Source organism: Cornus florida, unplaced genomic scaffold (assembly GCF_030987335.1).
Source record: "Cornus florida cultivar Cherokee Brave unplaced genomic scaffold, ASM3098733v1 CherokeeBrave_3.0.0_Hap2_Chr10, whole genome shotgun sequence".
Lineage (NCBI taxonomy): Eukaryota > Viridiplantae > Streptophyta > Magnoliopsida > Cornales > Cornaceae > Cornus > Cornus florida.
In genome coordinates, this window is record NW_026775580.1 from 115,580,430 (window position 1) to 115,717,402 (window position 136,973).

A 136,973-nucleotide genomic window follows, 5' to 3' on the forward strand; every position below is an offset into this window, starting at 1 on the left:
AAATAAAGCAAAATGAAGCTTTACGTAATCTAAAATTATTACAAATTTGTGATTTTCGATACATAAGAGACTATACTAATAAGGTTTTTTTGAATATTTTGCCGCCATAAGAAAAAACCGGAGACCGAACCTTATTAGATAGATATCTTTAGAAATTACCAGGAAGTGTAGGAACTAAGATTTGGAAAAAATGGTTAGAAAATCATCGAAGGGATATATTAACTATAGGAGATAGAATTAACCATGTCTATGACATGTTAAAAAAGAAGTGCAGACAACGTAGAGAATCTAAACAAATTAAGAAACAATTTTTTGACGTATGTAAACAATTAGACTTTCCTTCACAATATGGTTGCATACCTCAGAAAACCTTTAAAATAAATAAACCACGAAAATATAAATTACGAAAAAGTCGAAACTATAAAAATTACAATAAAAAACCATATTTTAAGAATTTTAAAAGCAACCCCAAACCATTTAGAAAGCGTCCTTGGTATAAAAAATGAAAAATAATTAAAGATAAAAAAGACAATAAGGATAATAAAGATAACAAAGTGACTACATTACCCACAAAGGAAATAAGTTACAAATGTTTTATTTGTGGATATCCAGGTCATATACGACCAAACTGCCCTTATAGATATAAGCAAAACCCTATTAACCAAATACAAAAAAAAATTAATATACTTGAAGATATTGAGGAACAAATAGAGGAATTATATGAATTAGAAAACATTTATGATTCCGACGACGATAATGACAGCATATATAGTATAGAAAGCATTGATAGTAAAGTTGATGAAGATCTTGAACAAGGACTTCATTTTATGGAAGATTATATTTGCATTATAAGCAATTCTTCATGTCATAATGAATTAGTTAAATTTCATTTCTCAACTTACAACTGGAAATAATGCAACTCTTCTATTAAGAAAGGATATTATTGTAAAGACCATTGTAAAAACCTATTATGTCACGATTGTTACAATAAATACGAAAATAAGCTAGAAAATACATTAGTTGAATCCATAAATTTAATATATAAATCATCTAGTTTAATCCAATTTCCTGTAACATTGGAATTTAAAGAAAAATTAGTCCAAATTTCAACTATGTTAGATACTGGAGCTTCTAAAAGCATAATTAAAAGACATTTAGTACTAGAAGAAGTATTAATAAAATTAAATTATAATATTAACATTAGTTAATATAATACTGAAAAACTGCCAATAACTCATTATGTCCAGAATATTCCTATAATAATTAATAATGAAAAATTTGTTTTACCATAAACTTATGTAGTTAATAATAGTCCGAGTACTTACGATTTTATTTTAGGACTAAACTTTATAAATTCACTCACCGGAGGATTTATGTATACCCCTACAGGTTTACAATTCTTTAAAAAATGAACATTTATTCCATCTAACTCTCCTTGTATTCCTCAGAAAGAAAAATGATCTATTACTTATATCAATACCTTACCTATGACTGAATTACCTATGACGGAAAAAAAGACTAAAAATTTATGCGATGTAATAGAATTTGTAGAAGATGTTTCTGAAGCATTAATGTTTCTTAGTCACTTAAATGAACAAAAAATTTTACTTAATAATAAAGCTATATTAAAAACTTCCAAATTAAACATTGATAATCTTATAAGACTAGCTGAAACCACTGAAATTTTAGGAGAAGATCCCCAGAAACACTAGTACAAATATAAAATCGAAGCCAAATTAAATATAATAAATCCGTTCACAACTACAAAAACACAAGATAATCCGCATACCCTAGATGATCAGGAAAAATTCCAAAAACAAATTAAAGAGCTTTTATCACTAAAAGTAATAAGAAAAAGCAATAGTAGACATATGAGTACAACTTTTATAGTTAGAAATAATTCAGAAATAAAAAGAGGAAAAACTCGTATGGTTATAAATTATAAAAGATTAAATGATAACACATTCGATGACAGTTACTAAATTCCTAATAAAGATGTTTTGATAAATCGAATACAAAATGTTTTTCTAAATTTAACTGTAAATCAGGATTTTAGCAAATTCGTATGGCTGACGAATCGATTGAATGGACTGCATTCACATGTCCTGAAGGACATTATGAATGGTTTGTTATGCCTTTTGGATTAAAAAATGCACCACAGGAGTTCCAAAGAAAAATTAATACTATATTCAATAAACATTCAAAATTCTGTTGTGTTTACATAGACGATATTCTAGTCTTCAGTCAAACTAAAGAAGAGCATAGAAAACATCTTGAACTTATATTCAACGAATTTATAACATAAGGACTCATTATAAGTAGTAAAAATATGATATTAGAAAAACAAGACATTGAATTTTTAGGCTTGTACATTAAGGACGAAAAAGTAGAACTACAATCACATATTGTTAAGAAGATTTTAGATTTTCTAGATAAATTAGACGAAACTAAATTACTACAATCATTTTTAGAATTATTAAATTATGGTCGCAATTTTATTCCTAAATTAGAACAATTAGTAGGACCCTTGTATTCAAAATTAGGTAAACATGGTCAAAAATATTTTAATACTCAAGACAAAAAATTAGTAAAGAAAATTAAATCTTTGGTTACTCAGTTAGAACCTTTACAACTCCCATTTGAAAATAGTTATAAAATAATCCAGACAAATGTATCAGCTCAAGGATGGGCAGGTTTATTTCTTTAAAGACCTACAAAAGAATCTTCACGAAATGAAGAACAAATTTGTCGCCATGCTAGCGGAATTTTTAATAAAGCATAATTTACTTTACCTTCAACAGATCTAGAAATTCTAGGAGTAACCAACTCTATTGAAAATTTTTAGATGTTGCTTAATAAAGAATTTCTTATAAGAACAGATTATGATAACATAGTTAAATTTGCAAATAAAGCATGTCTGCAAAAAGATGGATTTCCTTTATTGACTGTATTACTGGAAGAGATTTTAAACCTATATTTGAACATGTCAAAGGAAAAGACAATTATTTATAATTAGCAGATATTCTATCCCGTTTATCAATCGATTGTTAAATTTTGCAGGAATGAAAACAAAGAGTAACAATAGTTATAGCCTTATACCAGGTACTTCTAATCCTCTTTTGATTATCAAAAACCCAGTTCAATAGTTCCGCGCTAGACATAATCTTTTTCCTGACCAAAAACTTATTTTTGATAATGTTTGGTTTTCTAGAAATAACCTCGATGAACCCTCATCAGAAATCTAAATATTTTAAGTGAATATTTTGTATCATCTAATAAAACATATCAGAATTTACAGCAAGAACATGAGACGCTTATATCTCATTATAAAAAATTGAATCTAGCTTATCAAAAAACGACAGAAAACCCCACAGAACTAACTATTTCTGAGCAAAGGACTGATGAAGATAAAAATCTTCAGAAAGTTCAATTTCTGCAGGTACAAACCAAGTATGTCAAGTTATTACCCCTTTTCTCTCCAACTTACAGAGAAATCTTGAGACAACAAGTTGTACTCTTTCCTGATGATCTCAAGGATCTTATCCTTGAAGAAGTAAATTCTGATGGTTTCAAGGAATAGGTTGATATCCAAAACTACCTCAGAAATAATAATCCACCTAAAGGAACCCATTATAACTATTTTTTCCTACAATTTATACAAACAGACAACCTCATACCTATGGCCATTATCTTGTTAAACGTAGAAATTATTTTCTTCTATCATTTTTAAATAACCAGAAAAACCCTTTTCTCTACAAGAATTACCATTCGTTACCTAAGCAAGCTGTTAGAATTAGGAATGATCTACAACATAATCATACCAAAAGACATGCCATTAGAATATCTAGATTCTTCAGGTAACTTTCTCAACCGTTTAAATCAAGCCATTGCCTTCGAACAAAAATTAACCCAAAATTTAATGCCAGAAAATCCAATTCTCCTTCAAATCTACAGTACTCTCCCAGAATGGGTAAATGATAGAGCTATGATTCTGGGACAGCATCAAATTTACATTCATTCTGATCCCACAGAAGTCAAAGTTCTTACCCAACATATTAATTTTGTAAATAACTCTCGTAATGAAATGGAACCGGCTACTTTTAACCATTTGGCATACTATAAAGCCTATCGTCAAGTTAACTTAAACTACAATCCTGGTTTTAGACTTTACGATCGTAATATCAACATGGAAATTTTTGTCAAAACAAGAATTCCTCATGTCATTAAGTCTCCTTCAGAGATTAAGATATCTCCAAAAGTTGAAGAAATAATAAATGAAGAAAAGATGTTGTTGGAACAGTTTGATTTCGCCTACAAAAATAAATAAACTAGCTCACCAGATAGCACTGATGCATATTTGGCCCGCACGCATGAAAGAGGAAAAAATGATAGCCCAATAGATAGCACTACGGACAGAAATTTGTCCAATATGCAAGAATTCTAAAAGTATCTAAGGAAAAGCAGATTCGCCACAGTGTACAGAAAAAGGCAACTTCAGCATCCAAGAAAAGTAGATTCGCAATAGTATACATATAAAGGCATCTTCAGCATCCAAGAAAAATAGATTCACAACAGTGTACAGATAAAAACAGATTCACCGAAAGCAGATTTTCAACAGTAAAAGTAGATAAAACTTCCTAGAAGCTGACATCAATAGTTCAGCAATAATTTAAGCCATCTTATCTGTAAAGCATCTTGAATCTCAACCGTCTATGCAACATCTTCAATCTCAGCCAAAGTTTTATCTCCCTCATTTCCTATAAAATGAGCCTCTCTGCTCAAGTAAGGATTATCGAGTTTTAGAGCAACCAAGCTAAGAGTCATCAAGCATTCCAGTCCTCTGTCATAGTCTTCTAAGTGTGCTTTCTTTTGTGATTTCTTTTAGTACATATCTTCTTGTAAAATAGTGTGTGAGAGTGTATCCATGTACAAACATAGTGTATCCATGTATATATTTCTTATGAAATAAATTATCCATTTTGCTTTTATTCAAAACTTCTTTATCCCTATTTAATATTTTAATTACTTTCGGGCAAAAGACTTCTATCGACAAAAAGATCAAATATATAGATTTTATTTTACCAGACAATATAGATCCTAGAATTTTCTTGAATCCAACTAGTACAAGCAGCTTTAGTTCTAAGTTTAACAATTTCTTCTGTGAGTGGACTCGAACTGTTGGCTTGTTGGCTCGATCTTTTTCGGTGTCCAGGCATTTTTACAGGGCATTATCAGAACGTTATCAGGTTCGGCAGTCATTTCTGTGATTTAATTGTTAAATTTATTCTATGTTATTTTACATGCTTCTATCCGGTTAGATCCAACTTAATTTTGGTATTAGAGTCTATATTGTTTCATTAAATTTAATTTATATACAAGATCTGTTGTCTAAAGAAGTTTCTAAGTCCATTTTAATTTATTGTGAAATCTTAATTATAAATATTTCATAAGTATTCAAGGATCTTTTTGCAAGTTTATTTCAAACTCTAAGGTTATATAAAACATAAAAGTATTGTTTGGGTCTTTAATTATAATATAAGTTATTGGGTGGTACAAAGTATAAAGTGGAATCTATTTTAGAGAAATATTTTGGTGGTCCATCCAATTATTAAAACTTTAAGACTTTGTCCCCATTATATTGTAGTATTTGGGCTTTAAGCTCATGTATTGGTAAAAATCCCTTTAATTTAATTTAATATACCTTTGAGGAAAAAGAGAGAGAGGAAGGGGAAGAAAAAGATCAGCTAAAAATTATTGTAAAGATTTGCTTGGTTTCAATTTAATGTGTTCTTGCAATGCACTAGGTAAAATTTATTAAGATAAAGTTTGCTTCCAACTCAAATACCTTTTTCCTAATCACGTAAAAATAGCAAAGATAGACACCCTATATTTTATTTTGTCTCTTTGGAAAGGAAAAAAAAAATCCCTATATTACGTGACCATGGTAAATGTTTAAGAGAATGACAATTGTGACATTAAAAATATAATAATCAAGTACTCTATAGTATAAGGACATTTTTGTAAATTCATTTTAAAGGAAAAAAAGAGAGGATGTAACGCTTGAGTATATTAAGAGCAACTCCATTAGTGTTGTGTTTGGCGAAATTGGGCCAAATTTTGGAGTCTGCTCGCTCCAACGACTATGAAAAAAGTGGGCCGCCAATTTTTGATCGCCAAGCAAGTTGCCAAAAAGGGCGATTGTAAAGGCGATTGTGGCTCACTTTTTGTGAGCCCATTTTTGTTTTCTTTTATTTTTTTAATTCAGACCCAGAACACTGTATCAGCCTGTAACACTATTCCTAAGGGCATGTTTGGCTGAAATAAAAGCTAAAGTTTAAAATTTTGGCTTATTTGGTTCCTTTTTTTTTTCCCCCTCAAAATAATTGAACCAAAGAGCCGGCCAAACTCCTTAAAGGCTTTTTTGGGGCAAAAAAAAGTTTTAAAAAATTGGAAAAAAGTGATTTTTTTTTTTCTTCAAAATTTTCAATGTTCCTATTGATATTATAGCCGTTTTAGGTACTGTTTGGCTGACCCAAACAGTGTCTTAACGGCTATATTGGCTAACCAAATATTTTTTTTTATTTGATTTCCCTAATAAATTGAAATTTATTTTAAAATATATTTTTTTTATTAAAAAAAACGTGTCTTTGTTTTCATTATAAATTAATAAATCAAATGATATTAGATATTGTATTGTTTACAAGATTTCATACATATTGGCTAAATAATTTAATCAACAAACAATTTAATTATTTATTTCAAAATAAAACATTACACAATAAATATAGCCGTTAGAAATATAGCTATTAGGAAAAAGTTAAAAAATAAATTTTATTTTAAAATTTTAAAATATTAATATTTTTAGAGAGCGAAAATGCACCATTGAAGTACATGCGATAACTAAATTTTGGAGATTTTAAAACGCTGACGTGGTTATGAAAAATACTGACATGACTATTGAAAAATGTTAATGTGACAAATTCGGAGAGCCTAAATTCAAAGAACCCATTGAAGATACTCTAATGGAGCGTTAATATTAACTCCTATTAATCACAAGTTGCTTTTCCATGGTTGTCTTCTTTACAAAGCTTCTTCCTCAAAGAAAATAAAACAAAAGGTCATGTGTCATACTAACCTTGTACGTCTGATTCGTAAGAAAAATGATGGATATAAATAGGTTAAGTATTAGCTTACCTAATAATATAAGATCTACATAATTGATCAGTAAGTTATTTAAAATCACTGAATTTCTTTGATTTTGAATAATGTCTATACAGTTAACCACTCCATTTGTTACTCCCATGGTTTAGGACCTCATTTATTTGTTTTTATAAATAACTCACCGCTGCTATATATATTATTATAATATTTCACATCGTGCTTGTATGCATTTCTTTGTTATCTTTACATGGGGTATTTGGGTTAAAATGTAATCCCGATGGAACCCTTGCCTGCTTCAAAGTGCATCTTGTTGTCATGGGATTTCATCAACCATTTGGTGTTAATTATTATGATACATTTAGTTCGGCCGACCAAATCAGTATTCGACTTGTATAATTTATTACTCTTAATTTTGGTTGGTCTATTCATCAATTAAATATTAGTAATGTTCTTTTTACATTTCATTCTTACAAAAGAATATCGAATCGCAAATCATTCCGTCCTTTACCATTAATTATACAATCAAATTCACTTTTAATTCGATATCACGCGAAATTATTTTGATATAGTTGGTAATAACCCGACCCAGTAATTGAATTGGAAACGTGATGGGAATGATACATATTGTGAAATGAACCTGATACAAGGGAAGAAGAATCTAATGGTTTGATTTGGAACTAGTAGGAGACGACAAAGGATCTGAGACTATCGATAATATAGATGAGAGAATATTTGTGCAACACACATGTTTACATAAATGAGATAATCCTAAATTCTAACTTCATTTTAATTTTTAAAAAGATGTGCCTTAATTGCTTTTTCATACAATATGGAGTAGGAGGGATGTCAACAGTTGAGTTTGGGAGACGGCACTTTGATCTTCCATTCGATTTGAACGTCACGCTATACAAGATTTTTTAATTAAAACTATCAACTATAAAAAAAAATTATTTTTAGAAAATTAAAGTATAGAAAAAATACTTAACAAATTTAAAGTCTAAACTTGAGTATTATAATTTAAAATTGCCAAGAAAAGGACTGAAATGGGAAAAAAAAAAAAAAGAAAAGAAAGTATAGTTAGCAATGGAGTGTTTATTTATATAATTATTATATTAACTAAAGTTGGTGGGTAATTCAATGAAAAAAAAATTATAGTTAATAATAGAGTATTTATTTATATAATTATTAATATTAACTAAAGTTGGTGGTAATTCAATGAGTTATAACAATATTTATAAGCATCAATTATTGTTTTTATATTCAATTCGTCTTTTGTCAAATCCATTATTAGATTATATAGTTTTTACCATGCTTATTATGTGTGCTATTTTTTCTTTGTTAATGATAAATTATACACATTAAATTCACATAACTACGGCTACCCTAAGCGAATATAAATGCTTCTTCGAAGATATCGGTTGAGAGTTGAGACTATGGTATATGAAAAACTATGTAACACAGGCACAATAAAATACGGATAGACATCTCAAATTTTTAAAGAGTAGGAAGTGTCGGACACGTATCCAAGGAGTATCGGTATCCGACACGGCTACGGCTCATTCATAGAAGTGTCTGTATTTCGTAAATGAAAAATATCTTTTTTTTTTTTTATTTTTTTATTTATTTTTACCGTGGAATCCCTCCAAGGCAAGGGCCGGCCTTTTGGACCCACCCCTAGTACTAATTCCCGATTAAATCATAGATAATCCAAGAAGAATTATGTCTTTAATGCACCTCCGGAGTGTCTAGTTAGGGACCTTTTTTTCTAGAGTATCTATCTCACGCCTCTACTACACAATATCAACCTATAAGGTTCAATTCACCTCTTACACTCTACTAACTTTCCTTTTCTTAAAAAAAAAATAATATAATTAATTATCTTTCAAATTTAGTTTCTTACACCTCACTTTTACAAGGTAATGATGTCATTTCATTTATTGTCAGAAAAATCAAATAGAGTGGAAGGAGATAAAATTGAAGTGCATTTGAAATTACTCTTAATATAACATTTCAAATAAAAAATAGGTAAAAAATAAAAAAAGGTATTATATGCCAATAAATAGGAGGAAATATTTAGGCCCTGTTTGGGGAACTTTCAGTTTCTAAAATTCCTTCCACTGAATCGACTTTAAAGAATGCATTTTGAAGAATGCATTTTGATGAAAGGAATTTAAAACAAAAAAGTTGTTTGGTAGGTAAATTTTTTGAAGTTCTTTTAACTATTAACATAATTTAACTTGACAATTAGATCCTTAATAAATCATGAATAATAATAAAGAGTTGAATTGGAATGTTAAAGGGAAGAAAAAAAAATCATAATTAAAGTGATGGAGTCGAATTGCTAATAATGCAGCAACGATTAATTGGTATAGTAAAGATCTGGATATAAAAATTTAACCCAATCTACATGATATATATATTTTTTCTTGACTATATGATAGAAGTTGAAAGAGATGGAAAAAGAAAAGGAATAAAAAATAAAACGAAAGAAAGAGATGGTAGCAAAAATATCCCATTTTTATTCTTATTTATAACTATAAATCACTTTAACAACAAAACGGATAGCCTTCAAAAAAGAAAAAAAGCAATATATATATATATATATAATATAATGTATGTATATGTATATACATATAATTTTTTTTTTAGAGAAAGAAAAAATATTTATAATTCTACGTAAGATTGAATTTTAGATGAGAGTTCATAAATTTTAGAACCCTTCAGACTTTGAAGTCAAATAGGAGTTAATAGTATTTTTTCTTGCAACTCCTCAATCTTTTTGTTCTTCATTTGTTGAATCGTTTTTCAACAATATTTTTCTTAATAAAGTTTTGTAAAATTTTGCTCAGTGTTATTTATTTATTTTTTTTTTAGGATAGAGAACAAAGGAAGAAGATGATACAGAAATAGAATGATAAAAATTTACAATTAAATTCATAAATGGAAATAAGTTAAATAATGGACAATATAAGAATTTTATATTTATTGCTTAAAAAAATGTGTAGCTTGTAGGAAGTTCGATTAAGGAGTATATTTTATTGACTTTGGTCTATCAAACTTTTAAATCACTGACACTTTTAAAAAATTTACTTTTATAAATTTTATCAAACACTTTTTATTATTGACAAAAAAATTTTTGGGCTTCCAAGCTTGTTTTGAGGTTACATGAAGAGGCCCTTAATCAAGGGAGTAGAGGGTAAAACAGAAAAAGACAATACATGTACTGAAGTAGTTTAGGAAACGGTTAAGCTTATTAGTACATAGTAATAAGGAAAAGACAAAAAAAAAAAAAAAAAAAAAAAAAAACACAGAAAAAAGAAAAAGAAAAAAAAGTGTGCCATTAGTCATATCCCTACCCCCTAAATTTAGTACGGTAAAAATCCTTATCTTATCTCAGTACCGCAGAAGTGTTCGTCTTTATCCTGCCTCGCTTATAACGCATTCACAGTCCTATCGGCACAACTTTCCAATTTGGACCCCACCTGATTCATCAATGATCTTCCTATCTAGCGGCCAATGTTGATGGATTGAAGTAATGGCCAAAACCCACATCACCACACACCATCCTACAAAGAGAGGACGTCAATACGTGGGTGGGTCCAGCTAGCCCAAAACAGTACCAAGTACCAACCAACCATGGGGAGTCCTTCTACAACCCTCTTCTCTCTTTCTTTATAGCTAGAGAAACCCTTTCCGGAAGCCCCAAATACTCGACTGACCTCACCACCACCACCACCACCTTGTACTGTACCATTCCATTAAATCCATTCCACCGCCTGTTTCTCCAATAACGAGGCCAAACAAGTAGTAATGGGAAAACCAAACTCATCATCACTCTCTCTCTCTAAAACACACACACACACACACACACACACACTTTTTCTTTTCCATCAGCGGCGGTGAGAATCCATCCGGCAATGAATGAATGGGTGGTCTAAACTGCATGAAGATATGGGTAAGAAAAAAGAAACGAAAGATGAGAGAGTTCCTAATTAGCTTTCTTTGGGTGAATACACATAAAACCCTAGGTATATATATACACAGAGTGATGGTATGTCTCTGGTTTCAGATCTGGGTGTAGTAGTTTGATCTAGATTTCTTTTTTTGTTTGATCTAATATTATTAGGTGAATGAGAGAAGGACACGACGAAAGGAAGGGCGGGCGGGCTGACAGAAGAGAGTGAGCACACGCAGGCAATTGTATAAAATAAGTATACCTTTGTTGGTGTTGCGTGTGCTCACCTCTCTTCTGTCAACCATATTCTCTATTCTACTTCTACTACTAGTGTGCAGTGTGTGCAGTGTGTAGTACCTTCTCTCCATTTTATCTTTCTATATGTGCCTGTGCTTTTTCTTCTCCAACACCTGTTTCTTTTTTTTCTTTTTCTTTTTTCCTTCCACTATTAGCAACTGTTTGACCGGCTACATAAAGAAGAGAAAAGAGACGCTTGGACACGACTTCTCATTCCCACCCGACAACCACCATCACAAAACTCAACTCAATTAACTGTGTTTTATCCATATCCCCTATCCCCCCCCTCTCTCTCTCTCTCTCTCTCTCTCTCTCTCTCGTCTCTACATCCTTATCTTTGTCTGTCGCTCTATCTCTAAGTACTGCTGATACCCCGTATGAGGTTTCTACCAATATATGTAACAATCAAGAAAATGAGAGGTAAGTGTAGTGAACTAACTTCCCAGTTCCATCCCTCTTGGGCTTTACTTTTAGTTTTGTAGTACTATTGTGTGATATATTGCTTGTCTTTCTCTCTTGTTTTTCTTTCCTAATCCCATTATAAAAATATTATAATATGTACTTGTGATAGAGAGCTATCTTAAACAAAAAGCTTTCAAGATGTTTTTCCGAAGGTACGCATCTTTTTTTGTGGATTATGCATATATCATATACGTGTATCTATATCTTCGATTATTAGCTTTTGCTTTTAGATCTGTTCTCCAAATCCAGCTCTGATTGGGTTTCTAGGTTTTCATTTTTTGAATTCAAACCAAGTTTCCAAAGAGTAAATATTACAAATATATTTGTAGATTTTCCAAGGAATAAAATTTCCCATAGGTTAGGATCTTGCTTCTTTAAATAGATTAATTTAGACTAAGTACCTTCTTTTTTTGCCAAAGACAGCTTTTCCTCCATCACACATACGATCTTATATATACAGCTGGTGATACCTTCTGATTGTGCTTGGTGCTGGCCGGAGACGAACAATCCATAGCTTCTAGGTATAAACTTAATTACCCAGGTAAATTTACTTGCTTTCCTTCTGTATTATTTAATTAGTTTGTATATGTTTGCTTCCCTACGTGTTTTGATTCTTCACATTTGCGCATAGAAATATAATATATATTGCTTAGTTAATATATTTTGATCGATCTCTTTATATTAGAAGGTGGCTATTCTTGTAAGTGCTTTTGAAACTAGAATTGGATGATCTGAAGCAGAATCAAGAGTATATTGGCAATAAAATTAGTAGGACAGAAAGGATAATTCTCTTTTATTTGAACTTGCAACCTGCATGTGGTTCTATTCATGCTTTTGCTTCTGTATTGTTTCATGTTTTTGAATCTACATGGGCATATACCCTTTTCATGCTATTTCAAAACCACACCATCATGATGAAATATACGATTACACACTTAATTTGTCATATATAAACCAAAACACTTGATTTGACATACAGTTTGTTTCAGAAAGCAAGCAATCACAGTTGGAGTGCCTTAATTTTTTTCACATATATATATGATGTATCACATTGCCCTTGGAAGAGTTTCGGCTATGGGAATAATTTTAATCATGCACCTTCAGATTTGGACTAGGAAACCTTTCTTGGAGTAATTTGGGTGACTCATCAATCTTGCACTTGGTGTAGCTTGTTGAGTTTTGTTGTTTCTAACGGATGAGCTCCTATTTTTAGTATACTTAGTTGCCTTGCTCAGTTGTTTGAGTCTAGCATTGCTGCTCTTTTGTTGGTTTCCTTGTTAAGCTCCAAGTTATCATTTTGTATAGCTATAGGCTATCTGTTAGGCTCTTTTTGAATTATTCTCAGGTTTTGTTTGTGCTGTGCTCTTGCTGCGCAAGTTCGCTTAGGCCATGTTTGTACAGTTCTTTTATCAATATACACTTACCGTTTAACGGCAAAAAAAACTCAATAATTTTGGAAGAGGAGTGGAGGGAAGAACACTTGGAAAATTTACTACCACTAACATGATAAATGCACACATGCGCCATTGCATCCCCTATTTTGGGGGCTTAGTCAAAATGTCCTCAAATGGCCTTGCGTTTCACCTCCTTCAATAGCTAGAGTCTTCTTGGCCATTTCCATCTTGTAGGGCTCTTGAAAAGTATTCATATGCTCGCCTTCACATGATTATATCTCATATACTTTTTTTATACGAGCACACCACCCATCTTCTTTCTTCTTGAATTCTCAATTCTTCTTCACACGTGCTTCTTCTTTAGAATAAAAAGAAAAACAACTCCATGTTCATCCGACCTGCGTTAACTACAAAATTCTCCAAACGATTTTCCAAAAAAACAATTTAAGAATATCTTATCACCTTGAGCTTCAATCTCACGCTTCCGTTAGAACAACCTTCTTCAAGGGAAGTGCATACATTCTCCACAAAATAGTATCATAATGTTTGATTTGTTTTTTAAAATGGGAAGCATATGATGAAATCATAATTTCATCAAATATGTCAAAATACCCTCTTTCAAGCTGGAATTTGTAATCATAGCTGAAAATGTTAATAACTTTATCAACTTTTGCCTCTTCTTTAGTAAAATTTTTTTTTTTTTTTGGTAAATTATATTCTATAATATTTTCTTCTTCTTTAACTTCTCTTTGCACTTCATTTGCCTCCATTGTTTCAATATCCTCTTCAAAACCTTCCTTTAAATCTTCCTTATTAACCATTTACCTCTTCATCGTCCGTTGAGTTATCTTCAAGACTTCCACAATCTTTCTTTCTTAAACACACATTTCTCAAAGCAATTGGGTAAAACATTGAACTTTCTAGGACCAGATTCGCTCTAATGTGTTCAAGCCTCTGGGATCATTCAGGCTCTAGTAACCACTTTGTTGGAAACAAGTAGACTAGTTACACACATAACTCAATAAAAGAAGTGGACTTTCAGCCACTTTTTTTCTTTTTCTTTTTCTTTTATTCATTTTGTTTCACTTAATCCACTAATAAAACTCTTGGAAGTAAAACCAAATGAGATTTGAACAAATGTGGAGGAAAACAACAAATTCTGGTGTAGCATACCCACAAATGCCAAGTATGGGGCTCAGACTCTCACCTTCCTGATGGGGAGGGTGAGATTATGCCACCTGGATGGCCAGTGGCCTAGCTTGAAGTTTTTAACCTTTTTAGTTTAATGGAAACCTTTAAACTTCTATTGACTTGTACATACGGGGGTGGGAAGTTCAAGATCACTAAGGTATAGTATTATTCTACATTAATTTATGAACTTGAAACCGTATGCCACAAAGGGATTATAGAGACTTTAAATAATATAACAGAGATGAAGATCATGCGTACAATGTGTGAATGAGGGTAAGGGTAAGGGGAGGTAGGTGAGTTATTTTCACAGATACATTTTTTTTTTTTTTTTTTTTTTTTGAAAGGTAAATTTTCAATATATATATATATGGACAAAAAAGTACAGGCCAAAAGGGCAACAGCCCAAAGGCAAGGAATACAAAGCCAGTGCAAGAAACCCATTACACCCAGCCCATAACAAGTTTAAATGTTCAACAAAGAACCGTTAAGGGTCTCCATTCAATCCGGTGAACATGGAGAACTTTCCCCAACACGAAGTCTCCGCCTTCAGTTACTCTGATCTGGTGGTTTCGCCGGTGGTCATATGACACTCTCAGGGAGTTCCTATTCTACTGCGACTCTGCTAGCAATGGATGTATTAGTGATTGAAGAATTCAAAATTTTGGAGCGAATGGAATCCAGTGTCATATGAAGAACTGAATTTGCAGATTGGTGCTTCTTCTGAAAAAATCTATTGTTGTGCTCAATCCAGATGTTATATACCAGAGTTGCTAGGCTAAGTTTAGAGATAGTTGCTGTGGAACTCCGAATTGCCTTTCCAGTGGTGAGAGGTCAAATTGATTAAGTCAGTCCATGATGATGGCTGGATGTAGAACCCACATCTTGCTTGTAAAAATGCCTATAAGGGCCTGGTGAATGAACATTTGAAGAAGAGGTGGTCGTGGGACTCTGGTTCAGTATTGCAGAGGATACAAGTTGAGGTGTTGATGTGTGTTGTGTACCTTTTATTCAAGGTTGGGAATCTTTGTTGGATAGCAACCCAAAGGGTGAAGGATTGCTTTGGAATTGATGGTTTGGAGGGTTAGGAGGTGCTTGGTGAGGTATTTCATTGTTGCAGCTATGGAGAAGTTGGTTGAAGAGGTAGGTATCAAAATGAATTTGTCCCTTATTTGAGTATTGGGGGGTGGCAAGGCTGTGATTGGTTGTAGTTGAGGGATAATGGATAGTATAGAAGTGGGGAAGTTCCAGGTACAGTTTGTATTGAAGGAGCTGAGTTTGGTTTTAGAATTATGGTCAGAATATAGTATCTTGTGAGGGGAGGCAAGATGATGTAGGGGGCCCAAAGGAGACCAACCATCAAACCAGAAATTGGTTGCTTTGCCATCACTAATTTCTAATTTGACAAGGGGCATGATGCTGCTTCTGAGACTAAGTAGCTTCATCCAGCTCCATGAGCACTGACCTGACACTTTCACCTCCCAAATGCTCCTGCCCTTTAACAAGTAAGTGTTAATCCATTGCACCCAAAGCATGTCATTTGAGTTGATGATTCTCCAGAATTGTTTCATTATTGCAACTTCATTCCATGATGTGAGATTAGGAAACCTCTATCCACCTGCTCTTCTTGGGAGACAACACTTCTCCCAAGCAATTTTTGCACCTGTAGTTTTGAGAATAGGACCAATCCAAAGAAAAACACCAAAGATACTTTCCAATTCATGTGTGATACTTGCTGGAAGGATGAACTTTGAGCTCCAATACATTTGTGTAGAAAATAATATTGATCTTATGAGTTGAAGCCTTCCAGCAAAGAAGAGATTTTTGCTAGTCCATTGACCAATTCTTGAGGTGATCCTATCAATGAGTGACCTGCAATCAATAAATCTTAACATAAATGGGACAAGGGGCACCCCAAGGTACCTTACAGGTAGTACACCTTTCTCAAAGCCTAGAAGGGAAAGGATGGCAACCTCTAGGTTATCATTAACACTAGATAGGAAAACATGAGATTTGCTTTGGTTGATTTGTAGGCCAGATAAAGGATGAGAAGGTGTTTATGGCATGTTTAAGTGTACTTAGGGATTCAAGATTACCATAAGAGAATAACATCAAATCATCTACAAAAATCAAATGGGTCAGGTCAAGATGCTTACATCTCCAATGGTATTTGAATGAATAACATCAAATCATCTACAAAAATCAAATGGGTCAGGTCAAGGTGCTTACATCTCCAATGGAGACAATCAAGGTGATACTTATTAAATGAAAATCATGTATTATTAGAACTTATAAACTCTTCTAGAAGAAATGCATTTTTTTATTTTCTTCAAAAATTAAGCCACTTTTTTTTTTTTTTTTTAATTTTTTTTGGGGTGGGGGATTGGATTGAGCTCAAGAAACTGTAATGCCACAAAGTGATTATAGAGACATTAACCATGTGTTTTTTGTAATAGAGGTGAGGATCATATAGCGTGAAGGACGATGAGATTAAGGGGAGGTAGATGAGTTATTTTGACATCTTAAATAAAAATCATATATTTTTTGAATTCAAAAACTCTTATAATTGCATAAATGAGTTCTATTCTTTTTCTTTTCCTTTTTTTTTTTAATTTTATTTTGAAAAATTAAGTAGCTAAAGCAAAACATTATTCAGTTCATATTAAGCCTTGGATTGGTTAGCAGTGGTGAGCTAATTAAGTTGATTCAAAACCTTTAGCAAAGAGCCTTTGCTGCTCTATTATTGTAGTGATTCCTTGACCACTTGCAACAGAAATAAATTAATTTACCTACAGAAAGGAGCCATTTGATCCAAATTAAATATGCCAATATGACAGAGAGGCAAAAAGAATAATTTATAAGGTTGAGCATATTGAAGAAGATTCTTGTGAAAAAGGACTTGATTGTCTTACATTTGGTTGAGGCGTTGGAAAGAGCATGTTGAAGAAAAAGAATTCACGAGGTCAAGCCCAACAAGTTGAGAACAAAGCTTGTTGAATTAAGCAACATTGACAAATCAAACCAAATAAATAAAGTAAATATCTTCATAAGTAGTAGAATTTTATTTATCATAAACAAAACATCCTCCAATAGTTGAGCTCCACCAAAGTGGACATCACGAATAATTTTTTATTTTTATTTTTTATTTTATTATTATTATTATTATTTTTTTTGACTAAAAAGCAAGCAAAAGTAAAGAATAAGACTTTAGATAACGATTACAAGCACCTGTTAAAGAGATGAACCTTAGGAAGCTTCTCCCACCACACCTCTCAAATAAATCTAGAAATTTTTTTTCCCCGGGTTTACAAAAAAAGTGTATATATGTAGAAGGGGAGGTGAAGCCAACCCCACAACCCCTAAGAAGGCAGCAAGCAGCCTGAGAAACAAAGCCTAAAGGTTGTCTAAAGCCAGCTAGACAAGCTAAGCTAAACAAAAGGTTAGGACTACCATGAAATCCAACAATAAACTGATCAAGAGAGTAGTACTACAGCACCTTAGAACCCAACATGCATGATGCATGGCTTACATTAAGGAATTTGAAAACATCTGCTAGGGAGAGACCTGTCAGCATCAATCCTTGTAAAAATTGTTTTGAGATTACAAATGCTTCTTTTGTTAAGAGAAAATCATTATTTTTTCCGAGATAAACTATTATTAGGTTAATATGTAACACCCTGAAGTTGGATGAAGGGTCTAAAGCCATATTTCTGTTTGAATGACATCATCATCATCATCATCATTAACATCATCATCATCATCATCATCATCAATGCTACTAGTTGTTTTCATTGATGTTACTGAATTAAACATATACCTATTGATGGATAGGATCTTGGAAGGTGTTGTGCCATATTTTGTTTTAATTACATCATTATGATCGTGATTATCATTGCTATTTTTGTGGATGATTAAACATATACCGATTCATGGATACAATATTGGAAGGTGTGGTGCCTTTCCTTTTTATAAATATGGCTTTATTATTAGCATCTGTTTTAAGCAAATCTTATAGTGATCTAGTTTCATCGAGGCAAAACCAAACTTTCCATGGACAACAAATTTTTTGATTAACATGGACAGGTGGTCCATTATAAATGAGGGATTGGCAAAACCCTAGCTTTAGATTTATATCTCCCTCGAATACTCATATAAGCTTTCGTATAAAACTATAAGACATGAGAAGGCAATAGTTACTGTCATGAATATAGGCTGTTTACAGCCTGTAATTAATTAGGAAAGTTGACTATTCTGCTACATGTAATCTGCTAGCTTGATTATAGGAATATTCTGTTGCATAAAATCTGCTAGCTTGATTTTAGGATTTTGATTAGCTTAATTTCTGGTAATTGGCTAAATTAATGTACCGAGTGTTGTCTTGGGTTCCTATATAAACCCACATGTACTCACATCTAAGTGATATACAAGAAATCTTCTCTTCTATTTTCTGGCTCTTATTTACAAAATGGTATTAGAGCAAAAATGCTTCTGAGACCCAACTCCCATCTTCCTCTTCTTCACCCAGTCTCCACCATTGCTCTCTATTGTTCTCATATCAAAAGTCTAGTGCCTTCTAAGAATTTTAGTTTGTTATTATTATTATTATTTTTATTCTGCTAGAGTTCTATTTTGTTTTACATTTTCTTATGTAAACAGTTTAATATCTATTATTTGTTTTATTATGTGAAAAAAAAAAAGGTTACAGATTCGTCGACTCTATGGCACAACATAGCCTTGCTTGGAAAGAATCCTCTTGCTAAACTCCTTCCTTGGATCCTATTCTTACTCAGATCTCATCTCGTTCTTGCTTGGTCTCCATGGGTGACAAAACAGATGCTAAAGATTCTCTGTTCTTTGGTTCCATGACCAATATCAAACTCAAGGGTCCCAATTACCTTCAATGGGCCCGAGCTGTCCAAGTTGCTTTGAAAACTCGAGGGAAGTTCTCTCATCGTAGGTCAACCAAACCTACTGATGCCAAATTGGTTGATGCTTGGGAACAAGAAGATACCCAAATTATGACTTGGTTATGGAACAGTATGGAGCCTGAGGTCTTCAACAATGTCTCTTTTCTTGAAACCTCTAAAGAGATTTGGGATGCCCTGAAGGAGATGTATTCATTTGAGCAAAACATTCATTAGCTTTATGAGGATCTTTTTTCCACTATACAAGAGATCGCTCTATTGAAGATTACTACTCACCTTGAAAGGTATGTGGGAGGAATTGAATATGTATCGGCCTTTGACTATTGATATGGAGACTTAGAAACGATATAGGGAAGAATTTCGCGTCGCAAAATTTCTTTCTAGACTTCGACCCGAATTTGCTCCTGTTAGTTCTCAGATTCTCGCTAGTACACTTTTGCCATCTGCTAGTAAGGCCTATAATCGTGTTTGGCGGGCCAACCTTTCTGCTCCAGAGAAAACCGATCGCTCTTGTGATACCCCCCGGATTTCCGAATGCGGGTTGGCCAGGCCCACGCCCGAATACCCGAGGATATCAAAACAAATTGATAATAAACGAACACAGAGTACAAAAGAATAAAGAAGAATAAATAAAATGATTGACAAGAAACTAAAACGATAATCTAATAATAAACCTTAGAATATATTTCCATTAATTAATAAACTCTTCTGATACAACTGATCCTCCAAAATACAACTCGGGAATCCATACTGTGTGGACCCCTAGAAAATCCAAACTAAACAAATGACAGCAATAACTGTCTAAATCAGGAAATTGAATCGTAAAGGAATTCCTATGTAGCATCGGAAGAATGAAGTAGACTGATCCCTGCTCAGCACGAACAACCTCTACTTCTGACGAACACCTGAAAAATAATGGTGGGTCAGGCCTACAAACAAGTTCTACTCTACTACAGTCCAAGCAGAGATCCGATACACGTATACATCCTAGTCAATCCAACAGTAACTAGTAGTCCGTATATATATATATACACACACTAAAGGAACCTTACTAGACTATAGGTTGTCTCAACCTGAATAGTAGGTAACATACAAAACGCACATATAGTGGGCATGAATACCTAAACCTACCAGGGTACACAACTTGTGATACCCCCGGATTCCCGGATGCGGGTTGGCCAGGCCCACGCCCGATTACCGGAGGATATCAAACCAATTAGCAATAATCGAATACAAAATATAATTAAGATAAACATGAGTAAATAAAATTCACTGGAAAGAAACTAAATGAAAATCCTTTATTGAAAACTTCAGAATAAATCTTATAAATAAGAACTTGTCTATTACTACCAACTTTTCCAATTATAATACAATTCGAGAATCCATCTGGTGGACCCCTAATCAAAAGCCAATACTAGAAAGCGAACAACTAAAAAGAAGTCCATTGCTAAACCATGAAGAACCTCTTACATCGTCGGTAGAATGAGTAGACGTCTCTGCTCAGCACAAACAAGCTCTAAGACCTGGAACCGTCCGTTACCTGAAAAATAATAGTGGGTCAGGCCCACGAACAAGTTCTATCATAACTACAATCCAAATAGAGACCCGATACGCAGATACATCCTAGACATCTCAATCATATCTATATAGTCCGTAATAGATAAATATATATCCACACTACAGTACTCTCACTAACTATGCTGAGGGTCTCAACCTGAATAGAAGGTAACATGCAATACGCACCTGAGTGGGCATGACTACCTAAGCCTAACAGGGTATACCTCAACCAACATAGCTAGCTACGCATCCTACTGCATATACGCACCCTAACCGTCGACTATGAGACTCAAGCTCAAATCGCGGTACTATAATTTATATATATAAATTCCCATCCAAACCAATGTAGTGCCGCTCAACTGATTCATTGCCATGACACGACATAAAATTAAGATTTAAATGTTTTAGTTAAAACCCTATTCATCCTAACGCAGAAATATAAACAACCATCCAGTATGTCGTTCAACTGTTTTAGTTGACAGGACATGAAACCATGTAGGATTTAACTGTTTTTAGTTAATCCATTCCGTATGTATGAATGGGTAGGAATTAGCGTTGTGACCTAATCCATCCCTCCGTATGCCACCGTCCCATACCGGTGCATATATGCAAATGATCCGTAAATGATGCAACATTAAGCAGTACATCAAATAAAGTCCACATTATCCATATAGTTGATAAACACAGAATTTAAACAAGTTATCAACTACAAATCCAGAATCCATCCATGTAATCAAACGAGACAAAGTTTACTAATTCGTCAAGTTAAATTCCAGCATTCATCCATGAAATTGACAGAAAATATATATTTAATTCTTCAATTAATTCCAGGCCAACATCCAATTAGATTGACAGAACCTAAGTACTAGTTCAGCAATTTAAGTCCAAACCCTAATCCAAGTAATTGCAGTGAAATGCTTAATATTACCGCAATTAAGATTACAAGCTTAAGTCCATGCATTCCAGAAAAGTATTTAGTATTTCAACAATTAACATCCAGGATATGCCTAGATCAAACTTGTTAATTAAATGATCCTAGCATGCCACCCCAACAAGATTTATAAATAAATACATATTCCGTTAAATTGCTAAAACTAATTTAGGCAATTAAACCCCCTTCATCCGTTAGCAGCCTACACCGTTGTATACTTCTCTACGGTTAAATCCATGAGCACAAGGACACTAATTATGCATATTAGGCTCTAAAACAACCCATTATAATTTTTGGAGTCTACACTACAATCCGTTAAATTTTTAAAACAAGATTTAGCAAGTTAGTCCTTCCTATTCGTTTGCAGCGTGCAAAGTTGCTTATTTTTACACTGTTTATTCTAATTGCTCTAAAAACCAAATTTCCCAATTAGAGAGTTTAAAACCCCTTGAAATTACTCTTAAAAATTTTATTTCAGTCCTTGCAACAATTTAAAGTTCCAAACAATGCCCAAACCATCAGATTTCACGCATAAAAGGGGAGCCTGCTCTTAAACTAGTTGAGCAGGCTCCAAAAATTGATGGAGCAGGCTCCAATATTTATTGGAGTCGGCTCTAGAAGGGTGGAGCCTGCTCCACTTTCCCTAGAGGAGGCTCCACTCTTGGGGGGAGCCGGCTCCCTCTTCCATGGAGCCGGCTCTCTCCTTCTCTGAGAACCGTCTGCGTTTCTGCCACTTCTACGGCCTTCTGCACCGTCTCCGGCCGCTTCCACCTCCTCTATTCTTTATTAAAACTGAACCTAAGGGTCTAAATTTCATCTTACATCATTCTAGTTATTTATTTAAAACAGTTTACATTCAAAAGAAACATATAAACTATTACCGATTCAAACATGCTTACAAATCAACCACTGACCCAAACTTTCCAGAACAATTTCAGTTTAATTTCAACACATATAACTACTTAATTTAACCTATATAAAGCATGTAAGATCCATTTAATATCCAATTAAAATCCTAGAGCTATCTAGAATGCACAGAACATAGGCCAACGGGAGAGAGAAAGGAGAGAACTTGCCTTTACAGTTTTGGATTCAAAACTCTGTTGCCGTCGTTCTAAGTTTTTCCGGCGATCCCATTCACTGTTAAATCTCCTATTGCTCCATCTTCCCTTCTCCTACATCCGTCCTATAAGCCACGGCCAAACCCTCACCAAAGTAGCTCTGTTTGTTTCTCACGACCCCTCTCTGTTCCTCTCTGTTGTTCTCTCAATACTCTGAACGTAAATAAGGTATGTGATTGCTAAAACCCTAAGGTGACATACTGCTCTATATATATATAGACTTAATTGAAACCCTATTCCCTGTAGGATTAAAAACAGAGCCCTAATCTAAATACTAGTCGGCCCATAAACAGAAACTAAGTTTAAAACTATGTCGGCTACACTTAGGTGACGTCTAAAAACTAACTTAACTTAATTACAATAATTTAAACCCAATAATGAAATTAACGCAACCAATACCAATAATTACCAATAAATCTATTCAGTCAAATAATAATATCATTAACGCAAATAATTCAAATAATTACAAATAGGTCCAACAATTCAAATAATAAAATAAAAATCCAATTAATTTAAATATCACAATTACTAATTAAACCAAGGAAAAATAAAACAACTAACAAATCAATTTAATGTATAACCATTTAAATTCACCCAACACTTAATTTAATTCAGAAAAGCCTAACTACATAAATACCAAAAACAAATAAAATAAATAATGAAAACAATAAAAGGAATATTAAAATTCCAATTATAACCCTTTTAAAACTAGGGGTCTTACACAACTACACTATATCTAGATACACATCCCTGGCGATATACGCACCCTAACCATTAATCCTGAGACTCAAGCTCATATCATGGCACCATACTTATATATATAAAATCTAGTAACCATCCTATCCGGTATAAATTAATCTTCCACAAGTCATTCAACTTGTTCAGCTGACCTGACTTGAATATAAGTAGGACTTAACATTTTAGTTAATCCATTCCCTTATATAATAGATTAATCATCCATAAGTCATTCAACTTGTTCAGCTGACTTGACTTGAATATAAGTAGGACTTAACATTTTAGTTAATCCATTCCCTTATATAAAATAGGTAGGACTTAACTGATAAGTTAATCCATCCCTAGAATGCCACCGTCCCATATCGGTGCATTAAATCACACCATTCAACAATTGATGTAACGATTAAGGAAATACATCAAACAATCCAGAAATAACTATGATAATATGACTTCAAGTTATCACAAAATAGGAATGACTTATTATTTATTTAAGTTTCCTATATCATATGTCCTACATAAACTGAATCTTATACATATGATGATATTTTATTATACCGTTAAATAAGCATTCTCCATATCCAATTCATCCTACACATTTAATCTCAATTGTTAAAACATATTAAAAGATTTAATTCATTCGTTTGTTTAAAACATTCAAATAGCAAGTATCATTATAATTGAGTCTATTTAAATTTATTTAAACCCAAACCTAGTTCCTATTTAATGTTCAGGAATCCTAGGCATGTTTCTACGTTCCATCATTCCACCGATATGAAATATACATAATTTAAACATGTAAAAATTCACACCGGAAATCAAATCAAAATCATGCATTTATCAATTCAAAACACAAGAACAGATATGAACCAAATTCATAAAACCTATGTTCTAATCCAATTAAACATGCATAATTATTTAATTTTATGTGTTTAATAAATCCTGAAATTTCCTAGGCATGTATAGAAACACGAATCAAAGGGAAAGAGATAGAAGAAAAACTTGCCTTAAACTTTCGGATTGAAAGTTAAACTTCTTCTTCCTTGATCTTCTCTCTAAAGGGTTTTCTCCTCCTTCCTTCCTCTTTCTCCTCCTCTCTCTAACTCTCTCTCTCTAGAATATATTACGTGATATATTTTTACTCCTTTTTCAACCTATAGTTGTGTATTTATAGGCTAAATAATAACCCTATTCCTTTTCCCAATCCAAGTCAACTTAATAAAGAAAAATAAAAATGAAAATATTAAAAAGGTAACTTAAAATATGTTACGTATATAATCTATGTATATCCTTATTAATTAAATAAAATATATATACATTAGATTATTTATTAATACTAAAGTTACCATAATATTAAAAGGAAACTTAAAGCATGTTACGTATATAATCTATCTATATACTCATTAAATAAATAAAATATATACATTAGATTATTTATTTATACTAAAGTTACCATAATATTAAAAAGGTAACTTAAAACATGTGACGTATCCTTATTATATAAATATATAAAATATATACATCAGATTATTTATTAATACTAAAGTTACTATAATATTAATAAATTACTTTCCTTTTTATATATATGTATATACATATATATCTATATATATACATATAGAACTATCCTTGGGTAATTATCCATACCCATCCAACCTCCTATCAAAGTAGTCTATGGGACCCAATTAGTTAGCCCATTACCACTAACCATAACCATAAAATAAAATAAAATAAAACATTTAATCATTTAATTTACAATTAATCAAATACATCATTTAAGCCCACAATCTAATTAAACAAATAATACAAATAACACCTAAACAAAATACAAATAACACATAAATAAGTAGCCAATTAATCAAGTAACACTTAAATACATAAACAATTAGATACATAAACAATTAGTCAAATAATCAATTAAACAATTAAAAAAATACAATAAAAATAAATAAATAAATACCGAGACTATCCTTTTAAAATTAGGGGTATTACAGCTCTGCCCTTGCAGCTCCCATTGGGCGCTCTGATTATTTCCATAATGGTCGTGGGGGACATGTTTCGAATAAAGGTTGAAAATTTCAAGGTGGTTGTAGTGGCCTCAAGAAATGTACTCATTGTAATCGCACCAACCATACTGTGGACAAATGTTGGAAACTCCATGGCAAGCCCACATGGGCTAATTATGCTACAGTTGAGGGGGAGACTGTAGCTCTTTCCAAAGCAGAGTATGACTCACTGATGGCGCGCACTCATGTTTCATCTACCTCAACTGCCACCTTGTGTACTTCAGGTAACACTTGTCTCCATTCCTCATCCAATCAGCCATGGATTATTGATTCTGGAGCCTCCGATCATATGACTGATAATCCCTCTGTTCTTTCTAATCTTTCAAGTACTCCATCTCCTTCCTTTGTTACAATTGCTAATGGTTCTAAATCTCCAGTTCAAGGGGTTGGCACAGTTACTACCCCTCGTCTAACTTTCTCTTCTGTTTTATACCTACCTCAATTTCCTTTTAATTTATTATCTATTCATAGAATTACCTCTACTTTAAATTGTTCCGTCACCTTTTATCCTTCTCATTGTGTTTTTCAGGATCTAAAGATGAAGAGGACGATTGGTGGGGGATATGAAAAGGATGGTCTCTACTACTTCCAACGCTCTCCTATATTAATTTCATCTACCACGACTTCTCCATATAAGTGGCACTGTAGACTTGGACATCCATCAACTGCCAATCTGCGTCTTTTAGTCCCTTCTTTACCTTCGTTTTCTACTTTTAATTGTGAAATGTGTGAGCTTAGTAAACATCATCGAGCCACTTTTAAATGTCAACCTGATGGTCCTTGTTTACATCCTTTTGAGTTGGTTCACTCCGATGTTTAGGGTCTAGGGAGAACAACTAGTTTGTTTGGTGCATGTTATTTCATTTCTTTTATTGATGATCATTCCTGTTTGACTTGGTTATTGTTCTTAAAGATTGCTCTCAAGTGTTTGATGCATTTAAATCATTTTATGCTAAAATCACTAATCAATTTAATGCCAAGTTGCATATTCTTCGTACTGATAATGCCTTGAGTATAAAGTTCATAACTTTCAGCACTTCTTTGAGTCAAGGGGTATCACTCATCAAACCTCATGTGTTGATACACCTCAACAAAATGGAGTTGCTGAATGAAAGAATGGTCCAATCCTCATTGTTGTCCGTGCACTCATGCTTCAAATGAATATGCCTAAACACTTTTGGGGGGATGTTGTTCTCACAGCAGTATACCTTTTAAAATGTTCTTCCCTGATAAAGATCATTTCTGTTTCCCTGCAAAGGTATTTGGATGTATTTGCTTTGTCCATAATTTAAATCATAAACGTGATAAACTTGACCCTCGTGCACATAAATGTATATTTCTTGGTTATTCTCGTACTCAAAAAGGGTACTGATGCTATAGTCCTACATTAAGAAAACATTTTGTATGTGCTGATGTGACTTTCTTTGAAAATGTTCCCTATTACTCTACGGAGGGTTGTCAACTGTGAGAGCCTTTACTCTAAGAGTCTGTTTGGCCCCTACCTGTTCTTTTCGTGCCTTTATATCCTACTAGGCTCATCCCTTCATATCCTAAGGTCTATGTTCGTAAACGTCCGCGGTCTTCTCATTGCCCATCTAAACCAATTACAGCACCAATAGCACAATCCTCAAATCCTCCATTGCTCTTCTCGGCGCCTGCACATCCTACTCCTCCATCTAGCCCTGACATTCCCATTGCCATTCATAAAGGTAAAAGGTCTTGTACTAAGCACCCTATCTATAATTTTGTATCTTATAATCATTTATCTCCTTCATTTAAGGCTTTCACAATATCCTTATCTTCTATCTCTATTCCTAAGACATATAAGGAGGCTCTTTCCCATCCTGGTTGGCAAAAAGCAATGGAGGATGAAATGCATGCTTTGCACTTGAATAATATTTGGACGCTTGTTCCTAAGCCCGCAGGTGCACACATTGTTGGTTGTCGATGGATTTTCACAGTGAAGCAAAATCCAGATGGTACTGTTAACAGGTTAAAAGCTTGTGTTGTTGCTAAGGGCTTGACTCAAACCTATGGTCTTGATTACACTGAAACTTTTTCTCCTGTGGCCAAGCTAAACTCAGTTCGTATTATTATCTCTCTTGTTCCAAATCTTGATTGGCCCCTTTATCAACTTGATGTTAAGAATGCCTTCTTGCATAGAGATTTGAGTGAGACAGTGTACATGGCTCAACCACCTGGGTTTGAGTCCAAGGGGGAGTGTGTTTGTTATCTCCATAAATTTATTTATGGACTCAAACAGTCTCCTCAAAAATGGTTTGACAAATTCAGCAAAGTTGTGGTTACTCATGGAATGACTAGAAGTCAGGTTGATCACTCGGTGTTCTTTAAGAAGACAAAACATGGTATTGTGATATTGGTCGTCTATGTAGATGACATTGTAATTACTGGAAGTGACAGTAAGAGCATTCAGACTTTGATTGGTTGTCTTGGTTCAAACTTTCTTACTAAAGATTTGGGCAAGCTTCATTATTTTCTTGATATTGAGGTTGCGAGATCAAGGAAAGGCATTTATTTGTCTCAACGGAAATATGTTCTTGATATTTTGAGAGAGATGGGTCATCTTGGAGCTAAATCTATTGCTACACCTATGGAGGCTAATTAGAAATTGATGTCTGATGTTGGTTACTTAGTTGATGATCCTAAGATGTACAGAAGACTAGTTGGTAAGCTAATTTACCTGACTATCACTCGACCAGATATTTCATATGCAATCAGTGTGGTGAGTCAATTCATGACCAACCCATGGGTCCCTCACATGAATGCAGTTGTACACATTCTAAAGTACCTCAAAGGTGCTCCAGGTCGTGGTCTTCTTTACCAATCTTGAGGACATCTTCGCATTGAAGGGTATACTGATGCAGACTGGGCAGATTCTCCCTTAGATAGAAGATCAACTACGGGTTATTGTACTTTTATTGGGGGTAATCTTGTGACTTGGAGAAGTAAGAAGCAATCAATTGCTACTCGATTTAGTGCTGAGGCTGAATACCGTGCAATGGCTCACACAACTTGTGAGCTAACTTGGTTGAGAAGCCTTCTACAAGAGTTTGGAATCTCAGTGCAAGATCCAACTCCTTTCTACTGTGATAACTAAACCGCCATTCATATTGCTAGCAATCCAGTTTTTCATGAACAGACAAAACACATTGAAGTGGATTGTCATTTTATTCGTTCTAAGGTGGCTTCAAATGAGATTGTGACTCCTTTTGTGCCCTCTCGCAATCAGCTAGCTGACATCTTCACTAAAGCTCTTCCAAAGAATGCATTCGACTCTATTTGCAGCAAGCTGGGAGTTGTTGATATCTACTCTCCAGCTTGAGGGGGAGTGTCATGAATATAGGCTGTTTACAGCCTGTAATTAATTAGGAAAGTTGACTATTCCATTACTTGTAATCTGCTAGCTTGATTATAGGAATATTTTGATGCATAAAATCTGCTAGCTTGATTATAGGATTTTGATCAGCTTAATTTCTGGTAATTGGCTAAATTAATGTACTGAGTGTATGTCTTGGGTTCCTATATAAACCCACATGTACTCGCATCTAAGTGATATACAAGAAATCTTCTCTTCTATTTTCTTGCTCTAATGTACAGCAGTTACTATCTCTTTGCTATTTTTATGTTTGCATTTTCATAAGGATGACCGCAATGTTGAGGTCGAATACGTGGTAAGACTCAAAAGGATAAAAATTAGAGGTGAACACATTTATAAATTTATGAACTGTTGAAGTAGCACTCATTAAATTTGAAGTACTAGAAAAACAATAAGGTGGTTTGGCTATGTGTAGCAAATAAGTACAGGATTGAACATTTAAAGGACTGTTGATATAGCACTCACTAAAGATAAAGTATGAGAAAAACAATAAGGTGGTTTGGCTATACGTAGCAAGTAAGTGCAACATTGAGAAAGAGTGGTGTGGTCTACATTAAAGGTAATGCAAGTGGAAAGTAATGTGAAAACATCAATGGACAATGATTTTACAGAAATATTTGATAACATGTAATTTGAATGAGGTTATGTCCTTAGAGGAAGTGTAATGGTGAAATAGGATTGATGTAACCGACTCCAAATATATACTTAGAAAAAACCTTTTTGAAAATTGAGTCAGTATGTAAATCCTTGGAAATTGATTCCTTTTTGGTTTGCTACCCCACTAGCTTTTGGTTGTTTTAATTGAAATTACGGTTTCTCAAGAATGACCAATTTATATTCGTCCTTTCATTGCATTTAGTAAATCTACTTAATTATATGGTTTTGAGAATTTGTCGTCCTCTTGAGTTTTTTTTTTTAGTTAAAAGGTAAGCTTGTGTATATATTAATGATAATGTACAAGGTGCCCCAATTATAGTTGGGGCAACAAAATATGAAACAAATGGGGGAAACCACCAAAGTCCTCACATAGGACATTGAACACAGGATCTAGTAGCAGCAACGTACTAAGCAGAAGCAACCTCCAACCTCCAACCTCTCGAGTTGAAATGCTAGAAGCTATGTTTTGTAGGATTAGTGAATGTGTGATAATTTTTATTGCATAGCTTTATGATATCTTTGACATAACAATTGAGGCATTATCTTTTATAGTTGTCTATCACAAGATATAGTTCATGAGAGTTTGTTTCAAATGCAGCCAATATGCCAAAAGGCCAGGATCAATTGAACAAAGTAATGTAAATTATTGACTCAACTTTTGGAGACAATCAACTCGATCAATTAGACTCAACAAATATATATTTTTTAAATCAGCTTTAATTCAAAAATTGAATTCATATTCATATACCACTGACAAGGTTTTAAAATGGTTGTCAAGTTACTAGCTCAACCCTTCTTTTTTCTGGTTTGATATTGAATGCGTAAAAATAAGACACTAGGGAAGACATAGGCAAGGTTACTATAAAAAAAATTGGTTATTGGCTCCAGCTGTTTCGAAGTAAAATATATTTTTTAAAAAAAATTTCCATTAAAAAACATGTACTTTTTATCTATCATTTCCTTTGTTTGGCTAAAATCTTAAAATTAACTTTTATCTATTACTCATATTTGTATATATATATACTTATAAATGCTTCCATCTTGAAAGTAGTTGTTTAGTTAAGATATTTGAGCTAATAGTTGGTGGACAAACCAAAAAAACAGAGAGTGAATTCAAATAAAAAAATTTAAAAACAAAACCTAACTGTATAGTATGTTTAGTCATATATGTGTATGTGACATAAATTTGTCAGTATATGCAAATATATGTGTGGGGAGAGGACTGACAAATGAAGTTGCGAGATGAAACGTAGGTCTCTAAAGATGCGCTCACAGGAAAGCATTGGCTAAAATCTGTCAATTCTAATTTTAGAAAGAGTAAACAGATGAAACTAAATTATATATTTACACACTCACATATATATAGAGAGAGATAGAGAGGACAGAGGATGTGTATATATATATGAAGTGCATGGTAGAATTGGAATAGGTTGGATAAAGTAAGTGGAGGATTGCTGGTGGGGTTTTATGCGATAAATGAATACCAAATAAGTTAAAAAGGGAAAGTATATATAATAGTCATTAGACTGGCTATTTTATATGGAGCGGAACGTTGGTTGTTAAAAAAGAAACCTAAACAAAGCATCATTGTGGCTGAATTGCGAAAAATGGATAGTAGGAATAACTGGGAAAGATAAGATTGATAATCTAAGAATTAGGGATTATGTGTGGCGCTTATTAGTGAGAAATCAAGAAAGAGTAGACTTAGGTGGTATGGATATATTCAACGCTTATCTTTAGATGCAAAAGTGAGGAGAGGAAGATTGATTTGCATAGAAGGTAAGAGACAAAGAGGCCGATCAAAACTTCACGGAATGACATGATAAGATATGATTTAAAAAGATTATATCTAATAGGAGAAATGGTGCATGATAGAAAAGATTGGATAAAGAGAATTCTTATGGTCAACCCCTTTTGCATGAGATAAAGGTAAGAATGATAATTATGATGATGAGAGAGAGGACTGAGCATATATTGAGGGAACACAGAAATTATGTTGTTAGAAGGACTATTGCACGTGTCAGATAAGACGATGGGGTGATGACCGAATGTAGCCCAGAAAAATAACTTGTGAAAACCTTTATATAGTAAGTCATTTGGCGTAACATGATTTCGAGGGAAATGGTTTCCTAGTTTTGGACACTCTCGAACACCGGAAAATAAGAAAATTTATTTCTGAAAAATATTTTATTGTGAAACAAATGCAGCCATTGAGTAAAAAGTTACATTAGTACTGTACATAAGTGAAACGGTTTTGGGACCAGAATAGACTAACATACTTTTGTAGTCAATATCATAAGTGAAGACCATTCGGGTAAAAAAATTATCACAAGTGAAACCATCTTGGTACCATGCTTTAGTAGTCGACATCCTAGGTAGTTTTCTCTTTAACAACAGTAGTCCCCTTACCATTTTGGTCATAATTTTTCATCAAGTAAGATAATGATTGTCCTTTTGTTGAAAAATAGCTTTTTGTCAACGTACATACTTGACACTGCTCACACTCCTTATGGGTAGCCTTTTTGTAACTTGAACTAAAGAGGTAGAATGAATGTTGATAAACCAACCAATATGCAAAAGGCCCTGCAACTACGGGAATACAATGAATCATGTATATTTTGAAAGGTAAATTTGAATTGTACAAAATGGGCAAGAGGCCCACGTTTTATATTATTGTTAGTATGATAGTGATACAATTTTTTTTTTTAAATAGTTTGCTTTGTGTTTCATGTCTCATATTTCTATCAGAATATCAGATTATAATGTTTTTGTACCACCATTGGTAAAAAGGATTTGCCCCAACATTTGTAGGAGGTTTCTCCTTGGACTCCCATCATATGCCTACTCAGATAATGATTGATTCATGTGTTGTATGTCTCTTTCTTGATAAATATTTAGACATATGTAGTAAATTACCTTTTGTAATATTTGAAGAAGAATTAAAGTGAATATATTTGTTGAACATTGTTCATCAACAAACACCTGCTACGTGATTGGCTCGAATGTCACACATTCTACCTGAATGGGTTCTGAAATTTTCTATTTGATTGATGTTATAATAATTGAGATACATGTAGTTGCCTTAACTAGTCAATATGTTGTGCTTCTTTGAGATTCATGGAATTACTTTTTTGCTCCACTAATATTGGTCTGGTAGTTCCATTAAGCCCAATTTAATTCAAAATTTATAGATAAATCCTTGTTTTTAGTGTCTTATGTATGTCATGGGTAAGGAGAACACTCATGGAATATTTTTTATTTGGGCTTAACTTTCTATATTTTGAAAGTTAAATGAGGCTGGGTAGATCCATGCACTGGAGTGGAAAGGGAAGAGTATTAATTTTTAGATAAATTGGCCGAGTAGATGTCTCTGCTGGGATTCATAGGTGAATGTTGTTATAAGAGAAGTGAACCAAGATGTTAGATTACATGTGGGCTATGCTGAAAATTGAATGGAATATTTTCTATTTTGTTAATTTAATTGAAAATACATCTTGTTAGATGATTGACGCAATGCAACCATGTCATGTTTGTGAAATATACCTTGCTTGAACTTCCAGAAAGAGAAAAAATGTCTAGGCAGTAGTTGTCTTGCTTTATTGTGTATGTGTTGGCCCTTACCATGCAATTAGCAAGCACGTATTGTTTCAGAGGGCCAAAAATTTATTGTGGCTGTAATCTATATAAATATGGCCCCTAAATGTTCATCACATGTTTGGAGATCTCATCGCATACAAATCATCAATATATAATATTTTCTTCATTTGACGAAGGCATTTTAGAAGAGAATTAAATGACTTTTGTGTAGAGCTTAGTGCAAAACGTGTTAGGAATCTTCTTGATTTCAATTGTTTCATACTCTAATTTAAACTGATTTTTTTTTTTTTTGTCAGTATTTAGTGTCTATATGACAAAATGTCGTAAATAATGAAAGAAACAGGAAGGGTTAAATTAGAGACCATTGATTGTTGCATGGACTCCCTTCTCCATGTGGTTTTTTTTTTTTTTTTTCTCGTAAATTTAAGCATGTATAAATGTGTAATCTGTTCAGTGGGCTTTAAGTTGGAGATTAGGTCCTTTTGTCTCTGCTCCACATTTGTTCACAAGGCAGCACAGGCCATTTTGTATGAAAAAAATTACATATCCAGCTTTGCTACGTCAGTTGTGATGGAAGTGATTAATAAGGTCTCTGATAATCTAATTGCATTTTTGTAGTGCATCTATATATTTATTAGCAATAAATTTTCCGTGGATTTATGTGACAACTTTGAGATTATTTATTTAGAAAACCTTTTGATGATGGACTAATGAAATCAATTTATGTTTCTACCTATCATTTAACTGCATATCCCTTTGTTTATGATAGATTTTGTATGAGCAAGGTTCGTTGATTGCTTTCAAATGCTATGGAACTATATAGATCGGACCATATTTATGTTCTTTTTTAATTTTTTACAACTGGTGTCTAGGCATGTCCTTTCGATACCTTATTCTTATGGAACAGTAGTCACCTAAGAAAGTAAGAAGCACGGGAAGGTGTATTTTTTCTTTTTGCAATTTTACCCACCAATTTTGCTTTTTTAAATTATATACTCAAAAAATTGAGTTTGCCCCCACTGAAATTAGAGAAAAACTCCACTATTGCCTCCCACTACATTCTTTTGTTAAAGGTCGCCCCCCTCTCACATACTTTTCTGGGTCCGTCCCTGGTCGTGTCCGTGTTACACACGTCGGACATTATGGATGTTTTCATAATTTAAAATTTTATATTTTTATTATTATTTCGGGCACTCGGTCAGCATATCTTGGACATTCGGTCAGCACATTTTGGACACTCGACCAACCTATCTCGCGCTCTTCGTCTTATGTAAAACAAAATGACATTACAATTATGTTAACAACATTAGTATGAACATACATCAAAGTGTCCAAACCTCTTTTTCTTTGAAAATTTGACATAAAAACATGTCATAAAAATTTTTTGGCACACAACCCCCTTAACTAACTGGCATTTAATATTTTTTTTGATATTCAAACAGTTTCTAACTTATTGAACTTTCGTATAGAAATTATGAATTAATTAAAGTTCTATAAATGTCTTTCTCAATAGATGTATAAATATAGATATATATTTATATACTAATGTTCTACCTTTTTTAGAATTTAACATGTCGGAGTATTTGTGGCGTAATGTGTCTGTGTCTCGTGTTTCTTTAGATAGTCACCACAATTATGTTTTGGGGTAAAGTACAAAAAAAACCCTTAAACTTTGCTCTCTCCCCTAAGAAACCTGGCTGAACTTTTTTTTATTACAGAAAACCCCTTAAACTATCCCAATTTTTGCAAGAAAACCAAACCACACTATTCCGTTAGATTTTGGCTGTAAAACATGTACTGTAAATTAAAAATGACAATCCTACCCTTTCTAGAATCTATACTCCCACATAGTGTGTATATATACATGTTTGTCCCATTATTTCTTGGACAAAAACAAACCTATGACATTTGCCAGCTCATTAAAAAAAGAAGGGCATTCATGTAACTTACCCTTTCCCTTTTTCAACTTCTCTCCTTCACGCCATTGCAACCAACCTCGCCGCCATCCCAACCCTAAAAATTGTTGCTGTCGCTGCCTAATGAGACCAACCTTGCTGTCATTAGGTGGGAATGGTGGTGGCGGTTATGGGGTTGATTCCACCGTTTGGAGAAACTTTCCTTCCAATCGGCCTTGATGAGTGCACCTCCGCATCTGTGCCGGTGGTGGTGCCACAGTTGGTTCAAAGGAGAGTGCCATGTTGAGAGAGACGATGGTAATCGGTAGAGAGAGGATAGGGTATTAGGCTTATGAGATTACTTAAATGCCCCTTTTATTAATGATGTGGCAATAAATTATATGGATATTTTTGTCCAAAAATAATGGTGACAAGGCTATATGTTGTCACAATATTATTGGTTGTTACTAAAGGGCAATTTTGTAATCTATAACATTTCCGGTTAGCTTAGGTGCCAGCGAGTTTGGATTTTGTCCTTAAATTACACTTGTTGAATAGTTCAAGGGTCATTACTTGGTTCAGGGGGGTTTCTTGGGCTATAGAGTAATGTTTAGGGGGGTTTATTGCACTTTACCCTATGTTTTGTTGGTGCAAGAACGCCTTTTGTGGTTCAATGAGTTTAGAAGTCCTAAGACCTAATGGCTTTAATTCATATTTCTTCAAGCAAGCGTGGCCTATGCTTTTGAGCAAGGAATTATTTTTTTTTTCCTTATTTTTTTATTTTTGGCTGCAAGAAATATATTTATTATTATTTTTTCCCATTTGAAAGACTAATGATATAATGGACATTAACCTGCTATTTAAAAAGCCCAACTTGTTTATCTTTCTTCTATTTATCTTGCACATTTTAGTTTATATATATATATGTATATATAAAATCTATCCATTATACATACAATTATACAAATACTTAGTGTTGAATTTCATCATCTATCTTGTTTCTTTATGTTTTTTCTTTTGATGCAACTCACTTCTCATCAGATTTACGGTGGAAGAAAAAATGAGCATGATCACAAATGACACAACGGATGTAAATGGGAAATATTTGGTTTCAAACAGTAGCAGTTACCTACTGATAAGAAGTGCTTCAAGATTCAAATGCGTGAGTGGGCCTACAGAATGGCCACTTTGGACAGATATATATATGCTAGCCGGTAGCGAATCTGGCTTGGGACATTTAGATGAGAGAAGGAAGCTACAATGGCTTCTGATAGTGCAGCCATCGTGTTCTACAAGTGGGGACACAGAAATTTTCCACGGATGAACATCAGTGTCCAGGAACAAAAATTTCAAAGTAAATTTAGTACAGAAGCATTATTGAATATGATCCAGGAATATTAATGTTCCTAGCCGTCCATATTCACGGATTTTCTAAGAACCAAATTTCAAAGGGGATTGATGGAAAGTGTTGATTTGAGACTAGTGCATGAACATGGAGGATTTCACTCTTTTGGAAGGAGCTGATACTAAGTGATGTTGGAAAGCTTAACTGACTTGTTATTCCAAAGTAAAACGGTAAGTATTTCTCTCGTATTTCAGAAGACCCAAAGGAAAGCGTGGTTGTTGGAGGAGTACAAAACATGAAACTAGTTTTTTATGACAGGCTGTTGAGATCATGGAAATTTCATTATTGCTACTGGAAGAGTAGCCAAAGTTTTGTCTTCTCTAGGGGTAATGTAAAAAAAAATTCTACTTAGAATGGTGCCCGTTATTTGACAGAATTCTGTTTCTGATCACTTTAAAGTGGATTTTTTTTAAAATTTTATTTTGTGGATTGTAAATTGAGCAAGCTTTTGTTAATTTTGTTTGTGACTCTACTACATTGACAACTGAAGGAAGTAAATTAGCAGTGCTGATGTGGTAATGTTGTATTAACATATAATTGTGCAGCAATAGTTAGATATATATATATATATATATATATATATATATATATATATTCCTAGTATGTGCATGTGTATATGTTGTAGAACAAATGAATGATTTATCAATTTCATACGTATTAGCCATCATTTTGAGATGGCAACAGTTTGGAATTCACCTAGTAGAGATTATTTATTATTTCGTTAACGGGCCTGCAAGTGGGCTGATTTCGGTCGAGCGTCTACTGGGCTGGAATGAGTTTTGTATGAAAATAATACATTGTAATTTAGGTAAATATACTAGCGGGCCTGTAATTGGGCTGAGGCCGGACGATCTTAATGCTGTATACTGGGCTGGATTTAATTTCGTCAGTAAATGCCTAAATATAATAGGAGTGGGGTACCTTGTGCATTCTAATTTTTTGTTTTATTGTTAATAATAAAAATAAATCCACCCGCCCTGTCCCTTTGGAGTCTGAATGCACACAAAACCCTTGGGCATTTTTTTATTTTCTTTCAATGTCTCCATCAATTCAGCACAAGTTTTAAGTTTCATGTGTGTTCTAAGTGTTTAAATAGATAATTATTTGTATCTAGAATTTTGATTAATCATATTGCAATATCACTTTAATTTTGTTGCATTCGGAAATAATGATATTACGTCTCAAATTTATTTACCTGCTGCATTCATCACACGACGCACAGAAGAAAATACAACAAAGCTCCAGCTTTGCACATACCTCTAAAATCTACGGGCAATGGCCAAATATAAAGGTTTAAAAATAACTCAATTAAAGTACTTACTTCCTCCGTGTAACTGTGTTTTAAAATAATTTTCAAACTACCCAATTACAAATTGCATTAATGAAAAAGTGATGAACATCGTCATAAACGAATCATGATAGAAAACGTTAAAAGTACAGAAAATTAGTCCTTGCATAATAGGACAATCTCTTATGATTATAGCTGTAACGTTGTCAAAGTAGGAGCCATAAGACTTTATTGTATTTTATATTTTTTGGGACAGTTGCGTTGTCCTTAAACTGTGGCATTGATTCTATAGATGGACGTACAAATTCCATCGTGTGAATGTGAAAACACCTCACTTCACTTATATAGGGAATTTGGGTTATAATTCTTTTTCACTTGCAGTCAATGAATGAAAAACAAAAAAAAAAAAAAATTTGAAACAGGGGACATAATTCTTTTTCACAGTACTGCCACTTGCATTTATAACAGGGTAAGTTGTGCTAGGAAAACCAGGGGACATAATTTCTCATCAGGTGGGACCCGTGTGGACCATTTGACACTTGCTATAATTTAGACAGAAATTATCCGTGGTATAAGCAATTTTTTCAATTGAATAGAATTAAATTCGTCTATTAAGTATCAAATGATTTAGAAAGATTTAATAATTTTTTATAATGAACTTATTTTTCATGAATGTATTTTTTTTTTAATCAAAAGTGGTTTGGAATAAATGGTTACACAAATGTGACTTTTTTACAATCTCTAACTCATTACAAATTATGTTTGTAATGCATATCCGGATATTTTTATCAAATTGATAAAAAACATTGAAGTTTCGCCTAACGACCATAAATACCACAAACAACCACATAACCACTACTACCACCACCATCAGGGACGGAGGCACATCACACTCAGTGGGGTGCCCCATTGAATTTTTATTTATTTTTTATTGTTATATACCACTAAGTTTTTTTATTTTCAATTATATATCTATAAAATTTTCACCTTGCCCCCCTTAAACTTTTTTTAAAAAATACACTAAATTCACTTTTGCCCCCCTCCCACAACTTCCTAAATCCGTCCCTAACCACCATTATAGCCATGGAGGATCTCTGTACTTGTTGATGAGTTCCCGCCCAAGGCTATGGCGATGTTAGTTGCTTAGATACTTAGGCTTTTTGGGCCTCTCTTCTTGATCAATGTTTTCCGATTTGAGACTATTGGGTTTAATGCTATTTTTAAAACTTTCGACAATAGATTAGTTTTGTTTTTGATTGATTGATTGATCAAGCCCAAGGCTCAATCAATCAACGAGAAGGAAAAAAAATTGTCAAGAGCTCTTCATATTTAATTATTGAATTAGAGATGTGTAAAAATTCAAGTGAATCATTTAATGCATTTTTTAATTTATTTGTTAAATGTGAAGAACTATCGACTCTTAATTATGAGGAGCATGTGTTTGGTATGCAGGAATGAAATGAGAATGTGAATAGAATGGAATGACCATTCTTATTATTTTGTTCGGTTCAAAGTATGAAATATTTTAAATTAACAAAAATAACATTATTTTACGATTTTTTAAAAGCAATGGTGGAGGAGGTGGTGGTGGTGGTAATAGTGAGGTGGAAGGTGGCAGTGGTGGTGGCAACAATGGGGGTGATGCAGGCTAGTCTTGAGTACTTCTAAAATTTTGGGAGGTCATAGGCGAACTTTCAAATTTGAAACCCTTCTAAATTGGCCTATATATATTTTGGCCCAAGTGTTAAATTCAAGACTGACAGATGTCTCGATAGTCCAATAATTAGTGTCTTCGGTGGATTTTGGGAATGTCCGACTTTGACTCTTTATACTTATTAATTTAATTTCTAATTTTTCTTATTTTATGAAAATAATAAATAAATAAATAAATAAAATTGAGACTTCTAATTTCCTTCGCTTCTCATAGTTAAGAAAGTGGTGATGGAAGGTGGCGACATTAGTAAAAGGCAATGAAAGTGACGCGTGGGAGAAAAATAACGCACAAAATTTCTTTTCCCACCACTCCCTTTAATCGTCACCCTTTTTTATTTGTTTTTTTTTTACCTTGCATTAATCGTCTCCTGACTCTTCTCCGTATAATTATAAATTAGTGGTTGAGTCTGATCTTATCTCCTGTATAAATGGTGGGTCGTCGTCTTTATCTTGTCTCCCTTGTAATTTGTGTAACCCTATCGGCACAACTTCCCATATGGCTTATTACCGACAAGTGGACCCCACTTCATTAAGTTCCATCGAACGGCCAATACAACAGCAACCACCCTGTCCTCTTTTTCTCTCTAGAGAAATCTTTCTTTCCCATAAGCCCCAAATACTCTTGACTGCTCCAGACCACCACCACCACCACCTCCACCTCCACCTCCACCAGCACCAGCACCAGCACCGTCGGGACTCGTTATTGTCCATTGTACTACTGGTATCTATCTGTCGCATAACACATACCATCCCACCTGGTTCTCCAATAACAAAACCAAACAAAGTAGTAGTGGGAAAACCAAAATCATCGATCATCTGCCAAACTTCTTTCTCTCTCTCTCTAAAAACACACACAACCCTCTCTTTCTTCCATCACCGGCGGTGAGAATCATGACATGGGTAGTCTGAACTGCACGAAGATATGGGAATCAAGTGGTAGATATGGGCAAGAAATAGAAAAGAAAAGAAAGATTAGAGAGAGTTCCTAATTAGATTTGGGTGATTGCACCCATAAAACCCTAAGTTCTCGACTTATGGCTTAATATATAATAGGGTATAGGGTGGGTTCAGATTTGACTGTAGTAGTTATATATGTATAAATAGAGCAAGTGTATATACATACCGTAGTTTGATCCAGATTTCTGGGTTTGGGTTAGTGATCTTTATCTAATATTATCGAGTGAATGAGAGAATTAGGAAGGAAGGACAGGAAAGGTTGACAGAAGAGAGTGAGTACACACAGGCAATTGTATAAAAGTTATACCTTTGCAGTTTTGTGTGTGCTCACTTCTCTTCTGTCAACCAAGTAAATTCCATCTACGATTGTGTGTGTGACTGTGTGCTTAGTTTAGTACCTTCTCCATAATTTCCTCTTCTGTGCGCTTTTCTTCCCAACACCAAAAACAACACCTGCTCAGTTCCTCATTTCGTTTCATGTTTCTACTGTAGAAAGAGCTGTATGAGCGGCTACATAGAGAAGAGGAGAGACACTAGGATTGGACAACACTTCTCATTCACATCACAACTCAATTCAACTGTGTTTGTTCTATCTATATCCCCATATTTCCTCTCTCTCTCTACCTCATATCCTCTTTCTCTCTCTAGACCGTGCTCTTAGGTTTCTATCAATGGAACTTCATTCTCTCTTAGGTTTGAGTTTTGTAATAGTATTATTGTTCTATGAATTGCTCGTCTTTTTCTCTATTTTTTTTTTCCTTAATCCATTATAAAAATATTATATTATGTACTTGTGATGGAGCGCTAGCCATTATAAAAAAAACTGATTTCACTTAATAAATTATGCATATGCATAGCTTTGCTTTTAGATCTGTTCTCCTCCCCATCTCTCTTAATTTACCTCAACATTCCTCTATTTTACTGCCCTAAATCTACCTCTATTTTTTTTTAATTCAAAGCAGGTTTCCAAACACTAGAAATAAAAAATAATAATAAAAATTCATCAAACCAGTCTATTCAAAATTATATATATATTCAAAACAGGATTTGAAGTTATTTATTATATCTTTGTGTGTATATATTTCCTATTATTTTTCAATTGGTTGAATTCTCTCCTCACTGTCATGGATCCTGTTCGGAAGGAGATCGAGGAAGACCCTTTTGGAAGTATATGACAAAATATGCATGCAATCCTCTGTGGAAGGACTTGTTTACCATTTTTTTTGTTTTGTTTTTTCGCTTTTTTGGGAGATTTGGTTCTTTCCGTTTCTGGGCATACATGTATTCACTCTTCAATCAAAGCCCTTACCGAGCAAAAAAATTTCCCATTTACAAGTTATAAACTTGCTTCATTTAGTAGATTTATAAGTACCTTATTCTTCTTTGCCAGGGGGACTAATTAATTACACATATGATCTTTTATATATACAGCTGATCATACATTCTGATTGTTTTGACAGCAATTATTGCTTGGTGCTGGAGACAATATTACGTAACTTCTTTTGTAGAAACTAAATTGCCCAGGTAATATTACTTGTTTTCTTCCCTTTTTCTTTTTTAGTTTGTATACGTTAATTTGCTGCACTTTGTGTTTTGATTCTTCATATTTGTGCATAAAAATATAATCTACATTGCTTGGTCAATATATATATTTTAATCTCTTTATGTCAGTGCGGAAACTTAATTCCCCAGGTAATATTACTTGGTTTCTTTTTTGTATGATTTAGTTTCTATATGTTTGCTGCACTATGTGTTTTAATTCTTCATATTTGTGGATAGAAATATAATACATATTGCTTAGTCAATATATTTTGATCTATATACTAAAATCAAGTTTATGTTCCAGCACTTGATCATTTCAGATATTAGGCTGGTTTTGGTGTTTTATTTAGTTCTTTAAGATGAAGTGGCTTTGAGTTGGACTTAGTTGATATCACTTGTAAAAAGGTTCTTAGCAATATATCTCATGATCTAAACTACCAATGGCCTAAAAAGATTTTGGCAAGTATACGAGAGTTTATTTATTTATTTATGTTCGCTCTTCTTTTTTTTTCTTTCCCCTGGTAGCTAGTTAAATGAGAGATAATATTGACATTTAAAAAAAAAAATTATGTACTAGAATAGGAGTATAGGAATTGAAGAGGCCACAACGTAAGAAGGCTACAAGAGCAGCAAAAAGACCTGCAATGCAGCAAAAAAAAGGGCATGGTACGTAAACAGATTAGGCCCAAACAAACTAAGAACAAGAACTGAAAACAACCTCAAGGATATAAAGACTGGATAGCCCACAAAACAAAGAAGGCAAAGAAAGAAAAGAACTATAACCAACAAGAGAGCATCACTAGCCAATACCTCCATTGAAAATTCTTTGATATCTTTCCCTACACACAAGATAAACACAGTAGCTGAGAACAAGCTTTGTTAATATAAATTTGATTGAGCTTGTAAGAGGAACCCCAAAATTGAGAAACCCAAGATACCAGTTGATTTCCAATCGGGAGGGAGAATGTAAAATGCCACAAAACTCTTGGAAGTAAGACCAAAAAGATTAAAATAAATGTGTGGACGAAAACAATAAATTTTGATGTAGCGTCCCCAAAGATAAAATAATTCTCTTAACATAAATAACACTTTCATTAATTAAATTTTCTCAAGATAATGTGATCTACCCCTTCATGAGCACTCTTTGATTTTCAATTGGTGCTAGTAATTTGAAGTAGCTTGGATTTTTTAAAAAAAAATTTGGGGATGGGGTGGTGGGTGGGTTGATTTGGTGTTTAGGTGAATACTCACTCACACTCACCCTACAAATGCCAAAAATGGGGCTCGAACCCTCTCCATCCCGATAAGGAGGGTGAGGTTAATTATACCACCTGGCCAATGGCCTAGCTTGGAGATTTTTGCCTTTGAAGTTTAATGCAAACCTAGATTTCTGTTTGAGTGACTGCTTTTCAGAGAAGCAAAGAGAGGTGTATTGTTGTAGCAAGCATTTCTCCTGTTGCCTTAAGGTTGAGCACAGTGGGTTAGTGTCCAGCATTCCCAGACAAGTGGAAATAAGCTGCTTGAGTTCATAGAAAGATGAAGAGCTTTGGTTGCAATTAGACTTCTATTAGATCCTTTAGTGGTTTCTTGAGATCGTGGGTTGGATTTATAATGCTTTGTTAGTACTGGGATAACCTACGGGCCTGTACATATGTCTATATTCATATCTATATATTGAAATTTACCTTTCAAAAAAAAAAAAAAAATTTGAGTTTTCTTGACCACTTGGAACATAGAGGTGCTCTTTATGTGGGATCTCCAAATGTTAGAAACTGTTGGAAGGAAGTGGCTTTAGGAAGACCAGTGGTTGAAGCATCTGAAGGGGATGAGCTTCTTAGGTCTAGGGCAACCAAGCTTGAGCAATATTGGGCTGTGATCAGAAAAACCCAATGAGAGAAAAGTTGCATTCAGAGGAGGGAAAGACGGATTGCTATTGGCCATTTGTAAGAACCCTATCTAGGTTTTGTGCAATGTTGGTTGGCCTTTCACTTTTGTTGTTCCATGTAAAAAAAGATGCCTGGATATCTCAGATTTTCCAAACCTAAGGACATTAGGCAGCATATGAAGTAAGTGATGACATGACCGATTGCATTAAAATCCCAAAGAAGAGTCCAAAGGCGGGGTTGGCTAGAAGTAGCATTTTGTTCCAGGTTAAACCATAAGAATCTCCTATCAATAGATGAATTAAAAGCCTAAACAAATGATAAGAAGAAAGGGGAGCCGCTTCCAAGTTAGCAGTGCAATGAATGACTTCCAAGTTATAGTGATACAGCTTCTTTGATTGCCCAACACTTTTTTTGATTAACATGGACAGGTGATCCATTGCACATGAGGGATTGGCAAAATCGGAGAGAGAAATCAAACATGAATAACTCCTGTATGGTTCAACCATTAGGGCTTACATCTACGAGACGCAAAGCCCAAAGAATACAAACATGTGATAAATACGATATAAGAAAGATTCCTAAAATCACTCCCATAATTCACTCATATCAATATTATGTCAATGAATGATTTAAGGGCTTTAGTCACTCTAATAATATTATTCTCCAACACCCTTCCTCAAGTTGGTACAGAGAGATTTTAACTCAAATGTCTAACTTGAAAATAAATACGAAGCTATCAAGAGTCTGAGATGAGTTGATTTGGAGATCCAAGGCGAATTGATCTGAAGATTCGAGACGAGTTGATCAGTAGATCTGAGGTGAGTTGATTCGGAGATCCATAACGACTTGATCCTGAAATTCGAGACATGTTAATCCGAAAATCCGAGACGAGTAGATTAAAGTATGATAAATCTACTTTAATACCTTGTTCAAAGAAATAAAAATTAAAGAGAGAAATTAAAAATGAACAACACATACATAGTGCAGTGACTAAGGCTACATTCACGACACAAAGCTCAAAGGGCTATATCACTTTTATTATATTCTCTCTTATTTTTTATTTCTTTCAACATAAATGTTGAGATTACGTGCGTGGTAGACATGAAAGGATAAAAATCAGCGGTGAAAACATTTATGAGATTGTTAAAGTAGCACTCATTAAAGATAAAGTATGACAAAAACAATAAGATGGTTTGGTTAAGTGCCGACATTAAGGAGTGGCGTGGTCTACATTAAAGGTAATGCAAGTGAAAGGGTCAAAACTTGAATGGACATTGATTGTTTGTACATATTTGATAGCATGTAATTTGAATGGTGAAATAAGATTGATGTAACCGACTCCAAATAGCAACATTCCATCAAGGACAACATCAGATTAGCACCCAAACAAAACATAATTGAATTGAAACCAGAAGTTTCATTCTTAGTAATGGTGGGGAGAAACATCAACAAATAACCCTAAACCTGAAAACCGAGTATGCAGAGGCCAATGTAACTTAATCAATGAAACACCAAGCATGTCCTTCGACATAAACACACCCCTGAAGAAAAAGTTGTAGTAGATCATCTTAGCTCCCCAAGATCCTCAGCTCAGCACCATTCTTCAGCTTCAGTGATGAAAATCTTGCTCTCAAACAACTCTTGATATGACATATTAGTTGTTAAGGTGAAGAAAACATATTCCTGAAGGCTCTTGAGTTTCTTTCAGTTCAGATAGAATAAATGCTTGTAGAGAGCAATAACTTATGAATAGTAAATTGATTTGCTGACCAATTATGTGAACATCGGGCAATGAGTTCCTCCCAATTGTTTGGATGGATATAGAATCCAGCAACACGCTGAATGAAATCCCAAATGATGCAACTAAAACTACACTTGAAAAAGAGGTGATCCAAGGATTTAGAATCTGAGAGGCACAAGTAACAAGCATTAGTGTAATGTTTTTTCCTCATAAGCTTAGTGTCCAGTGTATACAATTTGCCCATGCCCCTACAAACCAGCCATGAAATAAGATTGTGTTTTGGAATATGGTGTTTAAACCAAATGATATGATGCCAAACAAATGCTATAGATGGAAGACTAAAATGTAGGATGGTGTGCTTGAGTGAGTACTGATTTGTTGGACTTGGGATCCATTCCACACAATCAGGATCAAGTGATGGATGTGGTAAACTTTGAAGCTGAGATAGGAAATCATTGGAGCAAAAGAATTAGATATGCTTGAGTGTAGGTGGACCACCCACTGATTAGTGGAAATTAGGCTATCAACTTTGACATTGTTGTCCAGTTGAAGAATTTTCACCTTATATAGGTTTAATTGAGTGCAAATTGGGTGATAGGTCTAGTTGGGTGCAAATTGGGCCATTTGGTAGCCAATAATCTAGCCACGTCATTGTGTCAGTTCTAGCTCTAACCCTGTGTTTCACAAGCCCTCTAGGCATTCCCCTCGATTTGAGTAATCTCCTCCAAAAACCAGAGCCGAGAGCATGTGGTTTAGTTGTCCAAATGGATTTAGCCTTGATGAGATAACTCTGAGTCCATGCTACCCATAGGGATTCCTTTTTAGCACACAATTTCTAGATGTGTTTGAGATTAACAATCAAATTTAACATTATCAAATCTGGGAAGCCTAGCCCACTATACCTCCCAGGCCTGCACACTGAGATCCATGCCACCTTAGCGTCCCTCTTCTTCATATCCACACCTGACCAGAGAAAACATTTGAGAATTTTATTAACTTGGTCCATTACATTACCCCTTTAGGCAATGCAAAGGCTTGAGACTAATAGGCTTACATTGAACACAATATGGACCTTATAAGGGCAGCTCTTCCAGCCTAAAACAAGAATCTGGAGGTCCAATTGCTAATTCTTGAAGTAGTGTTTTAAACCAAAGTCTGGCAGTACCTTGCATTAATTGCTGAATAAGATAATGGAAGCCCAAGGTATGTAACAAGAGTGCCCCTTCCTCAAACTGGAGCAGAGAAAGGATATCAAACCTTACTTGGTTGTCCACACTAGTGAAGAACACCAAGCTTTTAGAGTTGTTCAGTGAGAGTCCAGAGCAAGAAAAGAACCTTTGTAGTGCTTCAAACAACACCTGAACTGAGGTTAAGTTCCCATGAGAAAACATAAACACATCATCAGCAAAAGTAATGTATGAGATGGACAATTAGTGGCACCTCCAATGGTATTTGAATCCAGGATTAAGATGAATAACACTATTGATAGACATGGTCAAAACTTCCATAGCAATTAGAAAGAGCAAAGTTGATATTGGATCATTTTGCCTAACCCCTCTCTTACCCGTAAAGAAACCAAACAACTCCCCATTAAGTGAAATGGAATAAGAGGGTGTGGTAATATATTGGGAGATCCACTGTATGAAATCATTAGGAAATCTAAAGAGATGAAGTGCATCCAAAATAAATTGCCAATGCACAGTGTCAAAAGCTTTCATGAGGTCCACCTTAAGAGCATAATTAGGAGGATGAGAGGCTTTGTGATATCCATTAAGAAGTTCATGTGCCATTAGCCACCCAACAGCATCTGAGTGGGTGCTTAAGGGCGTTGAGCTTTCTCATAACCCTGACGTCTTAGTTTCTTGTACCTCCAATAGCCACCCGGCAGCAACAATGTCCAAAAACTTGGGGTTTAGAGTCCAGAAATTGAAAAATCTGAAAGGGATAATCCTTCTAGGGGAGATGGTACCCAACTTGACCACCATTTGATTGTTGATCACTTGTTCATGATAGATTTTATATGAGCATAGTTCGTTGATTACTTCCGGACCATATTTATTTATATTGTTTTTTTACAACTAATGTCCAGGCATGTCCTTTTAATACCTTATTATTCTTACGCCACAATTATTTTTTGTTAGTCATTGTTGCCTTTTACATCTTTGTATTTTGTGTTTTGATCACCCATCAAACATTATCAAACTTCAACACATTATATTATGGTAATTGGGATTTTAGGTCTACTTCCATCCCCACCCCACCCAAAAAAAAAAATAGTAAGGACTAAAACCTCGTGAAAGAAAATATCCAGAATTTATAATTTATGTCTCCAGCCCATAAAAAATAAAATTAAAAAAAGGTAATCTTTGCCTTATAGTTGGAAATTGGAATAAGCTATTTGGTTATGCATCACCTGTTAATTAAGCTAGTTTTACTTCAATTTAAGGAATGACTTGTTTTGAATAGTTATACGACATGAGTTCCTAAATCATATTTTTTTCCATTTTTAATTAATCCAGTGGTCTTTCTTTTGTATGCCTGTCAATTATGATTTGCGTTTATTTTCTGATGTTTTTCCTGATAAGGGTGATTGCTTTGATAATGAAAATCTTGAACCGACAAAGTTGCATGCAGGATTGAACATTTGAGAGCATCGTAAAATAATTCGAAGGTTAACCTATCTTTTAGTTTCTTCCGCACCCACCATAGGTGTGCCAAAATTAGGTAATTGTCTGTAATGGTTTTCTGTACTTTTTTTTTTTTTTTTTTTTTCTCCCTGGTATAAATCGTAAAAGCATAGTAAGGATGTAAATTTCTTCAATTAGTAGGGTATTATTCGGGACTTGATTGTGCTGTAATGCAATTGGAACATTTCCATGAATGATCCAAGGTGCTGAATAATGCTGCATTAACTGAACTGTGGATGAGTCTGCAAACACTTCTCAGATGTCCATTTTTGTTGGACGTTTTGACGGGCAACAAATGACGCCGCCCTGTTCTTGGCGATGCCCACATTCTCACATGAAGAGTTCAATCTTGACATCTGATTCTACCTATGACTCTATGAGATGGCATGAAATGATGTTTCAGCAGCTTAGATGTGAGAACAGGTATGAATTATTCCTACTTAATTAATAAATTCCATTATGTTGTTCACCAAGAAATGGTCTCCAGGCATGGGATCATAGCTGAGGATGTTCCACCAGCAGCCAAAGACTGCATATATAGAGCTCTTTTGACAGGTATTATGAATAACAACGAATTTTTCTAGAAGCATTTTACCAAAAAGTAGAATTCATTCCTTGGTTCAGTTAGTAAAACTGCGTGCAGGCTGTCAAGAATGAGAACACTGCTTGGTTTTGCGGACAATCATATTGTGTAAATAATGTTCTGAAGTCTGTAAGTAGATAGATATCCTTCCCAGCGGTCTTGAATCTTAATCAAAATAGGAACTATACAAGTGGCTTTTTTTTCATGAATTTTAAGTACTTTTTTTTTTTGGTCTGAAAGGTAATTTTACATACTTGATTGGGTTTGTGTAGTATATTGTTCTTGGTAATGAAAATAAATTAAAAAATAATAATAAAAACTTACTTGCCAATGGGGTTAAAAAAAATTTTTAATTTATTGTTAAATAATTATGCATGTTATGCTTGGATTGGCACTAGGCATGCATGCAAGAGCTACCCTGGCAACTGAAGACGTAAATTTGCACTCTTAATCAAAATAGGAAGTTAGGAACTATACAAGTGGCTTTTTTTTCATGAATTTTAAGTACTTTTTTTTTTTGGTCTGAAAGGTAATTTTACATACTTGATTGGGTTTGTGTAGTATATTGTTCTTGGTAATGAAAATAAATTAAAAAATAATAATAAAAACTTACTTGCCAATGGGGTTAAAAAAAAAAATTTAATTTATTGTTAAATAATTATGCATGTTATGCTTGGATTGGCACTAGGCATGCATGCAAGAGCTACCCTGGCAACTGAAGACGTAAATTTGCAGTACTGGGGTGGTCATGTAGGGTTTGTTAACCTAAAATTATACATACAATATATCTCATGTTAAAAATTGTGAATGAAAATTGTTTGATTTAGTCATCAACATATGCGATGGATTGAACAGGTGTGATCACTGGTTAGTTATGAGATGAAAAGATACAACTCAAAATCAACAGAGAGAATCTATTCATTGTGAACCATTGCAACCTATTGCAGTGGTTGTGTCCAGTGATGAACGGACACATATAAATGGTTGTGTCTAGTAATGAAAAAAAATACTCAATTCAAAAGGCATTTATATTTCTATAAATACCCCATTGGGATGTCATAATTCAATCGTTCAATTTATTTTCTTCTCTTTCTCTCTCTAGACTTGAACTCAACCCAAGTGATTTTAAACCATAGATCAAGTGATGCAAGTCACTTAGACCCTAATCCAATTTCATCAAACTATATTTAGATTGGTCTGAACCATTTAGTTCAGATTGCACTCAATTTAGTATTTATATAATATAGATGTATTTTTGAGTCAGATAGAGTATTACATAGAGTAGTTTCATCGTATTTACGAGTTTATAGTACTGCTACTGGTAAATGTAAACCGTTATATCACGGGAAATAAGCAACACAGAATTCGTCGGCACCATGCGGGACATAAATTGTCTTAAGGACATAATATTTAATACTGGTCTCGATCCATAATCTTTATTTATTTATTTATTATTATTATTATTATTATTATTATTGTTTTAATTTACATGTTTAATTAAATATTGAGTTGCATATTTTATTAATTATTTTTTAGCATATTATTAATTATCTCATTACCTTTTTTTTTTAGCATGAAAATGATATAATATATCATTTCAAAGACACAAAGGTCAAGCCAACGGCAGTACAGAGGTACAAGCCAAGCCAGAAAGGCATACAAATCATGAAGCAAAACAATAAAATGAATAACAGACTCCAGATTTATAGAGAAAACAGAGCCTAAAATTCTGCCACGAAACCACTATTGGAGAAATGCAACAAACTGGAGTGACCCAAAGGTCATGCCATCATCAAGGTAATAATTCCAAAGCTACAGCAGCAACAAGGTACTCCAACACGCAAAAAGCCTCGCACAAGATCAAATCAAGGAGAAAAAGATCAAATCTAAGCGGGAGAAAACCAAAAGCGACCTAGTCCGAAGATCTAGTAGGAGAAAACAACAAATTTGTCCATGTGATCCGAAAACGAACCCAACATGAACAGATTTAGCCGAACAAAACAGAAACGATGTGCATTTATTGAAACACGCCGAGTTTATTGCAGAAGTGGGAGGCAGCCATTATCTCCCCACTCCTATAAAATGAAAGGGTGCAGGGAGGTACAGAGTGAAAAAGACAAAAAAGGGTAGAGAAATCTCATAGCATATTAGTATATAATTAGTTATATCTTAAATGTCATTTGTAACATATATTTTTCTACCCATCTTTTGATGGGATTGATCCTTTCCTTATTTTTGCATCTCATCCTCTTTTTTTTTTCTTTTTTTTTTTTTTTTGTCCTTGGTATGGCTAATGAATTGAGGAGTCTCCATGACTTAATTATCCACATATAAATGTGCAGTAAGTTCAGTAACTGTTGATATATGACGAGTATATATGTATGTAACTGTGAGTGGTTTTGTTGTACTGAAATTGTTGTGTTCACGATGGAAGGAATTCGTGTTCTTGAACATATGTGTTGGAAGGCCTTTGCCTCACTATATTGTGTTTTTTTTTTTTCCACGCACAGCCTCTCTTAATTTTTACAGCTGTAATAGTGTAGTGACAGTGTTCATGTATGATCAGATAATTGATTGTAGGGTTGCAAGTTGGGATGGTCCAACCCAGTCCGGTCCCAATCCAACCTTAATTCGAATCGGGTTGGATTGGACCAGTCCGAATTGTATCCAACATGGGTTGTGGTCATAACCCGGACCGAATATTTTCAGGCAGGTTGGGTCGGGTTGATGAGTTGAGTATTTTTTTATATATATAATTTTTTTTCCCCAAAAATTTATATCTATTATATATTATATATATTTGATTATATTATTATTAAAAATATATATATCTTTAGGGCATAGCATTTCAGCCTCTCTGTGCAACTGCATTTCAGCCTCTATGTGCAACTGCAAATTACAAAATCAATAAGAATCAGAACTTCAAAACCCATATATTTCAGTTTATCTATCCCATATATTTCAGTTTATCTATCTGTCTACAAGAATAAAAAAGTTCAAAACTTATTACCTATATCAAACCCACATCGACATATCATTTCAGATTGTTTAAAAAATCAAAACCCGTATCTTTCAGTTTCCATTGCCCGTTCTAGTTCAGGTTCGCCGTTCGCAAGTTTCAGCCGTTATCTCTCAACTCTCAAGCTTGCCCCCTTCTTTCTCTGCAACTACTAACTTGTATGTATGGGTTGCGGTGTCGATGTCGGCAGAGGCGGAGGGACAGCGACGGCCGTGGATCAGCGGCTAAGGGTGAGGGTTGACGGCGACTAAGGGGACGAAGAGAGAGTGAGAAGAGAGAAAGGAGAAAAAAAAAATATTTTTTGTATTTTTTTATTTTGGATTTTAAGTTGGGTTCGGGTTGAGCCCAAGCTCAACCCAAACATGTCTGAATTTTAATAAAACCCAACCCAAATATGAACCCGATTTGTGAATTATAAGTCTTAATTTTAAAATTTTTGAGTTGGGCTGGATTGGGCTGCCCAAGTTACGGCCTTTGATGGTGACCATTTGTTAATCAATTTCAGTTTCTACAGGCCCACTTCACATCATTCAACTGCAATAATGATTATGACATCACATTTAGATAAGATTACTCGTAATCCAAATTTTGAAGCGTAATTAGTGGAATTCGAGGTGGTCGGTTAGAATAGACTTGTCAATGGTAGTATTATTGTACGTGTTTTGATTATTATCATGGTCCTAATCATCATTATGCGACTAAATAAAATTGCTAGCTAATTGCACTTGCTCCCAAGCACAAAAGCGGCAGTCAATTTTGCTAGCCCACCCAACTAAATTCTAAAAACAATAAAGTAATCACCACCTCAAAAATGAAATGTTTATTGGTTAATGAATTCAATTATGCTCTTTCCTAAATCAATAGTCTAATGTCAGTAGATTTGTACGAGGTTTTTATTCTTATTAAGCTTAATGCTGTCTTAGGTTAGCATCTTAAAGGATTCTTTGCTTAGTTAAAAATTTACGATAGGCAGTGAAAGATAAAAAAGGTGAATTGAAAGGAAAAAAAAATAATAATTTTTTATTTAGCGAAAAGAAAAATAATTTTTTTATTATGTATTTGGTTAGTAAAAATTTTTTTAAAAGAAAATTGTTAAAAAATATTATTTAATTAGTTTAGATGACAAGAAAGTGAAAGAAAAATAATAATAATAATAATAATAGTAATGAAATAATATATACAATTAGATTTATGAATAAATATATATGCCCGTGCATTTATATGCCCAGATGCATATTTGGTATTGGTCTCTTTATAGTTTATTTTTATTGTTTTGAAAAATTTGCATTATATATTAGGACTATGCTATTAGATTAGTTTACTTGGTTTGCAAAGAGTTTTAATTTGAAGAGTACGCTATGTCAAATCTTTTTGGTATTTAAAATTGGAATGAGAAAAGGAATTAGATTCTAATTAAAATGGAATTTCGTTTTTCTATTTGGAAGAAAAATAAATTTTGTACCATTTGTAACCCAATGGATGTGTTAATATAATAACGTATAAATGCATCAACCGAAAAAAAAAAAAAAAAAAAAAAAAAAAAAAAAAAAAACCCACAAAATATTCAGTAATTACATGAAAACTAATAAATCGGAAATATTTCAAAGGTGGAATGAAATACTAGCACGCAACTTCAAATGAAAAATTGAAAACTAGTCCATTGTAGTTTTTAAAAGATGAGAGAGAGTGAAAGAATAATAGATGAGTTTGAGTTTGAGAACCTAAAAATATTAGGGGTAATTTTGGTATAGGAAAAAATGCAGTTGTGTAAGTTTTCACCTTCCATCAAATCCTAATTCTTTTAGGGCTAGTTTGGTATGGTGAAATGGAATATAAAGAAAGTGGAATGGAATGGTTTTATTTTATTCTTGTGTTTGGTGCCCAATTTTAAAGTTAGAATTGTCATTCTCTACCATTCTTGGAGAATGGTCATCCCATCAAAACTATTCCACCTTCTTACAAAATGAAGACCATTCCATTCCTACTTTACAAAAATACAAACCAAAAAAATATTAAAAAATAAAACCTAACAAATTACAAAACCACGTCGGCATCTTCATCTCCTCTATGAAACCCACTGCCGACATCATCATCTCCTCCATCAACGGTGAAACATACCAGAACCCAATCCAACCCATTGTCTAACAAACATAATATTGATCTTGAACTTCAAAGTGATGGACCAAGACGCAACAAAAAATCAAAAGTAGATCTGAGTGAAGCAAACCAACTTGTATATATATGCCTCTCTCTCTCTATATCTACGTTTCTCTCATTGACCCAAAAGTACTGAAGCTTTAGCTTAAATAAAGAACAGGCACCCAAAAGCACTGAAGCTTTTTCATGATTCTCTCATTGATTTTGTGAAAGAATTGCTGAAACCAACTTGGGAAGAGGGTCAAAAAGGTCGCCGTTGTGGAGTTTCACCGCCAGCAAACACTGCAACTTCATTTGACTGGATTGTAAGCTTCACCGATGAAGTTTGTAACGGAGCTTAGATCACCGCTGTTCGTCGCCGCCGATCAAATCGGATCCGTCCTCACCCTTATTCAGTCGATTCCTTCTCCCCATTGACTTTTCTCTCCCAATCTCCAACACCTCACTTGCCCAATTTATTTTTTCTCTCTACTTTCTCTCTCTATCTCTTGCCCCAATTCCTTCTTACAGTAGGCTATTTCTAACCATTGGATTGGAAAAAAATTGATGTTAATTTTTTAGTTAATTTTTTTTATTAATGATAAAGGTAATTTGAAGAAAACAATATAAATAAATGATAAAGGTAAAATAATATAAATTCAATCCATTTCAATGTTTAAGTACAACCAAACAAGCAAATGGAAATAATCATTTTATTTTTAACATTCCATGTTTGCAACCAAACAAAAGAATGGGAATCATCATTCCCATTCCATTCTGTTCTCGTTCCATTCCTAACTTTATTCCCATTCCATTCTATTTCATTCTTTCACACCAAACTAGCACTTAAGGTTTGTTTAGTAACATAAATGATTCCTAATTTTTACTATCAATTAATAAAATTAAGAATTAAAAGTAAAAATTATGTTTAATAAAAATATTTTTATTTTTTAATTTTGTAAAATTACTTTTTAATTTTGTGAAGGGAAGAAAAACTGAGAATTCTGTGCTTTCTTTAATTTTTACACCGTTCACAAAAATTATTTCCTCATTATTCATAAATAAGAAAAGGAAAAATTTTCTAAAATCAACACCCATCTCTACCCGGCCGGCACAAACCATCTTTTTCTGCTCTTCTTCTCTCTACCACCACAAACCGCTACCGCCGATAATGGAGTCGGAGTCGCATCCGATGAGAAGAGAGAGAGAAGACAAACACTTTCTCTCTCTACTGGTCTCTAGGAGGTGAATATTAGTCGCCTCACCGCCACCATCTTTTTCCTCTCTTCTTCTCTCTACCACCACAAACTGCCACCACCGATGATGGAGTTAGAGTCTGAAGATGTAGTAAGTGGCATGGGCCGGTTATAGCTCGCTGGCATAGGATTGGCGAACAATTGAAGTATGACCCATACAAAAGCACCACGGAATGGGCCGAGCTTGGAGGATCCACTGAGGAAGGTCAAGCCCATTGGAAAGTCAGGCCCAAAAAGAAGAAAACTTTTGAATAGGAGCCCAATGTAATCAGTTAGTAAGAATATTTGTAATGGTCTATAAATAGACCATTACGGGTGGATAAGAAGGGGGATTTTTTCTATTGAAGTGCAAGAATTCTAGAGAGAAAAAGGAGAATGAATTTCTTGCATCTTCAATTGGCGCCATCTGTGGGAACGATGAAGAAGATCGATTCGAGCCTAATCAGTATCATGTTAGTTCAATCAAGTTTGTGAGCACACAATTTGATTTCTGCAAGTTGAATCCAGATCAGTGAGATTGTAGTTTGTTCAGAGAGAATTCTTGCTTATTGTCGATTCTGAGGCATTTGCTTCGGAATGACACAACTGTGATTCGTTCAACTGCAGTCAGATTCGGTGAGATCAAAGCTAGAAAAGCTTAGATCTAGCAAACGGTGACCACGATTCGGTGAAGTTGAGCCCAGATCTAACGGAATTTGCATCGGTGACGCTCAGATCTGTTTCGGAGTTCGTAATTCATGCCTTTGCTTCGATTCGGAATCATGATAGGGGGTGAGAACTCCAATACGGTAAAGAACGTCCAGCAGGTGAAACTTGATGAGTTAATGAGCATGATCGAAGCTTTCCGGAGAGCAAATGCGGATCTAAGGACTGAAATGCAGCGTCAAGAAGCTCCAGTAATTCCGCGACCACTCCCGGTAGGAGAAGAAGTTGCACGTACCGATGCGGTATATCACGGCGAGGAAGTCAGAAACAATCTGATAGATCCTCACCGCGAGGAAATCTGGCCAAATGGTTTGCCGCCAAATCTTCGTCGTATTGATGATCGTAAAGGATCGACTCACGTGGATCCACGGCGTGAGCAGATCAGGCGAAACGAAGCAATGACTTTTGATCCACATCAAGAAACACTCAGCTGAGGTGAAACAATAGAGTTGGATCGTCACAAAGCTATGCCTCTATAGCGCAAAGATTTTGTTGAGGACAGATCATTCGATCCGATTTATCGACCTTCCATAACGACGTTCGACTATCACGGCTCAGAGAGGAGATCTGTAGACCAGAGAGCAACTGCGGGGTTCCAGAGGGAAAATGAAACACTCCGTTCAGCAGCTCGAACGGTTGATTCACCGTTCATCGATGAGATTCTGAATACTCCGAGTCCGAGGAAATTTTCCATGCCCTTTTTTATTCTGTTCGACGGAACGATCGATCCGATCGATCATGTGTATCACATCTAGTTGAAAATGGCTCTGAACACTGAGAATGACTCTTTGATGTGCAAATGCTTTCCTACGAGTCTAGCTGGACCAACTCTGAATTGGTTCAAGAACCTGTCGAAGGGCTCAGTGGATAGTTTCTGAAGCTTGTGTGATCGGTTCATAAGCCAATATTATGGAAATAAGCGTCCAGCGAAGGACATTTCGAGCTTATTCACAATGAAGCAGCATGCTGATGAGCGTCTCCAGGCTTTCCTAACCAGGTTTAACCTTACCAAGAGCATGGTAATTGAATATCACCCTTCAACGGCAGTTCAAGCATTTATACTGGCCATGACTCGTGGCACCCCATTCCACACAAGCTTCGTGGTGAACACGCCGAAAACTATGGATGAACTTAATGAAAGAGCCGATGGATTTGTGCGCTTGGAAAAAGAAGAGGCGGCAAACGCTCGGAAGACATCCGTCATATCCACGGAAGAAAAGACCAAAGCAAAGATCAGACAAAAGCAGGTTCAGCCACAACGCTCCTCGTGAAAATCTGAGAAGAGGCCCAGAGAGGAAGAGCTGGTTACTCTATTGAAAGTTACCTTAGCAAGACTGTACCAAGAAAATAAAGATAAGTTCTGACCTCCTTTACCAATCAGACAACCCCTCGAACAGAGGGATTAGTCTAAGCACTGTGCATTTCATTCTGACTTTGGCCATCAGATTAACAAATGCAGGAACCTAAGGAGATAGGTAGAGATGCTGATAGCCAGAGGGGAGTTCGCAAGTTATATTCAAGACCCAGCGGTGGAACAGAACCGACCAATGGAGCACGTGAAGAGGAATCAGAAGTCGAATTCTCACAACACGCAACCAGTCCGAATAATCAATGCAATTCACGGTCGGCCTGAGCCTACTAAAGAGTCAGATGAACTGCTTCGAACACGCCTTCGCCAGGCACAGATGAAGAGAAGGATAGGCAGTGTCAACACTCTGCACCAACAGAGCACATCAATGCAGATAAAGTTTGACGGAACAGATCTATTGCGTGTTCAGATCCCTCATGAGGACCCGTTGGTCGTAAGTTTGACAGTGGCAAAATGCTTGGTGCGCAGAGTTCTGATTGATCCTAGAAGTAGTGCGAACATCATGCCAAGGGATACATTTGATCGGCTCGAGATCAAGCAGGATCGGCTAAAATCCACCGGGAATCCTCTACTAGGGTTCGATGGAAAACGAGTGGACCCCCTTGGTACGGTGGAGGTAGCGGTACGTGTTGCCGAGAGGGTTCTGATGGAAAACTTTGTGGTTGTTGAAATTCATCCCTCTTACAATCTTCTGATGGGCAGAAGGTAGATTCACAGAGTTCAAGGTGTTCATTCCACTCTGCATCAGGTGATGAGATGCCTGGGGCCAAACGGGACCAAAGTGATTGACATTCATGGGGACCAGGTTGCAGCTAAAGAATGTTATTCAGTAACGCTGAAGCATGCCGGAAAAGGGAAAGCTCTCATTCGTTCAGCAAGTCTGAGATAGCAATTACAGGAACCTCCCTCCAAGCAGAATGGGGAGGAGGAGCCAGTGGACTTGACTGAAGAACCCCTGGTTGATGTGCAGATTGATCAGTTCCGACTGGAACGAACAACCAGAGTGGGGGAACGACTCGCTGAGGAGGAGAAACAGGAGTTAGTTACTTTCTTGTCTCAAAACACAGATGTATTTGCATGGAGTCACCTAGACATGCCAAGGATCGATCCTTCTATATCTTGTCACTCCTTGAACGTTAATCCCAATACAAAACCTGTAAAGCAGAACCAGCGACGGTTTGCTCCCGAGCGCAACCGGATCATTGCCGAGGAAGTTGACAAGCTGCTTGATGCGGGGTTTGTAAGAGAAATGTACTAACCTAACTGGTTATCAAATATTGTCGTTGTGCAGAAAAAGAATGGGAAATGGCGAGTGTGCATTGATTTCACCAATTTAAACAAAGCCTGTCCGAAGGATAGCTTCCCGCTGTCAAAGATTGATCAAATGGTGGATGTAACTACTGGATATGAACGTTTGACCTTTTTAGATGCTTATTCAGGTTATAATCAGATCCCCATGGACCCTGCTGATGAAGAAAAAACTTCCTTCGTTACCGAACGCGGGACGTATTGCTACAAAGTCATGCCATTCGGACTGAAAAACGCCGGAGCAACTTACCAAAGACTTATTAGCAAAATTTTTAAGGGACAAATAGGGAAGACCGTGGAAGCTTACATTGATGACATGGTGGTAAAAAGTAAGAAAAAAGTTGACCATGTGAAACATCTACGAGACGTATTTGATGTGCTGAGGCAGTATGGAATGAAGCTCAATCCAACCAAGTGCTCATTCGGTGTAAGTTCTGGCCAATTCCTGGGGCACGTGGTTAATCTTAGAGGCATCGAGGCAAGCCCTGCCCAAGCAGAAGCTCTGACTAAGAATGCCGAGCCGACGACAGTCAAAGAAGTGCAAACACTTACGGGACGGATCGCTGCATTGAACCGGTTCATTTCCAAATTGTCAGATCGCTGCAAACCATTTTTTTGACACAATACAAAGCCATGGCAGGCAAGTTTGGGGGGATGAACAGCGTCTAGCGTTAACTACTCTGAAAAAGTATATGCAGAACCTTCCGGTCCTGTCAGCTCCAGAACCGGGCGAAAAGCTATTTTTATATCTCGGAGTATCCAGCATCGCGACAAGTGGTGTTTTGATCCGCTATGCAGAAGGGAAGCAATATCCAGTGTTCTACGTTAGCAAAACAATGACTGAGGCCGAAAGGCGTTATTCAAAGGCAGAGCAGGTGATACTCTCGCTAGTGCATGTGAAAAGAAAGCTCAGGCATTACTTTGAATCCCATCCCATCATCGTTTTAACCACTTTCCCTATCAGAATAATCCTGCACAAACCAGATCTCTCAGGAACAATGACGAAGTGGGCCATAGAGTTAAGCTCATTCGATATCACATACGAACCCAGAACAGCAGTCAAAGGGCAAGCGGTGGCAAATTTCTTACTAGAATATGATTCGGAGGATATGGAGGAAGACCTTCGTGGTTGCTTATGGAAACTCTTCATCGATGGATCCTCAAATCAGATGGGTGTAGGCATTAGGATCAAACTGCAGACACCGGAAGGTACATCCTTAAGTCAAGCGCTTCGGCTTGAATTTGGAGCCACGAACAATGAGGCGGAGTATGAAGCACTACTGGCAAAAATTAAGCTTGCCAAGAAGCTGAAGGTCAGGAATTTGACTGTTTTTAGTGACTCGCAGTTAATTGTTCGGCAGGTGAATGGCGAGTATGAAACCAAGGATGAAACGATGGAAGCATATCATTCTGCTATTATGCGGGAGGCCAAGAACTTTGAAAAAATTGAATTCATTCAAATTCCGAGGGAGCATAACGAGGATGCTGATCGGCTAGCATGTAGTGCCTCGGGTTCTAGAGAAACATTGGCAAGGGTGATTCCAATAGGAATATTAAACCAGCCATCCATTTTCGAAGAACCTTCGGGCTCAGATCCTTGGCAAGTGAATGTTATTCCATATGAGCCAAACTGGATTGATCCGATCATAACTTAAATCCGGGATGGTACTCTGCCTGAGCAAAGAGATGAGGCTAGGAAAATCAAATCGAATGCTGCAAAGTACGCCATAGTGCATAACCAGTTGTACAGAAGATCTTTTTCCGGACCGTACTTAAATTGCATCACCCCTACAGAGGCTCAGCAGATACTACGAGCTATTCATGAAGGAGTATGTGGAAACCACTCAGGGGGGAGGTCTTTAGTGCACAAAGCAATGACGCAAGGGTACTTCTGGCCGAACATGTCGCGAGATGCGGAAGAATTGTCCAGAAGGTGCGATAAGTGCCAAAGGTTCGGACCACTGATTCACTAACCACCTGAGGACTTGCACGTAATGGCCACACCATGGCCTTTCGCACAGTGGGGGATAGATGTGGTTGGTCTTTTACCAACTGCAAGAGTTCAGAACAAGTATGTGCTGCTGGCTACAGATTACTTTACTAAGTGGGTGGAAGCAGAGCCGTACCCGAGCGTTACTCAAACTCATGTGAGACGGTTCATTTGGAGTAATATTATTTGCTGGTTTGGTGTTCCGAGGTCAATCGTCATGGATAATGGGACCAACCTTGACAGTAAGCAAGTAAGAGGGTTGTTGGAGGAATATGGAATTAATCAAAAGCTGGCGGCAGTAAGTCACCCCCAGGCCAATGGACAGGCAGAAATCACAAATAGAACAATCTTTGCTTGTATCAAGAAGAAGCTTGAAGAAAAGAAAGAAAAATGGTTAGATGAACTGCCGAACGTCCTATGGGCTTACAGAACGACCCCAAGGCGATTGACCGGAGAAATCCCATTCACCATGGCGTATGGTACCGAGGCAGTTATACCGGTCGAGCACATGGTTCCGATTGTTCGAATCTTGGCATGGAACAGAAAGCATAATGACAGTATGTTGAGGTTTAACCTCGATTTATTGGAGGCAAAAAAAGATGCAGCGGCGGTAAGGCTTGTATCCTACCAGTAGACGCTTACTAATAGCCATAACAAAAAAGTAAAGCACAGAGACTTTACACCGGGTGATATGGTTCTGAAAAAGAAGGTGGGGATAGTCAAAAAGATGATGCCACCATGGGAAGGTCCATACAGATTTGCAGAAGCCATGGGAAAGGGGGCATATACCTTAGAAACCATGGCCGGAAGGCTGGTTAACAAGCTTTGGAATGCTATTTCTTTGAAGAGGTATTATCAATAAAAAGTTGAATTTCAATATTGAATTTTGTTCATTTTCAATTGAATACAGGTGAATGTACAAGTTTCTGAGATTTATAAAAATAATATTCCTCTTTAAGAGGTTGATAAAGTAAAAATAGCAAAACCAAGTGGCAAAGTGGCATTCTAGCCTAGCGCCAGGCATTTAACCAAAGTAAGTGGCAACTGGCACTATGAGCAGAACGCCAAACACTTGCTAAGAAATAAAAAGTCAAGTGGCAAGTGGCATTCTAGCCGAGCGCCAGACACCTACGCAAAGTAAGTGGCAGCTTGCACTATGAGCCGAACGCCAAACACTGATTAAAAAATAAAAAGCCAAGTGGCAAGTGGCATTTTAGCTGAGCGCCAAGCACCTACGCAAAGTAAGTGGCAGCTGGCACTATGAGCCGAACGCCAAAAACTTGCCAAAAGAAATAAAAGAGTGAAAGTGGCAAGTGGCATTCTAACCGAGCGCCAACCACTCAGCAAAGTAAGTGGCAGCTGGCACTATGAGCCGAACGCCAAAAACTTGCCAAAAGAAATAAAAGAGTGAAAGTGGCAAGTGTCATTCTAGCCGAGCGCCAACCACTCAGCAAAGTAAGTGGCAGCAGGCACTATGAGTCGAACGCCAAAAACTTGCCAAAAAAAAAAATAAAATTGGTAAGTGGCGTTCTGACTGAGCGCCAACCGCTTAGCAAAGTAAGTGGCCTTCGGTACCATGAGCTGAACGCCAAAAACTTGCACAAAAAACTACTCTTGCTGTGACACAATAGCTGAAAGCCAACCACTAACATACAGGGAAGAACCAGATCAGATCATTAAATCAAAAGAATTTACAGAAAGAGTTTGATTAGAAGTCGGCCATCTCATTAATAATAAAGTTTAAAGAGTTACAAAAACGATAAGGTATACAGATGGCAAAAATGCAAAAGAATGAAAGTCAATACATCAAAAAGGTTCTAACTAAGAAGCGTTTGCCTCTTGATGGTGCTGGACGGTCTCCTCATCATTATTGGTGTCACTATCCTCACGGGGAGGAGAGTCGAGCTGAATGACAGAATTGTTTTGCTAAGTCCTACCCTCAGTAGCGTTTGAAGAATCATTCCGCTGAGGGTTATCTTCAGCAGCAGTAACAGATGGAGTCACGGTGGACAGAGGAAGAATGTCCAAAGTCAGAGCAGCAGAAGGAGTAAGAGTGATCCGGGAAGAGGCAATCTCTTGGCACTCATCAAATATGCCCTCAGCAGCGGTGGAGTCTGGATCGGCATAAATACCCGGAGGGTCAATCCCCAGCTCCCTGTCAACATCATCAGGGGTAGAACCAGTCTGACCTCACCCAGAACACGATCGGCATAACCCTCTCGGAACCCTTGAGCATATCTGAGGGCCCCAACTCTGAAAAATCGAGCATGCAGAACAAGCATACCCCCATTCACCCTACTAATGGTGTCGAGTAAAACATTGCGCTTGTCCAAAGCCCTTTTCTCAAAGGCCATCCGAACGGATTGCTCATTACTCAGAAGGCGTAGCAGTTCTTCCTTTTCAGCCTTAAGGGATTCCGGCTCGGTATGCCAGACGTTCTTCTCGAGCTGCAATGCATTCTTCTCATCCTGAAGAGAGTCGGTCTCCTTTCTCAGCGAGTCCCTCTCCTTTTCAACCTTACCAAGCTGAACCATTAACCCGGTCTTCTGAGCAGCCAAAGCATCGTTCTCCTTGTTCGCTGCATTAAAGCTGTCAGAGAGCGTACGAACCTTGGCGTTCACAAGCTCAACCTGCTTCTGCATAGCCATCATCCTACAGGACAACTGGTTAAGCCGAGCAGATGGTTAGAAGAAATTAGGTGTAAAAACTGTATAAAGATTTATTGACTAAGAGGCAGAAGTTACCTCCATGGCAGATAAGGGAAATCGGCTGAACACTTCCTTCTGAAACAGACCCTTGGCTACCTCAATGTCCTTGGGAGTCCACATGCTCCTGTAGTATGCCATAGCGGTCTGACCATCCTTGAACATGGTCTCGTTCAGTTTTACAGACGATCCGTCTATTCGAATGAAGCGAGGGTTCCATGGTGCCATTCCTGAGCTAGAGGCATGCCCAGAAGGGGTAGGGGGCCTAGTCTGAGGAGGCCTTGCTAGAGATATCACATTTGGCCCAGAGGGCCTAACCCTCTGTGACAAAGGAACATCATCAACGCTGAGGGCACTATCAAGCTAGTGCCTTTTTCCTCTTGCCTTTTCCCGTGCGGAAGCAATAGTAGAGCCCGGAAGATTGCTGACAGTGGGGGTCACGTTCGGAATGGCGGTCGCTGTGTTGGAGACCGGGTCAGTAGCCGTCACGGTCGGATAGGTGGAAGGTGTGGTATCAGAAAGGGTAGCAGAGGAAAATGCTGAAGCTGGTGAAGAATTTACTGCAGGGGTGATAACAGGCCTGGGGGCAGTTTTCCTCTTGCCAAAGGAAGGGATCTGGAATTGACTCATTGTCTTGTCGAGGGCTGAGAGAGTAAGGAGGTTATCTGAAGTGAGGAAGTCCGAGCAGGAGGGAACGTTGGTCAAAACGTACTGCTTCAGGTAGTTATCCCTATCCCTGCACACACCGTAGCTCAAATCATCACAAGGAATGCCGAAGAACGGCACAAGAAAGTACAAAAACGGGGAATGCAAATCTCGCAAGGACAGTCACTTTTATGGATTTTGTATTTCTTGTAAGAAAAGACAGAGCACTCTCCAAAAGCGCTCGGGATAGGAAAATCCTCTGCAGCTGGAGGGAACCAGGCTCCCCTAACCCCAATTATATTTTTCCTCCAACCCTTCTCGGATTTGATTTTATCTGTGCAGATGGACTTCTTCTCAATGGGGAAAAAGTGGTAAAACGGTTCATTAGTTCTGATCTTGCTAACCTTGTAATAGAGGAGAAGATCTATGAGGTCCAGATCTAGACCTCTGTCACGGATCAGAAGTAGCATAACAGACAAAATCCTAAGGAAATTTGGGTTTACTTGTAAAGGGGAAAGTTTCAGTTTGTTGAAAACGTAGCAAAAGAAAGGATGCAAAGGGAACCTAAGGAGGTTAAAATGAAGGTGTGAAAACAGAACCTCGCCGGGAAAAAGGCCAGCACCGGTTCTAATATTCACCTCTCTAGGGCAATTTCTAATTTGTATATCGTCAGGGAGGTGAAGTTTCATGCGAAGAACATCTAGATCTACAGTCATGGTGAGAATGAATGAAGATTTTAAGGAAAAGAAAGAGGTCTTCCGAAAGAAAAATGCAAATGAAACTAACCTCAAAAAGTGAGAACGGCAAAGAGTACTGCAAGGTCGCTGAAAGGAGGATCTTTTGCAAGAAATCGCCGGAGAAGATTTGAACAACAGAAAGTGAGATGGAGACGGTAAAGAGAATCGATGGAACATCTATGAGGCTTATAAAGACAAGGTGGGCCCGAGGGCCGAGGAGTCAGGAAAGCGAGGAGTTTTTTGAATCTCGAAACGCCAACCCCCAAATCTAACCATCCATTCTCCCATGCGATCTTCTCGAGCCGTCAGGTCATGATTAGCAGCCTCTAATAATTACTCCCTAATCAATAGGGAGTAATTATAGGGGCAATTGAGCATACAGTAAGTGGCATGGGCCGGTTATAGCTCGCTGGCATGGGATCGGGTCGAACAATTGAAGTATGGCCCATGCAAAAGCATCACGAAATGGGCTGAGCTTGGAGGATCCACTGAGGAAGGTCAAGTCCATTGGAAAGTCAGGCCCAAAAGGAAGAAAACCCTTGAATAGGAGCCCAATGTAATCAGTTAGTGAGAATATTTGTAATGGTCTATAAATAGACCATTACGGGTGTATAAGAAGGGGGATTTTTTCAATTGAAATGTAAGAATTCTAGAGAGATAAAGGAGAATGAATTTCTTGCATCTTCAGAGTCGCGTCCGATGAGAGGAGAGAGAAGACAGAAACACTTTCTCTTTCTAGTTTCTCTATCTACTGGTCTCTAGGAGGTGAATATCAGTAGCCTCAATCTCTCTCTATACTTTCTCTATATGACCATCAGGATCACATCTTGCACCAACCAAACTAAGTCAATGAAATCCTTATCGATTAAGTGATCTAATAAGGGGCTTCCTATAGTTCAATTGTAAGGAGCCCATAAAATGGGATTTTCATTTGCCTAAAGGTGGGTGGAGTGAATCCAATTAATCTAGAGGATGGCACCTATATATACAGAGGTTATGTGTATATATGTGCATGTTTGTAATCATTTGTGTGTATATATTTGTGTGGTGTTGGGCAGGGCCATGCTGATAGAGTGAATTGGGTTCAACTGGGGCAAGAAATGAGAGAGAAGGGTTGAAGAAATTTTGTACCTACAAAATAAAAATTATAATTATTAAACATGCTTTTTAATTTCTTGCTTTGAAAATATTGAAAGCATAAAAAAGTGGTGAACATAATTCTACTTTCTAATTTCTTGCTTTGGAAATATTGAAAGTATAAAAAATTAGTGAACATGATTCTACTTAATATTTCAACTTCAGAAATAAAAATCATAATTTTATTTTTGAAGAAAGCAAAAATAAGAAAATAAAAGCGTTGGTAAACAGGCCCTTAAAATTTCACTTTTCAAACATAGAAAATACCTTTCTCAAATCCAATTATAGAGAAATCCTTCCATTCCAATCACGCAAAATTAAAAATTTTCTCGTGTTTTGTGGAGGAAACATTTTGAAAGTAGTTGAACTTTTTTTTCACTGGCGTTGTTGTAGTTTTATTGATTTATGGTGGTTTTAAAACCGTCGTAAAAAGGTGTTGAACATTTCACCTTCTGAGGCAATATGAGATCATGACACCTTGTCAATGTCAATGTAATAGTTCGTCCCATATCTCCCACCTGTCCACACCAAACCCATCAACAGAGGTCATCACAAGTCAAGTTGCATCTAAATTCACCAAGTAATGTTTTTTTTTCCCTATTATATTCTTAATTATTCAAACATCCAATAGAAATTAGAGGAATATCTCCAGAAGATCCAATAGAAATTAGAGGAATATATATCCAGAGGGATAGTGACCGTGAACAAGTAGATTGTTGTGCCAATGTCTATTGATGGTTCCTCAGCTTGCTTTATGACCCGTGAAGCTAATGTGCTCACCATTTAGCTAATTACGGGGCCTTTTATTATTGAGATTTTAATTTGTATTGGAGAGAGTACGTAATTATTGCTGATGTAGAGGGTGTAACCGGATCTTTCTAAAATTATATTTGTTGCTTTTTGAAAAGAAAAAAAAAAAAAAAAAAATTGCTCTCCCTTCCTCTGTGCACCACGAAATACAGATACGGGAAACTAATTTTAACTCTAGTCATATTGGATTATGTTTAAATCCTCGAAAAGTGGGATGTGCAAAATATTAGGCCATTTGTAGGTACAATAATTGAGAAAAAAAGTGGATACATGATGAAAATCTTATCCATTGTTGTCACAAACAAAACCCAAGCACAAAAAGTGACCGACCTCAAGATTCTCCAAGTGGATAGAGAATGAAGATGAATATCCTGGGGTAAATGTTGTTATTTGATAAACATGAATAATAATAATAATAATAAGAATAATATATAAATATATTGTTTTCTATGGTTGATAGTTGACTGAAACCCTATTCCTTTTAGAATTTTGAGAACTGATTTCGTCAAACAAAACCAACTGGACCAAAATGTCACTACTATTGTGTTGTCTTTTTAAGGAAGAGTTAGAAGAGCTAAGCTTTCTCTAACCAAGTAGGCCCCACTAATCACATGGGTCAAAATATGACAGATCCATTGCATTCATCACAATTGACTACCTTAAAACAATTGGACCTTCTTATATAGTAGATACTTTTGCTAGTATTGGGGTGGTCCCATTTTCGCTGTCAAATCCAGAGGCAGGCTAGTGCTTTCAAGTGCCATGGAATTGAATGTCGTTTGCACCGTATAAGATATTTACATTTTGGCTTAAGAATCAATGTTGCTTTCGTGTTTGCATCAATTTGTCTCTCAGATTTTTAAAGCTATGAAACAAAATTCTTACGACAAATGATGGTAACGAAAACCGAATCTGTTTTCAGAAAATTATTACGAGTAATTAAAAATAAAATTAAAAAACATGTCTACTAAACATTAAGCACAAACAAACATAATCACAATTAATAAGTTATTAGTTGCATCGAACAAATCAATTTCTGATTCGAGTACCATTCCATATTTCACAATCTAAACACACCGTCACACACAAGAATAACATATCACAAAACACAGATTCTATTTTGAATCTAAAAAGCAATTACTCAACTCCAATTTCAGATCTTTTCAAGCAGGCGTAGTTGAGTCTCCGGTTGACGACGTCCAGACGATGTCCTTGAGCGCCGGTCGGAGCTCCTTGCTACAGAACCGATTGTACTCCAGAGTGTCACCACTCGACTTCTTCACCTCCACCACCAGAAACGACGGCGTCACGGCCAAGATGTCCGCCTCGATCCCCAACTTACCCTTCCGTCCGCTCTCTTGCCCCTGCAATCTCACAACGGAGTCGCTCTTCTTGACGCTGAACTTCATCGCCTTGGCCAACGCCTCCAGTATCGATATCACGCTGCTCGCCGGTCTCATCGTCGCGAACCTCATATGCTCCTTCTCTTCCCTCTTCTTCTCCTCGAACATTGGCGACAAATCGAACCCTTCCGATAATGAAATTATATGAAACGCATTCAATGTCTCTGTTTCCTTCCTCTTTTCACCATCTTCAACAACACTTGCACATTCGAACTCATGCTCTTCTTTCGTCATCAAAGACTTTGGCACCGACTTCTTGAACCATGACGAATCCATGATTTTCGCTATCGTAATCCGAGTATCAGGATTCGGATCTAACATTTTCGTGATCAGTCTTCGAGCTTCCGACGAGAACCACGGCGGACACGTGAAGTCTCCTCTGTGGATTTTTCGATACATCGCAACGACGTTATCATCCTGAAACGGTAAAAATCCAGCTAAGAGAACAAACAGAATGACTCCGCAGGACCAAATATCTGCCTTCGCTCCGTCGTATCCTTTCTTTCCGATCACATCCGGCGCTACGTATGCCGGCGTACCACATGTAGTGTGCAAGAGTCCGTCCTGCCTTAGGTGAACCGACAACGCGCTGAGTCCGAAATCGGTGACCTTAAGATTTTCATCGTCGTCCAATAAGAGGTTCTCCGGCTTCAGATCGCGGTGGTAGACGCCGCGGCTGTGGCAGAAGTCGATGGCGGAGATCAGCTGCTGGAAGTAATTTCTCGCTACTTCCTCGCGGAGGCGACCGTTGGCGACCTTGCTGAACAATTCGCCGCCGCGGACGAGCTCCATGGCGAAGTAGATCTTGGTTTTGCTGGCCATGACCTCGTGAAGCTCCACTATGTTCGGATGCTTCACCATCTTCATTACCGATATTTCTCGCTTGACTTGATCCATCATCCCAACTTTAATCACCTTCTCTTTCCCAACCACTTTCATCGCCACGTTCTTGCCCGTCTTCAAGTTGCGAGCATGATACACCTTGGCGAACGTGCCGTGACCTAATTGACGTCCGAGCTCGTACTTTCCATGAAGCACGTGATGGCCGTTACATTTCTCACTGATTTTCGTCATTTGATATTGATAGGATTAGGAGAGAAGAATGGAAACGGAAAAACTTACAGTAGTTACAAATAGTAATAGAGGCGGAGGAATTAATCACCCGTCCTCCACGTGTTTCCGGTGGCAATTCCGGCCGGCGATGGCTTTTTTGGCCCTCCCAACGGAGTCAGGATTAGACAGCGAAGCTCTCATCATTTTTCCGCATTCCCTGAACTGAAGCAGAAATAAATAACCTCCTTCGTTTCTAGGGTTTGCAGAAACAAGGGTCGATGGAAGAAGAGCTCCACTATTTATAGTCAGTTTCACTAGTAAATTACTATGTTGTCCTTTTCGAATAGAGCGATGATCCAACGGTTGTGGTTCGTCTATTGAGGAAGCGAGTCGATATCGTGAGTGGAGGTAACAGACTCTTTTTGGATCTTCTGTATAATTGCATTTGGACGTGACATGCGTGGGCCTCGTCTGGGCTATTTGAAAATTTTGATTTCGTAATGTATTATTACTATTTTGTCCTCCACACCGGTTTTCCGCATTGGGGGTACGATCGTTAAGGCGGTTTTTTTGTGGAGGGGTGGCGATTTTGAGGCCATGTGTTGTTTGTATAAGGACACTAATGGAGAGAATTATTGAAGTTAGTAGGTTTTTAATCATGGGCTCTGTTTACTACCCTTTTGGTAATTGTGTAGTCCCAATCCTGCTCGTGCTAATCTCTTATCATCAACATCAACATCACATCAATGTACCAAAATATATCTATATATATATATATAAAACTAAGGTAAAGCGCAAAAAAAAAAAAAAAAAAAAACTCTGACTTTACTCTCTCTCTCCCTCTCTCTCTCTCTCTCTCTCAAAATTTTCCGAACTACTTTTTGTACAATTAAAACCTCTTAAAACTATCAATTTTTTTACAAAAATTACACACCAACGAAATTTCGTTTGATTTCTCCGGCAATTAGGCGCGTGATGAATACACGTTAGCAATATATTTTCAAAATGACAAATCTACCCTTATATTATTAAATGTATAAAATAAAAATAAAAAAATTCCAAATTAAAGCCCTAAAAAAATCACAGGCGTCGGTGCAGTGAGGGAAGGATTTGAGAAAAAGGTGGTCGCGGTCCTCATCGCCACTAGTCCTCATCGCCGCTGGTGCTAGAGGAGGTCCGCGTCCTCATCGTCGCTGGTGATAGAGATGTTCGGCGTCCTTATGGCCGCTGATGCTAATTTTCTAAAAAAAAAAAACCCTAGCCCACTTTTGTTTCCCCCTCCTCTCTCTCTCCGCGATGCCGCCAATTCACCCACCTTCTCTCTCAATTTCACCACCGCGACATCCTCAGCCCACCTTCTCTCTCTCAATATCGCCGTCGCGACCTCATCACCGCTGTGAACCTGTTGTCTCCGCCGAAGCCGCCACCGTCATCGCTGCGAACTAGCCGGCAGTGCGCGTCTCCATCTCGTTCTTGACATTTCTTTCTTGTAATGGTCGGCTCATCTATCATAGTGTCACTATAGGGTTCCGAACTAGCCGTCATCCATGGTGAGTGTCGGACTGTGGATTTGTGATTTGCCGTGGTCTCACCGATTTTCGTGGTCGTCGATTTTAAAGCTGATTCGCTGCCGTCCCGAACCACTGTGCCAGTTCCATCTCCTCCCCCTAGCTCAACCTCTGTAGTTGCCGCCATAACACCACATCACTAAACCCATCTCCTCCGACTTCAATGGCTTCCTTTTCTGCACTGTGTGTGGCGTGAATAAAAGGAAGGCTTGTCCAAAAAATAAATAAATAAATAAAAAGAAGGTTGGGTTACCCTAGCAGAATTTCTCAGCGGTCTCGAAAGTCTCAGAGCTTCTACGTCTTTCTGTCTTTTCCGGCCGCCTTCCACGACGGCATTTGTGTCATACAACTTCCCGATTGTTGAATCTCAACTCGGAATTCGATTTGAAGTCCAAAATTTTCGACTTTGGCCTTGTGAGATCGATTATTTGGGGTTTTGATTCGAATTCAAAGAAATAATTTTCAAGAAATATATGTCTGTACGAGTATATATAGATATATATGTGTTTGTATGTGTCTGTATAAATATATATGTGTCTGTCCGTTTTGATTATTTGGAGAAGATGAACAGTATTCTATAAAATGGTACCGTTCAAGTAGAGGGTAATTTTGTAATTTTGGTTTTCCGGTGCCAGAGTCTTGCCTGACGTCCTTAAATGCAACTTTTTAATAGTTCAGAGGACATTTGTTAATTCAGAAAGGTTTTGTGCAATTGGCTTCAGGGTTTATTGCACTTTACCCATAAAACTATAAAAACTAAATTTTAATTTGTAATTATGTTAGGATTATTTAGTAGGGTCATTTTGCTTTACATATATGCCCCGGAGACTAATAAGACCCAACTTTTGTTATTATGGGCGCTACTCATGGTCATCAAACAATGAGGTTTTGTTACCAAACATGTCATCTGCTCTGATGGCTGAAGCTGCTGCTGTAAGGAAAGCACTTAGATGAAGTTTGGAGTTGGATTTTATTGATTTAATTATCGCGTGATTGTAAAGTGCTCCTTGAATTCAAAGAGTCCTCAAAACTACATCGCTGCGATTTGGGAAGATTGTTTTCTGCTTTCCCAGCTTCAATGGACATCCTTGAATTGGGTTGGTAAAAAAGTTAATTTTATTGCTCACATGTATTGAGTCATTTGGGTTTGAAAAAGAAAGAGTGATATAATGTTTGGTTTTGTTATTCTTAGATTTGATTCAAGAGGCAGCCTTAGTAGACTGCGAATATATGTACTACGTTGTCCTTTCAATCAATGAAATCATCTTTCTTACCGTAAAAAAGGTTTTTGTTTAACAGCGCATCGAAGCTGAGCAAGAGAGAGAGAGAGAGACGTATACTAACAGGTATCCTCTGGGTCAGACTGGGTTTGATTTGGGTCCCATGATTTGCTGGCAGTTGCACAGTTTGTTTTGTTATTTTCTTTATCATTTGCTGACTCACGTGTCTGTCAATTGTCATGCAAGGGTGGTCCATCCAATGTAATAATGCCGTGTATTAAATATAAAAAATTTTTGTTTAGAGCCGAATTCCATTAGAGCCCAAATAGTTCCGCTTCGGTCAAATTCATTCACATAGGTGCCAATTATTGTCTCACACAGTAATAAGTGCGTAATTTATACATAATTAATTTCTAAAATTATATTTGTTATTTATTTATTTTGTATTATTTTATTTTATTATTGTGTTTTTGTATTTTTCTAGGTTATAATTTTTTTTTTTGTCGGAAAAAACTCAATTCCAACAACTAATGAAGTCTAAGACCTTTCTACGCATACTTTACTATTTGAGCTATAACTCTCAACTCAGATATCGAATTAATGCAAGCCCAGAAAGCTAATCCATAGAGGGTTATTTTGATATTTCACAAAGAAACCCTAATTATGATGTTTAAGTAGTGAAAATCGCGTGTCAAAGTGGACCCAACATTCTTGTATTTCATGAATATTCTGGAAATCACACTCCAAATCAATTAAATTTGGGCTCTAAGTTACAGCAATTATGCAAAGAAGGTTTGACATATATTTGTTTCTATTTATGTTTTCTTTTGGAAAACCCTAGTGGTGGAATCAACGCTGTGATATTTATTTTTGTAGTTTTTCTTCTCATCAATTATATTGTCTTTTTAGATCAGATCACTCAATTTTTGGTTGAATTAGTTAAATACTAATTTTATATTTAATTTGACTTTTAGATCAAGTCACTAAATTTTTCATTGAATTAGTTAAATAATAATTTTAGATTTAATTTGACCTAATCAGTCTTTGTGGATCGACCTCACATTCTATACATCAATAGATTCGTGCACACAATGTTTTGTTATACTATCTTCTTAAATCACAACCGAAGGTGGGTTGGTGGATATTTTGATTACTGGGTACCAATACTATTGAAGAGATGAAAGCTCACAAGCATAAAATAAATAAATAAATAAAATTCTTGGTAAGGTCAGTTTATGGATAATATTCATTAACTCAAACAGATTCAGGTTTCTTGTTTTTTTGGCAAGAAAAACACTTGCTATCTTCTACTTTGGATGGTACTTAGCAAGAAACTAAAACTGATATAGATTGAACTTCTTCAATAAAAAGTTACTAAATATGATTTCTCCTACATCAATCATTAAATTAGTCCTGGCTAGCATTGAGCATGTAAAACTTCAATACAAATCCCCAACTAAAACTTGAAAATTCCTCATAAATTATTCACCTCACGTGATCAAATTCCGTCCCATTTTGCTTTTTTCATAATTGTAATAGGGTATTAAGAATTTTGATTAATCTGTCACTTGTTCAAACCAATCAATTAATGCAACCGTTGGGAAAAAGATATTTGAAAAATACCACAAACAACAGCTGGAGAAAGGGATTTGAAAATAAAGAAAATAATAGCCATTGCCAAGGAGATTTGAGTGTATCAAAGGAACCAATCTTTACCTCTCAAACACCTGCATTTTGAACCAAACTCTTTAACATCCTTTTTCCTTCCAGATAGATTCTAATAAACATTTTTCTCTAAAATTTATACATCAAATAAATGCAATGCTATCATGATGAAGGAAATAAAAGCAGGGCTGTTAGGAGTTTTAGATGGTTCAACTTGATATTCGCATTGTTATAAGATGTTTGAATGCAAAACTATAAGCATGCAAAACTATATAATAACAATAATAATAAACAAAAGATAAAACTTGTGTACGAATAATCTTTTATCCCTTGCAACCACCATTTAAAGCAGAAATTCAAAATACTACAAGCTGATGCAAGTCATACATGCTGAGTATGGGTCAAAACAAGTATACTGCCATTTACATCTACATTTCTATTTGTTGTCATCAGTTTTAACCTATCACATTGTCAAAATAAAAGAATTAAGTGATAAAGATCCCCGCAAATTGGCTCCTCTGTGCAAAAAAAAAAACATAGAAACCAACTCATTAGCTCTTAATCTGGTTAACAGGAAAATTCTCTTCGGGTTGTCTTTTCCATAAATAGTTTGAAGCTTCTATCCACCCTGGATGGACAAGAAACTTCTTCTCCTGCACTGCCCAACGGGACTTCTCCGTTCCTTTGTCTGTAGACACCACGTGCGTCACTGATGGATCGATTTCTGTAGTGCATGTAGCTCCCAACTGCTCTGCCATCTTCCATAGGTGGTGATTTTCAGCCTGGAATTTAGTTGGAAAAACCCGACTGAAGACAACTTTACACCCATCTAGAACCTCCTTCCGCACTGTTTTCAACACCTACCAGGAATCATCAGACAATTTATTCGGTAAGATCACACTTCTTTTTGATACTCCGTTTGATGAACTATATAATAAGTCATATATCTGAAAATTCACCAATTCAAAAGAGTACTCACATGTCAAAAGACAGTATGGCTATATGAGTTATAGTTGCCATATCATGATAAATTTTGGCATACAACAAATTATAATCACATACCCATAGTTGGTAAAGGCTCAAGGCGCACTAAGGCGCCAAAGGCCGCCTAGCGCAAGGCGCGAGCATATTCAGTAAGGCAGGCGTGTGTGTAATAATATTGCATATTAAAACATATATTATTTTTATATATTCAAAATCAAGTACTAACTGCAGCTAGTGTATGTGGTGAACCATAAATTTATGAATTTTGTCAAATATTTCGTAAGGTTAAACAAAAAAGGCGCTCCCTTTATGAGCCTGGAGCCTGATTGAAGGGCAGGACCTATACTAGGTTGAGGCGCTCTAGCTGAGTGCTGACAAACCTGGGTTTTTTTTGGAGCATAGGTGCGCTTTTAACAACTATGCAAGTACCATAAAAAAATTGGCTTTGCTCCATCTATTAATGAACAATAAGAAAACCTTCTGATATTAAGTGCTCATACAATTGGGTAGTAGACCTATGTCAAGTGTTTCGTAAATTATGATAGTTTTGGAAAGATCATAAATATATATATATATATATATATATATATATAAACAATAAAAAATGAAACTTCAACATTTCTAAAAAGCCAATACATTTTACAGAGCACCAACAGTTGTGAGTTTAACACTGCAACAACAATTGCTGGAATACTGGATTCAACACTGAGACAACTGAAACTGCCAGCTAAAATTATTAAACCTTAATTTAGTTGCCATGAAGGATAACAAATTCTCACTGAATCAGTCTTATCCTATGGCCAGTAGTAAGTTCCAATACCTTCAAAGTGACACATTAATACATGTATGTGTACATGTTCATCCATTCATGCAAACCACCCAACCCTCACCGAATGACCACTCTGAAACTCAAACCTGCCCCCAATCAGATAAGCACCAAACCAAAAAATAAATGAAAAATCATGGAACTCCTGAACAAAAAAGCAAACAAAAAATAAATATATAAATAATGCAAGAGAGCAATTTTAGTTGTGGCAAGAAACATTTACCTGCCTTACGTCTCTGTTCTCGAGATTGTCCCCGAGTTCCTACAATAAGGTACCCAATTAGTATAATCGAGTGAACATTTTCATAAAGCGTCATATAAGAAGCAGAAACAGGACACATACCGGATCGAAGAACATACTGTGGACACGCTTCAAAACTTTAAGAACGGTACTAAGGGCTCCATCAGCCTCATTTTCATCACTTTTTAGCTCAGAAAGAGACTTAGAATTGAAGCCAAATTGTCGACAACTCGAAGCAAAGAAATGATATCTTTCCATCAGTATCAGATTATCCTTATGCTTTACCCAAACCTAAAATAAAGGACAGTGAAAAAAAAAAAAAAAAAGGCTTGTAACTGGTATAGATCGACTCCAAAAGTGTACCAAGTAAATAACCTGCAGGTGGAAAAGTAATGGTAATTTATAAGGGGGACAACCCACTGTGGTACCCAATAATTGAGGACAGACCAAACTTTTGGCATTAATGCACAGAGAGGCTGCTCTTAGGGTTCGAGTATTCCCTAGTAAGCAATGTAATTTTATACAACACTAAAAATACATGAGCCATCAATGCCAGATTCAAAAGTCTGTAGATAGTAGGAAAATGTATATTTTGGATAATATTCAAGCAAAAAACAATAACAAATAGGGCCACAGGATTCTCCAAGATTTTCTCCATCAGTGCGACACTCACTCTACCCAAAGGCTGCCTTGGCTTTCACCCTAGCCACTCCTGAGACCACCATTATCATACTTGTGATACCTACATCTGCTTTACCAGACCCAGATACCCACAATGTTCTTTAACACAACAACGACGACAGAGAGAGAGAAAGAGAGACGTGCGGTGGAAATTTTCACCCAATCCATTGGACAAAATTTTAGCAGCCATCCAGTAGACTAGTGTTCGGCCATTTACAGAATTCCCATCAAATGGACCATTATCCAGTCGTCCAAGTTAATCAAGAGCACTGGGAGGGGGGACGGGGGTACAGCCAAACTTTGGTTTTTTTTTTTTTTTTGTACAAAATGGCTGTTCTTAGAGTGAACCCCCAATTCTAATGCTTGCAGCCCATGATTTTACCACTAACTAAGCAATCACCCCAACAACCTATTAAAGAGGTAAACATCCACAGTATCTAAAAACGATTTCCATAAAAACAGATGTGACCTTCAAGTAATATGGAAGGATGCAAAGTACCTGAAGAATCCTACAGAGTGTACTGAATACCACTCAAACAGCTAATGCTGAATACCACTCATAGCTTAAATGAAACAATAATGAATCAAACAAGTGTCTCAAGTTATCTTGTTTAAAGCATTTCGTAACATCCTTGTCAGGAAGAACAATTGCAGGCAAGCATAATAAACAGTCAAAAAATTGAACAAAGGGAAAAAAGGACAACCGACACAAGTGAATAGGCGGATCCCAATGCAACATTCTCTGCTAATAACTACAAATGCATGAATATGAACCACACATACAAATAAACAAGCCAACAACTAAATATTTAAGCACCCATAAAGTTTAGCTGATTACAGATTTACTTACTGGTTCTGTATCATCAAGGATCAGCACAGCACTTTCTTGACCCAGCACCACATCAAGACCTTTCTGATGCCTCTGTGTGCAATCATTTTGTGCAATGACTCTAGAATGGAAATACACCTTTTCAGGGTCAAGCAGATTTGCCATTTCCATTGCATAGGACCGTTCACCCATTGTGTATATGTACATCTCAAACAAGTTGCTTGCTTCTTTTAGGAATGTGTGAACAAAAGGCCGCAACTTGGTCAACATGTGCATGAAGTGTAATTTGAACAGGCTACCTTTTAAAACATCACCTGTGTCAAATTTTGGATTCCATAAAGGAACATGTTAACAGATCAAAATTGTGGGATTACAAGTGAATACCATAAACATGACCACATAAATTCAAAAAGAGCCAAAACTCATTATGAATTTCCCATATTAGCATTGCACTACCACGATAAAAGCTTAAGCAAACTGATACATAACCAATCAGATGAAAACCCATAATAAGTACCAAAGATTCTCTGGGACAAAAGAACTGCCTAGAAAAGAATTGAAAGAAATTACACATTTTCCGCACCAGCGCAACACCACAAAAGGACTCTTAAGAACCTAAAATAAGTTAAAGAACTGTCTTACAAAACTTGTTTGCAGCATTATAGCAATATCCACAAAGGAAATTCATTAAACATAGGAGCATTGGAGCTTTTACCAAATCAGAAATCAACCATGTTTGCAGTATTATTGTGCTGAAAATGTATATTACAACAGACAAAGGGAAGCAAATAAAACAGAGGAGCATTGGAGCGCAGAAAGGAAGTCAACCATATATTTCTACATAACATTGGAAATAAGCTATACTATTTTTCACAGCATTTGCAGTGTCATGCTTCAATCACGTAAAGCAATAAAAGCATTTCTAGAAATGACACCAACATAGTCATTTATGAGCATTTTCATACTTCCTTTATTTGCTTCACTCCATTAGTTTAGTAAATTCATCTCTATTGGAGATTCAGTAAATATGGTAATTAGTCAGCCTCAAGGACTTTTTTCTCTTCCAAAATAATGACTTATTTCCATACTGGTTGTTGAACGTGAGAAAGAAAGTAACACTAATGATACCAAACAGATCCATTATGCCCAATATTACATATCATATGGTAAACTATGGTAAAAAAAAATTAAAAAAAATTCATACTTGTAAATGAGGTCTCAATTCAATGCCATAGCTTTTACAACTCGTAATGAGGCAAATAAGGCAGATCTAGCTCTATAAAGAGAGCTCAAAATACAGGTGCAGCATCTTGTTAAATTTAAATAACCAAAAAAATGTTGCAGAAAGACATAAGTCACTTATTATTCACTTAATTTTGTTGGGAGTTCATGGTTAGGAGGGAGGGCAGAACACCGGCTACTAGCATGTGGCTGGAAATTTTAAATTCTCTAAACAATCTGATTATACAAAATCCCACTAGATTTGCATCCCAGTCATACCAATAGAAAATGAACTGATAATGGAAATGGCTGCATGTAAGAAACGAGATAAGATAGAATTGCAATTGTCAGTGAAAGGGAAATGAGAAGGTCCAGTGGCAACCAAATGGAAGAACTGACAATATGCCCCTCATGGATGTATTGTCATGCAAAGTGACCAGATGAGCTGGAATTTTAATCTTTATAGTAATTAGTTGAAATGGTATAACTCATTTTTCCATCCCCTTGAATATGCCCAAAACCTGAGTTCCAATGCAAGAGCATGAATAATAGCAAATATTGACTAGAAATCAAAGCATCGCAATTCATTCACAAAGACATGATAATTAGCTTAGTTATAAAGGGAGAAATCATATCTTTGCTGATAAGATTAGTCATTACGCAGCAGATATGTGTTCATTTAAATTTTATTCATTAATTTCAGTAAAGCTATTAAGAAAAGAACAAGCTACTAGAATTGTGCAACTACTATGACAGACAATTTGATCTAACAATGATATAACATATAGAACTTGTTCGTATCAACAAGCACAACTCAAAGAAACCTCCCATTTTGAGATTATTAGCAGCCCCAATGTAACTCATAAACATCTGATTGGTGAATTACATTGGATGAGTGATGAATGCTTTACATAACATATGCATCCCTCCTTGACAATATGCATTATGAATTTAAAGATAATGTCACTTTCCAAGAGATACACATGACTCTAGCACAACGATATAATTACATTTTTTTTTTTTCACTTCTGCCTAAATTATGTTAAAACCCAAATGCTTATGGCAAAACAGATAGAATATTCCAAGAGGTTTCCATTCATAAAAGATTATAAATATCTTTAGAGAAACCATGCCTTGGTAGACAGTTTATAACATCTATAAAAGATTATGAAGATACCAGAATTTTCAGCCATATAATATTCAGTGAATAATGTTACAGGAGAGATACAGTGCCTCGCAAATTTCATTACTATAGGAAAAGCATATAACACATACAAATATCATATACCTTGCAAAGCATCCATCTGGCTATTTAAATACTCTTCGTCTGGTGTTACATCTACGAGTCGAGTTGAATTAAGCAGTGTGTGATCTAAATCAAGCACCAAGTAAAGTTTTTTATGACGTAATAAATTCTTCAGGTCTCTGTTGCGTAATCGAGCAATTTCATCATTAGCGAGCCTTAAATCCTGCAAATCCAAATGCACTTATATAAAATACAAAATAAATCAATAGAGATTAGCTACAGAGAATTTCCTACTTATGCCCAGAGCAGTCACAATCTTGTGAAATACTTTGTATGTCTACATTATGTCCAGAAATCTTTAAAAGCTGATTTGAAACTCTCCAAAGAGTGATTTTCAAAATGAAAAATCTATAACATTTCTGAATAGGTTATTGCTGATTGAAAGTACATCATTCCTCAACATACTGAATCAGAGAAGAAAATCCACTTATTCCTTTCCGATTGGTGAAATACAACTCCGTGACTAAATAGAGTCAAAGGGTGCAACCTTATGGATATACCCAAATGCCACACCAGAACCATCATCCACCTTTTTGCCACATCGTATGCACATTCCTCCAATAACACCAGGATGTGCACACAAATCCTTCTCTGCAGATACTTCTGCACACAAATAACAAGTTAGGCATATGGTGTCCAGCCACACACAAACTGTGGATGAATGTGAACCTAAATGATCATGTATGCAGATGTATCACAAAACCTAATTCTTGTCACAATACAGAGAAATTGCAGAGAGATACAGATACTTTTTGGATAATGAAAGGCGCTCTGCAGCAACAGTTAAAACACAAACATAACCTTAATAAGAAATCAAAGAAATAGTTCACCATAATAAGAGACGGAGAGAGAGATGTGCACCACATGCATGCATGCATGTTTCCATTAAACACTCTTTTCAAAAAAATCGACATCTCTGTTATGGTGCAGGAGCAAATTATATGCATCTAAAAACATAACCTTACTAAGACACATTCGCCATCACTTTCAAAATTATGCTTGTAATCAATCATCTATGATGAGATATTGAAATTGACTAAATTTTCAAACCAATAAAGCATGGTCCAAGGTGCTTACAATCAAGCCAAGCACCTTCTGAATTCCAAATTGACAAAAGGCCAAACTCAAACAAGTTCACATGTTTGTGTTATGACAAACACCACGAACCAAGAAAAAATCAAGAATTATGCAGAAAAATAACCCCCAAACCCTAGCACTCTCTCTCTCTCTCTTTCTTGCAGTTTTCAGTGTTCTTTCGTATCCCACTCCAAACCCTAAGCGCCCTTATATACTGAACTATAAGAGAGTCCTAAATAGAGTCCAAGATCCGCAAAAGAAAAACATCACAGAGCCCATTTTCAGGTCCCGTTGCGAAACAAAATTCGGGCCACAACAACACAGGTTGCTCTAAAGGGAAGATCATGCCTACCTTACATACTCCCTGTAAACTACATCTCGGATAACATATCTTACATTTTTTCCACACCAAGATATAATGATGCTAAGCACTATATTTATCCAACTCATCAACAAGAGAAGTGCCTCAAGAATTCTCCGATATGGCCAGTGATGGACAGTATTCAACACCCAAAAGAATGACGATAAAGATTGAAAGAAATCATCAATATGTAAAAAAATTCCGATCTGACCCGTGACTGACAATATTCAATGCCCAAAAGAATGACAATGAAGATTGTAAGAAATCATATCACAAATAATTATCCTTGTTTGTTCGTTTTTTTTGTTTTTTCCATCTTCCCAAAATATATATATATATATATTTTTTTTTAGAATTATAAACTTAGCTTTTATAAGCAAAAGCAAATGGAAATGCAACAATTCAAACCCTGAACTCCTCATGTACAAACTTGCAAACTGAAGTATTGAGCTACATAATCATATATCAAGCAAATTTTTAGTGATGCTATCTCAACATTTTTATTTTTTTTGAGCTCTGTACTTTATACGTATATCCTCTGTATTACTTTTTTCCCTCATTTGTAGAATCCAATGATCTTTAATACAATCATTTGTACCCTGCAAAATCCTGATTCTAGCAACTTTGGTTCAAGGCTCAATAGGGGAATAGGTATTAGAGGACCCCAGCCTATTGAAAGAACTATCCAAAAGAAATGAGATTTACATATTTAACAGTATAAGCTATCATGTTAGTTAATTTATGATGCATGTTAGATCAATGGGATTTATGTTAGCTAATTTTGTTACAAAAGTTAAAGTGTATAATAGTATTCAACTTTTAGATAGTTTTTAATAGTTAGAATTCGTTGTGTTATCTTAGTCCAAGGGCGTATTCAGTAGTCAAAGCTACAACCAAGAGCAAAATGGAAAATTCAATACCCATCCATGCACTCACTATTACATTTCATATTTCATGCATTCATTCAATTAGGGTTTCATACATTTCATGTTTTGATTCATAAAAATCCTTTTTCAAGCCCAAAATATTAAGGCTGGCAGGACAGGGCGCTTTGACCAATCGACAATCCAACAAAAGCTAATGACCACGCGTTGATTGATAGACACTTGGCTCAATCGATCAGGACCAGCGCGAAATTTGATTTATAAATAGAACTGAATCTCTTTTTAATCTAGTCCCTATAAGCTTCTAAACTCTATATAAAGACCACACATGTTCATAAAACCTAATGCAAGCAATCTCTGAACAAACATAGAGCATCCATTTATCTTCAGAGATTGAATGCAATTATAGAGCATATTAGAGTGTAATCTAACAGTTCTCTGCTAGATTTTCTTTCTTTCATACTTCATCATTGAATAAGAAGGTGAGAGTATGTTCCTGATGTGTTGATCATCAACTATCATTGCTTGTGCTAAAAGAAAATTCAAAACCAAATGTTTCTACACAAAAAACACAAAGCCTGGATGTTACTAGTCACAGAGATCAATGTGCTCACGGAGAAGTAGATCGCGTGAGGAACAGATATATTGACAAAGCAACAATTTGGCGTTAGTCTGTGCCAAGAGGTAACTAGGAATTGTTTATGTTTTGGAAAACTGGTCAACCTAGTTGTAGTATCACTCTATCATAGTGCATTTGATCTTACTAATAATAATAAAAAATCATAGTGCATTTGATCTGCCTGTACTAGGCCCAGTGATGTTTCCCTTTGGATTTTCCACATAAAATCTGCATGGTCATCATGTAATTGCTTATGTTTACTTGTCTTTATATGATTTTAAACATGATGAATGATTCGATTTACATGCTATATAGTTAGTTTATTTTTGAATTTTTATTATTTCTGTTAAAATTCAAAAACTAGTTACAATCAGTTACTTGGGCAATCAAAACCTATTCAAACCCATCTAGGTCTAGATTATGCCCTTGCGCCACTCTACATCAGAGCCTGCGGTCGCTTGCGGTCCTAATCCCTCATTGCACATAAATATCAAGCGATAACCATAAAAATTATAAATAAGAAAATAATAACAATGATATATTAACCGAGAACAACATGGCCAACTACCAAATACAGGGTATCTATCAACATCCAGAAGTTATTATGCCATTAAAATTTTCCTGGTGAATCTACAACGCAATAGTTAAGGAAGAACAAGTACCCACCAAACATGATAAGAATATACACTAATGTATGAACTAAAGTAATACTCCCTCTGTCCCACTTTATATGTCCACTTTTGAAATTCTAGCTTTATAAGAGATTGGCTTTGAATACATTTTTTATTGCATTGGCAATGAATAGATTTTCAAATTTACCCTTTCGTGAGGTCCACGGTGATACCATTTTGACAGTTTAATTTGGTTTAAATTTCAATGTAATAAGGGTAAATTTGGAATGTTATCAAATATAGTACATTGACTTTTGAAATAGGACAACTATTGTGGGACAGCAAAAATGGAAAGAAGGACCACTAATATGGGACAGAGGGAGTAGATATACAACTGACTTAGGAATCACCTAAAAATTTTTCTGGATTTCCATGTGAAGTTGAATCTTGTTGATCTTCGACCATTTCCAACACCACCTTACGCCTTTTAATCCTGCGACATTTAAATATTCAAAGAACACCAGTAGTATCTCAAGCAACAAAATAGTTATCTAACATATGCAAAGAATGTGAGCATCAACTAAAGTCATATTTCCAATCTATCCCTCATCGTGTAACACATGTAAGAATGCACAAGATGGTCAAGTATTTTGAAGGCTATGGATATGTGCCTAGGGAATTAATAATTGCATCTAGGAGTCTGGTTTACCCGTCCCTGTATCTTATGCTTTAGGGACTCAGCTCAAAAGAATCTACGGAAAGTACTACTACTTAGACAAATCATCTGTCACATAATTAGAATAATATTCACATAACAAACAAAACATAAACTATATTTTTATATAGGAATTATTAATTGATTATTAAAAATACAGAAAATAGTTCTTTATTGGCTATACAAAGTCGAATTTGTAACACCAAAAATCAGAATACTCCAGTAAGTCCTTCCTGAGGTAGACATGAGTATTTGTGCCTCCATTAAGCACATGACACCTTGCCTACATTAAAAGTTAGGCAAGACCTTGCAACAGCCACATCTAGCATTTGTTATTTTCATCACTAAATAATAAATATACATTAAAGGTCCAATAACAGTTTCGAGCTATTTACATGACATATCAAACCAAAATTGAACCAAGACTCAGCTCTAAACTTTTTTATGTCAGAAATTAAATCTTATCAAGATATCAACCAACCGGACCAAATGGATCAGCTTGATTCAGGATCGTTATCATGTAAAGCAGCATATTAAACTGAAACATTTAAGAAAGACAAAAACAACGAGTCCGATCAGGGAGTAAAATTACAAATGGGAGTGGTTAAAAGGATTCTGAGGATAAGAGGGATGATGCTGATAGTGATAATTTTAGATAGATAACAACGACAGAATGATTAATTGATTGATTTAATTACTCACATTCTTGTTTTGCGATATATATGTACTTTACGATATGATACTATATAGTATATACTTGATATCCAAGATGGCACTTAATATATCAATAGGCTGCTACAGTAGTGCCTGAATTAACCTTTTAGGCTATGTTGCGTACATAAAGCCTCATTTTTTTTGTTTAATTGGTCCATTGTCTTCTTATTCTTTTGTGAATTTTCTTTGTTTATAGCCCTATATAAAATTCATCAGTGTGTCTCACCCAAAAACAAAACAAGAGGCTATTTAAAATTCCTCTAGCACAGATATTAATCCTAAAGGGCTCCATATGCTCAAGTAATATTTAAAAACTAATTAAAACAACCGGAGTAATACCTCTCTGCATTAGAGTCATGGTCATCCTCGTCATCCTCGTCTTCTTGATCAGGTGATGTGTCAGAAGTAGAATCTAAATCCGCATCAAGAAATGCAGCAAAGTCGTCACTGCTTGACGAGTGTACCGGAGAATCAGTCGCAAGACTCATCTGAAATGCCATCCATGCAATATAAAACAACTTAATACACTTCAATGTTCATGCACCGAATAAGATACACACAAAGGAGATTAGAATGAGTGCAGAAAGAAAGAAAAATATCATAATCACAGATTAACCAGAAAAAAGAAGTATTTTTCAACTTTTTTCTGACTAAGATTAATAAGCAAAGCTGAATAAGTTTTTGGTTGAATAGTACCAAATTGACCATTGGTAAAATCCCTGACTTTTCATGCATTTACAAATCCACAGTTACACCAGATTTAATTTTAAACAAGCTAGTATGAATTTGGGCACAGCCAAAACCTAATTGTTAAGCAAGGCCACTGGTGAGATAGAGAACAATGGTGGAGACATGATTTCATTTCAAGGGCACAATGAACATGATGAATATATATATATATCAACTAACATGACAAATATAGGTTGTTTTGTAGACAAAACAAAAGCCAAACCAAAAAAATCACTGCAAAATAATATGCTAATGAAGGAGAATACTAAGAAAAAAAAAAATGAAGGAAGACGGAAGAAATTAAAAAGTCAGGAAGAATGGAGCATCATCATGATAGTATTCTTAATCTAATTTGATATCAATACTCATCTAGAGTAGAACAAAGAATTACCTGAAAAATCAACTAGGAAAGAAATTTATATAAAAATAATTATAGTAATAAAAAAATCAGTTTTGGTTTACAATTATGATATCATCTATATAACTGCTAAATGCTATACATATCTCCTGTATAAACAAGCCACAATTGGTCGAAGACATGATATGTGACAACAAAGGAAACTTTTTTCACAAAATAAATCCTCTCATCAGTCATCTTAAATCATTAACTAATTTTTCCACTAGCATGACCAAAACAATTGCCAACTAATACTATATACAAGACTAAACAAAAGAAAGCATAAGGAATTCAAATCTTTTTTTTTTTTTTTTTTTTCCTTCCAATAAGTATAAGGAATTCAAATATTGTGTCCTTGTAACTCATGAATTTAAATCATATTTACCAAAGATGTTTTCTTCGTGTTAATGGTAGCTAATGGCCTACAAAAAAATTTATGCAACGAATTATAAGCCCATGAATGCATATTTTCAGCAGTCAACTTCTTCTCTATTAAACTGGAAGAAAAAAATTTCACTACCATAAGTCTTGTTGGGTACAAGTTAAATCCAATCAATAACATATTTAGTTTCGAAGAAAAACCATTTTTGCCTATAGAAGCTTAAATCTATCCAAAATCCACCTTCTAGACCATCCATATATACAACACAATACTTAAATCTATATTATATATGTATATATTTATCGAGAGAACTGTAAAGATAAAGTTGACCTCTAGGTTGCTGATCGTTCGACCACTTGCTTCGAAGTTGCTGGAATTCCCCTTTCCATTCTACATAATCTACATTTAAAGAGATAAAAATTAGAGATAAATGGACAAATTACCCAGCCCGTCCCACATGTGGGTCAATTATTGCAAATTCCTAGAACTGACAATTGGAAACCCAACTCTCTAAGTGGATTGTTCCATAAAGCATGTTTTGTACACAATCTTCGAAGCTATTAAAGGATTAACACATAACAAATGAGGAATTATTGCCATTTGGGCTGCTAGGTTTGAACATACATTTTTTGGTTGAAGCTGGATGTTGCGAAAGTTGGTCGCTCGAATACCCCTTTTCATTTTACAAAATTTGCACTTAAAGACAGAAAAAGAAAAACTTAGAGAGAGAAATGTATAGTGAAAGCTGACCTCTAGGTTGTTGGATTGTTCAACTGATTGCTTTGAAAATCGTTCCAACTTTCTTTCTCCTTTTACAGAATCTGAATTTAAAGAGACAAAGAAGAGCTTAGAGAGAAATTTTCAGTTTCTTTCCGATTAGATGGAATACTAGAGCTCTCAAAAATAGTGACCGAGATTTAGTTAGTGCATATATATATGTGTGTGTATAAATTGTAGTAGTACATAATTTGTATTTCAATAGAAATTCAGTTGGAAAACGTAGAGTTTCATAAATAGAGAGAGACTAAAAGTATATATAGAAGGGGTCTGGACTAGAAAACAATGCTGCAATGGAATAGAGCAACAATAACAAGACCAGTAGTAACTTAATCAACTTGAATCAAAAGAACCCAAAATAATATTCTGTGAGTCATGGAAATGACCTAAAATCTAACTATTGTCACACAGTGTAAGTTGAACCACCCATAATACACAATGATTAAGAAACGGCAACAACAATATCAGTACCAAAACAGAAAATCAGAGACTAACATCTTTTAAAACCCATTATTATTTTCCCAAGTGCCATATTACTCTAAAGTCCAGACGAGGTGTATTGATGTGTTCAGTTTCCAAGAACAGAGTGTTACATTAATCAGCATAGCATGCCCTGAACATTAAAAATTAATAGGATTTGATTGAAGAAAATTTTGAAGAAGAAGAAGAAGAGTAAAAAAGAAACCAAAAAAAGAATTAGAGAGATTTTTAGAAAGAGCAATTTTAGGGTATTGAGAAAGTAGAAGAAAGAAAGATGTACCTAGGGCTGTCCAGCGTTGCTGTGAACTGTGAAGAAAACAAAAACGAAATAGGAGTAATAAAACAAAACAATTACCCAGACAAGTGTAGTTCGTAATTTCGAATATTTTTTTTATAAAAGAGTTTTTTTTCATTTTTCTTCTTATTTTTTAATCATAATCACAGTGAACTCAAGGGATCAAACTGAAAACAAAAAATACGGGTTGAGAAGTATAGAGAATTAAAGGCAGAAAACAAGAAAATAAATAATGGGAAAGAAAGAAACTATACGTACCTGAACAACAAAACCCTAATCGTTCAATAGGGGTGAAGGCGTGAAAGAGAATATTTATTTCTTTTGGATTTTAGCACAAAGTTCAAGACAACGTCTCTCTCTATTAAATTATTACTAGTACATTAATTAAGAAATCAATTATCAAAGGATGAGTGGAAGCGTGAAACACCCGCAAGGGACAGTGTGAGATAACAGTAGTAGGGGGTTTATAAACAGTTAATTTATTTTAATATAAACGTTGACCCTTATAATTTTTTCTTTTATTTTAAATATTTGAATTAGTTGAGACAATTTTTTCTAATATTTATTATTAATATTAAATATTTTTTACTTGAGCAAATAATGAATGGACGCTTGTCTATTTATTTAAAAATTTAAATTAAATTATTAGGTAGTACTGCATACCCATTCATTTATATTCATATATTTTTCATCTGAATTCGTTGTGGGACGAGTTCTCACCTATAACAACAACTATTTATACAATTATGGTTGGCCTAAATAAAAATATATATATATGTTAATGTTATGATTGGGAGTGTCAATTGTGATTTGGATTTAAGATTAAAAAAAAAAATACAGTACAAAGTTAGTCCAAGTGTTTATTTGGTGTCGGTCAAATGCAGCATAACTCAATTTTTAAATAAAATTGAGATGCCATAATCAACTTTACTTCTGAGCCGAATTTTAACTTGAATTTTATGTATTTATATATTTTTAAATGTAATATTTATACTTGTAGTGGTCATCAACAATTTATATTTTAATTTATTTATTTTTGAATAATAATAAATCACCATCTTTGTGATTTGGTAAATGAATATTTACCTACCATATTAAATTTAGTAATTAAAGATGAAATGTATATTTATTATTGGTTCACTTTATTAATGAAGATGGTGTAAATCATCACTGGTGAGGACCTAAACATTACTCTTTATTTTTTATTAAGAATTGTTACATATTAATCTCCTCTAAAAGATTTATTTATATGAATTTGTTTATGCATTTTTTAAACTTTAAGTAAACAAACACGAGACGAATTTACAATCAAGTTGATTTTCAATTCAAAATTTTAACTTGAATTATAAATGCAGATTATTAGTATAGAGTTGAAAAGTTTTTTAACTTGTTTCTATCTTCGGCATGTGAATTGGCCCAAGAACAAAAAGGTCCCAGCATCCATAAAGGCAACAACACAAAAGGTTTAAGCCCCAACAAGCCCAAAGCAATAAGACGTTACAAAAGATTGACCCTGACAGAAACAAATTCAAGCAAGCCCAATTGAGTTATCAGTCCTTCCAGGCCCAAGCCCAGGACAAACCAATTCAGCAATTAGGAGTTGATTTCCAATTAGCCACTGGGGTTAACAGCTAGAATGATAAATCATAAATGTGTACACCAACTGGTGCAAAAAGAATGAACTCGTGGATTTTATTTATTTTCTTGTCAGCGAGTGCCTCTTAGAATATTTCACATACATCACTTACGATGGTAATGTCGGGTCTCTTAGTAATCTCAAGGAGATTCCCTCCAAGTTGTGAGGTGACTGCCACCTAAAATCGGGTACATTTTAACAGTAATGATTTAAGTATTAACACACACCGACTAAAAATAAATAAATAAATTGGCAAAGCAGGCCTCAAGATCTAAAGATTTGTTAGTTGAGACGTGTTGTCACCAAACAAACATATATACACGAAATAAGGATTTAAAAATAAAAGAATAAATGAAAACAGACTTATTATTATTGTTATTATTATTACAAACTCATATATCATATCATATCATCTATGAAGCAAATAAGTAGTAGTGGCACTCTTGTTTGATAAAAGTAGGGGAGAGTGGTGGGCAGCATTTTTAGAATCCTTTCTTGGTTTTCTTTATTTCCACTATAGTGGGCCCACGACGGCCTTGTCCCTCTCCTCTAATCTGTTGTTGCCAAGAATCTTCGTCATATCCTGCTTCTTCTTCTTCTTCCTCCATCCAATCATCTCTCATCAACGACTGCTGATAACATCTAAAGGCCACAAATAGCATAAACACTGCATCCATTTTGCATTTCCCATCAGTAGTAGTACGTAGTGTGTTTGTGTGTGTGTGTGAGAGTAAAAATGCAAAACCTTATTGACAACTCCTAAACTCGCGCAAAGTAAAATGACAAAAGTGTCCCTACCTGCCCAAATACGAGCAACGACCGAAGATAGATTCCACACAACAGTAAAGATGGCAAATGCTACAGCTTTCTTGTGAGAGCATGACTCCCAAGCATCTTGAAAGCGTCGAACCCAAAATGTACCTTCATTTATTCGGAATCCAATGTTAGGATTTTATTAAACTTAGTATCATGGGGATTTTAGCAATGTGACAAGAAGAGAAAGGTCCTTATCAAAGAAAAAGAGAAGGCACTTTATACCCTACCCTATACGAGGGACCATTGTAATGCAGGCCCATTGACAAGTGAACAAGGCCCAACTATGTTGAGTAATGAGTGCTAATACTCAACTCAATCCATTGTAATAAATTTGCATTATATCCGTTAGGTTGACCAGTAAATAACTAAAACAGACTGATCACAGATGATGAAATAAAAGAAAGGGATGGTGATATATATGGACTTAATGTATTTATTTATTTTGTGGGACCAATTAAATCTACTCTATGCTAATACCATCCAAAAATAAAAAAGAGCCGTTATGTGATTAATCAGACACATACTATTGCACTTTACCATATATGTCATAAAATTTGGTAAGCAGAATATGACCCACCATTCTGCTACTGTACAGCATCTAATGTTATTGATAAGACTCAGGTGTGCTGAGGACTGCACACTACAACGGTATAATAGTATCATAATTCAACACGCACATATGTGTGTGTGTGTAAAGGCAATAAAATCAGAGTATGTGAAGTTTACCGAATGCAGTCAACTGGGTGGAATAGGAAGAGCAGATTTTTGGTACGGTGAAAACTCCAAAAAAGCCTGTTACAGTATAGCACAACCATGCGTCAGTGGGACAGTAAGGTTGATCGAATTTGCAGAAAGTTCATATATTTGTCTGTTCGGTTAGTGAGAAAAGAAAAAAAAGGAGAAAATTACCAAGAGGGTGCTCTTTTTACCCCGAGCTAATGCTACTTATTAAAGTTCGATTTGGCTTGGAAAAGCTACCCCTAAACCTAAAAGAAGGATGTAAAACAACTTTCAGTCATATTAACACGCTCTCCTTTGCCAAAACCATTTCTCATTTCACTCTAATTCTTTGTCGGAATGGGGAAAAATCAAAGGCAATTAACCTTTCTGTTCCAAATTGCGATGGACCTGCCAATCAAGGACATTGCCTAAAACCCTAAAGGGTATGATACCTTAGTTTTGAGTGTTCAAGTCCTATTATGGACAATATTGTGAATGCTTCGGAAAAAAAAAAAAAAAAAAAAAATGAATTATTTGCCAAGAAAAGAAGAAGAAGAGAAAATGCTCTTTTTACCCCGCGCTAATGCTAATTATTAAAGTTTGATTTGACTTGGAAAAGCTACCCCCAAACGAAGGATGTAAAACTACTTTCACTCATATTAACACGCTCTCCTTTGCAAAAGCATTTCTCATTTCACTCTAATTTTTTGTCGGAATGGGGAAAAATCAAAGGCAACCTTTCTATTCCAAATTGCTATGGACAGCTGCCAATCAAGTTCATTTGCTAAAAGCCTAAAGGGTATGATATCTTAGTTTTGAGTGTTCTGTCCTACTATGGGCACTATTGTGGTTGAGTGAGTTTACTTGAACTTTCGGACAAAATAAAAAACATAAAAGTTATTTGCCAAGTATATACGTGTGTGTATATAATTTAAGTTTACATGAAACTCACCCAATTTGGCCATCTTCCAAATTGTTATGGAGCTGCCACACCGAGCCAAAACAAACAGCAGCACTGCCAACTGCCAGTGTAACATTTTGTCATTTTAGGTAATTTCCACAAGGTAAATGAAGTTAAAAAAAGGTGGATTATAGAAGAAAAAAAATGCAATTTTACCTTCATTGTAGTGGCAGGATCCCCAGAGAAAAGAGCTCTGAGTTTCAAGAGGAACTCATTCAAATAAGGAAGTACCAATTCTAGTAACCAAACTGCTTCTTCTTCACCCACCACATAGTCTTGGATTCTATCATCTACATCTATAACTCCCCTGAATTTTTATTTTTTGTCATATAAAGAAAAAATTAGGAAGAGATAGTAAATTAAGATTTTGAAACAAAACCAATTTATAGAATTAGTTTAGTGTAATACCTGCATAGGATGGATCTGTATAGGAAGATTAGAGCAAGATAGACAAGACCCAGGTAGGAAATTACAGTAATTAAGCTGTAATAGCAATTATAAAAGATATATTAGGTAAGGCTATGTTTTAAAAAGGGTAAATTACAGTTATTAAACTAAAATGGACCAACAATATTAAATATTAAACCTGAAATTACAATTATTGTTGACTGTTGCTTCTACCTGATATTGAGATCTTTGGTGTAAGATAATGAAATTGTGATGAATGTTCCAATTCCAAAGACGAATGCCGATCTCGACACATCTCTCCACATCACTAGATCAACTGGAAATTTAACAAATCACCAAAAATGAATGCTTAAAATTAGGAATTAATTCTAAATAAAGAATAATTGAATCAACTCAGTAATGAAAACCCACCTAAATTCTGTAATCTGTTATGGGTTTCAGGTATTGAATGGAAAACTGGATCTAAAATGCAGTCAAATTGAAGAAACAATTAGATTCAAACACAAAAACCATAAATAGGAAGGACAGAATTTGTATGATAAGTGAACCAAATAAGTGAAAATTTGAAGAAACACACACTTACTTGGTGTAGTTTTGGGGGGATCGTGATGGATTCTGGCGTTCTTCACAATAGGAGTAGTAGTTTTTGGTGGATTTGGATGGATTCTGGTGTTCTTCACAACGGGAGGAGGCTGTTTTCTCACAATTGGTGAGATGGGCTTTGGTATTTCTTGGACTTGATGGAACTTCTTCTCTTCATTCACAACCTGTTTGGGTTTTTGCTCTGGTATGTTAATTTCCTTGATATCAAAGCTCCTCTTCTCTACCTCAGTCTCAATTTCCTCATCCATCTCTTCCTCCAATTCTTCATCCCAGTCTTCATCATCATCATCATCATCAAGCTCATCATCATTCACCACCAATGGTGAAGCAGATTTGACCTGACTCACATTACTCAAACTACTTGAAATGACCTTTTCTTGACACACATCAAGCTCTTTACAATTTTCATCAGATCTATTCTTCTCAATTACAACTGGGCTCTTCTCAATTCCCTCAACAGGCCCATCAACACCATTATTAGACTCATCCACAACCTTATCAGACTTCAGTTTAGCCTTCCTTAGCTCAACTGAATTCCTCTCATTTCCATCCCCCAAGCTATCTAGAGTCTTTTTACCCGACTCATCCGAAGTCTTATTCGACTCCGATTTCACCTTCCTCAATTGAGGTGAATTCCTCTGATTTCCATCAATGGATTCATCCGGAGGCTTATTGGACTCCGATTTCACCTTCCTCGACTGAATTGAATTCCTCTTAATTCCATCACCGAATTCACCAACCTCCTCACATGATTCAGATTTTGGGTTCCTACTCTGAATTGGGTTTCTTTGAATTCCATCAACGGACACACTGAGCTGCTTAGCTTCTTCAGATCTTGTCTTCATTTTCTGAATTGGGCTTCTCTGAATTCCATCAACGGATACACTAAGCTCCTTACCCACATCAGATCTCGTCTTCTTCATCTGAATTGGGCTTTTCTTGATTGAATCGGCAGAGACACTCAACTCCTTAAACTGCTCCTCCATTGTCTTCTTCACTTCAGATCGTTGCCTTGCAATCTGAATTGGGTTTTCAGAACTCTCAGATTTCCATGTCTTTCTCTTCCCACTAACCCCAACTGGACTCTGTTTTGGTCTCAACCTTTTGTTATCCACTTGTAGAGCAGTAGCAGTAGCAGTAGTGTTATCGCCATTTTCTTCTGAATTGTCTTCGCCATTGAAGACTTTGATACCTCCTTTGACTTCATCAACCTTCATTCTGCTCTCCCAAACAGACCCTGCAACTACACCGTTTCTTGTGGCGCCCTTTCTTCTACCCACATCCATATCTCCCTTTTTACTCTGTTAGTTTCTCTCTCTAAATGAGTAGTAGTACCACTGGGGTCACTGCAATGGTTGTCAATGGATTGAGGCTTTAAGCTGAAGGAATGGCGGTTGGTGTGATGAAACATAAAGATCAGAGAGAGAGAGAGAGAGAGAGAGCGCCTTGGGATGTCGCTCGCTCTTTGCCCTTTTTGCTTTTTCTCCTTTTATGTATTTGTTCCTACCTTCATATATGATATATATATATATATATATATATATATATATATATATATATTTGTGCACTTTGTGTATATATCTCACTAGAAAAAGAGAAAAAGTAGATAAAACTGGTGTGGGTAATGTGGGGATTAATGATTTAGTTAGTGACCTTTAATTTTTTGTGGATTTATTCTTCACTTGATGATCTGTGAGACTACTGTTTCTGTTACCGAGGTAGCCTCCTCCCAAAAGTCATTAGTCTCGCATGTACCGTTAAATTATAGAGAGAGATTAGACTAAACTCCTTAAATTAAGTTCTGGGATAAGGGTTCTTTCTTTTACTATGGAGTATTTAATTAATCAATTTTGTCTGCTGCCAAAGTTTTATATATATATATATATATATCTTTGTGTGTTTTATACACGTAGAGAGACAGAGAGCGCAACTTGTCGTGGTTATTTCGCCAAGTAATGGACGATCTGTCCCTAAATTGGCTCTAAAGATCCCAAGATATCAAAGTTACAATATATATATATATATATATATATAGAAAATGTTGCGGCTCCTGTGCCAAAAGAAAAAATATATATATATATAGACCTTGTTTTCTGTGATAGATGAATCAACAATTGTAACCGGTTAGATTTGTAAGAACTTGGAGATGCATAATTTGCACGGGAGGCCTATTGGAAAAAATATACGAGGTTATCGGACATATTGTATATTTTCTTCTGTAATGATACAAAAATCTATTTTGGTTCTAAAGATCCCAAGATATCAAAGTTACAATATATATATAAATATATATAATATATATATAGATAATGTTGCGGCTCCTGTGCCAAAGAAATATATATATATATATATAGATCTTCTTTTCTGTGATAGATGATGAATCAACAATTGTAACCGGTTAGATTTGTAAGAACTTGGAGGTGCATAATTTGCATGGGAGGCCTATTGGAAAAAATATACAAGGTTGTCGGACATATTGTATATTTTCTTCTGTAATGATACAAAAATCTATTAATTTTTGTAATAATTTCAACAATTCTTTCACTCAGGTATTTATCTCATTGATTAATTATCACACCAATAGATAAAGAAAGCCTATAATTAAATTTATCATTTTCCTAGAAGAAATAATTATTTCCATTAATATTGATGTGTACATTGACTATTTTCTCACGAATCTTCAGCATTGCTTCTCATAGACAGGCCATGGTGGTTGATTGTTATCATCTTGATAACGGAAGATTGACTTGGAATGTTCAGTTTAAGATCCACTTTCAGGGCTGGGAGATTGAGGATGTTTGTCGTTTTTTTGGAGGTTTTGTATCGCCAAGTGATCACTGATGGGGTCTCTGATGGTTGGCTTCGGGATCCTAACTCTTAGGGTTGGTTCGAGGTTAAGTCTTTTTTCAAGTGTCTTACGGTTGATGCTAGGGGCCCTTTCCCCTGAAAGTCTATTTAGCGTTCCAAGGCTCTTCTCAAAGTGGCCTTTTATGCTTAGACTTCTGTCTTATGTAGGATTTTAACTCAGGATAATTTGAGGAGGAGGAATCAGGTGGTGGTCAACCGTTGTTACTTGTGTTTGTGCGATGAGGAGCCAGTTGATCATCTTCTGTTACATTGCAGTTTGGCCAGAGATTGTTGGGTTTTGATGCTTGGTTTGTTTGGGGTTCCTTAGGTTATGCCTCGTTCTGCTAGAGGGTTGATCGAGGTTTGGAGAGGTTTCTCAGTTGAGGCTCTCATTCGGGATGCTTGGAGGACTACTCCTTTTTGTATTTGGTGCTGCATTTGGCTGGAGAGAAACCAAAGATATTTCAATGGAAAGGAAAAACATGTTTCTATGCTTAAGTTCTTTATTATTTCCACTTTTTTTTTGTAGAGTTTTAGGGAGAGATTATAAATCTATTGAGGATATTGTTGTTTTTTTTAGCCTCTTTGAAGGTTTGAGACGTTTTCTGACCTTTGTATTTTTTTGGATCCCGCCTCCCTTTTGAGCGTTTTTATAAATTCTTACTTATAAAAAAAAAAAAAAAAAATTAATATAAATGTTGATGAGAATTACTAGATGGTTTTTGAAAATTATATATATATATATATATATATATATATATATATATATATATATCACCAGAGTTATGGACTTTTTCCTTTTGGAAAAAGAGAGTTTAACCATGATAGGTAGTACAGTGCTAATTATTATGCTTAGCGGTTAGTGCGTAGGTTGATGAGATGCTATTACAATTTTGTACCATGCTATTGATTGTTATGGGGGTGGGGGGTGGAATTTTAGTTTAAATGAAGTTTCATTCATATTCGAATGTTTAAAGACTACATGATATATATGTGTGTGTTGGTATTTCAATTAAAGTTGCAATTTGAGATTTTTTTTTTTTAGATAATACTCTCTCCTTCTTAAAATTGTTATCCATCATTTTTATTTTAAGATGTCCTAAAAAAATATGTCTTGCTTCAAAATTGAATATATTATTTTTTATAACATTCCCACGTATTCTTTTAACTAAACAAAACAACCGGACAGAGAAAGCATTAAAAGGAGAAAAAATTACAAGAGAATGCGACTTAAAAAACTGTCACATTCATTTATATTATTTTTGAAAGAGACTGAAGCAAGTCAGTCAATTCAGCCTCATCCAAGTTACTAAACTAACTGGGCCACCTCTTATTTTCAGCTTGAAAATAGATGTAACAACAAGTAACAACAACCACAATTGAGATTAGATACGATAAATTAAAATTGATTATACTTATTTTTTCACATCTTCAAAATGGTCTGCATGATTAGATCGAAACAAGAACAGTATTTAGTGCTTTATGGTCTGCATGATTAGTTTAAACTTATATAATTAATTAGAATGATGAAACCACAAACTTTTATATAAAATACAACCATGCATGATTAGATTCCTTCTTACTTTTCACCCAAGTCCACAAAGTTGTGATTCATAATTAAATGGAAATATATTTGTATATATATATATATTTTGAAACCTGTTACTCTCAATCAAATTTCAGGTAACATCAAACGTAATTTCATTCTTAATGCCGTTGTTTTAGAGTGTGGATGGAGTGACAATTCTGGATTGACTTTGTCATCTTGAGTAAGATACAAATTGTTTGAATTTCAGTTTTTTGTTTCATTAAATGACAAGTGTAAGAATGGTCAATATTTCTATTCTGTCGTTCTTCTCTTTATTTCCATCTTTATCCCTCTTCATTTTTCTCTCTCCACCATTTTGTGTAAAACTGTAATATACAAGAAAATCATTCAATTTCTAAACTTTGCTTTGCTTTGCTTTTCTCAATTCTCAATCGGCTTCACTTCTAAGATATAAGAAGCTTGGGACCCACCCAATAGGGACCATGATCCTGATATAGCACAGGGCACACCATTTATTGACTGTTGTGACTTTAATAGGAAGCAAAAAACCGTCACAATGAAGTTTTCTTCTTCACAAAATTCATGCACCCTCTTAATCATCATTCTTCTTCTTTTCTTTGTTTATTTTATTTTTTATTTAAAAAAAAAAAAATAAACACGTACACACCCATTTTATCTTAACAAAAATTTTTAATCTCTTGACAAGAGGGGAGCCCGTTGATAGCACCACTTCAACAGAGACATTTGACACTATGATCTTTCTTCTTCTTGATTTCTTTTTTAATTTTATTTTTATTTTGACAAAAAATACATTAGTACATTTACTTTATCTCCACAAAAATTTTAACCTCCACAAAAATTATTACTCTTAACAAAAGGAACCCGTTGATAGCATCACATCAACAAAAAATTATTGACATTTAAAACTATGTTTGCATATTCTTGTAATATCAAAATCCTCTCAAATATTTGTTTTGACTGGACAATTAATTTAGAACATTTATAAAAAAAAAAATGTGTGACTACTAAAATGAGATAGGATGGTACAAATTTATTTTCATTTTATCCCCAAGCAATACAAATGAAATCGTTTATGTCAACATGTGAAAATCTTATTAAAAACAAGAAAATTAGTAGCAATTAGCATATAGAGAGTCCATAGAGTGCCGAATCAAAGTCGTAAAAAGCAAAAAAGGGTGAGGCAATGGGATTGGAATGTTTTAGCAATTGGTGGTGGTGTTGGTAAATTGACCGATTGATGAAGAGGTGAGATCATGTGGTCCAAGCCCAAACAAAAACTTTCAAAGTTGGCCCCACCACTTTTTTATTTATTTATAATTTTTACCACTCAACATGTGAGGCCAAATCATTCACCAAAGGCTGTACATATCCGACAAAAGTTGCCTCCTCAACTCTCACCGACACAAGCTTCTTTGATTTTTACATGGAGGAGTACAAATTCACAAAAGTGTGACCCTATTTTGACAGTAGGAAAAGGCTGCCTTCTGTAATCTTTTACTTCACGTTTAATGTTAGAGGAATATCTTTTTGCAACAGTAAAAAATCAGTGACGATGCAGATCACTGCCAAAGTAAGAACACTAAACAGATTCAATGAATTTTGAAGGAATCATATCTAATTTCTTTTGCAAATTTACTATTAATAAATAACCATAAATGTCTGAATTGAAAATGGCCAATTCAATTCTATCACGTCCGACATTGCCTTTGGGAGGAAGTTATTCTCACTTTGTTTGCCATGATTGTGTAGACGCATTTTGATAATTATAAATACAGATAGTGTGTATTGTGAATAATATATACATAGTGCGAGGTAGTTTGGCAAATGATATGAAAGATAATCTTTAGTCAAAAATGGAGGAAGTGTGTACGAATTCATGGAAATCATACCAGAGAGGTCCAGATGATTGTGATGTTTGTAGGAAAAAATTATTGACACTTGTATGTTGTGGATGTTGTTTAGATGTGTTTTGAAACCTGTAACTACAAAAAAAAATGTACAAAAGAAACAAGCAATTATTATTATTCCCCACCAACCAAATTTATTAGTGGTGTTCTTGGATTCGAACAGCTCCCAGAGTTGTATTTTAAGCTAAGAAATTTTAAGTATAAAATCATGTGGCAAAGAAGATCTTAATCGAGCATTATTTATGGGTCATTTTACTCCACATTTTATGGGACCTAACTTTTCATTTTATTTATATGTTTGTGTGTGTTTGCGTGTGTGTGTGTGTGTGTATCACACTTACCCTTACCCATAAGATGATAATACTGTACCCCCAGGCAAATGCCGATGTGTGCGCGACGCCACCCCAATTTAGACAGCTCGCATCATCTAATAAAACTCATCATCTAAATTACTCTCATTTCTATGACGCTGAACCCAACTTCGAATGTCACGACTTTTGGGATTACACTTGATATTGGGATTGTATTTATAGGAGATAATCATTTTCTCAATTTCTGTGTTCATCTAGTATTAAAAAAATTACATAAAAGATGAATCTTGTGTCAACTATCCCAACAATGATTTCGTTGACGGCACGTGACCATTGCTGAATACTGTAAAATGGGTCGGTTTTGGATCTTGGGTCCACAAGTACCAGAGCAGTTTACAAATTTTAATCTGGATATACGGCTTTGCCATTACTTCAAAATATTCCATCTGAGTTTTATATTAATTGAGAGATCTCTGCCAATGTTGTTTATGTGTCTCTGTAGGCACATACATTTATATACCTAAAAATTCAATAAAATACTAAAGTAGAATGGTAGGTAGTCAACTTTCATCTTTTACATTTTCTAACAAACTACTCTTTATTACATATCCACCCCACTAACTCCAACAAATTAGTAAGACTTGGAGACCAAACAACCAACTTTTCATCTAACAAAACCTTTTAATATATGAAGGTGGATGGGCATTAAACGATAGTTGACCCATGACACTCAATGAACAAATACTCAAATTAAAACATGTTTCTTTGTTTATTAACAAATTCATTTTAAAAAATAGATTTGATTCTCCAAGCAACGGATTTTGTTTGCAAGTAATCAGGCCAAATACAACACAATATCACATGACTATTACAATATTTTACAATATTTAGCGAGTATAACGCTACTTGTATTACACAAGCATCACAAAATATATATATACATATATATATATATAACAGATGTCGCATAATGTTAATGTTATTGCATTTATGGATCAAGCAAGCATAACTGAAGTTTTTTTTTTTTCCTTCTTTATTTTGGCAAACAAAACCAGTAGAAGTTGAGGAGATACCATTGGACTGCAGCCTTTGAAAAAGTGAATTATATATATATATATATTAAACAGCCAGAAATTAGGATATAGTTTATTTCAGCAAGCATAAATATTACTCGAAAAAGATATAAAATGCTGAATTCATGCGATTTTTCGTGATGAGAAAAATATCATAGTAAAATATAAATGTTAAAAACGCGCACACATACCACCTAACATTTTAATGGTGGAAAAATAAATTGTTACAGAAGATGGACACGAAGATCCATCTACACATGATAATGTCATAACGAACCAACAAATGCTCTGTTGCAAGGAAAGAACATTTATAGGGAGTACCAATATTTGCGCAAGACATTTTTGTTTTGGTTTTTTTGGGTAAGGATACATGTGATATGAACAATAAAAAAGTATGTACAAGTTCAGGTATATCATTCTCTTTCCATGAAATTTTTTTACATGAAAAACATTTTCTGATATAAAAACATTTTATACCAAAACCAATGGAGATAAGAGAGAGAATCTGGAAAGCAGTAAACAAATTCAACTTCTCTCTCTCTATATATATATAATATAATCACTAAAAAAGATATACTGCTCTTTTATAACATGATATTAATCTAAAAACAAAGCCTTCAGAAATCCTATGAAATGGACAGACCCTACAATAATTTGGTCATGACCGGAAAAGTCCCAATAAATTTCACTTCATCCTTCACAACCTCTGTCAAAGTTCAAGTTCAACAAGCATTTCGGAATGAATTTAGTTTTCATAATATGTTAATAAACTAAGAGAAAGTGAAAGCCAATGTTAACAGGCAACTATCTAAATTGTCAGGTATAAAGGATAGGAATGGTAAAAAAAAACAGATCTCTAATAATAATAAAGAAAGGCAGTGAAGTGTATCAACTGAAATATCAAACAACTAATTCTGATTTTTCCCCAAATGTCATGTTTCAGTTTTAAATTTCTAAGAGAAAAATAACGTTTAAATCCATTCTTTTTGTATTTTCTTTTCAATTAATATTTAAAATGCCATGATAATATCACTATATGACCGAAGAACAACCAAACCCCCTCCCAGTTGGTGCATCTAAGTTCATAACATCATAAATATTCTCTCTTTTTTTTCTTTTCCAAAATATAAATATACTAGGATTTATCACAAGAAACGTCTACAATTCAGCGGATAAAAGCAGTTGTGAGACATTTTACATCAAAATGAACGGAAGTAAGAGAAACTAGGAGTAAACAAATTCCACCTAAGGGAAAGGGATGTAAAGAAATAGTAAATAAAACTCTATAATATTTTATAAATAATAGTTGGTAATCTAAAAGTACAGCTACATAAATCCCAGGATTGGACAAATCCTTCAATAATTTGGTGATGAATGATTAAGTTACAAGCATAACTTATTCCAAAGTGCAGTTATAATAAATTGAGTTAAAAAAAATGCAAGTAAACTAAGAGAGCTAAAGCTAATGCCTTCAACCCGCAATCTAAATTGTCAGGTGACTCAGGTCCAGAGGACGGGAATAGGAATAAGAATAGATTTCTCAAATATCAGTAACAAAAAGCATATAAAGTGTATCAACATCAAGCATCAGAAAAACTAATTATGATTCTCCCCAAAAGTTATACTTCAATTTCTAAGAGAAGAATGATGTTGAATTCCTACAGTACCTTGTATTTTCTCTTTTGATTAACATTTATAATCCTATGCTAGTGCCACCAAAACACGAGAGAACAATGAGTATCCACTCTATGTTGGTTTATATAGGTTATAACAGCATAAATATTTTTCAAAATATCAATCACCTAGAGTTTATCACGAGAAACATCTATAATTCGGTGGAAGAAAAGCCTTGCACAATTAGCATTTACATCCCCCAGCCCCCACAAAAAAAGGGAGGGAAATACACAAAAAGAACATGATATGTCACCACTATCATTTGATGCAGAAGACCAATATAACACACTGCTGAGAATCCCATAGAATAACAGCAAATTCTATTAATCTATAATGTATTATCTTTCTTATAACTAGTAACTTCCCTAAAAGTAAGAAAAGGAAAATATTGCTCTAAGCTGACTGCCACCAAGGGGAAAAAAAAAAAGAAAGAAGAAGATTATATAATGTACATGGCAATTAGGATTAATTTTATAAATAAAAAACTAAGAAGAGAAACAGAAAATCAGAATAAAAACTAGAAAAGAAAGGACAGAATAACAGTTTTTCCATTTCAAATATATCTTACATTCTGACAGTAGATATTTTACAAGTTGCCTACAGCGAACAGGACTGCACCAACTCCCTGTTTCTGCTACAAAACATAATAGTTAAGGTAAATAAATTGGGTAGAAAAAAGAGAGAGAGAAGGATGTAATCCTCACCAAGCAAGTTATTAAATAGGAGAGAGAAGAAAAGGAGTACCTCTTGAAACAGAAGTTCGATCCTTTAGCTTGCTGCAAATTGCGTCTTTTTACAACTCTACACCTATGCATCAACTCACAACTATATATACATCCTTCTCCCATTCAGAAGATCATTTCTCATTTCCTCGGTGTTCCGTATGTTTTTGCTAGCAGCAGCATATGATATTTTTTATTCCTGGTAGGGAAACTAGCTCACGGGGATATAGTATTGTCAAATTATTTGATTCTCTTAACTGGAGTATGCAATGAATTTTCAGTGTCATGTGAAGCATGTATCTTCAACTTCTCACTTTCTGCAGCCTTCTCTGCTTTCTTTTTCTGAAGCTCAAGCTGCTTGCAATTTTCCTCATGAGCATGATTGAACATTTTCACGAAGTTGAATAGAGTTGAAATAACTGCAGGAGGAGTTCACAAATATATGAGATAGCAGCAGTAAAATTATGAAGAAAACAGACATATAGAGAATGTGTGTGTTTGTGTTTCTATTATGCATATATAGGAAGAAAACTGTATCTTGGCATCTAAACTTTAAGAGTTATGCTACAGAAGCCAACCATTTCAACCCGATTGCATCCCCATGCATGGGATGCATTCAAGTGGGACCAAACATGGTCCCACATTCATCTAATCTAAAGGCTTCAAAGCCTTCAGTCAAGGAAGTAGATTAGTTTTGTAGTCTTAAATATCATTTTCCAAATTTTAAATGTCCATTAATTAGATAGAATGAGAAAAAAAATAAATAAAAAATAAAAAATCAAGTTTAAGCAGAACAATGAATAGTAATAAAAATATAATCTTATAAGATATCCAGCTTTCCTTTGTATTTCATTTTTCCATAACACTAACATAAGCACGTAAATACACATTAACAAAAGCATGTATATATGCATTGGTCATTATAATCTATATAATTAAGTTTCTGAAGTCGAGAGATTGTAAGCTGGAACTAGAAAGAAGCATCAAATGCATGCATATAAGGTGTCATGCTCACACTTTACTAAATATATAAGCATAAGCAACTAACAAACATTTATTGCACCATGGTTCATGCATACACTAATTGAATTGACAAGTTACAACATACAACATCAGTTTTGAATTGTCATGTTTATTATTGACAATATTCATAGCATCACTAACACTGTTGGTATCTTTGTAATAAAATTATAACAAACAAGAGAACAACTACCTTGTTCAAATGGACAGCGAGATGGATCTTCCCCAAAGTAAAGAATCAAGGCGTCCACATTTCTACCCTGTAAAGACATAGGGGAACAAAACCAGATGGTGAACTACACCATGAGGCCATGAAATATACTTTACAAAGAAAAAGTTGAGACATACCACCCCAGAATACAGTGAAGCCAGTGACCTAACTTCAGCTTCAGCAAAACAAAGAAACTCCTTCAAAATCTGATTAGTGAAAAAATATATATTAAAGTCATGTACAGATAGAGAAATGAAAAGGTAAACAATATAAATAATATAAGTGTTCTACAGAAAACATAGGCGCAATGGTTTTCGAAATCCCATTTTGGATCCTTTGATCCTACAATCTTATGATCCCAATCTACCAAATTCATCCAGATCCCCAAAAAATCCCAAGAGGTAGAATCCTTGTGCCTCTAAGATTCGCTTTGGGGGTCCCAACGATCCTATTCTGTAGCCATATAATGTTATTTTTGTGTAGACGTTACGGCCTGAAGCATACATATTATTGAAGAACAAAGACAATACCCACTTAAATGTCCCAATAAGAAACATTATGTAAAAAATTCTTCTTATTTGCACTCTATAATGACTCTTCTAGCTGTTTCATAATCAATGATTGCTTTAATGTCGGATGTTGTTGAGGCCACTTTGGCTCGCCCTTTATCTGATCATGTTCCGTTGATGTTGGATTGTGGTGGGTTGCGTAGTAGAAGATCCCCTTTCAGATTTGAGAATATGTGACTTCGCGCTGAAAGTTTTATGGAGCGAGATCGATCCTAGTGGGAGGGGTATTGTGTGAGTGGCTCCCCTAGTCATTCTCTCACAAGTAAGCTTCGTCTGTTGAAGACGATCTTAAAGTTTGGAATAAAGAGGTTTTCAGTAATCTGGATTGGCGGAAGAATAGGATTTTTTCAGAGATCAGGAATATGGACTTTAAATAGTAATCAAACGTATGTGATTTATAACAGTAAACAAAGCACAATAATACTGACGCCGAAATTGATCAAATTGAGGGTCAGGGATCTTTGTCGAACTCCTTGAGACATAGGAGGGTGGAGTGTCAGGCGGAGTTTGCTGAGATTGCTGTTTTGGAGGAGATTTCGTGGAGGCAAAAGTCTAGAGCTTTGTGGCTCAAGGAAGGGGATAAGAACACAATTTTTTCATAGACTTGCTAATGCTCATAGAAAGGGCAATCATATTGGGAGAATCTGAGCGGATGGGGAGTTGTTGTGTAAGGAGGAGGAGATTTGCAAGGGTATTGCAGATTTCTACTCGAGGTTGTTCACAGAATCAGCTGGTTGGCGACCTTTGCTCGCAGGGCTTCATTTTGATTCTTTATCGGGTGAAAAGAGCTCTGTTCTGGAGGAGCCGTTTACTGAAGAGGAAGTGTTGTCCGCGTTGAAGAGCTGTAATGGGGATAAAGCTCCAGATCCAGATGGTTTCTCCATGAGTTTTCTTTCAGAGTGATGGGAGGTGGTCCGTGAGGAGGTGATGGGCACTTTTCATGCTTTCCGTGCCCAAGGCTCTTTTGAGAAGAGTTTGAATGCCACTTTTATTGTTCTCATTCCGAAAAAGGGTGGGGCGTTGGATGTCAGGGAGTTTCGCCCTATTTGCTTGGTGGGATGTATTTACAAGTTGATTGCTAAAATCCTGGCCTCTAGGTTGAGGAAGGTCTTGGATGGTGTCATTTCTGATTCTCAGAATGCCTTTATGGGAGGTCGCCAGATTTTGGATTCAGTTCTTATTGCCAGCGAATGTGTTAACTCTAGATTGAGTAGTGGGAATCCGGGTGTTTTGTGCAAGCTGGATATCGAGAAGGCGTATGATTATGTGAGCTGGAATTTCCTCCTCTACTTGATGGAGAGGATGGGATTTGGGGAGCAGTGGAGGAGATGGATTCTGTTTTGCATCTCTTGTGCTCGTTTTTCAGTTCTTGTTAATGGAGCTCCGACTGGTTTTTTCTCTAGTTCGAGGGGATTGAGACAAGGGGATCCTATTTCTCCGTTCTTGTTCCTTTTTGTGATGGAGGCCCTTAGTAGATTGATTCAGAGGGCGGTGGAGTTGGGATTCTTGAGAGGTTTTAGGGTGGGCAGGGATGCTGCCAGCCAGTTGGAAATTTCCTACTTGATGTTTGCTGATGATACTTTAGTGCTCTGTGATGCTGATGCAGATCAGTTGAGATATCTGAGATGTGTTTTGGTCTGGTTCCAAGTTGTTTTTGGGTTAAAGGTGAATGTTGGTAGGAGTGTTCTTGTGCCGGTTAGGGAGGTCCTGAGATTGAGAGGTTTGCATAGATTCTTGGTTGTCGCACTGACTCATTTCCTATTTCGTACTTAGGGTTGCCCCTGGGCGCCCTTTCGAGATGTGTGGGGAGTTAGGATCCAGTTGTGGATAGATTTAAGAAAAGACTAGCGGGTTGGAAGAAGCAGTATCTCTCTAAGGGGGGTCGGGTCACTCTGATTAAGAGTACCTTTTCTTGTCTCCCCACTTATTTCATCTCTCTCTTTCAGATTCCTTCCTCTGTGGCGGAGAGGATTAAAAGATTGCAGCGCAATTTTCTGTGGGGGGGAAGAGGGGAGGAGTTCAAGTTTCACTTGGTTCGTTGGGAGCAAGAGTGTTATCCTATTTGGAGGGGTGGCTTACGGACTAGGAGGTTGTTGCCTTTCAACAAGGCTCTCCTTGGGAAATGGCTTTGGAGGTTTGGGGTGGAGAAGCGTTGGCTCTGGAGGAGGGTTATTGTGCATAAATTTGGGGAAAGCAGTGTAGGGTGGAGTTCTCTCGTGGGTCGTGGTCCTATGGGAGTGGAGGTTTGGACTGGCATTCGGAAGGGGTGGGATGATTTATGCAAGCATGTTCGTTTTCGAATCAGGTATGGTAGGGATCAGATTTTGGGAGGATCTTTGGTGTGGGGATATTCCTCTTGCACTCGCTTTCCCACGGCTTTACAGGATTGCTTCTCATAAGCAGGCCTTGGTGGTTGACTGTTATCATCCTATTATCATCTTGATAACGGAAGACTGACTTGGGATGTTCAGTTTAGGAGGCACTTCCAGGATTGGGAGATTGAGGAGGTCACCCGGTTTTTGGAATTTTTGTACCATCAAACGATCACAGCTGGGGATTCTGATTGTTGGCTTTGGATTCCCAACCCTCAAGGTCGCTTCAAGGTGAGGTCCTTTTTCAAGTGTCTTACGGTAGGCGCTGGAGACTGTTTCCCTTGGAAGTCTATTTGGCGATCCAAGGCCCCCCTCAAGGTGGCCTTCTTTGCTTGGACTTCTGTCTTGGGTAGGATTTTAACCCAAAATAATTTGAGGAGGAGGAAGCAGTTGGTGATTAATAGATGTTATTTGTGTTTGCGAGATGAGGAGACTGTTGATCACCTTCTGCTTCATTGCAGCATGGCTAGGGGCTGTTGGGATTTGATGATTGGGTTGTTTGGGATCCCGTGGGTGATGCCTAACTCCACTAAAGAGTTGACTGAGGCTTGGAGAGGATTTTCAGTGGGGGCTCTCATTCGGGACGCTTGGAGGGCTACACCTCTTTGTGTTTGGTGTTGTATTTGGCTTGAAAGAAATCGGAGATATTTCGATGGAAAGGAAAAGCCTATCTCTATGCTTAAGTTCTCTATTCTTTCTACTCTTTTTTGTTGGGTTTCAAGGAGGGATTTTCGATCTGTAGAGGAGTCGGTTGTTTTCTTGGTCTTTTTGAAGGCTTGAGGCGTTTTTGGCCTTGTTTTGTCCTTGGGTTTCACTCCCCGTTTGAGCGGTTCTTCAATATAATTTACTTATCAAAAAAAAAAAAATGATTGCTTTAATGGCTCATTAGCCATTTGATTCCACTTGGCTGTTTGAGTTCAACGTCATTTTCCTTCTCTTATATCTCTCTTTCTTTTATTTAGTCCAACAACTGTAAGAAGAAAGGGTCAACATTTTGATTTAAGAACTTGTTCAAGCCACCCACTTTGATTTTCTCTCTTTGAAACCCTATAAATTTGCTTTCAAACTAATTATTCTCCAATCTCACAAATAACAATGGTCATTTTTTTTTTCTTTTTTCCAATATGTTAAAAGCTCCGAATACAGAGGCTGTGAATATTTTGAAGGGCAAATTGCAAAAAAAAAAAAAATTCCTCTTACCAAAAAACTTTGGCAACTAACCCTGAACTGAATTTCATGTTAAATAACCCTCCTTATCTAAAAGTTGAACCGCCCTCCTTGCCATTAAATTTCCATTAACAGAAAGGTGAAATTACTAAAATTACTTTATTTTTAGTAACCCCTGTATTTCATATTAAGTCTTTTTCATATTGGCTTTCACATATTCAAGGAAGCAATTATTATTGTGATAAAACTTCTATACCAAAGTGAGAATGGGTAAGCAAAATCTATTACAACTACAACATAATAAGCACATGAATGTGCTCAGTTAATTATATTTTTGTTAGAAAATAAAAAGGACCCAGTGTGGTGCCCGTTAATCAAGGGTACTCGGAGGTGCAAACTGGATACAAATCGAACTTTTGGCATTATTTGCACAGAGTAACCATACTCGAGATTTGAGCCCACATTCTCATGCTCGAGAGCCTAAGCACGTTACCACTAACATTTATCATAAACCATCCATGCAATGTTGCCAGTGATATTAACAAATGGGAGACAAGTATAAACAAATTCTGTACGCAGGTATGAAATTTAATTACTTCTATCCTTTTCTTATTGACAGATTTTTTAAAATATAGTTATTTAATGTTCATAAAACCATAATGTACCTTGCAGAACTCTAGAGACACGGGACCATCATTTTCGGCCAAGGATAATTCTTGTACAACTTTCTCGAGTCCTTTGCTAATGGCTTGCATTTCCTCCGCCAAGAATTTCAGTTGTATCTGGATAGAAATTAGGCAACCACAAAATAGATGTCAGTTAGGCACTCTATAATGACTTGACACGATCGTTGCAAATTCAGAACAATAGTACCTTTGATGCAGGTTCCAAGCTTGGAAGATCTTTTGAAAAGTCAAGAAGTTCTGGCAGTTTATCAGCAAGCACCTTGAGAATCAAATGGACAGAATGACCAAGAAGTAGAAAAATTTTATCGAGGACTACTAGAAGTGGTGGTAAGCCACCAGCATGGAAAACATGCAATTTATAAAAACTTCTGATACATGCTATAATACAAAACAGACGCATCTTGCTGTAAGTGTTAAAAGACAAGTTGTAAGAGAGTACTTTATTTGTTCATCAATATTGAGAAAAACCAAACAATCTATTCAGTTTATGAAAGATATATTTACTAACTGTACAAAGTTAACTTAAGAATTAAATGAACACGTCTAGATACTCTTCTTTCAGTTGCATCCTCCATAAAAATATCTTCAATATACAGTTATTAGAATCAAACATAATTATTATATAAGAGAACTTAAATTCCACAGAACCATATTCAATTTACATGCAATTTGATTTATAGTTGTAAGTAAATTACATAGTTGAATTTTTGCACCTTTTAGTCACACACCCACTGTCACATTTAAGATTGAAACCTCAACCTTCTCTTTGGGAGGTGGAGGAGCTACGGCTTAAACTAATGATTGGTGATTACTTTTGCATTATATTACTTTAGCTATATCCTTCAAACAAAATTTGATTTTTAGTTATTAAATGATTAGCGCATCTCAAATTTTATCAAACACATTCTTTTTAACCTAATTTTCAATGCTGCATTAAATGAGTATTTGGCACTTAAATTGTCAAGTAAACAGAAACTACACGTGTTCCATTTCTCAACCAATAGGTTCCCTTCGCATATTGTTTTAACAAGAATCTAAGGATTATGAAAATTAAAACTTAATCCCCTGTAAAAGGCATTACCTAGTATGATCTCCTATAATCAAGGGCAGAAACTGGACATTAACATTACATTTCATCCACAGTCCACACATGGTCCATAAATGTTTCTTAATGATCTATCAGATAGATGTGGAAGTGTATGCTAAACAAGTTCACAGGAAAAATAAATAAATAAATAAAACATGCAATTTGCTCACATATGTCCTTTACATTCATGCACCAGTGATGCATGCGATATGCATGCATAATTACATCTTGTGTAATTTATGTTCTAACAAACATGGAACTGTATACTACAGAAGTTTGAAGGAAAAAAATTTAAAATTTGCATGTGCGCACCCTTTACTTATGCACCACAGAAGCATTCAATGAATTTAAGTTATTAATATAACTTTTTTTTTTTTTTTTTGATAAATTATTAATATAACTGAATATTATAGAACAGTCTCATGCAAGGATTATGCACTAAGTGCCTATTTTACCTTACATAGATAATGCATGAGAGTCATCTTGTTGTTCCGGGCACGTGTATCAGTGAGTTTGAGGAGGCTATCCAATTTGAACCCAACAGCAGAGCCTAGAAGGAAACATTATGAAGAAATCAGCCATAAGGACAAGATCAAGAGTGCCAAAGGGAAGGAACAACATATTGCAAGTCTAACAAGTGAAGTCCCTAGCAAGAGAATGTAGGCAAGGAGCTATGACAGGAAGCATATGAAATCACTAGGCAATGTAGAGCATGAAAAAATTATTAACTCAATTCAATAGAATTTCACCTATACACTAATAGAGGCAAACCCAAGATCACGAGTTGAGAGGACACCATAAAGCGGATGAGAAAAAAATTTGTGCTTTTCTCTTTTGTCCAGATCATGTATCAGCAATCACAAGAACTTCATCAAAGAAACAGGACAGCTGAAAATTACACTGGAAATAATTGCGAAAAAGGACTAACAATACGGTGCTTTAAACATTTAGAAGATAAAATTCCAAAGCGTCATAAGAGTTTGAGCCCAAGAGTTTATTGTTTGGTTGATCACTATCAAATTGATTCTCAAGGACAACAACATAACCAAAGAGAAGATAATGCCAATGGTTGCTTTGAATGTGCGGGGTACTGTTTCAGCATGGCGGGATCAATTGATTATAAAGAAAGAGACAAACCCAATATCACAAGTTGAGAGGACACCATAAATTGGATGAGAAAAAAAAAAAAAAAAAAATTGTTTCTCTCTTATGTCCAGATCATGTATCAGCGATCACAAGAACTTCATTGAAGAAACAGGACAGCTGAAAATTACATTGGAAATAATTGCACAAAAGGACTAATAATACAGTGCTTTATAAATTTAAGAAGTATATTTAGGATGTCTTGAATTTACACCTTATGGACTGTTTCTGTACATTAGGGGTCGTGGGGAAGAGAAAGAAAAGGGAGGTGTTTGTTAGAAATACTGACTAAAATTAAGTAACAATTGGAAGGCAGTCAAGTGCAAGGTTCAACTAAGGGGCCATAACACTCAACTAGTAAAGCCACAATATAGCAGTACTCTCCTATAAAAGTGCATATTTTGACAACCACATAAGGATTCATAAAGATACCAAGCCAATTATATATTAACTCACCCCTAGCAGTTCCCTGGTTCAAAGCATTTCCTAGTGAAAGAATTGTCTGCATAACTCTTTTAAATTTGGCAGAACTCCTGATCTGGACAAACACATTATTAACTAGATCCATGAGAAGTCAATACTCATTTCCACACAAAAAAAATATATAAAATTAAATTAAATTAAAGAGGGAAAATTGAATCAAGCTGTGAAGGATAACTTGCCTGTTCTGCTGCCGAATTTACTACATTCAGGCTACTACTAAGATCAGAAACCTGAAAGGCAAAAAATAAAAATAAATAAAAAATATTTCAATTAAGTGGTATTATAAAAAAACTGAGTTCGTAGCAAGCAGACGGATGAAGATACTATCTTGTAACCTGGGAACGGAACTGGATCTTAAATGAGAAAACTCTGAGCTTAGATTCTATTCGTGGTACTTGCATCAACTCCAAGAAGAACTGTAAGAGAAAATCAAAAGGAATCCTCAACTGAACCGATGTCATAAAATGTCACCTCCACAAGCATACTAAATTAAGAAAGCAAGAATTTAATAGCACAGACCTGTTCACATTTTCCTAGCTTTTCCTTCTCCCCCTTGTAGCCCTGAACACGGAAAAGTTAGTGTTATTATTACTCAAAAAAGAAGAACAATGCATTTTCTTGATGCACCTATGGATTATTTAGAGAAACTGTAATGAACTTGATTCACATTGTATGTTTGCTATCCAATGTCATAACCAATTCAACAATATGTCTCCCACCTTGAGCAGTTCCATCTCCTCTTTCGTTGGACAGAACTTAATAAGATTGTCAACCTGATCAGCATCTAATGCCGAATCTTCCAAGGCAAGCACTGAACTCTGTCATTGTCCCACAAGATGACATAATCGATAAATGATTAGAATTAAACCTCTTGCTGCAAAATCAGGAATATCTATGCTATACTAAAAGAAAAAACAGAAGGAGCAAACTGGGAACATGTCATACAATGAAAAGAGAAGAAGGGGACTGGAACTATTTAGATTGAATTGGTAAGGGAGAAGAGGAAGACTAATTTGCATAGAAGGTAAGAGACAGAGGGCAACTGAAATTAACATGTGATGAAGTTATTAGAAATGATTTTAAAAAGTTAAATGTCATTGGAGAGATGAATTGTAATAGAAAAGAATGAAAAAAGGGAATTCATGTGGCCAACCTCATTCATATGGAATTGAAGGCAAGGATGATGATGGAGAATTGGTAAGGAAGAAAACAGAATATAAAATTTACTGAAGCCTAAACAATAGATTAACTATAGCAAAATATCTTATCTTGAGAATTAAAGTAACACTGATTGGAGATAAAATGAGAGAATCAATTAAGATGGTTTGGCCATGTGCAGTGAAGACGATAACGGCGCCAATGAATGAAGCGGTTCACATTGAGGGTAATGCTAGGGGAAAAGAAAGACCAAAACCAACATGTGAGATAGTAAGGAAAGATGAAGCATGTGGATTAACAGAGGTCATGGCCTTGATAGAACACAATGGCAGTCTCGTAGACGAACCCAAACATTTGGAAAACGACTTTGTTAAGTTATGTTAAATGGTAAAATACTTGCAAAAAAATAATATATAAGTGATAAGGTTCTGAAAAAAAAAAGTGCACGAGGCTCCAGCCACTACGGGTCTGGAAAGGGCTAGATGTACTTAGTCTTGCCTCAACATTCGGAGAGGCTGTTTTCGGTTAAGAACCAGTAACCTCCTGGTCGCAATGGAGCAACCTTACTGTTGCACCAAGGCCCACCCTCAGATAAAGTTCTACATTACTATATACATTCAGACTGTACTCCAATCCCTTGTAATATGTTGGGTTTACATAATGAAGGAGTTTCAAATAGATACAACACAACATGTGTAATGGAGCTGTAAGAAGAGTGGAATAAGCAGGTTAGCATGGTGAACATTATGTAGTAGGCTCACAGCACGACTTAGCAATTAGTGCACACTAAGTGAAAAAATTAGGAGAAATAGGTGAATTTCAATTGTAGTGGACTCACAGCACGACCTCACAACCATGCATACTATTTTAACATTTACCATTGATGAATAAACCAGACTACAAACTAAACAGGTCTAATAATGAATGTTGTTTGATAGCGACAGTTTCAATTGATAAAAATAACATCTTGCATAAGTAAAGAGAAATTCTGTAATCTAACAGGTTTTTGATGAAAAATCAAGAATGTGGATTGTAATAAAATTAAAGAACATAAAAGAACAAATGATTAAAATTGATGACAAAGAGCAGCTTTAAACCAAGCCTTATCTAGAAAGGGAAAAAAATAAAAAATAAAAATAAAAACAAAAATAAAAAAAGAAGAAAGAAGAAAGAAGAAGAGAAAAGAAAATGCTGCCATAACAAGATCAAAGTAGCAGATAGCTGCTCCTAGAGTGATACCTAATACAAAGGACAGAAGAAGAAATAGAGCATGCACCAGTGAGGAGTGAAATATAACGGGATGCAAACACGAGTACGTAGATTATAGACGAGAGAATGAGAAATGAGGCGCAGGAAGAGTGATATAATGACCTATGACCCCAAAAAAAACATATATATGACCCCTGATATATTGGATGTTGGAACATGTATAACCGGCTAAAGTACCGGATAATGATTTTGTAGAGTTGACTTCTAGGTAGATTAAGTACAAACGGAAGTAAAAAATTCAGTTTGCAGGTAAAAACAGCATCCATTAGCTTACCATTAAGTCAGGTAATGGTATTTTCACCTTTGAAAGCATGATTTCACAATTATATGCCCGCCTGTGTTCAATCTGCAACAAGCAAGAAAATACTGAGTACAGAATTTGATGTTCATGAGAAACTTTACACCACCAAACAAGAAAATAGAAAGAGCGCGTCAGCAATAAACAGAATAACAATTCAGATGGTGGTCCTAAATGAACCGGACAGCAAGGCATAGGCAATGCAAGAATAATGAGGGTCTTGAATTGAATTAAGAATCATAATACTCGACAAATGAGAAAGATAATACCTAATAATATTTGTGCATCTAAAAAACGCTGAAAGTACACCATGACCAAGCATAACACTCATGAAAAATTATATAATATTAAGAAAAATATATTCTTAAGAACTAAATAGTGTATAAATCAAATCCCCACAAATAACAAGGTTCTTCTGGCAAAATGATACTCCCTGTGTCCCAAAAGGGACATTTTTTTGGGACAGAGGGAGTAATTAACAACTAAACAAGTATTACATGATAGTGGCTACCTCTATAGACAAAACACGTGTTCCGCTATTACTCTTTTTATGTGTTGAAGCCAAAAGAGAAGCACAAATGATTTGTTTCACATTACGAATTTAATGCACTAGATTCTTAGGCGCACAACTTCCCAACTTGTCATTTTAAAGTCACATACATTTTCACTGAATTTTTTAACGGCATAATGGACCCTTCTTTAACAAGATTTTGTCAACTAGCCATCAGAGTAATTTAAAGATAATATTTTTACTAATCAGATTTGAGACCCAAAAATTTCTTCTTAAATTATTTTCGTTAAGGCGCACACCCACACCTTCACCCTTTTCAGATGCACAAGAGACGTACATAACCCCACAGCTAGCAGTAAGATACAAATAATTAAAAAGAAAAAGAAGAAAGTTTGACAAAAAACAAAAGAACAAGTAGAACATGTTATAAGCCTGATGATGTCCAGAACTGTAAACTTCTTAACAATTTACAACAAACCTTTCAATTAATAAGAGTACAAGACACTATGATGCAAAGAGAAGTTGACAACATAAAATATCGAAAAATTCCACCAGCTGTAAGCTTGAGTTCTCTCACCACCAAAGGGAGAGGTGTAGGGTCAATTACCAGTGGGGTAATAAAAAGATCAAATAAGAAATCAATATGACTGATAGAGGTGAAAACTTAATTTACCAGTTGCACTTTTTCAGATTTATGCCCAAGTGAAGCACGAGAATTTGATTTCCCGCCTCCCCCTTGATTTGAATTTGGAACTGCTACTGAGAAAAGACTCTCAAGTTCTGACATATCAATCTCCGGTGCCCTAGTGAGCACATATAAAAAAAGATAAAGGTGTATCTAACTGAATGGATTTGGAACAAAGATACATCAAAAGGCATCAAATTTCTCCTCCAACAAAGCAATACATACTTGGAAGCTTCACCAGATTTTTGTGCCTCTGCCCACAAGCTTCCTTGCACTGCTCTGGTTAATTTTAACCAATGCAATGGCTTTAGTTTTTTTGATTGATTATTCCTTGAACTTATAGTACGCGACAAACGTCCCTTTAAGCTGGGTGGATAACTGAAAGGAGGAGTAGGAGATGGAGGAGCAGGAGACAGAGGTACATGAGATGGAGATCCAGACAAACTATTGTCTCCATTACTACCTGCCGAAAGCAATTGTTGTGGAAAAGCATCCACCTTTATATGCCCTTTAACAGGGTCAAGATACTGGGAGGAAGAACTGGGAGCAGGTGGAGGTGGTGGCGGGGGCACTGAAGATGAGATTGTAGGCACTGCAGCTTGGCCAGAAAAAGGAGGGGGTGGGGGTGGGGGTGGGGGTCGGGGTGGGCCAGTTCTGATAGCTGAGTTCTCCTTCAAAGGTGGAGTCCGAGGAGGAAGTGGAGTAGGGGGAGGAGGTGGGGGTGGGGGAGTTCCATATCTTACATCTGAATTCTCCTTTAAAAGTGGAGTAGGAGGAGGTGGGGGTGGAGGAGGACCACTGCGAATGGGTGGATTCTCCTTCAAAGGTGGAGTCCGAGGAGGAAGTGGAGTTGGGGGAGGAGGTGGGGGTGGGGGAGTTCCAGCTCTTACATCTGAATTCTTCTTCAAAGGTGGAGTAGGAGGAGGTGGCGGGGGAGGAGGACCACTGCTAATGGCTGGATTCTCCTTCAAAGGTGGAGTCCAAGGAGGAAGTGGAGGTGGGGGAGTTCCAGCTCTTACATCTGAATTCTCCTCCAAAGGTGGAGTAGGAGGAGGTGGGGGTGGAGGAGGACCACTGCTAATGGCTGGATTCTCTCTTAAATACGAAACTGGAGGAGGTGGTGGGGGGGGTGGAGGAGGTCCAGTTCTAATAATTTTATTGTCCTTTAAAGGCAGAGTTGTAGGAGGAGGAGTTGGGTCTGAAAGTCGCCCAGTGAGAATACCCGAATCTTTCAAGGCCGGAGTTGAAGGAGGTGAAGGTGGGGGTGGAGGAGGTCTAGTTCCAATAGCTGGTTTCTCCGTTGAAGGAAGCAATGGAAGAGCTGCAGTTGGTGAAGCAATTGCAAGGGCTGTAGTTTGGGAAGAAGGACTGGACAAAAAATTGATGGAACAGGTACCTGAAGATAAAGTTTCAGTTGCAGATGAGGAAGAAGCCAATAAAGGCTGGCCTCCTTCCAGAAAGCTGTCAGGCTGTCTTGTAAGTGAATCCACTGGTTTTGAGGTCGAAGGATGATTAAGTGGTAGTGTTGGTGAAGGTGGAGGAGAAGCAAATGCTTCTGTAGGGCAAGCAATCAATGTAGATCGTGATGGAAGTGGTGGCAGTAGTGTTGGAGGCGAAATTAGCACACTTCCGGGTTCCACATATTCTGGATTAGCCTTCTCTTGGTTCAAATCTGCATTTGGTGACAGTTCAGCCGAGGGCACCGACTGATCCTCCGAAACCAAGTGTGATGAATGCTTAATATTATTTTCCAGCTCTGTAGGCCTCTGTTTCTCCTGGAACTTTTCAGGACTTAATTCATGCAATAAATTGTTAGTATCCACACTCTGATGGGAAAAGTCCAACTTCTCTTGAGCAATATTTGATGCAGCTATTTGTTGGAGCACAGTTAGTGCAGCATCTGTCTTTGGAAGTAACCAATCTACATTGCTAAAGATCTCTTGAACTTTAGAAAATGCCTCCACTGGAAGGCCTTCCTCCCCAAGAAAAGACAATTCCGTAGGAACTATGGAAGCAGCAGCATCCATGTCTGAGAAAAGAACCTTCATCCAAAAGATAATTTGAAAGAGAAGCAAATGCTTCTTGTTAGGAGGTAAAAGAATAATAAAATGAGTTATGTCCAATCAAATGTGACAGGAGCATACCTCCGCTCTGTACTCCTTTGGAAATTGATCCTTAGCCTCCCACAATATGTCAATTTCATCGCGATTAAGCATTAAAATATTTGACCTAATAAAGGCTGTGTTGAACATGAATCGGAACATCATCTCCTCCCGCTCCATGTCATCATTCAAGCTAATACACTCGATTACAACATCACCTTGAATACAGCAGTTGATATCAATCTTAACTAGTTCACTTTCTGCCTGCCAGACAACGGTATATTTTTTAGATGGCCAAATTTAAATTGAATAAAATGGGACATAAGCAACAAGCTTTTGGAATAACATAGAAGAAAAAAGAAAAATTGCCTTTCCATAAAATCTATTTTCATGAAGAAAATAATAATATAAAAATGCAATCTCTCATCTCATTTAGCTGTACAAAGATTCAACTCAGAGCCAGCAGACTCCACCATTTTTTTTATTTTTATTTTTTTGATAAATAAGCAGACTCCACCTTAAGTACCCTTTTGTCTTGCATTTCTGGTCAGGCATCAATATTAATATATCAGGTTCAAGTTGCCCTGGTTTTCAACCAACCAGATTTTTATCTAAAGCTTGAAACCCATGTTAAACAGTTAAACTTGTCCCCACTCACTGCTAAAGCTGCGAGCAATAGATATCCCAAGTGACAATTGAATGGAGCACGTGTAATACTACGTTGAGGGGCTCTAAGAAGGAAAGATAAAGTGGATTGTTTGGGAATATATTTTATGAATTCATTTTTATTGAAAATTCACCCTGTTGAAGAGCATGGGCAGTGACTATACCTAATCCCTTTCTTCACTGTCCTTTCCTAGCAAAACTATTGCCCCCTCAAAATGAAAAAAGTTGCAATCAAGATAATATGAAGTAAATAGGTTGAGAGTATTGGTGGACAAGTATGCGACAAAATAACATAACACGGGTTATTCTAAATGCAGCTGCATCATGAGGTGCAGAGTATCCAACGCTAAACAGCAAGTGACCTAAACAATACCTTGAGGCTAGTTTTGAAGCTTTGACATATTATGGAACAAAATACCAAATAAAATTTTTTTCTTCTAAGAAGTACAAACACAGAATATATATATATATCAAGCTTCAGACCTCAATTACTACATCAAATATTCCCATAAATTCGCAGGCAAGATCATTGAATAAGGAAAACACTTGTGACTATGTCGACCATAGTCACCAATTGGTCACATGACACTAAGCAACCATCAGTGCTCCCAATAGTGGGAAGATGAAAAAGTTGGTGAACAAACAATGATTTCCACTCCAGGAACAAAAATGAGGATTTCCAAATGGAATGAACACTGAGATATGCATTATGCAATGAAGTTAGTTTTCTCAAACAAGGTATATGAGGCCAAAAATATCATCTTTTTTAGTCCAACAAGAACAATGAAGATTCTAAATAAGAAAAATATAGGAGTACAAAAAATTTAAGAACATTAAATGTTTACCTGCTTGTAGTGCCGGACAGTCTTGCCCCTTTTTGGAGTTGAATACAAAACTTTAGGAGTTTGATCGTTAACAAGAGAAGGATCCTGTCCATATATCCGAAATATTGGGCGGCAACCCCCCTCCCCATCAAAATTAGGAATTAATCGGATAATGATGCAGTCCAAGGTGAGAGCCCTAACTAAAGGAGGCCATTCAGAGACCACATTTCTCCTTGATACATACTGTAAATACCTTATTTGAGAAGGGAGAGGATTCAGAGGTGACAACAAGTGCAAAAGTTCGCGAGGAGCCTGCTTGTAAACCATGTCTAAGGTCTTTTGTTCCCCGGTGTAAAGCTTTCTATAAATCAAAAGTGCAGCCAACATGAAAGCCAAAACCGGCCAACCACCTCGCTCACAGTGCATTAAAAGAACATTTTGCTGCCCAAGTGACATCCAGCTTTCACTTGATCTTAGAAAATGGTGGAGCACTTCCATTGAAAGCAGTGGGCAACCCTCGTAATGCCGGGGATAATCCATTACGGTCATATCATACTCAGACAAAACATTAGCAATCTGGCTGTGTGTCTCTTCCTCACGAAAATTGAACACCAAGATTGAAGCGTCGGGGTAGTGATCTCGAAGTTGACCCATTATGCCTCCTACATAGACTTTGTAATCTTCTTCTTCCCAAGCATCGGTAGTGAAACAGCAATCAAATACTACATGCACACCAGATGTGCAAAATTCAGTAATGAAAATCGAACGAATGATTTAGTCATTGCCAATAATGTGAAACACATGACTTACAAGTTGCAACTTAATGCCAAGACAGTATCTACCATCTCCCAAATCAATCCAAATTAAAACCAAAGGTCCAAACTAAGAAGTGTACCATCACCAAATAAGTTGCTGAGAGTTACATCCAAAATTTGCCAACATATTGCATTTTAGAGTGAGTTGCATTACGAATACAGTCTTTCAACACTTATCTGGTGTTGATTTCAGAACTCTCTTTCATTTTCAGTTTTCATTTTTAAGATGCAAAACAGTGGACCCAGAGTTCTTGATAACACAAAATAAGCAATTTTACATGCTTGCTGGGAGATCCTTTCAAGAAATTTTCTCAAAAAGTACCGGCGAAATCTTTCCCTGATTTGCTTTCATTTTCGCCATTCCAAGAGGGTGGAACATGTTTTTAAAAACAATACATTTTAACCATCTTATTCGGAGTTATAAAGTATACCATCTCTTATAATCAACATTGCTAAAGTTCCCCGCTTATAATTTCCTTTTCTTTTTCCCCCCTACTCCTTGTACAAGTATAGTTTATAATTCAAGATTAATTACTAAATGAAATTACAGCTATTTGTAATTCAAAAATAACTAATAACTCCAACTTCAATGAAATTGCTATTGTAATATAACTTGTGAAGGAGAACATAGTAAATTGTGAGGCAATTCCATAGCTAAGCTTCAAATAATGACTTAGAGACACATTCTCGTACCAAAAGTAACAGGAAGAAATGAACAGAGAACGTACCGTAAACTCTCTCGCAGATCTCCAAAAGTCCATCAGGTGGCTTCCGGAAAAACAATTTGCGAAACAATGCCATGTGATATCAGTGACCGACACAGTCCTCGAATTCCAAAACCCTAGAACGCCAAACCACACAGCTAGGCTCCAATTCAAGCCATACTAATCAAAGCTCACATATATATACACACATGTGTATATCTGTATACATGTGTATATGCAATCAATATAGTATTACCTGAAAATGAAAGTCGAATATGAGGAATGATATTAACTTATAATTGAGACTTCGCTTTCGGTGGGAGGAAAGACAGGCAGTTTAGAGGAAGCTTATAAAAACGGTGAAATTCCGTATATTTTCTGACTCTAAACTCTGTTTGTTGTTGTTGTCTGATGTTCGAAGGGGACTAATTTGTTAATACATTTGTATTTTTTTTTCTTTTTCGGGTTCTCTCTTGCACGTAAAATGGTAGCTACATGACTCGATAAGCTCAGAATCAGATCACCAACCGACTTGCAGAGCCACGTCGGACGACGACGTGTGGGTCACAAATGGGTAATAATTCAATTGTTGAGGGCATTTTTTGAACTTAAATACTGCTTCATGTTAGTGAGAGCCGGAAAGAGAGAGTTGAATAAGAAGTGCCGTGTGTTTATTGGCTGAATTGGAAAAAAGATATATCCAATAATTAAAAAATGTTGATATTCTAAACTTTATATAGCATGTTTTTGTCTATAAAGAAAAAGAAATTTTGTTGATAAAACGTTATGTTGGATGAGAAAATCTCATTCCGTACCTGGGGAAAGAGAGTTACAGGCACTCGAATGAGGTATTGGAAAATTTTGTCCAAGTTATCTAAAGAATAAAACCCAATGTTTTCCCTTGCAGTCTAAAATTGCTAAGGGTATTGCCCTTGAAGATTTGTTTATTGGAAGGGAGAGAAGCAATTGAACACTTTAAAACAATACGTGGTGTCAAATATAGTAGTCTAATGATATATTTTAAGATTACAAGCGAACTTAGACTGACAGAATTTTAAGTTGTTTGAATTCAACTGGTTTGTTTATAGGCTTAGTTTGAATTTTGTTTGAAATCATAACGGCTAGTTATGATTTCAAAATCTCCTGCTCAACTCGTTTAAGAAAACAAATTGAATTTATATTCAAAATTTATTAAACTCATTTACTAAATCATTGGATTTTTATTTTATACTTCCAAAGATAAAGAATTCCAATAAAAACTTGAGCTCAACTTATTTGTTTATAGACATACTTAGTTCGAACTCTGCTTGAAATCGTAACGGCTCGTTGTGGTTTAAAAAGTTCCGGCTCAACTCGTTTAAGAAAACAAATTGAATTCATATTCAAAATCTATTAATCTCATTTACTGAATCATTGAATTTTTATTTTGTACTTCCAAAGATAAAAGAATTCTAATTAAAAAAATAGAAACAAATATAAATGAGTCATGTAATGAGCCTACATTTCACGAACATATCTAACCATATATGAACTTATATTCACAAAATATAAACGAGCCTAGTCGAACTCATGTTCACAAATCTATACGAGCCGAGTCCAAACTTAGAAAATGACTAGTACTGTAACTAAAATTACTTAAGATTATTAGTTGTTCTAATGTCAATATATACTGTGACTTATACTGAAAAATAGAAGTCACATTATATAACTATTACTTTATTTAATTAGGTTCAAAAGTAAGTCATAGTTATGTTCCTTCTTAATTACTATATCCTGTTTTTCATGTACCAACTATAAATTTGGAAGTCTTGTGATTATATGCTTGTCACTTCGGCTAAACAATTAGTGGAATTGATTGGTTATGAATGTAAAAAATATAAGAAATTGAGACTCTTCATCTCCTTGTTTTTTTATTTTTTATTGACAAATATAACCAATCAAAACTGTTAAGTAAGTTTATCTTTAACACTACTCTAATTCATAACACTACTCTAAAAAATAAAAATATATATATATGGACAAGTTTATCTTTTCTTTTCACAATAAATGTGCAGGTTGAGTAAGTGGGCAAAAACTGTCCAACAAGGATCCTTTGTCAATAACTAATAAGATTCGCTCTCTCCTTTTAAAAAGACTAAATTACCCTCACAAAAATCAGTGTCATCTTCATCTCAAATACGTTTCTATTACTGGTCAAATGGTAAACAAAAGAGAAACATTCAAATGGGATTTTTGGTGAGTTTTGGAGGGATAAGAAGGAATGAAAAGGATCGATATATTAGGGTTATGGCTTGGGGAAGGTCAGGGTATGGTGAGGTCGAGGGAAGAGGTGGCAGCTAGTGATTTAGCAGTTGTGTTGGGTGGTGAGAAAGGTTATGATTTGGTTTGATTGGGGCGATGCAGAGTCAATGAGTGATTTAACGGTTGTGTCGGGTACTCATGGAGTATGTTGGAGAACAAGTGAGGGGGTCCATGGGAGACATACAGGGCACACGGATGACCTTCACCTTGACAACACAAGTAGAATAGCGGTATGCCTTACCAGTGGAAAAGAATGTGAACGATAACAAGGTCAATGTCATAAGGATGTTTGAAGAGGTAGCCAAACTATGTATCGAAGGTGAAGGTTGTGACTTGTGAGAGGCCGAGAGACGTTGTGAGTAACAATCACCATTGACAACTTGTATGTGGATGAGACATATTGTAGGAGTACCTCGTTAAGTGGAAAGGGTTTCTTGACGAATTTGGAAAACAAGCGCCGAGACTATAACGAGGGCATCATAAGAATTGAGTGCGAGAGAATGTTACACCCCGCCAACTTACAGAGAGGTTACGCCACACAAGCAACACACCGGTGATAAGTAAAGCTCTACATGGCATGAGGAGAATGGAGTTCTAAAGTTTTCAAAAGATTGGTAGAGAATTGTAGATTGTATGTAGAGCTGTAAGATTCTATAATATTAGAGAGTCATTAGATATTTGTAGCGTGGCTAAAAGATTATAGAATAGTGAAGAGCTTCATAGGGTTGTAAATATATAAAGTATTTATGTATAAAGTTTTGGAAGGTTGATAAGATGCCTATACATACTTGAACATGACAATGTACACTCCATTTTTAGGTTCTCAACATCTTGTGTACTCATTCTTTAGGATTTTGCCAAGCTCAATTCGCGAAGCCCGTATTTGATATTAAGGATCTGGGGTTTGATCAGGAGAACCCCGTGGAAGTCAGATATTATGTATCAATGGCAATGTTAATTAGAACGAACATTGAGTAAATAATGAGTGCATAGGTGTTGTTTATAATTCAAGAAAACAAAAAAGATATTATAATTACATTTGAAATCATATATTAGAAACCCCAAATAAGAAGCTTACCATTTTGAATTTCAAAATGCGTCTTATTCGAATAATGAGATTTTATGGGATTTGATCAGGAGAAACCTCGAAGTATGTTGTTAATTAGAAATGGACATGGAGTAAAGAATTAGTGCATGTGTGTTGTTTAAGGAGACGGAAAAGGAATGAATTTATGGAGTTTGATCGGGAGAAGCCTTGAAGTATCTTGTTAATTATAAATGGATATAAAATAAAGAATTAGTGCAGGTGTGGTTTAGAATTAAACAAAAAAAATTATTAGAATTAAACTTATAAATTAAGAAGTTTACTGTAACGGGTTGGGTGCTTCACGATCCGACCCAAAAGCTTAAATTGTTAGATGAGTTAATACCCAGCCCATAAATACTCATTCACTTATCTATCCGGATTTGATGTAGGACAAGTTCCTCTTATAACATTCTCCCTCACTCGAATTTGCAACGCCCTCGTTGTGGTCAAACCACCCTACGAACCCGAGTTGCTCACCCAGATTGTAATACACCTATATTTTTTAGGAATTATTTAATTAAATTAATTGCCTTTAATTGGATTTAATGGTTTTATTTGTTTTAAATTTGATTATTTGTTTATTTGTTTTAATTGATTTATTGGTATGATGATTGTGTGTGTGTATATGCTTGATTGTTAATTGATTTGTTAGCATGTTTATTTTGTTTGCATGAAATATTTGGTTACTGTGATTCTTGTTTGTGTATGTGTTATGAATATTTAGTTATTTTATTTATTTATTTATTTTTAATGGACTTAGTTGAAATGATTGGACCAAAGGAATTGGTTTTGGGCTAGAGAGGAAAGCCTTAAAGGTTTTAGGATGGTTTATTTCCTATGAATGTATGATTATATATATATAATGTAAATTATATAACTATATATTTATATGGAGATATTTAATTTACATAAGTATATATATATATATATATATATATGTATGTATGTATGACTAATAAAGTCAAAATCTTATAAGGATTAAGATTGGGAGTTATGTATATATTTGGAAATAATATATATATAGTAGCATTATTATGGCATTATTATATATAAATATGGTATAACATAAAATATAAATTTATATAGTAAGTGTATGGGTATAGGACGTATATGCACAATTATATATATGTGTATCAGTTAAAAAGGATTTATAAATACATATTACATAATATATAATATATATATATATATATATATATATATATATTGAATAATTTGGTAAGGGAAGCGATATTTTCATTAATCAATCGTACAGGATATATACACCTTTTGTGCACACTAATTACATGGAAATTTTGCATAATGAGAAAGAGTAATAGCTGTGATTTAACGTGTAATAGTTGTGATTGACCTTTGACGATCGTCTTTGATACTGCCACAATTTGAGGAATTTGTTTCTTTAACAAACTATGTACATTCATCGCTATAATTACAGGGATAGTTTTCCTTAACACACCCCCTCAAGATGGGAAGGGAATGAATGTGGACTCCCAACTTGTTGCGAAGGAAAGCGAACGCTTGTTTGGGCAACGGTTTTGTAAAAATATCCGCCGGTTGAAATGATGAAGGGATGTATCGTGTAATAAGAGTACCCATAACAACCTTTTCACGAACAAAATGATAGTCAAGCTCGATATGTTTAGATCAAGCATGAAACATTGGATTGACGAATATATGAAGTGCACTAATATTGTCACAAAATAACTGAGGAGGTTGATGAAGTGCTATACCAATGTCTCTGAGCAAAAATGTTAATCAAATGATTTCGGCGATAGTGGAGACCATAGCCCGATATTCGGCCTCCGAACTAGATCGAGCGACCGTCGGTTGCTTCTTTGACATCATAAAACATAGTTTGCACCAAAGAAGACACAAAACCCCGTAATACTTCTCCTTGTAGTTAAACATCCAGCCCAATCGGCATCGTTAAAACTTTACAAAGATGAAGAACTTTGAGAAAGATAACGTAGCCTAAAATGTTGGGTTCCTTTAAGATACCGTTGGATTCGTTTAACTGCCTTCATATGAACTAAAGTTGAATTGTTAAAATGCTGACATACCCGATTAACTGCATGAATGATGTTGGGTCTTGTGAAGGTTAACTATTGCAAAGCACAAACGATGCTACGATAAGCAGTGGTATCTATTTGATCAACATCATAACTGGCTGACTTTTCTTTAATGATCATCGGTGTAGCTATGGGAGAGCTGTCAAACATTTTTGTTTGAGTAAGAAGATCATGTATATACTTCTTCTAAGATAGTAAAATACCACCAGAGAAAGGCCAAATTTCCACACCAAGAAAATAATAAATTGAACCGAGATCCTTAATTGCAAATTCATGACCAAGTTGAGCAAGTAAATTTGTAATGAATGTGTTATTGTTACTAGCAACAAGAACGTCATCTACATAGATGAGTAGGATAGTAGTGATATTGTTGTCGCGGTAAATGAAGAGTAAAGAATCAACCTTGCTGCAATAAAACCCAAGGTGAAACAAAAATTGTGAGAGACGGTCAAACCAAGCACGGGGTGCTTGCTTCAAACCGTATAAGAACTTTTTGAGTAAACAAACATGATCAGGAAAATTTGGATTTTGGAACCCTGGCGGTTGCTCCACGTATATCGTTTCCTTAAGATGACCGTGCAAGAAAGCGTTATTGACATCAAGTTATCGCATACTCCAGTTAAAGGAAAGAAATAGAGCTATGACAAGTCGAATAATAGTTGGCTTAACTACTAGGCTGAAAGTTTCGTCACAGTTGACTCCGGATACTTAAGTAAAACCTCGTGCGATGAGTCGAGCCTTGAAACGATCGATGGAACCATCATCTCAATACTTTATACGATACACCCATTTTGATCCGACGATATTGATATCGGAAGGTCGGGGAACTAGTTCCCACATATGATTGTCATGGAGAGCTTGAAGTTTTTTTTCCATTGCCGTCACCCATCGTGAATCTTTGAAAGCCATTTTTAAAGTTTTAGGGTCGGATGGGGACGCACGATCAGAAGTGGTGGTGAGCGTATAGTCATTGAGATAAACAGGTGGTCGTTGGATTCTTTCTGGACGTGAGACGATGGCAGCTAGGCTATCTTGCATTGCTTCACTATGAGTGTCCGGTAAGCCGTCAGAATAGACATCTTGGTTTGTGGTGGGAAGTGCCGAGACATCAGTTGATGATGCGGCAACGACTGGCTCTGAATCTTCATGTAGACTTGGCTAATTTGCAAGAGATGAAGAGTTATCATTGGCGTGATTTGCGGCAACAACTGTCTCCGAATCTTCACGTAGGCTTGGCTGATTTGCAGGAGATGAAGGCTCCAAAATTTCAGTAATATTTTCTGCAAAATTTGATTTGAACCTGCAACGCAATTTTGGTTACAACAATTTAGTGAATTTAAGGATGCCGAAACTTCCTTATTTGTCTCAGTTAACTGGTCCGATTGGTGAGAGAGATCCTGCATAAAAGTTGTCTTCTTTGTAGAGTTAAATAATTCATCAAAATAAGGAAACTCAGACAAAATCAGTTGTGAAGAAGCAGGAGCATCACACGGAGCTTTGTAAGGAAAATTTTCTTCATAAAAAATGACATGCTGGGATATGTAAACTCTCTTTGCTTTGGGCTCTAAGCAGCGATAACCTCTATGTATAGGACTGTAGCCAATGAAAACGCATGGATACGTTTTCTTAGTAAATTCATTACCACCATGAGATCGTAGTGATGGAAAATATTAACACCCAAACACCCGCAAACCACTGTAATCAGGATGTCGTTTGTAAACTTTATAATAAGGACTGTCATTTTGTAAAATGAAAGATGGTAATCTATTAATGAGATATGTAGAAATAAAAACATCAACCCAGAGCGATATAGGCAAATTTGCATGAAACAACATTGTTAAGCCTATTTCGACAATATGTCTATGCTTCCGTTTCGCTACTCTATTTTGCTTAGGAGTTCCTGGCCAAGAGATATGTTTTTCAATCTCACAATTTTTTATATGATCAAGGAAATCATTTGAATTAAATTCACCGCCACCGTCGCACTGAAAAATCTTAATTCATCGATCATATTGGTTCTCCACTAGCCTTTGAAATTTGAGAAAACAATCAAGGAATTTTGATTTTCTTCGTAAAGGATATAACCATGTGAACCTCGAGTAATCATCCACAAAAATTGCATAGAAATGAAACCGTTGATTTGAAGCCAAAGGGGCTGGTCCCCAAAGATCACAATGAATTTTCTTAAGAGAGAAATTTAAAATTTTATTTGAAGAATGAAAAGGCAATTTACAACTCTTACCCCCCATTTGACAACTAACACATATGGAAGGTTTAGAAATCCAATAGGTAACATCAATAGCTTTTTTTTCCTTTAACAAAGACAAAATATTTGAATTCGGGTATCCGAGTCGTTGATGCCAAAAGGTTGCAGATGATCCGCCTTTCCTTATTGCACTAAGAGCCTCTTGAGGAATCCCATCTAGAGCATAAAGTTGACCTTTCTTAAACCCCTCGCTATTGTCCTTTGATTTCGATCCTTCACAACAAAGTCAGAAGCAGTGAATTCAAAAGTACACAAATTATCTAAAGTAAACTTTCCAACTGACAATAGATTCTTTTTCAAATCAAGGACCACAAGAACATCCTTTAAATTTAATTTTCCTTCATGCATATTAACACAAATATCACCAGTATGAGATATAGGTAAACTATTTTTGTCTCCAACATAAATCACATAATTTTCATTATACGGTTTTATATAAGAGAGTTTGCCTGCATCATTTATCATGTGCGAAGTTGCTCCGGAATCAACATAGAATGACTGATCATTTGAATCATTAATAGCGAAGGCAGCAAGAGTTTGAGGAAAATCTTCAGGTTGGTATGAGTAATCAAACCTGTGCCAACAATCAATAGCCAAGTGATTTGCTCTTTTACAAATTTGACAAGAAACTTTATCATTATTTTCAGCATTGTTTGGATGGTGCTGCTGTCCAGAAGGATTCTTATCCTTTGATTGGAAGTTATTGCTATTTTTACCGACGTTTCAATTGCTGTTTTTATTTCCTTGAACGTTATACCTTCCGACAGGAGTAAAACCCCTACCTCTTGAGTTGAACTGTCCATGGCCTCCTTAACTGCTTCTACCACGACCTTGTTATCCGAAGAAGGCTTGAACATGTTCTAATAGCATCTTCTCTTGGTCTCTTTTCACAGTTTGTGATTGCTCGTAACCTTGAAAGGCTAGAACAAACTAAGAAAATGATGGGTAAGGTGGTTTGGTGAGCATAGCAATTCGAAAATTTTCATAACTAGAACACAAACCACGAGCGAACTAAAACACCTTATCAAGATCTGGGACTGGCTTTTTAATGGCAGCGAGATTGTCGCAAATAGACTTGAAATCCTTCGAGTAATCTTCCAATGATTGAAATCCCTTCTGGTCATTAACATTCCTTTTAAATGACCTTCCTTCTCAATTATAACGGGAAGGAGTTGTTCTTCAAGTGAGGTCCATACTTGATACGCTGTTTCGAAGCCAAAGATCGAACTCTGCAGGTCTTCTTTCATGGTTCCTTGTAATACCCCTAGTTTTCAAAAGGATAAAATGGGAATGGGAATTTAATTTTCAATTTTGATTTGTATTTCATTTTTTTTTTTTACTTTAATAATTTGACTTATTTGTTATTTGTTTAGCTTAATTGTTTTATTTGCCTAATTGATTTATTACTATTTGTGTGTATTTAATTTAATTGTTGAATTGAAATTGTTTTAATTTAATTATTTGATGATAAATGATGTGCATTTTATATGACTTATTTTGGTTAGTTGTCTACATTAATTGTTTTATTTGGTCTTGTATTTAATATAGGATTAGGGTTTTATTTTTATATGGTTTGGACGCCAACTTAGGTTAGGTTTTAATTAAACCTGGGACGGCTATATATATATTCTTATAAGTCTGCTAGGGTTGAGACAAATCCTTTTTCACGTAAAAGTGTATTCAGAGGGAAAACTGGGTGAATCAATTAAACTTTCAACTATGGACTGAGGGTGTACCACAGAGGAAGGAAGAGGTTGAGGGTGAGATAGAACTGGAACCGTAGGAGAGTTGCAGTTACAGGTAGCATACAGTTCATTGGAGAATTTAGCAACAGTGTTGAAAGGTTTCAAACCGAAACCTAAAGGCAAGTTTCAGTCCATTCCTCTCCTGTAAACTTATGTTTTGTGCATCTTATATAGACTCCAGGAACTTAATTAAACGTTTAAAAATGGACTTTATGCATGCTAGATGATTTCGGTAATCTGTTCTGTGTTTTTTTAACGTTCAAACTTATTCTTGCATAAGCTGTTGTGTGTAGTTTAAGTTTTTGTCAATTGGTTCACACTGGAATAGGAGGAGTCTCTAGGGGTTTAGGAGCTTTAATGGAACCCTAATAATCTTAAAAAGGTCTGGAATAGGACACTGGACTTCGCCGGAATCACAGACGACAACCGAACGAAGCAGAACGAAGCAGTTGAAGCAGAGGAGGCTCTTAAAGAAAGAGAGCCGGCTCTAGGAAGCAAAGAGCCGGCTCCCCCTCTATTAGAGCCGGCTCCAAGGGTTATGGGAGCCGGCTCTATGCAGGTTAGAGCCTGCTCTATGTTTCTAAGAGCAGGCTCTGTGATTCTATGTACTTACTGGAGTGGTTTGTGCGTTGTTTGGCTCGTTGGTGATTTTTCTGAGCTGTGTTTGGGCTAGGCAGATGAAGTTATATATTAATTCATGAAATATTAGAGCCCTAGGATGCATTAATTTATTTATATACTAATGTATTAAACGGTGGGAAAATCTAAGACAAGTCGCAGACTGTTTACGGACATAACGGATTGTAAAGGTTTAATTGCTTAAATTGTGTCTAGCAATTAAAAGAGTTGGAACATGGATTCCAAACATTACACCATGCTATATTAGAGCCACTTCTAATAAATTAATGTCTTAGTACTCATGGAATTAATTGTAGGGAAGTATACAACGGTACAAGGTAAAAATATGCAACTTTGTACGCTGTTAACGGATAGGAAGGACTAATTCGCTAAGTCTTGTTTTAAAAATTTAACGGACTGTTGCATGGTGTCTAAACAGGATATTATGCTATATTAGGACTCACAATGCATAATTTATTCTAATATGTTAAAGGTTTTCACAGTGTGGGAGTTTTAAATAATGACGCACATTGTTGGTGATTATAAAGTATCTAGTTGTGTAAACTAAATTTAGCAACTTAGATGACTGGAGGATGGTTTTGAAATTTATGTTGGGTACATAATAGGGTCATGTGTCTGTTAGACCTTATTTATGCATAGGTTGGATTTTAATTAAGGAACTAATAAATTAGGTTTCATTAATTAAATGGAGATCGTTATTTTAATTGTTGAACTGTTCTATCTGTTCCAGCAAATATTGGTTAGAACTGTGGATTTCCTGAATTATAGTTTATCATTCTCAGATTTATAATTGACACTTTACTATTGTTAATGTTGCCAACTGCGGGATTGTACTATGGGTTAGCTGAAATTTCAGTTAAATGAATTAAATTGTCAATGATATGAATGGATTCTGGATTTTAACTTGATGAACTATTAAACTTTGTCTCGTTAACTACATGGATGGATTCTGAATTATTAGTTGATTAACTGTTTAAATTTTGTGTTATCAACTACTTGGATTATGTGGATTTATTTGATGTGCTGATAAAATGTTGCATCATTTATGGATCATTTGCATGTATGCACCGGTATGGGACGGTGGCATATGAAGGGACGGATTAGGTAACAACACTAATCTCTACCCATTCATACATAAGGAATGGATTAATTAAAACAGTTAAATCCTACATGGATGCATGTCCTGTCAACTAAAACAGTTGAACGACATAACGGATGGTTGCTTTACTTTTCAGTATTAGGAAGGAATTTATATATATATTTATGGTATTGTGGTACGAGCTTGAGTCTCCTGATCACGGTTATGGTGCGTATATTGCAAAGGTTGGGTAGCTAGATATAACTAATGTTCCTTGGTAGGTTTAGGTACTTGGCCGCTGAAAAGCGTGTTTTATATGTCACCTTTTACCCAGGTTGAACTATGTTAGAGGCTAGTGAGCATCCTATAGTGTGTGTGTGTGTGTGTGTGTATATAGCTCAGCAATATCTACAATAGTCTATATACAGCAATATCTACAATAGTCTATATATATATATAGACTATTGTAGATATTGCTGAGCTATCTAGGATGTATCTGCGTATCGGGTTTATGTACGGATTGTAATAGATTGGAACTTGCATGTGGGCCTGACCCACTCCTATTTTTTTCAGGTATTCTCCAGTACCAGGCTTAGAGTTTGATTGTGTTGATGCAGATACGGACACTCACTCTTCCAGTTACATAGGATTTCCTTTCTATTTTGGTTTTGAATTTTAATACTGTAAATTTATTCAAGGATTTGGGATTAGGGGTCCACTAGGTGGATTCCCGAGTTGTACAGATTTGAATGATTTAAATGTTATTAATTTTATTATCTTAAGTTGAGGATTTTTATTTTAGAATTCTTTCAGCGTTTTGTTATTTTAATCTTAATTAATTTTTTTTTCCTGCTTGTTTACGTATTAATTGTCTGATATCCCTCGTATCTTTGCTCGGACTTGATCACCCGTGACTCTAGAATCAAGGGGTATCACAGTTGGTATCAGAGCACTCCAGGTTCTAGTGTCCTTGGGAGTGTCTTTTGTTAGAAGTCTTCCGCGTTGCGTCTCTTAAAAACTTAGAGCCATATTAGGATTCGTTGTACTCTTTTACGGTTCATTAGGAGGAGCTCCTGATGTCAATTATATTCCATAATTATGGAATGGTTGACACTAGAAGGAGGATGGGGTCTGCGGCGACAGCAAATCAGACCGAAGGAGTAGAGGAGTACGTTATCGAGTTCTCTATCAGAAGCAGAACTTGGGATTTAAGGTTTAGTTCCGGTTGGCACTACTTTTAGAAGTATAAGCCAATGAGGGATATAGGAGTGTGTTTTAGGTCCCCGTATAAATGGACTAACACGATTTTAGTTATTCTCATAAAGGAGACAACCGAGGAATAGGAGTCCAAAGAGGATTCTAGTGGAGGATATTTCAACAAACCCAAGAAAGAGGGTATTAAATGTTGAAAATCAAGGATCACGTGAAAGTGATCTTGTTCGCTAATAGTATAGTGAACGATACTCATAGAGTTGAAGTGGATAGTTAACCTTGTGTATTACCTTTAAATGAGATAGATAAAGGGAACTCTTCAGGGGTTTGGGAATCGGATGAAGTTCTTCTCAGAACGAAGCAAAGATTATATAGCACGTTCCGTGGAGTATGGGGATTAGGTTTTGACGATCTAAGTTGCTTTATACAGCTACATTAGATGGTTTATATCCTGTGTATAAGGAGGATGAAGGTTAAGCCTTTGGCATTTGCTGAGGCAAATGGAGTTGGTTTTGAACTATGTTTCGAGGTTGGGTGATTATCTCCGAAACTATAGAAAGGAGATTGTGAACTAATCGGGTAAAGTTGATTTCTAAAAGAGATTTTCTTTCCTATGAGGAACGATGTTTTACGTAGGAGTTTATTGTGTTTTATTGTGTGTGCTTTATGTGTTTCTTTTTCGTCAACTATCAGTTAATTACCGTTTTGGAGGAATAGCGTTAATTACGCTAGGATTGTAGGCATGTGATCATAGGATTTGGTTAGTATATCTAACTTTAGTCAATCAAATGAACTTAGACATGCGTGGTTGTAGTATGTGTTCAGGATGGGATAAGAAAAACCAGCAGTTTTGAGTCAAATGATATAGATTCATTGGATAAACTGTAACGTCATGCTGGTTTATCGAAGAAACTAGCTTGGCTGAATATCTTCTAGGAAAATTTTAAACAGGTGTTCCTAAGTCAGTAAGAGGATTTTGGTACTGGTTTAAGTACTTGTTGGAATGACACCGACTGAGGATAGTAGACGAATTTACTAGTCATCAGTCAATTCTTAATCAAGAATTTTATTCTCATCAGGGGGGTGTCATTAGGAGGAGGTGCTGGCGATGCATATCAAGGAGGAGGCAGAGTCACTCATTTGCACAAATAATATGGAAATTTTTTTAGGTTACCGTTCGCAACAAGTAGTTGTTGCTCAAAATTTTTTGACTATTTGGAGGATGAAAAGATTTCCATATACGGTTACAGTTAAACGGGATGTCTAATAGACACTTACTTGTGTTAGAAAAGTAAGATGTCAAAGACTTGAAGATGAGACCGAACATCTAATATCTGTCTCAAAGTCTGATGTTTGGTAAATAATCTAGATGGACCGTTAGAGATCATTAGATCCTTGTGGCCACTTCTCATGCTAGAGCGGGACTGACAGAGTAGTTTCCACGGATTTAGATGAGAGATTACTGATTCTACACAAGGGTCAGAATTCTAGTTGGGAGATCGTTGACTGATAAAATTAAATCAGTTTCATTTTGTCTATTTTGGGAACTAGAAAGATATCAGTTCCTACGAATAGCGCGGATCACGAGACGGCTTAGATGGATAGATGTGGTGATTCACACTTTGCATTAAGCTTCGTCTGGTGGAAGTAATAGGGAAAAGGATGATCTTATCAACCGGTATGGTAATTGAACCTTCGGTGGTTATTGCACAATCCGTTGTGGTTTAACATATGGAAATTATAACACCTGCTGTTACCAGGGAAATTGAAGTGGTTAACTTAGAATATTTGAGCTGACCCCACAAGAGGTAGTACTTTACTCAGATGAGTTTAAGGTACTGAAGGAAGATTGGTAGTTATCTTTCTGCTTCTAGGAAGGTTGGAGTGACTGAGCTGTAAAATTTATAAATTTTACAGTGCAGTCAACTGGTTATGGTTTGCATCCCGAGATACAATCTTAGTTTTGGTGCGGTACGGATAAGGACATGTACATAACTGTCTCCAAGAGTATCATCTGTTAGTAAGGTGGAAAATTGATACTTGGATATCACTGGAGGTTTTAGTCCTTTCTTATATCGAAATGGGAGTAGGATTAATCAGGAGGGGATGGTTGGTAGAAATTACTGACATTTGTTGGAATTTTAATTCCATATGGTTTAAGAGTAGTGGATAGAGCAAGTTCGCTTGTGGACTACACTTTAGTGGAGTTTACTTTGGCATTTCTTATCAGTTGTACATTGCGCTGATAACGGAGTTATAGCATGTGGTTATTCAATATGGAAGATAACCGGCGCTATGTCAAAGGAGCTTTCTGAAGGTGTTGGAGCAACAACTATGCTTCGCATCTCTATACGGGAAATGGGATCGTGATATTCTATTTAATCATGGCAAATATGCTTAGGATATATATCCTAGGTTGGCATGGGTAATTAAAAGCGTTACTTACCGTTTCAGATATTATCTGTGCTATTGTTGGCATAAGGAGGTTCGTGCGACAATGTTTGGGATTTTAGATAGTCGGGTTGTGCCGATCTCTCACTGGTTGGTCCGGCATGGAAGCGAGGTTATCTAATAAGACCTTGACTTTATGTAAGGATATATTGGAGAACCATGCTCTTTTTTGGTAATGAGTGCTCACAGTTTGGAGCCGACAGTCGGATTTTGTAGATAGTTGAACTCGTACATGGGAGTTTTCTATCAGGGAAGGGTTGTTTGAGCGGTCTTCCGTATCAGAAGCAATGTGTTTTGGAGGAAAGTCAGTTTTATGTATCGCACTGACTCTTCACAGGTTTTGGTTATTGGTTTCGGCAGTAGCCTATTGTTTAGCGTTACCAACTTGTTAAGCGCTGGATGCATAAGACTTTTATGTGTTAGTTCTATGGAATTGGAAGGACGAGGGATGGTTACCCTTCATTAAATATTGGGTAAGATTGGATCGTTGCTAGATACAATCTAAGAGTTGCACATTTATGCTATTTCTTAAACATAAGAATCTTGTATATGGTTGGATGTGTTGGAATTTGGGTGGCGCTCATCTAAAGGGGCTGTGCCACACGAAAACGGAAATGAATTTTGTAAAGACATTAGTTCAGATTTTTGTGAATTCCGAGGACGGAATTCCTTTTGTTAGGGGGAAAGAATGTAATACCCCTAGTTTTCAAAAGGATAAAATGGGAATGGGAATTTAATTTTCAATTTTGATTTGTATTTCATTTTTTTTTTAAATTTAATAATTGGACTTATTTGTTATTTGTTTAACTTAATTATTTTATTTGCCTAATTAATTTATTACTATTTGTGTGTATTTAATTTAATTGTTGAATTGAGATTGTTTTAATTTAATTATTTGATGATAAATGACGTGCATTTTATATGACTTATTTTGGTTAGTTGTCTACATTAATTGTTTTATTTGGTCTTGTATTTAATATAGGATTAGGGTTTTATTTTTATATGGTTTGGACGCCAACTTAGGTTAGGTTTTAATTAAACCTGGGACGGCTATATATATATATTCTTATAAGTCTGCTAGGGTTGAGACAAATCCTTTTTCACGTAAAAGTGTA

General features: G+C 35.7%; 4 protein-coding genes across 13 annotated transcripts; all 4 read right to left on the reverse strand.

Moving 5' to 3' along the window:
- Positions 1 to 67,928: 67,928 nt before the first annotated feature.
- Positions 67,929 to 69,690, reverse strand: LOC132277734 (CBL-interacting serine/threonine-protein kinase 6). The gene has a single exon (XM_059779576.1). The coding sequence runs from the start codon at positions 69,429 to 69,431 to the stop codon at positions 68,118 to 68,120; it is 1,314 nt and encodes a 437-aa protein (XP_059635559.1). The 5' UTR covers positions 69,432 to 69,690; the 3' UTR covers positions 67,929 to 68,117.
- A 4,478-nt stretch (positions 69,691 to 74,168) lies between these two features.
- Positions 74,169 to 88,365, reverse strand: LOC132277735 (RNA polymerase II C-terminal domain phosphatase-like 4). 6 transcript variants are annotated; one of them, XM_059779579.1, is made up of 12 exons: positions 88,251 to 88,365; positions 87,978 to 88,003; positions 87,191 to 87,261; positions 86,771 to 86,839; positions 85,272 to 85,420; positions 83,914 to 83,996; positions 80,439 to 80,554; positions 79,934 to 80,114; positions 77,446 to 77,738; positions 76,017 to 76,205; positions 75,897 to 75,935; positions 74,169 to 74,723 (listed from the first exon to the last, which is right to left on the reverse strand). In XM_059779579.1, exons 5-12 carry the CDS (start codon positions 85,418 to 85,420, stop codon positions 74,415 to 74,417), a joined length of 1,359 nt encoding a protein of 452 aa, XP_059635562.1. In that variant the 5' UTR covers positions 86,771 to 86,839; positions 87,191 to 87,261; positions 87,978 to 88,003; positions 88,251 to 88,365; the 3' UTR covers positions 74,169 to 74,414. The 6 variants fall into 6 exon arrangements, with proteins under 6 accessions (XP_059635562.1, XP_059635560.1, XP_059635561.1 ...); XM_059779577.1 differs by lacking the exon at positions 87,978 to 88,003; XM_059779578.1 differs by lacking the exon at positions 88,251 to 88,365 and having other exon boundaries at positions 87,978 to 88,207.
- A 1,611-nt stretch (positions 88,366 to 89,976) lies between these two features.
- LOC132277737 (reticulon-like protein B21) lies at positions 89,977 to 94,634 on the reverse strand. The gene is made up of 9 exons (XM_059779583.1): positions 93,117 to 94,634; positions 92,945 to 92,995; positions 92,747 to 92,849; positions 92,534 to 92,608; positions 92,282 to 92,432; positions 92,117 to 92,186; positions 91,171 to 91,236; positions 90,427 to 90,549; positions 89,977 to 90,295 (listed from the first exon to the last, which is right to left on the reverse strand). The coding sequence occupies exons 1-9, from the start codon at positions 94,420 to 94,422 to the stop codon at positions 90,111 to 90,113; spliced, it is 2,130 nt and encodes a 709-aa protein (XP_059635566.1). The 5' UTR covers positions 94,423 to 94,634; the 3' UTR covers positions 89,977 to 90,110.
- An 8,333-nt stretch (positions 94,635 to 102,967) lies between these two features.
- On the reverse strand, positions 102,968 to 121,592 carry LOC132277738 (formin-like protein 18). Of its 5 annotated transcripts, none has more exons than XM_059779585.1 (18): positions 121,035 to 121,581; positions 119,513 to 120,213; positions 118,044 to 118,265; positions 116,125 to 117,941; positions 115,888 to 116,017; positions 114,680 to 114,751; positions 112,698 to 112,796; positions 112,498 to 112,539; positions 112,314 to 112,394; positions 112,158 to 112,208; positions 111,952 to 112,033; positions 110,808 to 110,902; positions 109,453 to 109,524; positions 109,245 to 109,361; positions 104,609 to 104,677; positions 104,454 to 104,520; positions 103,263 to 103,659; positions 102,968 to 103,149 (listed from the first exon to the last, which is right to left on the reverse strand). In XM_059779585.1, the coding sequence occupies exons 1-17, from the start codon at positions 121,105 to 121,107 to the stop codon at positions 103,481 to 103,483; spliced, it is 3,969 nt and encodes a 1,322-aa protein (XP_059635568.1). In that variant the 5' UTR covers positions 121,108 to 121,581; the 3' UTR covers positions 102,968 to 103,149; positions 103,263 to 103,480. The 5 variants fall into 5 exon arrangements, with proteins under 5 accessions (XP_059635568.1, XP_059635569.1, XP_059635570.1 ...); XM_059779586.1 differs by having other exon boundaries at positions 102,968 to 103,152; XM_059779587.1 differs by lacking the exon at positions 112,698 to 112,796 and having other exon boundaries at positions 121,035 to 121,583.
- Between the last annotated feature and the right edge of the window lie 15,381 nt (positions 121,593 to 136,973).

Bases quoted from the DNA above. Each gene is read 5' to 3' on its own strand.
- LOC132277734 (XM_059779576.1), bottom strand. From the start codon at position 69,431: ATGACGAAAATCAGTGAGAAATGTAACGGCCATCACGTGCTTCATGGA.
- LOC132277735 (XM_059779580.1), bottom strand. From the start codon at position 85,420: ATGAGTCTTGCGACTGATTCTCCGGTACACTCGTCAAGCAGTGACGAC. The intron at 80,555-83,913 runs GTGATTCCTAAG...ATTTGTGTGCAG, and splicing joins AAATCCAGAAAAATTTTTAG to AAGTATCTGCAGAGAAGGAT. The intron at 74,724-75,896 runs GTAAATGTTTCT...GATTCCTGGTAG, and splicing joins AGAACAGAGACGTAAGGCAG to GTGTTGAAAACAGTGCGGAA.
- LOC132277737 (XM_059779583.1), bottom strand. From the start codon at position 94,422: ATGGATGTGGGTAGAAGAAAGGGCGCCACAAGAAACGGTGTAGTTGCA. The intron at 92,609-92,746 runs GTAGAAGCAACA...TTGCTATTACAG, and splicing joins ACCAAAGATCTCAATATCAG to CTTAATTACTGTAATTTCCT. The intron at 91,237-92,116 runs GTGAGTTTCATG...ATACTGTAACAG, and splicing joins TTGGAAGATGGCCAAATTGG to GCTTTTTTGGAGTTTTCACC.
- LOC132277738 (XM_059779585.1), bottom strand. From the start codon at position 121,107: ATGGCATTGTTTCGCAAATTGTTTTTCCGGAAGCCACCTGATGGACTT. The intron at 112,395-112,497 runs GTCTGTGCTATT...TTTCTCTTACAG, and splicing joins AGCTAGGAAAATGTGAACAG to TTCTTCTTGGAGTTGATGCA. The intron at 112,209-112,313 runs GTTACAAGATAG...TTTGCCTTTCAG, and splicing joins AGATCCAGTTCCGTTCCCAG to GTTTCTGATCTTAGTAGTAG.